Source organism: Carassius auratus, chromosome 38 (genome assembly GCF_003368295.1).
Source record: "Carassius auratus strain Wakin chromosome 38, ASM336829v1, whole genome shotgun sequence".
Taxonomy (NCBI): domain Eukaryota; kingdom Metazoa; phylum Chordata; class Actinopteri; order Cypriniformes; family Cyprinidae; genus Carassius; species Carassius auratus.
The window spans coordinates 17,763,156-17,907,334 of NC_039280.1; the positions used below are offsets into that span (position 1 = coordinate 17,763,156).

A 144,179-nucleotide genomic window follows, 5' to 3' on the forward strand; every position below is an offset into this window, starting at 1 on the left:
TTTGGGCGCAAGTGATACACGTGCACTTTTTCACTCTTTGCACGCATGGCGGCTCACACTGCATTGGGCGTCATCGATTTTGTGGCTCTTTCCACTTGGGTTGCAGCATTGTCACCGGCGGGTCCCCCTTTTATGTGCGTCTTTCTTTTTCCATTTGCCCAATCACTATTTCGGTTTAGCTTATTTTATTTGGCTACTGACCATCACTAACAGGGAGATGACAATTGAGCCAAGAGCAGCAGTGAAACTAAAGTCATCAAACACTTCAAAACATGTGTGTGTGTCCTCAGTAGATTTAATACACCTATACACAATCTATAAAATAGATTTTGAGCGAATCAAACAAAACTGTTAAGTTTAATGTTAAGTAATATGTTCAGGTGGTATTTGATTTTAAAGTCTAAAGGAAAAATGATATTATGATTAATAATTGATACATATTTTTTTTACTTACATTGATTTTAAATACATTTCCTCACAGTTATATTATATTAACATGTTTACTGCAATATAGTGAAAGAAAAAGCATTACATTTAAAGAAAGCGTACAGTTTCAAACAGTAATGGAAATATTAAATACGAATGATGAGAATTAAATAAATAAATAATATATTATATTTTCACTTATAAAATCTAGATCAGGGTTTGTTAAAATTAATTAAATCATAAAAAATTAAATATACTAAAACATTGAAAACCACAGCAATATAGTTGATATACTATTATAGTTTTTGGTTTTAATTGTTTTCTATTTTCCATATTTATTTTAATTTTAGTTCACGTTTTGGTAAAATTGTGCTGTGTTTTTGTCATTTTTATTTATTTATTGTCATATTTTAAAATGTGTCTATATATGTCTATATTTCATTTTTTATTTCTTTTTATTACATCAGTTTAAACAAAATGAAAACGAGAACTAGCAACTAGCTGAAATAAAATTTATCGTTTATCGGTTACCGTTTCTTTTATTTCAAGTTACATTTTATGGTTTTAGATTTAGTTTGAGTTAACTGTAATAATCCTGTGCCAATCTAAATTAACCATTAACTGACATAAGAGAACTGTGAACAAAATTTGTAGCTCAATTATTGAAATATTTATTCTAAATCTAATGGGGAATAGTAATTATTTTATGTCAGAAGGCTTTTGCTGACAAAAAAGTTTGGGAATCCCAGCTGTACAGAATCACTGTGAACTACAAAAAATGTGTAAAAAGCCAGTCTTCAATTAAAACTTCTCTGTATGTGGTGTGTGTGTGTGTGTAAATTTGTTCCAGTGGAATGCCTCTGATATTGTTTAGCCTGATGAGGTCTGGCTAAAAGTTTTACTGAGGAAGTGCATCAGGACCTAGAGGAAGCCCTTGCCAGTATCCGCCCTCTAACTACTGCACAGGGAAGGGGAAAAAGAAATGCTAATGTAAACACAACCACAGCCATAAACTGTCTGACTGAACCTGACACAATGTAGAGAGTGTTTACCTTTCACTCTTGTGTGTTGACTGATTTTTATTTGCTTAAAATGGCATTATTTTTGTCCTGTTGTTGCTCTCAGGGTCTGAAACAAATGTTTTCGAATCAGAAAGTCATTACAATGAGCCAAACCATGACTTCAAACCTGAAAACAATGAAAGAGGAGCTGAGAAATACTATCAGGGCTTTTAGAGGTCTCGCTGCTGGTAGTGTTCAGCAGGGTGAAGTTTACCGTGCCAACAGTGTGCGCCAGCATTGTCAGCAATGTTAAAAAAGTGAAAGAAACGTGGGGGGGGGGGGGGGGGGGGGGGGTATTATTCTAAATGACTGGGTTAGAGCTTAGAAGCAGAAAAGTCCTTAGACAATGAGCAAAAATCTGTGATTTGCAAGGGAAGATTTCTGCTTGCTCAGGATTAGATGTATTCTCATGGAACTCGTGCTGTGAATTAGATAAAAAATGCATAAGCCATAAATCAAGAAATGACTTCTTTTTCATATGCAACAAAAACAAGATTATATAGGTTAAAGGAATACTCATCCCCAAAATGAAAATTTTGTCATTAATCCCTTACTCCCATGTCGTTCCTAACCTGTAAAAGTTTTGTTCGTCTCCGGAACACAATTGAAGTATTTTGGATGAAAATTGGGAGGCTTGTGACTGTCCCATAGACTGCCAAGTAAGTTACACTGTTAAGGTCCAGAAAAGTATGAAAGACATCGTCAGAATAGTCCATCTGCCATCAGTAGTTCAACCGTAACATTATTATGAAGCGATGAGAATACTTTTTGTACCTGTATAAAACATAAATAATGACCTTATTCAACAATTCCTTTGTCAACAGTCTCCTCTGTGTCTCTCCACATCACTCAAACTGCCTACGCTCTTCTGTGTCAGCCGCTCCACAAGGATGCGCTGTTTTCTTTCAAAATCAGAGCTAAATACATGTAGAAACAGCGCATCCTTGTGCCGCGGCAAATACAGAAGAGCATACGCAGCATACAGTGATGCGGAGTGACACAGAGGAGACTGCTGATAGCATGTCAAACACACAAATATAAGCCCATAAAAGCAGTGGGCATTTACTTCCAAGTCTACAATCCGCTACGCCTATTCAAACAGAGCGTTCTGATGAGGGGGGTTAAAGACAGGACAGAAAATAGCCTCTTACTTCTAAATGAAGATGTTTTTTGATGTAAAAATCTTGACATTATAAGTGATCTAGGAGAACAGTACAAAATAATGAACAAAAAAGGCAGTTTGACCCCCCTTAAATGTACGTACCAAACTTCATCTTCATCATGTAAATCCCGTTGCAAAACAGAGAAACAAATAGAGACATAATTAGCGTAGCTGCTGCTCCAATCAAGCAAAATTGAATAATAATGCACATTTAATCAGATATAACAGCAGAATAAGATTATGAAATGCATTATTTGAATGCTTGGCCACAGAGATTTGTCTTTAATCTAGATTTAAACAGAAAGAGTGTGTCTGAACCGAACATTATCCGGAAGACTATTCCAGAGGTTTGGAGCCAAATGTGAAAAAGCTCTACCTTCTTTAGTGGATTTTGCTATCCTAGGAACTACCAAAAGTCCAGAGTATTGTGACTTTAGGGAGCGTGATGGATTATAGATTGGTAGAAGACTAGTTAGGTATGCAGGAGCTTAATCATTAGGGTCCTTATAGGTATGAATAATACTTTGTAACTGATACAGAACTTAAAAGGTAGCCAGTGCAGAGAATATGAAATTGGGGTTATATGATCATATTTTCTTGACCTGGTAAGGACTCTACCAGTTGCATTTTGGACTACCTGTAGCTTGTTTATTGAGGATGTATGGCCATCTAGAAGTGCATTACAATAGTCCAGTCTAGAGGTCATGAATGCATGAACTAGCTTTTCTGCATCAGAAACAGATAACATGTTTCATAGCTTGGCAATGTTTCTAAGATGGAAGAATGCAGTTTTTGTAACATGGGAAATATGATTTTCAAAAGACAAGTTGCTGTCTGATATAACACCCAGATTTTTGACTGTAGAGGAAGTAACAGTACATCCGTCTAGTTGCAAACTGTAATCTACGAGATTCTGTGCACTTTTTTTGGTCCAACAAGTAATATCTTTAGTCCATAAAGATGCACAGTTGAATGTCTTTTAAATTATTGGTCATCATTTTAACACACTATGTTAGCTTAGATCAGTGGTTTTCAACCTGTGGTCCGCGGCCCCCTAGTGGCCCCCTAGGGCCGCCAATTATTTTCTGTTCATTTCCAGTCCATTCTAGGGCTGTGCGATTAAAATAAAACGTCCTAAAATCACGATTTGAGCGTGCGCATATGCCTAACTCCAGGTTCACACACTGTCTGTGATGCGCCTTTTTTCTGAGCCAATGTTGACGGATCAGAGCGTTCTCACTGCGGTAAAATGCTAGAAATAAAAACGTGCGAAAATAATTCATGTCTAACACATGAGCATAGAGTGAATTTGTTAGTGAACAGGATGCAGTTTAAGTGAGAGGAGACACGTTTTAAGTGTGCACACTCTCTCCTCGCAAAGCAGCGTGTATCTGAGCACGACCGGTTTTGTGACAGAGCAAAGGAAATCTGCTGCGAACAGAGAGATTCGCACTCGTGCATTATTTTAATGTGCTTTCGCGTTATATTTATGCGCTCTCACTGCTGACCGCATACACATACTGTATACACACTGCAAACACCTGAGGCACCGCTACAATTAATGAGCTCTATGAACAATGCATGGCAAAAAAGAAAAAAAAGTCCCTGTATACAGGATTTTTTATTTATTTATTTTTTTTGCCACAAGTCTATACATTTTTTTACATCTTCACTATAGTGATAATTTTGACTTATGTCTGTTCTAGAGATGTTACAACTTTTTGATAAAGCTCTGATTGGTTTTCTTTTGGAAATATGTTTCCACATATGTGTTTGGTTGTGTGGGCCGCGAGTTGAACCACTTATATACTGGCTTATATAATTTAGAAGTTTCATCTGGTCTCATATAGTTGACGATTATCATCATAACAGTGGAAACTAATCCCATATTTTCTAATAATATTACCAAGGAGCAACATGTATATTGTATATTGATACATACAAATAGAAGAGGACCTAGGACAGATCCTTGTGGCACTCCATATTTTACTGGTGATAAATGAGATGACTCCCCATTTAAAAAAAACTAAATTGTAGCGTTCAGACAGGTAGGATTTAAATCCATCTTAAAGCCTGCCCTTGAATACCTGTATAGTTTTGTAATTGATGTATGAGTATGTCATAATATATGGTGTCAAACGCAGCACTAAGATCAAGTATTTCAGATGTTTATCTGTTTTAGTGTCTGCATGGCTATTCTGTAGTCAGTGAAGTAGAGAATCAGTGTTGTGAGTCAGACAGCAGCATTTGTCATATTTAAGAGGAACTTCTCTTTCTCTGATGGATTTCTCTGAAGTTTCCTAACCACTGGAAAGCACCTCGACACTAATGCGACTCCTGGAAGAGTGGATGGTAAAAACGGGTTGACAGTATGTTTAGACCAAGTTTGATACGTACAGTTTGACAAGTATTATCATGGATTTCAGATTTAAATATCCTAAATGTGCGCACCTAAAATGTATCTAAGTTAACTGGTTAAACACGAATAAGCTGGTTTTATTTATTATTTACCTTGACTGGATCAACCTAAATAAATTAATTTATACCAACAACACTAAATTTTATGGGCGTAATCAGGTAGAAACAGCTCTTTAAGGTAACAGTGATAGGTTACTACTTACCACATTTTTGTATGTAAAAATAAAACATGTGATTGGTAATTTTACATGTCAGTCATGAGGTTGGTTCTTTACCAGAACAAGCAGCAAAGTGGAGCAGATTTTATGTTGATAGTCAGAAGTCTGGCTATATAGTGTACAGTAAGTGAACAGACTGTGCTATTCACAATAAGTCACAAACTATATTCCACGTTGCATTTTAGTGCTCAATTCCTAATGGCTTAGTAAAAATCACAACCCTGATTTTGAGCTTCAACAATGCTACTGCCACTTTGATAACAAGGAGAAAACTCCTCTTGAGACAAACAAGACTGATCAAAGATCCTGACTGAGACTGAGAGGAAGCACACTAAGAATGAGTTTACATTCTCAGTTACAGGGACAGCTCTATACCTCAGTTCATTGCCTTTCTTAAACACACCGGCAGCAGTCACCTCTAAGTACTGTGCATGGATGTATATTTATGTATAGAGACAAGCAGCAGTTCCAAAGGATTTCCACCATCACAGGAGGGTCTGCCCAAATTATGAGTCAGGAACAAAACAGTTTCCTTGGAATCTGTGCCCATTTCCTATTTGACAATCCAAAGAATGAGCCTTTCCTTACTGTGGCCATTTCCCTCTCATATCCTGAGACCACCCTTTCCATCCAGACTTGTTACAGACTTAACTGTTTCAACCCCCATTAAAAAAAAAAAAAAAGGCAGACAGTTCAAACGATTCTATAATTGAAATTCTTTCCATTTACTAGTGCTGCCAATATGTTAGACAGATAATGGCCTGGCTGATATTGACTATTTAACTGTGCATGCACACAATCAATATTTTTACATTTAGAATTTTTTTTGTTGTTGCTATAATCTACCACATATCATCCTGTAAAATGATTAATAATAATCTTGAATCTAGCAAAAATCAGAATTAATGTTCATTTTTCATATTGTACTGTATATGAGAAGATTTCAAACTATATTTAAAGTGGTTGGTCTGATTGGCTGATTGATTGGAAATTATTATAAATGGCAAAAAGTGTAAATAAAAATAAAATATTTGATCTGAATAAAATCTTGATTAGGTTTGTTCACAAACACTATTTTTTTGTCAGTGTCTAAATTAATCTAATCCGATTTCAGATTCAGAAAGTTCACATACTCACATTGTGTATGAACTCATACAATACAATTTGTACATAAACATGATCATAGAAAAAAGTAAGCAGGTCAATACATACATACATGCATACGTACGTACATACATACATGCATATATAAAAATTAATAGATTACAGTTTTCACCTAAAAAAAGTACAAAGAAGTTGCCTGAGTTCCTTACAAAGTGGGGCATGCTTGGAGAAAACATCTTTTGGAGCATGTCCCACTCTCTGGTCAGTTCAAGGAGCCAGCTCATTGGCTTTATAAAGTGGAAAGTTTAATGAAGTGGCAGGCGAGGGAATGGTGGGGACAGTTCTCCGCGCACAGATGGCCCTTTGTAACTCCTGACACCTGCCAGCTGCCTGCTCTTCAAACTGATGGTGCTGGGGGAGAGGGGACAGCCTCTCTTCTAAGCTGCCTACAGTGGCTGAGGTTGACCCCCTAACCCCTGGTGTCAGACAGGGCCAGCCTATGTTTTCTCTCCTCCCAGTGGGTCTCCAGCTCTTGTCTATGGCTCCTCACAATCCACACAGCGGCCTGGGAGCCTGCCTGTTTTGGCAGCCTTTTATAAATGAGCCAGGGATTAAATGCACCGAGTTCATTATGAACTTGATGAATCAGTAATTCTGATACTGTTACCAGCACACTGCAAAGAAAATGTATTTTTTGTATGTTATAACGCAGATCCTGGATAGTGATTGGTCAATACATTTTTCCAGCTGTGCCGACCCCTGTGAAAAAGAAATGTGCTTAATTGCATTTAATGTGTACTTTAAATCTAAACAAATAATAATATAAACACTTGATAATACTACATTCTACATTTTAACACTTTAAAAAAGTGCACTTTTAGAGTAAAAATTAAAAGTTTTAATTGAAGAAGTATCATGTTTTAATCATCTTTTGTCATGCTTTAAAGAAATACACTGAGGCTGAGTTCACATATTTGCTTTGCAGGATATTGCTGGTGTGTTTTGTGAATTCAAAAGAATGAAACATTTCTGAGAACAGCGTGAATGAGTATGTTTTAGTCTGTCTGTTACATCTGACACCTGTGATTGAGAAAGATGGATTGCTGTTTGCGAGGTAAATTGGGTAATTGCACTAAATGGTAGAAAGTGTTTTCTTTGGTAAATGTTTGTTGTATTTTAGATATTTTCTGAGGTGGGCGGTGTGAATGGAATCATTAAAAGGAAGGATCTAAAATTATATTAGTGTGAAAGATACAAAAGAAAAGGCAAATGTGGGTAAAGGTAAGGTTATTATTTTTTTGTCATAATCTACCACAAATTAATCCTGCATTTATTTGATAAAAAATAAACAGTAATGTTGTGAAATGTGATTACATTTTAAAATAACTGTGATCTATTTTGAAATATTATTAATTCCTGTGATGCAAAACTTTAGTGTCACACAAATCTGTGAACATGAGTAAACTGGAAGTAAAAGGGCTAATAAAAGGAGCTGTAAATGAAGGGACAGTGAGAATTAAGGACAACTTCTATATTATTCAGATATTAGTTGGAAGTGAGAGGGGAGGTTTTGGGAATTGAATTGAATCTCGTCTTAGAATTGGATTGAAACATTTTAGACCTGGTGATTTCAAGTGGATCCCTTGTGTCTCAGTTGTCTACTACTGGTTAAGGATTGTCTGATCATCTGGCCATTTAGTTTTCCTGTATTTACCTGGTGCCAGTATCTCCCCTTTTTTTTTTTTCCTTTAAAGAGAAATGGGGGGAAGTCGTGGCCTAATGGTTAGAGGGTTGGACTCCCAATCGAAGGGTTGTGAGTTCGAGTCTCGGGCCGGACGGAATTGTGGGTGGGGGGAGTGCATGTACAGCTCCCTCTCCACCTTCAATACCATGACTTGAGCAAGGCATCGAATCCCCAACTGCTCCCCGGGCGCCGCAGCATAAATGGCTGCCCACTGCTCCGGGTGTGTGCTCACAGTGTGTGTGTGTGTTCACTGCTCTGTGTGTGTGCATTTCGGATGGGTTAAATGCAGAGCACAAATTCTGAGTATGGGTCACCATACTTGGCTGAATGTCACTTCACTTTCTTTTTCTTTCACTTTTTGATACCAAGATTGAAAATGTACGCAAGGGTATATGTGCTTTTACATCATTGTCGTCTTCTTCTGTTAATGTTTCTTATTCTGGTACTGTTTTTTCAAACTTCTGCACACTTGATTAATACTCTCTTCAAAAGGAGGATTTTCATATGAAGCCAGTCACTTCTTTACTTGAACCCATACCTACTAGTCTATTTCAGTCATGTTTAGCTTCCTTTGTGTCCAGTTGTTTTGAATATTATATATGACTCATGTTGTCCCACCTGCTTTTAAAACTGCTGCAGTTACCCCAGTACCAAAGAAGACAAATACTGATTATGAAAACCTTTCTAATTTTCTTCCCATATCCAATCCTCCTTTTGTTGTAAAAATTTTGGAGCGAGTGGTTGCTTCTCAGTTAATTTCTCAATTAACTGAAAATAATCATTTTGAGCTTTTGCAATCTGGCTACCGCAAATTCTATAGTACTGATTAATGATTTCTTAATTGCTTCAGATTCCTGTTGTCTTTCAATTTGATCCTCCTATATCTCAGTGCAGCTTTTGACACTGTAGACCATTCGGTTTTAATTACTTGTCTACAAACTGTTTTTGGGGTCTCTGATACTGCACTTAATTGGTTTAAGTCCTTCCTCTCTGATCGTAAACAATTTGTTTCTATGGGTGAATTTAGGTCTAAAATTGTTGTGGTGGAATCTGGAGTCCCTCAGGGATCAGTTTTGGGCCCCTTGCTTTTTAACTTCTATATTTTCCCAATTGGTCAGCTTTTCAGATCTCTTGGTCTAAAATGTCACCTTTATGCAGACGATATTCAGATTAACATACACACTAAACCTAATCAAGAGTCAAGAGTCAAGAGGCATTTATTTGTCATTTGCATAGTTAACACTGGGGAAAACTGGGCATTGAAATGCTTGTGACGAGGCTCAGACACACAGTGACAATAACAAGACATAAGACATAGACGTACATGGAGAGCACTGAGATTGAGTGACTACACTGCCCTTAGACAGACAGAGCAGTATATACAAATAAGTGGAAGTAACAGGTACAATAAAGGTAAAAAAAATGACACTGTGCCTATTGATTTTATTTCAACATGTATTTCTGGGATAAAAGAATGAATGTCACAAAATTTTATTTGTCTTCGTGAAAAAACTGAGGTTATGCTCATTGGTCCACCCCACCAGTTACGTAAAGCTGGATCGGTTGCATTGCCCGTTGATGGTTCAATTATGGAGTTTAAACAAAACTAAAGAATTTGGGGTGATTTTCCATTCAAATCTAACTTTTGAGCCACATGCTCAAAACACTGTCAAAACCTTTTTTTCCTTCTTAAAAATATTGCCAGACTACATCCAATACTGTCTTTACCTGTTTCTGAGAGGCTGATTAACACCTTTGTGTTTACCAGGTTGGTTATTATAATGCCTTGTTGGCTGGGGTGTCAAAACTACCCTAAACAAACTACAGTTAGTTCAAAATTTGGCTGCTAGAATCGGTTACCTGTTAGTTTCAGGGTTGATTTTAAAATTTTGATGCTTACTTACAATTCTTTACAAGGGTTGGCACCTCAATATTTGTCTGAGCTTTTAAATCCTTATACTCCAAACTAACTTTAACATTAACCCGTTTACGGTTGATGGGCAACAGGGCTTTTTCTTCATCAGCTCCAAAACTATGGAATTCTTCACCGATTGAGATAAGGCAAGCTAAAAGCATTTTTAAATCTCACCCTTAAAACTCATTTTGTTAGGGCAGCTTTTAATTAAACATTTGTAATATTTTTAGATTTTTATTTGTCGTTGTTTTAATTGTATTTCTTTTCATATTTTTGCTGGTTGTATTATTTTATACAGTGTATTGTTTTATTTGTTTTTGTCCAGCGCTTTGAGATCAACATTTAAAAGCGCTATAAAAATAAAGTTTATTATTATTATTATTATTATTATACATTTCACAAATTTCACTAACATCAGATGTCATGTCCTTTTAATTGTCTAGTTCAACATTCGTTCTCAGGTAATTTACATTGTAACATTTATTAATATACTCTAGCACAGATAGCAGTAAAGCAATGTCACAATAAACGAAAGAAAAGATTAATATCTAGGTAAACCTAGATGTAAATCTGCTTTAAGAAGTATTAAACTTTTGAACATGGCCAGAATGAACAGGTGCTGAGAGACAATTTAAAATTTGAAGTCTTAACACGGTAAAACTGTGCATCTTTAAGGACTAAAGAAACAGGGCAAAAACTGATACCTTAGCATGGTCAGCATGTCTACACATACAAAAGAAATGTGTTCAAAATTGCATTATTAACACGGACAAACTACGTGTTGCAAATTTCATTCACTCCATTTAAAGACTTTTGACGCCATCAGCCTTCCATACATATTGACTTACACGTAATACACACAAGCACAGTCTCACCATCTACACAGATTCACATTTTCTTAATTTACACGGAGATAATAACAGCATCATTATTTAAAAATTGGCACTTTGAAACCCATTTTCAAAAGTTTCCATTTTCAAGGCCCCCCAAATGCCATTGTTAAGTAAACAAATGGTCAAAATTGCTAACAAGTTTTCAGTTGAAAATGGTGTTGTGTAAGCACCCCCTAATAATATGCTAATTTGCTGCTCAAGAAACATTTATTATTATCAATGTGTGTAATCACATATGGTGTTTAAGGGGGGACACTGTCAATTTTTAGATTTTGTGCTTTTTGGCTTTTCATAAAGTTTTGTTTCAGACTAATGGAACGAAAACATCCAAAAGACACTGCTAAGTATTTCTTTTATAGCACTTTATCTATTTGTGTCAATAGATTTCAATTACAAAACACATTTTTAAAGGCCGTTTTCTCAAAATAAGTTTTTTTTTTATCAAAGACTGAGCCATAAAACTCCACTTCAGTAGCACTTACACACACCAAACTTTTTTTATTCCTGTCTATATTCCAAAGGTTTTTACAGAGGGATTTGTTCATTTTTAATTTTCTTGGTTAAATACAACATTTTATTCCCCCCAAAATTGTGAAAATATATTGTTTTCAGGCAGCTCAAAGTATTTTCAGTGACAAAAAGAGATACGCAGAATTCCCTCTGTAAAAACATTTGACTCTAACATATCAAAAAATGTAACAAGAATATTGAAATTGACTTCATCCAGTGATCAGATTTTTGTACTAGAATGTTATGCAAATTAACGCATATTTCATTAAATAATGCATCATTTGCATATTTAAACATAACATTTTAGAAAACTTGTAATACAAAAAATATTTGCAATCATCAATGTAATCAATTAACTTAGTAAGTAAGGGGATAACTATTATCTTCTTTTTTTTACCCAATTCTTTTGGGTAAAAAGCTGAGATTTTGTGCAACAGTTCAGTGTTTCCTGACTGAGGTGTTTTACAGATGATTCTTCCTTTCTATTATTTGAGCAAAACATATAAAATATATTTTAGATATTTTGCATTCTGTTAAAATGTTTAACATTTTACTAATAAAGTATGTTGAAATGTGGAGGGAAATACATTATTAATGCATTTTGATGCATCTAGGGATTCATTTTTTTTCCCCCAATCACATTTCAGACTCAGTTTGTTTTAAAAAAATCCAGTTTACTCAAGATGCCTTATAAGGTTATGTTGTATCTTTTTAAATATTTACTTAGCACTGTGTGCAATGACCATTTATTATTCCTGCAACATCTGGCAAGGACGTACTTTCATAAATCATGACGAATATTATCATGCATACTTTACACAAGAGGACGATTCTGGCACAACTTTACATAAACAGTTCAAGTTTCCACAAACACCTTTTCCTATTGACACATCAGACAGGGTGAGATCTCACAGGACGGGTGATGGGCAAGATGTGAGTCAGAGTCTGTAAATATTGGCCACTTGAATTACATCTTCTGCACACGAAGGGCTGGGAAGTGATGTCAGGCCCACAGCTGTCATGCCCCAGCAAAAGGGAGCAGTAAAACATGGGCTAAAGACATACGGGCAGAACATTACCTCATTAAAAGCTTTTTGATATAGTATGAAAACACGCAAAGATGGAAGAGTACCTCCAAAGAAAACAAAAACTTTGATCAAGAGTCATTTTATATCATAGTAACTGACAAAAAAAAAAAAAAAAAAGTATACATATTTGTGTGTGTGTTCACTGCAAAATTAAATGAAAATGGAAAAAAGGATTTATGTATATATTTGTATATATATTATGTGGTAGTAATTGTTTTTGTATAATTGGTGAAATAAGTTATTCTTTCATTTAATTACGAATTCTTATTTTATTTTTTGGACTTTAGTGAATACTTAACTGTTAAAATGGTTCATATTTTTACAAACAAAAGTTTGGGGTCAATAAGATTTTTTATTTATTTTTGGAAAGAAATGTTATTATTATTTTTTTACTGAGCAAAGACATACATTTTTATCAAATGTGACAATAATTTAACAAATTATTTCTATTTGTCTTTCTATTTAAATAAAGCTGTTCTTTTTAAAATACATAAAAATAGAAAATTTTGATATTTCATTATTTCACTATTTTTGTTTCTCTGTATTTTAATTTATTTTTTGCAGTTTTGGTTGAGAAAAGACTTCCATCAAATAATTATTACTGACCCCATTCTTGGAAAAGTGGTGTAAGTACTTACAGCATATGGCTAAATGTAAATTATGTTTTTGTTTTTTTCTTAAAATCACAAATTTTACTGTATTTAAAATGAAATGACATAAAATCCAATGTTAAACCATTATGTATTTTTGTTTATAGTGAATTAAAATCAATAAAAAAAATCTCAAATCACAAAAAATAATAATGATAATAAATATGAATAATAAATAACTTTTTCTGAAAAATCAGTGAAACATTTTAAAGTCAAACCGGCCAGTCCTAGGCCCAAACATGATGAGAACGTTTCATGTTAAAGTTTCCTGAAGATCTTCAGATGCTTCCTTTAGAGCCGAACATTTCAATGACGGCACTTTTGTGGAGAATCCCAGTGTATAACGGTACGGGATAGAAGTAGGACGGGTGATAATGGACGTGGCTCTTTTGCTCCTCTCAGAAGGGGAACGTTCCATCACTGCGCTCCTATAGGACAGAGACAGCTGGTGAGCCGCATCCTTTTCTGCAGATCCCATCATCTTCTCGCTGTGGGTCAGAGTAAATGAGTTCTCCCAGAGGTCAAAGGTAGCGCTCCCCTTCCCAGGAGTCCACCCAGCCAGAACAACATTCCCTTGAAACAGGAAGGGAGGGCATTGTCCATATGTTGTCTTCACTCACAGGGCACGGACCTGCTAGGCTGTGACGTTCAGTTAAGAACTGCGAGGTGTTTGAAACTTTTAGGGAAGCAGAAATGTGATATGACATTATTATGTCAGCCTTTGTATCCTAAAGCTGGCAGAAGAGCTCAAGTAAGATTCCATATGCTGGATAAACACCCAAAACCTAGCGCCTGTTACCTACATAGACATCCTGTCTGTACCTCAAAAGTGATTTAAAACGCATCCCACATCAGCTCTCCATTCATTTTTCCCATAGGGATTAAATAATAAAAAATAAGTCTTTGCTAAAGAGCTTTAAGCGGTCAACCCAAACCGATCAGCAATGAGGTAAATCACAAAATTACAAACTTTGATTTAAAGCAAAAAAGTGTTTGAAAATCAGACAAAAGACTCTGCGAAGGGTTAATTATTTTTTCCCCATTAATTTTCCCCATAGAGATTTTTCTTCTTCAATAAAGTGTTTTTAAGCCAAACCAAACCAATCAGTTACAAGGTAAACCGCACTCTAATATTGAAGTATTTTCACAGCTTTGTGAGACTCGATTACATCCGTGGTGCTTCATGAGAGTGGGCGGAGCTAAAGAGCTCTTCTGGTAATGATGTAATAATGCGGTTTGACCACTGATTGGTCGGATTTTCTGTAAAGCTTCATGGGTAATGTGGTAGTTCACAAACATGATTATTCAGTTAAAATAATATGAATAGAATATGTTTTTCTATGAAGAAGATGAATGGAGTTACGGTTGCACCCTATTGGCCATCCTTTTAGAAGAAGCATCTGTACCAGCCATCTCCAGTTAAGGTTTAACATCTCAAGTCCTTGTTTTGGCCCAAAGCAACAGCATCACTCCTCACCAACCAATATCGCTCGCTATGAGTTTGCTCTGCATTATTGTTAAGAGTCCAAATACATACAGAACTAATAAACAGCCTTTATTCACTCCCATCAACAGCTGGACATAACTAGCTTGTTCTTTTGGGTGTTAGCACAAACTGACCTCAGCGTCAACGACCCAAAAACAAAGAGACTGAGCATTTCTATTGTGACGGGGCAACAGGTGTGAGGCAGGTGCCCCAGCGACTGAGTTCCTCCGTTGATTAACTGCTGTCTTGTGGTAAGAGTCGTTTTAGCGCCAAAGAAGCAGAAACCAAGTGAAAGTTTGGGAGTTTGTTATTTGTTAGCCAGCTGTCCACTCAGTATGCAAGGAGTTGTTTAAAGACAGTTCATTTAAACCTTGTAATGTGGTTAAGCTGTTTAAATATTGATTTTTATATGGCGATACAAGCACTACTCCTTTGTTTGGACACAGGTCTGACAGCAGTACAAGAGGGTGAGTACATTTTAAAGGGATGGTTCACCCAAAAATACAAAATTCTGTCATTAATTACTCAGCTTCATGTTGATCCAAACCTGTAAGACCTTTGTTAATGTTCAGAACACAAATTAAGATATTTTTGAAGAAATCCGAGACCCTCCCAAAGACAGCAATGCAACTACGTTCAAGACCCAGAAACGTCAGACACTGTCCATCTGACATCAGTGGTTCAAAAACGCAATGTTACCAAACTACGAGAATACTTTTTGTGCGCAAAGAAAACAAAGGTAAGTATTTATTCAGCAGTTCTTCTCCTGGTTTATTCATATCTCAACATATGGGCCTTAGCAAACATTTCCAATATTTGTAATCATATACGTTAATAACTTGCAGCAGCTATGCAAAATATAGGTTATAGCATGAGCTATGACAATAAATCACTAATGCATTTGGGTATTTGTTCTGCTTTTGAAGTCTTAGCATTTTAAATTATATTTGACCGCAGGATATTATGGTTTGACTGATAGTTTTACATAATTTGGCTAATCCTAAAGCCATAATTGCTTTTAAACCCACCGACTGCACATTGGGACTTTGTGTGGAGGGTTAAAGAGCTGTGTTTGTGATTCGTGTAAAGGGTTGCTCCTCTCATGCAGCTCATCTGAACTCTGTGACTCTTTAACATGAATAAGTTTGTGGTGCAATTCAAGGTGTTTATATATAAAAGGCTATAACTGATTTTCAGTAATACATCACTTGATTATTCACAGCATCACATCATTATATTGTGACACAAACTTTTTTTTTTAAGGTGATTTTTAGATTAAAAAAAGACACACACACGCGCGCGCGCGCGCGCGCACACACACACACACACACACACACACACACAACATGTAATGACTGCTTGTGCAGCTGCTGTTACGTCACTTTGTTTTTCATAAAGATATTTTACTAAACACAATTGACTTTAAAGATATAAAGCAGTTATAAAAAAGTTAAAAAAGCATATATAAAACAGTTAAAGCAATATTACCAAGGAACCATGATTTATTTAAAGCTTCACTGAAGAAAACAGTAAGAAAAGAAAAAAAAAACGAAAGAATTGTTAGTAATTGAAAGTTTGGTTATGTTAGATGTCAGACAAAAAGGTTAACACAGCGACTTCTGCTAAAACTAAAGTAGCATAGTAAAATTAATCTGCTTTCACCTAATTATAATATTAGGACAAAAAAAGTGAATAAAACCATTAATATGTCTTTAAAAACTGCGAGTTTAATATTTCCTCAGATGACCCAGCGCTTCTGCTCTATTAGTGATGTTGAGATGTAAAGAGAGTAACTGCGCCCTCGTGAGGAGCACCTCTCTCTCACACCACAACAGAAACGTTATTTATAAACTGATTTAAAGGTCTATTACCTCACTGCGATTGGCAGTAAAGGCGGCATCCATCCGTTTCCTCTCCCACGTGAATGTTATGTCAAATATCTTGCAGGCAAACATTAAAACAGTTCAAATATTTTGAACGCATTTCTTACTTTACTCGGACTGTCTGAATCTCCACCGCAGATTCGCCAAAAATAATAAACTTTAAACTCCACCACCTACGTCTCAATCATAGACTGTATAAGGTCTCAATACTATTGCATCAGAGAAAATATTCTATATATCAATATTTGTATATTTATATATTATTGTCTGCATATCAGAATCATTTCTGAAGGATCATGTGACACTGAAGACTGGATTAATGATGCTGAAAATGTAGCTTTGCATTCATAGGAATAAATTACATCTTACAATAATTTACAAATATTTAACTTTTATTATTATTATTATTATTTAACAAATAAATGCAGCATTTGGGAGCATGAAAGACTTTTAAAAACATGTAAAATGCAAATTGTATGTTTGTGTAGATCAATAGATAGATGATAAAAAGAGTAACACTGTGTGTCATTAGATATCTGCACACACTCATTCAAAGGTTTAATCTTTATGACACTCATAAGACATAAAATAAGAAACACAATAATATACAAGGACATTGAGTTTAAATTTAATATGACATGCTGTAAAATGTATTATAACAGATCAGGGCAGCCACAGACGGCATACACTTTCCCCGGTTGCATGCATCTACTTTTTTACTTCAAGGCTGACCTCTCATTTTCTTTCCAAAAGAGAGCTTTGAAAGTTACCCGATGCTGTTCTGATCAAGTTACACAACACCGAACAGCCAGACATCACCTGCGGCTCGCTCAACACAGACCCCGACTGCTCAATGGAAAGCTGCATCCTTTGTAACGGGGCTGTCACAAGTGTCTCTTTTATAGGAAGCAGGCTGGCGTGTCCTTTGTGGCTCATACACACCTATCAGGTGTCAGAGCAGCCGTCTCACACACACAAGCACACACACACACACCTGTTAGCTGCGGCTTCACTATTGACCTCCACGTGGCATCTGCTACACAACACAATACAACACTAAACATACAGCCCCATTCACTAGACAGAGAGAGTGGAGACGGATGACTTGTGCTGTTATGGTGTAGTTAAAACACGCCTCCTGTCGCTCCATTAAAAACATAATTACTGCAGCGGGACATTTCAGGTATGGATTAAGACTAACAGAAATAACTATTAAGAGTGGGCAATGTCTAATACAAGTAGATCAGTAAGACACACACACAGAGTCGGTTTTCAAATTTATTTTAAACAATGAACCAATACAAAAACCCTTATCTTAAGTGGAAAAATTGTAAAAAAAAAAAAAAAACAACAACAACCTGACATTTAATGCAACATACAAAACTCAAATGGATTTCAAATAATAGAAAAGAAATTAATACCCAAGTGTTGTCAAATTGGTCCACTTTTTGGATCTTACTTAGTTTTTTTGGGTGTTTTTGTTGTCCCTTTCTTCTGGGGTGTAGATAGCACTTTGCTGCATAAATCACAGACCCAGCAACCTGTGAGTAAGAGGAAAGAAGGAAAACGTAAATAAATAAACACAGAATAATATGGAATACGGGTTTTTGGGACTGGGACAAAAATATCCCTTTGATGGAACACATTTATTTTCAACTTACCCTCACACTCACTCACAAAAAATATAAAACGATATATTTTTTAAGTCTATTATAATAAAATAAAATAATTCAGAAAAGGTTTGATTAAATTAAAACTACTTTCAAATTTTGTCACTGTATATGTTAAACTGCTTTAAATCCCCCCCCCCCCCCCCCACATCAATCTACACTCCATAATGACACCGCACAAAATAAGATGTTACAAGGTTTGTAACATCTTTGCAAATGTATTAGAGGAAAAAAACTGAAATGATTGCATTGCATAATTATTCATACACTTGTCTGGGACAGGTGAAATTTTGCTCAGGAGCACTCCACTTCGAGTGGAGGCAAACTGAACTGCCTGTAGAGCTTAGAAACAGGTTTGCATCAAGCCACACATCTGGAGAAGAGTTCAGAAGAAAAAATATTCTGCTGCATTGAAGGTTCACAGAATCATGTAGCCTCCATAGTCTTTAAATGGACGTTTCAAGTTTCAAACAAGATTCAAACAACTAGGTCACTTCCTAGAGCTGGCGTCCTGGCCAAACTGAGCAATTGATGGAGAAGGGGCTTGGTAACACTGGTGACCCAGAACATGATGGTCAATTTAGTACCATCCCCAAAGTTAAGTGTGCTGGGAGCAGCTTCATGCTGTGGGTCTGTTTTGCAAGGGACTCAGAGTAGAAGAAATGCTCAAAGCACCAAAATGAGATGGCCTTAAGGAAAACTTAGTCCAGATCATTCAGAAGCTCAGACTGGGCAGAAGGTTCACCTTCTAACAGGACAATGAACCTAAACACACAGCAAGAGTGGTTTATAGACAACTCCGTGAATGTCCGTAAGTGGCCCAGCCACAGCCTGGGATTGAACCAGATCAAACATTTCTGGAGAAACCTGAAAATGTGCGTCTGCCCCCATTCAACCTGACAGAGCTTGAGAGGTGAAGACGTGTGGAGAAGAATGGCAGTTCATTGCCAAATGCAAATGTGCACAGCTTGTCACATCATACCCAAAAAGACTTGAGGCTGTAAAGGTGCTTCAGCTAAGTACTGAGTTATGGGTATGAATACTTATGCAATGTACAGACCAAAAGTCTGGACACACCTTCTCATTCAAAGAGTTTTCTTTATTTTCATGACTATGTAAATTGTAGAGTCACACTGAAGGCATCAAGGGCTATTTGACCAAGAAGGAGAGTGATGGGGTGCTGCGCCAGATGACCTGGCCTCCACAGTCACCAGACCTGAACCCAATCCAGATGGTTTAGGGGTGAGCTGGAACGCAGACAGAAGGCAAAAGGACCAACAAGTGCTAAGCATCTCTCGGGGAACTCCTTCAAGACTGTTGAAGACCATTTCAGGTGACTACCTCTTGAATCTCATCAAGAGAATGCCAAGAGTGTGCAAAGCAGTAATCAAAGCAAAAGAAGAACCTACAATATGACATATTTTCAGTTGTTTCACAATTTTTGTTATGTATATAATTCCACATGTGTTAATTCATAGTTTTGATGCCTTCAGTGTGGATCTACAATTGTCATAGTCACGAAAATAAAGAAAACTCTTAGAATAAGAAGGTGTGTCCAAACTTTTGGTCTGTACTGTACTTATTTGCAGAGTTGTAACAAACCTGTTTTGTGCTTTGCCATTATGGTGCATGGAGTGTAAATTGATGTGAAAAAAAACTATTTAAAGCAGTTTAACATAAGGCTGCAACATGACAAACCGTGAAAAATAAATAAATAAAAGGGTAGGAATACTTTCACTAGTAAACTTTATTAATAGTGCTGTCAAACGATTAATTGGGATTAATCGCACCCAAATATTTTGATATATTTTGATGTCTATTTATATTCATATAATTTATATTATATATATATATATATATATATATATATATATATATATATATATATATATATATATATATATAAAACAATCCAGAAATATATACACGTGTGTGTATTTATACTGTATATACATAATAAATATACACAATACACATACATATGTTATGTAAACCAAAACTACTTTAAGTATCTGTACTTTACTTTAGAAATTTGAAAGACAAATTTCTTACTTTTCACTCCACCTAAATGTCTATCAAGGTCCTCAAAGTAGAAAGTCTTTACCGTAGCAGCTTTGAAAGTCAGGTAGATTTTTTTCAGACAGTCTATCAGTAATCATTCTTGAAGGGTTATGTGAAGTAATTTAGCAGAATTTTTAACACTGACAAGTTACAAATGTGATGTATATATTTACAACAATTCAATAATAAATTAATATTGTAATGTATATTAGACACAATATCATCTCATTTAGCAAAATTGTGCAAATGAAAATATTACATATAAACAGTTTTGGGGAAAGTTACTTTTAAAAGTAATGCATTTCAATATTGCGTTATTCCATAAAAAAATAACTAATTACATTACCTGGTTACTTTCTATGGAAAGTAATCCATTACGTTACTTTGCATTTCCTTTTAAATATGAGCAGGGCTTGATTGTTTTTATTTATAAGAAGTTATATTTTTAGCAAATATAAAAGCCCTTTAACAACAAAAAGTGTAATAAACAAACTTCAAGCTAAAAAAGTAAAGTAAATGAACTTCTGTACAGTAGAACACAGGAGAAGAACACTTCAGCAATAAAAACAACAACAATGAATCACAATTGTTAGTTTATCTAAAGTAATTTTTGCTCATTTCTGATGCTGGATCATCAAAGGTCAGCAGCAAAGACAGTTAATAAAATGGGATTAGATACATTTGTGTTGTTTAACAATCATTTCATGGTTTTAATTAATTTGGAAGAATACTAAACCAGTTTTTCTTTCTTTCTTTTTTTCAAGTGGGATGAATTAATGCACATTCACATTAAGTCTAGACATACATCATATTCATGCAGCGCACACAACGTCTCTGTACTTCTGATTTCTCCCAATATGGGACATACAGGAGACTTGTCATTCAATAAATGGGAAAACAAAGTAACTGGCGTTACTTATTTGAAAAAGTAACTCCGATATTTCATTGTAAATAAAAAGTGATGCGTTACCTAACTAGTTACTTGAAAAAAGTTATCTAATTACGTAATTCACATTACTTGTAATGCGTTACTCCCAACACTGCCTGTAAAGCCACAGAAGAGCTGTTGTGCATCTTCTAACAAAACACTAGAGTTTCCCACAGCTTTACACTCTATTTGTGGTAGCACTCCCCTGCCCCCATATATACATGTATATATATGCAAATTTATTTTCTGCCAGCAGGAGGCGCTTTAAGAGCGGGAGAAATAGCGGTTTCTCCGGTAATGACTGTAAAGCAGCGCTGAGCTCCCAAACGCTTCCTTATCAAGCATTACATGCAAGATGAAATGAAACAGAAAAGCATGTACGTGGATACGTGGTTTACATTCAGATCAAAGTGTAAACAACATATCTGCGTACATACTTGCATATGTTGTTTACATATGATGCAGTACTCTCCAAAATGGCACTATAGCTAACACGGTGGAGACAAATTGTTCAATTAAGTCATTATTTTTGATTTCTTTGTGCACAAAAAGTATTCTCGAAGCGTCGTAAAATTACGGTTGAACCACTGATGTCACATGGATTATTTTAACCATCTCCTTGCTATGTTTCGGAGCCTTGATCGTGTAAGGATCCTTGCTGTCTATAGAGATTGGAATTCATCAAAAATATCATGAGGGTGAGTAACTAATGAGAGAATTTTCATTTTTGGGTGAACTATCCCTTTAAGTACTTTTACAAGCGAGTACATCTCAAGTACAAATCTGTCTTTACAACTTTCACTTGTAATGGAGAAATATTTGACCAGCAGCATCTGCACTTTCACTCAAGTAACAGAGTTGTGTACTTTGTCCACCTCCACCGTGATACCATTAGCTCAATATTGTATTTATCCATTCATATATAGTATACATTTCTGATAAAGAATGTAAGTGGGAGCCTCACCCAGAGGAATGGAGTCCATGCCCACACAGAAGGTGTGGAAACCTCGGTCACACTTGTCACAGAACATCATCTCCTCCTCATGGTGCGGCTGCTCGCACACGGTGCACGTCTTGCACTCCATGCACTGCCAGGGGTACATCTTGATCTGGGACACCAGCTCCACACTCATGTCCAAGCAGGACGGGTGACCTGTGTACAAACCCAAGCCGCTCATAATTTCCACTTGACTCGCAATGTTATAAAAAAACTGTATTTCTGACACAAAAGAGACATCATAACAGCCTCCAGTGAACAGTTTTGGAGCGCTGACCGACCGTCTACTACACTGAAGAGAAATGTTTGAGGGAATAAGCACTAGCAGGCTAAACGGCGAACTAAACAACTTTGCATTAGGAAGAGTGAGTTTGGACTTACCGCTGTTCTGGCACTGGGAGCAGTGGATGAGAGCCTCTGGTTTGCCTTTCCTGTTGGCCTCCTTACCCTTCTGACATATGCCACATATAGCATTGGGAATGACCTTAGGCTGCAAGGGCAGAGTAACGCTATAAACGCCAGGCAACCAAGGTCATACACACCATCTGATAGTCTGCTTGAATCAAAACCACTACGATTTTTAAGATGAAATGAGTGAAAATACTAGAGTAACCTGGGTGTAGGATCTTAGAAGGTATTAAAATAGCCTAATATTTAAATTTCAAGAATAGTTGATGCATATAAATGTATAAATACATAAGCAACAAAGACAAAAATTAAATAAATCTGTTTCACATATATCAGTATAAAACACACTACCGTTCAAAAGTGTGGGGTCAGAAAGACTTTTTTTAAAGAAAGAAATCATTTAATGGAGAAAGAATACATTAAACTGATGAAAAGTGACAGAAAGTTCAAACATATTTCCATTATATTATAAATGTATATTACTATTCATCAGAATCGTGAAAAATATTCACTTTTTTCAATATTGACAATAATTTTTTTTTACTCATGACACTGAAGACTTGAGTGAAGGCTATTAAACAGAAAACTTAATTTAAATCGTAATTATACTTGAAAATATTAAAATCTTTTCATTTATGTATTTATTTTATTGAATAAATGACGCTTTGGTGACATTTTTGAAAAAAATCTTACTGACCCCAAACTTTTGAACAGTAATGCATATAAATTACAGTATTTATATCAAGACTGAAATACAAAGGGACCATTTGAATGAAAAATCTTGAAGAGCATTTCAATAAAACACAACATTTAGCAAGACAGAACATAATGCATTGTTGAAAATTCACGTACTTTGGCTAAAAGAAATGACAAAACACATTAAAGTACTATTACATACATACATACATACATACATAGCACACGCCAATTTTAAAGAGTAACATAAGTGCATAAAGTCAGAACACCAAAATATCACACAAGATTGTGTTTCACTTTCATTCAGTGCTCACAGACATTAAGAAATCTCTCTACAGTCTAATGTCTTTAAAACCTCTTTATTCAAAAGGTTCCTCTAAATACTGACATGTCAAAGGCCCTACCATAAAAACCATTCAACTGAAAAGAGCAGTGACAACATTGTGGAAAACCAAACTAATAATGTCAAGAGACAGGCCAGACTACAGGAGACACGCTCAGATGTTAGTGAAGCTCACGGTTATGTTAACAGATGGACAAAACCCAAAACACCAGCTGAAATAAGTGGATTACATCTCCAAAAAAACAAAACAAAAAGCACATTTAATGTTGTTCAACCACAAACACTCTTAACAAGACTCGAGGGATTGCATAAAAGAGGGATGGAAATCAGCAAATAACAGAAGCTGTACCTACCGTCTTTCACATGTGCTGCACTGATTTATGACTGAAACACCACATTCAGATTAGATTAGCGTTCCTCGTTCGGTTTCAAGGGGAACTAGGAAGTGTTTTCAAATGTCCAGAAGGCTGAACGCTACACTGTTGTCAAGTGACCTTATACAGTTTCATATGAGTGCCGTATCGTTCTCATCTCGCAACAAAACTGGCTAATTACATTTGGGGTATATAGAATAGTAGCGTGCTAATCAGAAAATAGAGTGGGACAGTTTCCACCGCCAACACTTCCAGAGATAACAGAACTACAGGGGAAACCAATAACGGAGACGGGGCTAAAATAAGCCTAGAATAGCTGGGGAGTATTTTAACATTGCTTTAAACAGTCCAACAAATCATGCAAACATGTCTTCCACAAGAAAAAAAAAAAAAAAAGAGAAATTTTCAATCAAAAATATTAAAACTGTCAAAACAAAATGTAACTACTGCACAAAGCATAATTTAAGTAAAATGCAAGCACGTTGCTAAATAATTTCTTGCATTATAACACTGCCAAATTACTGTCTTGTTTTGTATTGTGGATAATTTGTCATGTTTAAAGGTAAACCTTTTGTTGATCCAGCAAGCATTGTAACAATAAAAAAAGCAACTTACACAATTTAATCAGAGTAAATCAAAGGAAACACAGATATCAAGCATATTTAAGGTGCCCATAGAGTCAGTGTAGAAACCACTGATAAATTCAGTTTGACAATGTGAAACCAAACAATAGTTTGATAACCATTTCATGCCTGAAAGAGAGTAATGCATCACTAGTATGACAAATAAAGGATAAATAAAACTTTAAAAGTGCACTCAGTAAGTTTACTTTAACCGTTAAAGACACAGTTAAACTATATTAAATTATATTAATTTTTTTTCGAAAAACTTTGGGTGAACTACCCCTTTAAGAGTAAGCGCACATTAAAGCTGCAGTAGGTAACTTTTGTAAAAATATATTTTTTTACATATTTGTTAAACCTGTCATTATGTCCTGACAGTAGAATATGAGACAGATAATCTGTGAAAAAAATCAAGCTCCTCTGGCTCCTCCCAGTGTCCTATTGCCATTTGCAGAAAATACATCGCTCCCGGTAAAAAATAACCAATCAGAGCTGCGGTCCGTAACATCTTTTGTGTTCAAAATGTAGAAAAATGTATATAATAAGCGAGTACACAATGAATCCATTTTCCAAACCGTGTTTTGGGCTTGTCCTGAATCACTAAGGTGCACCTATAATAAGTGTTTATATTCGGACTATTTTAGATTGCTTCGGGGGTACCGCGGCGGAGTAACCCAGTACCTTTGTGATTCTTCATAGACATAAACAGAGAGAAGTAGTTCCGGCTACGATGTTCTTCCGCAAGACGCAAGCAGTTCTGTTTATAAACCGCTAGAGCGTCAAAAGTTACCTACCGCAGCTTTAATAATATTTTACAATAGTCTAAATAGTTATGAAGACATAACTTTGTACAGTCCTTTCATGATGTTTTAATGGGGTCAGAATTGTTTTGCATTTTTAAATAAATTGCATATAATTCACAAATAAATATAAAAAGTGTCACAAAAGATAAACCAACGCACAAATAAATATAATGATATGCACAAATATATGTTAGGAGTTAGGAGTGCTTGGTGCTTCGTTTATTGCTATTATTAACTTGGTTGGGTTGCAAGAGTCTGCATCAGCCATTCTCCCAAAAGTCCTATTCCATTCTTTTTTCTTATGACTATACATCTGTAAACCAGGGAAACATTACTGAGTGCACCCTTAATATTTCTTCAATTGTTCCATATCTATGGATTATTAACACTTTTCTTTTAGTGTTTAGCAGCCAAATGAAACTGCTCACATGCCCTTCAGTTTAACCGACAGGCAAGCAGGCAGGAAGAGAGATAAATAGAGGAATTTTAAGCTATATGAAATACTGTTCATTTTATAAGGGTATTTACCTTCACAAGCGCATCACACAGCAAAACTAACGGCAGTAACACACAAAAACGTTATTGCTCCAAAGGTCTGTGCAGAACACAGGAACTGTCACTGGGTTTCCTGGCACTGAAAAAATGGGTGCCATTCTTCAAACGGAAAATCAGTTCCATTGACACGTGCAGTCCTGATCTATGACCACCAGGGGCAGTGTGCGTGTGTGTGTGTGTGTGTGAGTGCGTGAATGTTTGGATAAAGTACTGATCAAGTCAGAAGAAAGAGGACTTCTCTGCTGAAAGTGCTGGAAAAGAGGAGTGGCGAAAAGGGGAGAAGAGAGGTGTTGGGTTATTTTAAAAAAGATCAGGGGCTTTTTTCTTCTACCTTGTACCCAGGGAGCGATTTGTGTTGGATGGTGCGAGGAGGGCCGTCTTTGCTCTTGACTTTGGATTGAACTCCGCTGTCTTCATCCGAAGTGTTTCCTGATGAACTGTCCTGAGAGTAAACATGAAATAAAAACATTCATTTTATACACTTCCTATTATCTGCGAGTTGTAATGTTAATTATAATCAGGGGTGAAGACGTTTTTCAGCCTGGTTCTCACAAGAGCACCTGGAGAGGTCCTCACAGTGAACATAGTGTGAGCCATTAAATATATATAAATAATAGTGGGGCTGTTAAATGAATGATCGCATCTAAAATAAAAGTTTTATTTTGTTTACATAATATATGAGTGTGTATTGTGTATATTTATTATGTATACATAAATACACACACATGCATGTATATATTTAAAAAAAAATATATAATAAATAAATAAAATGTAATATATATATATATATATATATATATGCAATATACATTTTATTAATATTAACATATACATGTAAATATTTAAAAATATATACTATATGTCTGTGTATTTATATATACATAATAAATATAAACAGCACACACACACATATATTATGTAAACTAAAACTTTTATTTTGGATGCGATTTATTGCAATTGATCATTTGACAGCCCTAAATAATAGTGCAAAAAATATTATTGCCGTTATTTTTTTTTTTTTTTTTTTTTTATAAAATAGTAACTAAATAATAAAATGTGATACAATAATATTTAGACTAGTATTAAATAAAAATACAATTATTTTATAGTAAACTTAAAATGCTAATATTCACTTTTTTTATATGAATTTTCATCATTTTCACACTTGAAATCAGCAAGCTTTTATTTTGGCGTTTAACAGCAAGTATTTGCGCTGCCGGGTTTAGCGCGGTGCGCCAACTTAGCAATTTTGTTGCTAGATTTAGCAACTTTTCAGACTACCCTAGCAACCTTTTCTTTAAAAAGCACCTAGCATCAAATTTAGCAATAATTTAGCATTTCAAATGAAACAGGAGGCACTCATTTTACTCTGAATTACACACACAAAAAAAAAGGAAATTGTCTATCAGATCGCAGAACAGTTACAGCTAGTTGCACCGGTTTAATCATAAGTGTTCATTTATAATAACACCTTGTTATTAGTTTGTACCTGCAATTGTTTATACAGCGCATGTATTTTAGCAGTTTATACTTTATGTTTAAATGTGTTTACGTTACGTCCTAATTTGCAACTTATTATTAATAGCTAGTAAAGTTTAGTTATGGGATCTAAAATACAGTCATGCAGAATAAAGCATTTAATTTGTGCTTAATAGAAGTACTAATAAACAGCTAATACGCTATAAATATGCATGCTAATAAGAAACTAGTTAATAGTGAGACTTTGTCCCTAAAATAAAGTGTTACCCATAGTTTTAGCTCACACTAATAATACTTGTCCCAACCTACATTTTTGTTCTCTTTAAATATCACTTTGGATTTTTGGAAATGATCCAGAAAGCAGAAGGGATTGCAAACACTGCTTTGGGAAACATAAGGAAACATGGCAGATTGCAGAAAAATCTTAACAGTTGTACACAAATATGAAAGCAACTGTGATGATCTATTAGCAGCAGGTACTCTTATGAAATCAGCTTACCGAGGAAGCTTTATTTTTTTTGCCGTCTTCTTTACCATCCTCCCCATCGTCTGAATCCCCATCACTGTCCAGGGCAGGCAGCTCCGGGTCCAGTGGAGGCTCGTAGAGAGCCGTGTTCAAGGGCAAGTAGCGGAGCTCATTTGGAGAGTACCTACAGATGTGGATGGGCGAGAGAAGCCCAGTCAGAGCACTGAACCAGTTCAAGCAGATTGGTGGCTACAGTAAATCAGAAGCTCGGGAGGATTTCGCTGTAATTAAATCATTTATTACAAAACTCACCTTTTGTAGAACTCCTGGAACTGGCCAGAAATGAGGGCAACTGGGTACGGACCGGTCTTGGTTCTTTCTGGAGGGAGGACTTTGTATCTTCCTTGAGGTACTTGAATAATCTTCAGGTAAAAGAGAAAATGCAAACAAGCAATGAGAAATAGAAAAAAAAGCATGTTTTTAAAATCATGCCAACGTGAGATATAGTGCTTTCAGAGTCACTGCAAAGGTGTTTCCAGGCTATTGGTAGGAACGTCCCTGGGTTTTCTGGGTGGTGAAGCAGTTTTATATGCATTTTCAATCAATCAGGTTATTAGATTAATGAAGAGGATCATATCTTACATGTGTTTGGAGGTCGAAATAAGCCCTCCTCTCCTCCATCCGCTCTCGGTTGAAATTACTGTTGAATTCAGCAGCTTTTTTCGCTGCTTTCTTTATGTACTCGGGCACTTTACTGGCTTCAACCTTTTGGGGATTCTGTTGCTGCATTTGCTAAAAAGAAAACAGTCAGTCCATTAACACTCACAGACTTTTAGCCAGTGTTTATCACTATTTAGATTAGATTAGATTCAACTTTATTGTCATTATGCAGAGTACAAGTACAGAACTAATGAAATGCAGTTAGCATCTAACCAGAAGTGCAAGAAAATAGTGTTTTATATACATATAAGTGCAGAGTAAGAGAAGCTATGGTATACAGAATGTACAGTGGAGTTGCTATATACATTATTGAGCAGAGTATATACAGAATATAAATATCAATGCAAATGTAGGGATTGTATGTACATTATGAACAGAGCAATGTAGGATTATATACACACTGTGAATAGCAGCAACGTGAGAACAGTGGTAATAAATACAGTTGGATGAGTGTGCAAAAGTATTGTTAAACAATGTATTCTATGCAAAATAACAGTAGTGCAATGATATTTTTATAGAAATTGTTTACTGTGCTTTGTACAGTAACAACTTTAGACAGTTTATAGTGTAATAGCTTTAACAATGTGCTTCCTGTGCAAAATATGAGTAGTGCAAATAAATGTATGTAAAGTACTGTGACCAGTGCAGTAATAAGGCAGAAGAAATCACTCATGCACATGATTCTTCAGAAATCACTCTAATATACTGATTTGCTCCTCACAAAGCATTTATTATTATTATTATTATTAGTGATTTTGAAAACAACTGCGCTGCTTAATATTTTATGCAAACTAAAACGCGTGAAAACCATTGTAAAAAGCATTTTTGATCAACAGAATGCATCTTTGCGGAATAAAAGTTTTAGTTCTAAATATGAAAGATGAATATGTACATTCTATAATAAATAAAAGAGTGTGTGTTACTCACCGCACTCAGAGTGCTCACAGAGTATTCTTTAGTGATCCGCTGGCGCTCTCGCTCCTGGAGTATGACAGAGTACTCTGCATGTTTGCCTGGATACTCCTTGATCATCAGATCAATGACTTCATCACTGCGCAGAGCAGTCAGACCTGCCCAGAAGAGAGGAATCCTTGCATTAAACTTCTCATCACAACTACTACAGCAGTGACAGATGGAGCAAAATATGCATTAAACCACGTTTCAGTTTGTATACAGACAACTCCATTGCATACTTTCAGAGTAAGAATAAAGAAAATGTATACATTCAAGATATAAAAGAAACAGAAATGAGAAAACCTGAATTCTTACCCAAAGTGCACTGTGTTTCTGTAATGACATTTTGCTCTCTCAGATAAAGTTTTTCTTTGTGAGACAGGTCTCTTCTTTCCAAATCTGGTATGGAGAAAAATTCAATAGTAACTGAATGTGTAATTTATAACCACTATTTGACCGATAACATGAAAACTCGATTCAGTTTCCTCTGCAGACAGTGATTGTTCACACCTGGATATTTGCGCTTGAATGACGTGACTCCCAAATACTCGCTCACTTGTTCTTGTAACATGTAATACTCCCCCGTGTCGTCCGGAGGCCACTTGTATTCCGTCAGATTCTCAGCAGGAAAGTATGTAAGTCTGTAATGAAAGAGAACGGCTCTATACACGGTCAAAGTATCAATGTGTCAGAGTAAAAGAGGATAAAACAGTTTCGGACAGCCAATAAAGCCATCAACAGACGACACCTGTGGATTCATAGAAATACTGGAAGCTACATCAGTGAAAAACAATGGTAAAATAAATAATATAAAATGAATATGTTACACAAAATACATGTTTTTGTTTACATAATGTATATGTGTGCGTGCTGTGTATATTTATTATGTATACATAAATACAGACACATACAGCATATACTGTGAAAGTATTTACATGTATAGATTTATATGAATAAAATGTAGATTATATATAAATACATTAATATATAAACGTAATTTAAAAAAATATATATATACATGCATGTATGCATAATACATCATTTGCATATAATCAATTATTTTGGTGTAGTATGTTGATATTTACTAGGAGAAGGAGAAAAAATATATTCTCTGATGAATCGCAATTCTCTATTCAACGATTCTGAGCTTGTTTATTTTTCCAGATGCGGCGGGCTTCATTGCACAGAATTTGCGCTGTGAGACACGTGCACATTTCTTGACAATCTGTGCTTCCACCCGCCGTGTTTTACTTTAGATATGCTTACATTTCTGCCGTTTGGAATGCAGTACTAGTAGATGCACGAAGCTCGCGCACTGGCAGACTTTCACGTGCACTTTGTGTTTGTTGTCCTGAAGCGCAATTGCGGATGCCATTAAATGCATTTGCATTTTCAGATACTTTTATATTAAAATTGATGTACACAAAGTCTTTTATGTTTTCAGAGCAGGACACAAGATCTGATATCGAAATAGATCTGTGCTTGAATGCAGCCCGTTAAAGCAGCCACTTTCTATGATCTATGAGGAAAAAAATTAAAATCACTTATTTTAAATAAGCAATTGTTTCAAAAAATAAAATAAAGTTAATTTTGAACCAAATAAATTTTATATAATATTTACCCTATTCACCTAGGTGTCTTGCTTTTAAAGGAATGTAGAGATCAGCATGTGCAAGAGTAAGTGTGTGCACTGATCTGAGTCACACAGATCAGCAAGTGTGTGTTGATCTATAATAGAGTCATATATAGATCAGTGTGTGTGTGTGTGTGTGTGTGTGATCTCTCACCCCTGCTGTAGCTCGTGGCTGGATGTGTCGCAGCTCCTGGAGCTGTCCCCGGAGCCCATCCTGCGTCTCTTGGGGGCTTGACTGCCATCACTGGAGTTCTCCTCAATGTCATCCTGTTTGAAGGGTCAGAAATATGATTCTGTCAAGGATTTTTCAATCTGGATTGAGTGATATTATGTTTAGAAGGGCTACCTAGGTCTGAAGCCCATCAAATCATAATATGAAGCCTTGAAAACTATCAATTATTGTCCAAAAACAGCTAGGAAGACACAATATATTTATTTTAAAAGCATCATTTCTCAGAGCATCGTCTGTTCAACTATATCTTTAGCTCCATCGGCTAGCAGGCTAATAGTAAATAAACAAAGACGACCGTTGCTCACATTCGCGCTGTTATAGACGCAGTTACTGCACAGATGTATGCCTTACAGACTACAATAGTATAAGTGTTGTCTGTGCGACAAGATGTAACCCTAAACACCCACAAACCTTGACAGACTGCGTCCCAGGAGTCGCGGGATTGCTATCGCAGGGTCTCGGTGAGAGAATAACCGCTGCCATGTTGATGTTCTGCTGATGAAAGAGCGTCACATTCCGTTTTTCCGACCGGAAACTAGGAGCGCGAGGAAGCGTTCCGAACATATGAACGCAACACAAACAACACACACTGCGTCAGCGTCACACACTGAGATAATATATTCATTTAAAGATTTTATATCGTAAACAAGATTTCATTTCAGTCAATTTATTATCTACATTTGAATCACTTTTAATTTGAAAAATATATACGTATATTACATGAAATGTGTTACGTGTTTGATTTATTAATTGAATAGGCATAACTTTTTATTCATTTATTAATTATTTATTTATTTATTATTATAAAATTATTATTATTAATTCATTTAAATTGAGCTTTTTTTCTTTCATTTAAGTTTTTATGTATTTATGTCATTTGTTACACTATAAATGTATTTTGAAGTGAAACAATAAATGTCTGGTAATGTCTTCTTGTGTCTTGGAGCATCCTGTTGAGTTATTTTTATTTTTATATATTATTATTTAATATTTTACATTTACATTTAATCATTTAGTAGATGATTTTTATCCAAATAAACTTACAAATGAGGACAATGGAAGCAATCAAAACAGCAAAAAACAACAAAAGAGGACACACAATTATATACAATAAATAAAAAGAAAACAAAATAAATAGAACAGAAAACGAATATCGAAAGCTAGTGTTATATGCTTTTTTTTGAAAGAAAAAAAGCTGTTAAAAAAAGAGTACAAGTCTTAAAGAGTAAAACAAACAGATCCACAAATATCTTGAATTGCTGTGTATTTTTCTACTACATAATGACAAAATATTATAGAAAATAATGTGCTTACTGCAGTGAAGTCTCTGTGAATGACTCCCAAACTGTCCAATTGCAGACCGCATGGAAGTCATATCATCCAATCCGAACGAAGGAGGCGGGGCTTGTGAAAAAACAGCGTCTCTGTCTGAAACAGGAAGTAATATCTGCTGCTGCTGAGTGCTTTTGTAGCACTTTGTTCAGAAAGTTGGGCTGCCTTTGACGGCTCCGGGGCTTTGAAAGATGGACAGCCAAGGAAGAAAGGTGGTGGTTTGCGATAACGGAACAGGGGTACGTCCGCAACTCTAACACCTGGCATTATTTTTGGTATGACAGACAGACAGACCCCTAACAGGAAGTCATGAAAGCTTAGCGCATCTGGAAGGAATGTCTAACAGCTGCATTTACTCTTCCCTCATATTCTTCTCTGCGTTCTCCGACTCTCAAGTGATCTATGTTTTTAGATTTATTATATATATATATATATATACAAAAAACAAACAAACAAAAAAGCCACAGGCTGCATTAGACGCTCACAGCATGCGCAGTTCCTGCTAAATGTGGTTTGATTTGGTTATATAACCCTGATATATATGGTTACAGTTAATCTATGAATGCTGCCTGTTATAAAATCATCAACTTGCTTTGATATTAACCCACGCTTTGCACATTGCGAGCACCGGGTGTCACTTCCTCACATCGTCGTTAGAGTTAGTCTTGCTGATATCAAGTTCACTAATGATGGCGATGATATATCTATGTAGATGATAAGAGTAAGTCATTATACACAATATAACTGATGCTTAAAATCATATGTGCTGGAATTTGGGGGCGTGGTCGTATGTCCTGACGTCATGTTTGGCTTGTGTGTGACGTGGGCAGGTTTTAAACTCTGGAATCTGGAAATAATTGTGGTTCAGGAATATTTAGTTTATTTTTTCTTTAGTAATCGCAACTTTTTTAGGTCCGGAAACAGAGAGCCGTGAGTCAGAAGGAAGTGATGTCAGCTGTTAAAACCACTGCTTGCTCCGAGGACCAATAAATGAGCCCGAAAGCCTTCTGACCATTTTTGGAATATGCTAATATGAGAAACAATCGATTGAGTTTAATGTAAACAAGTATTTTTGGGGATGTTTGATTCATAGAGCAAATACTGTCAGTGAAAGATAAAACAAGAAGTCAAGAAACTGCATTTCAAACAATTAAAAACACATTTATTAACGTTTACAAACTAGAGAATGCTACAGAAATGAGACCTTAAACACAGAAACACATTGTAGGCCTGGAATAAGGTCTGTGGTTAACACAAGCCCAAGATATTTTCACATTTTATATGACAGCATAAAATTAATCCGTAGTATCACTTTTTATTTTATTTTTTTTAATTAATTTTTTTATAACCACACTTAAACTTATAAGTGTCTTAAAAAAATTGTTAGCCTGAATGCAATGTAAGTCGCTTTGGATAAAAGCATCTGCTAAATGCATACATTTAATTTTTAATTTTAATTAAAAAAAAAAGCAGTTGCTAAATGTGTCTACAGAGGCTGTTGGTGACATTAAACTTTATCATGCCAAGCTGGGAAACTCATCGACTCGTTATATTTTACTTTACTCGTCCTCTTGCGGTCTAACTCTCTTTCCATCGTTTAGTTTGGAAATAACGAGTTTTCAGACACTTTGTGGTGGTGGTGATATTAAAGTCATGCGACCGTCGAATGTTTCTTTTTAGCCTATAATTTGAGTTTATTTTTACATCCGCCAATTGCATTTAGACTTCAAAGTTGATAGTTGTGTTTAACGTATCATGAGGAACAATGCAGAAGTACTGTTTGACTGGTAAATAATAGGACCTGGAGATCTTGTTTATTTTGGCCGATATTGGTTCCGAACTTACAAACATTGCAACTGCATTGCAATCATTTACTAAAATACCATTGGTGTGGAAATATTCTGAAATCTGTAAACGGGGCAATAACACGGACCACAGGTGAAGCAGGAGAGAATAGACGCTCATGCTAAATGTGTGCAGTGTCTTTGTTTGGATTGTGATTAAAATGCAGTGGTCATCTCTAATTTAAGTGGCTACAGATATTTTACTGTTTAAATCCAGTTCGACTTTAAAAAAAGAGCAAATAATCAACAATAAATTTGCTTAAAAAATAGCAATCGTATATTGGAATAAGCCCAGTTGCTTGTAAAACAAAATCAGAATCAGCTTTAAAAAATTATGATCTGTGCACAACATATGTAAGAATAATAAACCTTTGTGTGTAACAGAGGTTGTTTTTGCAGCAATCAAAAAATCTGTGGATAAAAATCTATAATGATTTATCTTAAAGGAAACCAGGGAGGTGCCAACTTGTGTATTTTCCTATTTTTTTCTGTGCATTTTCGCATTATTATCAAAAATGTGTAAATATAAGGAAATGTTCAAATGGTGTATTTCCAGGCATGGGTAAGTCATGCTAATTAGCTTAATCGTACAGCAATATTGAATAAGAAGTTTTTCTAATTATGTTCATCTATAAAATATTTAATAGACTAGAAACTGCTATTTGTGAGTGCGATCTAATTCATACTTTTATCTGGTAATCATAAACGCTTGTAAAAGGTGTGGGAACCCAATTAATAAATACTTAATATCCTCTGCAGCAGCGAACCACAGAAGTGGCCAATTATCAACATGCAGTCAAAAATGAAGTTTGGTTTCGCTGTCTTGTTTGCTCTCCTCTTTAACGAATTAGACGATGAACACTGTATTGCTTTGCTTTATTACTTTTCTCTCTCTCCCTCTCAATGCTTTAGTTTGTCAAGTGTGGCTATGCCGGATCCAACTTCCCAGAGCACATCTTCCCAGCTCTGGTGGGCCGGCCCATCATCCGCTCCACAGCCAAAGTGGGCAACATCGAGATTAAGGTGAGCTCCGCACTCATCCTCCACTTTCTGGCCACTCAGATGATCCACTCAGAGAGTTTCCGAATGACAGTAGATAATACTACTCTATCTGTTGATGGGTTATCAGAGTTGATTCGTGAAACTTATTTAGCGTAGTTGTTTTAAAGTGAGCCTTCATTCTCTCCTGTTTGAACGTTTAATGCTTACACTCTTTCCTTCTTGTTCTTCACATGAAGTAGAATAAGAAAAAAATGGTAAGTGCAGCCTGACGTGTGTTTTGTTTAACACTGAGCATGTTGCACCATGCAGTATTTCAAAGATGCTCATATAGTCATTTATTAATGAGATTTGAATTCTTTTGATGCATTTTGTGGAGTAACAAAAAACAAAAACAATTATATATATATATATATATATATATATATATATATATATATATATATATATATATATATATATATATATATATATATATATATATATATATATATATATATATATATATATATGTGCAGTAGACACAATATCCAATATAGACATACCATTTCTTTTAATGTTTTTCTTCCCTCTCTCTCCAGTTACATGAGCCATCATTTAAACCAAACATCTTTTGTAGCAGCTGAATTCAAAATGTTTAATACAATATGTACAATACAACATTAATGCAAGTACAAATAGTCAAGGATATATATTTTATGGAATATTTATTTATTTATGCGTCATACAATACTATACAATAGAAAACACACAGTAAGATTTACCAAAATATATTTATATTAGAAAAGTTGAATATATATAATGCTTTGGATAAACAAAACATTTTGAATTGGTTCACTAAAACTGACAGTTTGAGTTAAATTGGACATAATTTGTATATATATATATATATATATATATATATATATATATATATATATATATATATATATGTATATATATATATATATATATATATATATATATATATATATTATTCAATATATCGCCCAGCCCTGCTTTCTTGTTATGTTTGTGTATTGAAATATCTAAAATGCCAATGGGAATGAATCAAACTTTAATACTAATATTTAGTTTTTTTTTTTTTTTTTGTCTTGCATAATTTGTTTTCATACTCCAATATTCACCTCGGTGCATTGCTCAAAGTGCTTTTACTCTGCACTTTGTCTTCTGTTTCAAAGCTGCAAATGTTTTTCACAGATCTTGGCAACTATTCAGATCCCCACTAGACAGCTTTATTTCCTCCTCCTCCTCCTCCTCCTCCTCCTCCGGTCTGAAATAGATTTAGCAGAAGTTGGCCTTAAGATGCAGGGAAATGTTGATGTCTCTGCACTTTGTGTCTGTCTGTTGAGTGTCCTCTGGCCTCTGTAATGTTTGAGGAACTAGAAGAAATCCTAAATAGATGCTGATGCTTTGGTGTTCCAAGATATTGTTTCACACGCAGAGTTCCTCTTTTTGAGAAGCTTGCATTTCCCTTCTCAAATAAACAAAATGTTGCTGCAGCCGTGCTGTACTCAGGAAGTTAGTCAGACGGATGAAACTGAAGGACAGCAGGCCTCCATTGAAAACACATGACACTACCAAACACATCCTGTAACAGTGCCAAAAAACAGATGGTAGTTGTGCACACTGTGATAATCTGTATTTATAATCTGTACAATTAGACGCCCACAGAACCTTCAAGATTTCTAGAATGTGCCAAAGTCACACCTGAGCAATGCATTAAAATACATTTTCAGTAAGCGTGTTCAGTACTTTATCCCAGGGTCATTCCATTTTATACACAGAACTTAATATTTTGAACTTATTTGTTTTGTTTTCTATGTATGTATGGGCTACTTGTGTTGTTACTGACATCTGGTGAAAATTTCATGTCAGCAGGCCTTCAGAAATATATATACTGAGAAAAATGGTGAGGTGTTCAATACTAATTTTACCTGCTGTAATTACGGTCTTGAAGGTACAGGTTGTAGGAGCTGCCACTAGAGGGGGCACTACCAAAACAATAACAGTCGCGTGGTTTCATGACGCTAAGGAGGAGCGTGGAATGATGGGATTTGTTGTCTTCTACCTGACGGCCATCAATTAGACGGAAAGATAAATCATGGATTTAACGCGAGTTCAACGATTTGCGCGAGTAGATTACATACAAAGTCAATGCAAAGACGCGATCAGACTATGGATCAGACATGTCCTAGTGCGGGTCTAGAGACGCGATGCCCCACATTTGCCGTGTATGCCCAATAATACTAATCTTGTTGATAGTTATAATAGCATACGTTTTCTGTAAAAATACGAATCAAAACAACTGTCGAGTAAAACAAGCGAGATCGGCATCTCTTTCTAGTTGAAGTTTGTCGCGAAGCTACTTCTGCATTTGTCCACGACACTGTTGTCATGTGGTTTCTACGTCAGTAAAGGCGGTAACAAAGGGATAACGTCATTGACAGGTGACTGCACTGCCCCGTGTCACTGTTCAGAATGGGAATTTTCCCATTGATTTACAAGTAGTTGGAAACATTAGAGATATTTTTAGTAATCGCCTAGAAAAAATATATAACACTAGCCTAGTGGTTTTTGTATATTTTACTGCAAATATCTTACAAATTGTACCTTTAAAGTCACTGAGCAGAGAAGCCTGTGAATGGAAATGACTAACACTTTGTGCATGAAGGCATGCTGGCTCTAGTGAACGAGAGCAGCATCTGTCTGTACGCTCCTCTCACCCCAGGGCCGTGTGGACCGTGCTCCAGCTTTCCTTGAGGCTTCCTCGTGCCTCATACTGTAACTCCGCACAGACTGTGGACGGGCTGTGACAGATCTGGGATGTGAGATTCCTGCTGCTGTGCATCTGTTGTGGAAATGTTGATTCTGGGCTGCCACATTGAAATGTTTTTGGTGGAGACTGACCTGGGGTTTCGTCATCATAGCTGTGAGGTGAGGTGGTTTTTCTAACCTGTGACCTGTGATTGCTTTAGGATCTGATGGTGGGAGACGAAGCCAGTGAGCTGCGCTCAATGCTGGAGGTCAATTATCCCATGGAGAACGGCATCGTCAGGAACTGGGATGACATGAAGCACTTGTGGGATTACACCTTCGGTCCGGAGAAGCTCAATATCAACTCACGCGACTGCAAGATCCTCCTGACCGAGCCTCCCATGAACCCCACCAAGAACCGTGAGAAGATCATAGAGGTGTGTAGATCAGACCACTCAGGTCAATCACTCCAACACACATTTCACCTATATATATATATATATATATATATATATATATATATATGCTGTATATACTTTACTTTCCATGCACTCAAATGAAGCATACCCTCCTAAGTTTGTATTATATTGCTATAATGGTGATTTGCACGAGTTTACTTATTACCATAGTGCAAAATTATGTCTTTTAGTGTGAAATCTGAAAGGTAATTCAAGTATCTGATCTGAAAATTAAAGAACAAGAACCAAAAAAAAAACATTAGGCCTACATTATCCACCTTATTTTTAAAGTAAGAGCAGACGCAGGTCTCTGTCACTTGAATGCACAGGGCTTCCAGTTATTTTTAGCTATACAAAATTGCTGCTTAATGTTGCAAACTGGTTTTTGTTATCATATTATATTATTTGAACATAGTATTGTAATCATTACACTGGTTTGTAGCTCAAATAGTTTCTTTTTAGCTATAGTGGCTGTATGAATGAAGTTTCACACATTCAGAGGAAATCCAACACTTATGCATTGAAACTAAATAGTTTTTTAACAGTGTTGTAAAATAGCTGACATACATATGTGATGAGCAACTATTCAGAAAATAAATTCTTTATAAACTGGACTTATAAGGTGCTATTATAATGATTTTTCTTCATATTTCTTTGGTTCACTTGTCTGTGTCCCACTGTCCTTTAGGTCATGTTTGAGACATACCAGTTTGCAGGTGTTTACATCGCCATCCAGGCTGTTCTGACGCTTTATGCTCAAGGTGAGTCATCCTGCTTTAACCTCTACATGTTGATTTGGCAAACAAATTTTATTGTACCAGTTTGTGTCAGCTATCAGTGGGTCACTTATGTCAGAGGTTGTCTCAGTATTTGTGTGTTGTGCTACACCCAGGCCTGTTGACAGGAGTGGTGGTGGATTCAGGCGATGGAGTCACCCACATTTGTCCTGTGTATGAGGGCTTCTCTCTGCCCCACCTCACGAGGAGACTGGACATTGCAGGACGGGACATTACACGCTATCTCATTAAGGTACACCAATTTTCCGGTTGCCCTGCTTCAGCATCTTGTTTAAAATAATGTCTAATTCAAATTAAGTGTCTAATTCAACTTTGTTTTGATTTCCTCATTTGAGACCGTAGATGTCCAACATTACCCTAAATTGCTCTGTTTACACACATTAAAGCAAACCTTTTGAATTATTCAGTCCTAGGCGCCACATTTTGTGTTTAAAATTGCAAAATGCAGGGTTGTAGAATGAAATGAGGAAAAAAATCATGATATAGAGTGGGGGAACTTTGATTTTCCTATTGGGTTTTATAATAGTGTTTAACAATTTATAAGTAAGATAATGCCTGTTTCAAATATAACTTGAGGATACGATTACATTTTGTTTTAGTGTGTAAGCCACAAATCCATACATTTACATATTCGCGAAGTAGCCGAACATTTGGTCGCTAAACTATTATTTATCATGTTGCACTTCACTTGTGTCCCAATTTCTCTGTAAAACAGCATCCTTTGCTACGAGCAAATTATTACAATTATTTACATGAGATGTGTAGCTTTTTGTATGTTTGGTTAACTGCGATTATGATGAGTAGGCTACGATGTCAAGTAGGGCTGCACATATTGGGAAAAAATTACATTGCGATATTTTATTTTTCTGCGATATATATTGCGATATTTTTTCTTACAAACAAAAATGGGGTGAGCACACTTACATTCTCATTTTAAATGATTTAAACATCGACACCATCATGTCAATTGATAAATATGCGCGAGGGAGAGAGAGCAAGACAGCGCTCTCTCTCGCGCGCTCTCTCTCTTTCTGTCTCTCTCGCGCGCTCTCTCTCTCTCTTTCTGTCTCTCTCGTGCGCGCTCTGTCTCTGTCTCTCTTGCGTGCGCTCTGTCTCTCTCGCGCGCTCTCTCTTTCTGTCTCTCTGCCCTATTAAACTTGCATGTGTTTTTCAGTCCTGTCACTGATAAACTTTCTCTCTATGATGGTTAAGCTGTGCAATTAATCCGCGAATCACATTCGTCAAGGGCCGGGGAGCAGCTAGCATGTACAGTTAATGAATAACAGATCAACTACGACAGCCCACATCGCACATCCTGCGATGTGACTATCGTGGATTCGTGCATCGCGATATCGATGCTTAAACGACACATCGTGCAGCCCTAATGTCAAGTTAGCAGGGCTAGATCTGACATTTTTTTCTGTGCGCTTTGTGCATGTTTGGCATGCTTGACATCAAATGAAGTTGCTTTGGAATACAAGTCAGAGCATGTTTTAGATGATAAAACGATTTTAAAGGTTGCATTGGCTCAAAAGTGCACTATTGAGGAAAAATAAGATAAGTTGCATCGGTGTGTTAAGTCACGTTTCATTACAACATTCAGAAATAATGTAAAATACTGATATACAAGTAAACATGGGCTCATGTGTCTCTCTCGTTCAGCACACTTTGTGCATGTTTTGCATGCTTTATGTTGACATTTCAGATGATACAAACCGTGACTTATATTCCTTAAAATGTTTTCAATGTTTTTGTCAGTTGCTCTTGCTGCGAGGTTACGCCTTCAACCATTCGGCGGACTTCGAGACGGTACGCATGATGAAGGAGAAGCTGTGCTACGTGGGATACAACATCGAGCAGGAGCAGAAGCTTGCTCTGGAGACCACCGTACTGGTGGAGTCCTACACGGTCAGTTTTATGGGACGCTGGGAGGAATTTCACGAACCGTTTTAACACAAGCTTGCGTTCTGAAAGGGTGTTAACAGGCTGCGGGGTGAGAGTATCCTTCTCGCTGAGATGTTCGAAAGTTACACTTCAAATGTTGCAGCATGTGAGGCAGAAGTTTTTCTGGCTGGGGTTTTTAGTATGTGGTTTCACAAATTTCCCGCTGGGACGAATAAGTGTTCTGCATTTCTTTGGTAATATGCTCTTTGGATTGGATTTAGCAGCAGGGAAATTCTTCAGTCTATACTTTGACATCCTGTCTGTGAGTCGCACACTCTGCTGGATTCTGATTGGCTGCTGGATATGTGATGAAGCAGAGCGGCCTCAAGGGGGCAGCAGCAACTCTACTCGAGTTTGTAGACATGGGTGTGGTGTTTCTTCTGATTTCCTTTCTAAACCTTTTCTTTTAAAAAAGAAAGACTTGAACGAGCAAGTTTTGAAACAAGGAAGGTTGTGTAGTTGCTTAACCAGCATGTAACATCATTTCCTGCGTGGCCACAGTACTTCCCCAGCTGGGAAGCTCTGCGTTTCAGACCTCTGGACACTCCTCAATGGGCTCTTTATATATTCATAGCCATTTTGTCATTAGTCATCGGGGTTATGCTTGGCTGCGGGTTCCCCTTCAGACCTGAGACTTTGCTCAGTGCAGCCAGTCTAACAGGAACATCCCATGATCAAGTTCAATGTGAAGTAGTGAAGCATGTGATAAGAAACCAGCCAAATGTTGACACAAGAAGTGGTTATATACCACAGCATTTATCAGCTAGGTTACTTAAAATAAATCATAAATACTCGCTGATGTCTTGCCACTGTGGACAGTTTAATAATGCAAGTTACTAAGAAATGCATACTTTTATTCAGCAAGGATGCATTTAATAAATCAAATGTGACATTAAAGTAATTTATGTTTTGTTACAAAAGGTTTTCTGTAAAAAAAAAAAAAAAAAAAATGTTTTGACCTTTTAAATTCACCAGAGAATCCTAAAATATAAATACCACAGTTTCCGAAAAAGATTTAAGCAGCACCACAGTTTTCATCACTGATAATAGTAACGAAATTAATAAGTGACGGTAAAGACCTTTAAATTGCTACAAAACATTTTTATTTAAAGTAAAAAATGTGAAAAAAAAACGTATTCTGATTTTCTCAAAGAATAATAAAAAGGATATATTTGCTTAAAATAATAAGCAGCAAAAAATTTTTTAACTGAAAATAAGAAGAAATTTTCTTGAGCCGCAGATCGGCACATTAGAAGGATTTCTGAAGGATCATGTGACACTGAATTGAAGACCTTTTCATCACAGGAATAAATGACATTTATATATTTTATATTCACATAGGAAACAGTTATGTTTAATTGTAATACTATTTTATGACATTACTGTTTTTAATGCATTTTTGATCAAATAAACGCAGCCTTGGTGAGCATAAGGGACTAATTTATATTTTATAAAAAATAATCTTGCATGAATGTTGAATAAATCAAATATTTGGTGATTCCTTTAAGAAAGAAATAGTATGTAATATTGTTACAATACCTGATAATTTTGATGCATTTATGAATTCTAACACTAACCTTGCTGAATTTAATACTCAATTTAATTATAAAAAAATAGGGGTGGATTGTAAATCTAACGTCTTTTAGAAAAGCAGTCATTTTATATAAGCAGCATTAGCATCAGAAGTTTATTGTGACTTTTTAAAGTATTGGCAGCCCTATTTAAATGCTCAATAAAGCTCTTTATATTTATGAATTTGCAGCAGTGTTGGTTAGTTACTTTCAAAAATGTATTCATTACTATTTCTAATTACTTAATATTGTATTTAAATTAATTTATTAATTACTCTGTCTGAAAAGTAATTTAGTTACTTGATAACTTAATAATTGCTAATCAGGCTACATATTAAAACTCCCTATAAACCATAAAGCATAGGCAAAATAAACTCTTTATACTTTCAATTTGAGTCAAACATACAGTAGAATAGTTTAGCGTTTTAGCTTTAAAACAACTGTTATACTTAAACATTTTTATAAAACATTTAACCTTCATTGGTTAACAAACAGAATATCTGAATAACAAAAAAGCTTAAAGGGTTAGTTCACCGAAAATTGAAAATTATGTCATTAATAACTCCCCCTCATGTCTTTCCAAACCAGTAAGACATTTATCTTCGGAACACAGTTTAAGATATTTTAGATTTAGTCCGAGAGCTCTCATTCCCTCCATTGAAGCTGTGTGTACGGTATACTGTCCATGTCCAGAAAGGTAAGAAAAACATCATCAAAGTAGTCCATGTGACATCAGAGGAATTTTTTGAAGCATCGAAAATATATTTTGGTCCAAAAATAACACAAATGACGACTTTATTCTGCATTGTCTTCTCTTCCGTGTTTGTTGTGAGCACGTTCCGTGATGCTGCTGATGTATGACGCTGCTGACGTGTTTTCTGGTGCCCAATAACAAAGATAACACGTCAGCAGCGTCATACATCAGCAGCGCCTCTGAACGTGCTCACAACAGACCCGGAAGAGAAGACAATGATTCATTAAATGAATCTTAATTATTTTTCTTTTTTATCTATTAAGGCGTTTGCACACAGGTTACTGCATATAATGAGCTCAGATATGGGAAAAACTCAACCTTGCATTAGTTTCATAAAAATGGCATAATCAGAGAATATTAATTTTCAATTTGTGTCCTCTAGATGATCAGTTACAGATGGCATGTCCGATACGGGCGAGCGGCGTGTCTGTCTGCTGATTTGAATTTGTTCATTTAAAAGCAGACACTTCAAGCTTTCTCTAGTCATATTTCTCATGTCTCCGTGTCAAGCAGTTTCAGTTCATATTTGAGATGCGTAGAAAGTTGCTCATGGAGACCGAAACGGCAGAAAATGCACCCTGTTTGTTTTGTTTATTTTACAAAAGCACAATGTTTTGTTGTTATTGTCAGTGTACACAAATACCCTTTTAGATTCCACAGATTTTAGTCTTATCTGTATCTGAGTATTTAAGGTTTCTCAGTTCAATATTGATTTTAGAACTGTTGAAATGATTTACTGTATGTAACGCAAGTACTTTATAAGTAACTGTAATTATCTAAAAATGAACAGAAATCCCTTACTTTACTCTTTTCAGTGGATAAGTAATTTAATTACAGTTATGCGTTACACCCAACACTGATTTAAAGCCTTAAAGTTTTCACATTCTCTGTTCTCCAGCTCCCTGATGGCCGGGTTATTAAGGTCGGAGGGGAGCGCTTCGAGGCCCCAGAAGCTCTGTTCCAGCCGCACCTCATTAACGTGGAAGGGGTCGGAGTGGCCGAACTTCTCTTCAACACCATTCAAGCAGCAGACATTGACACCAGGTGAGCTCTAACTCTAGTTTACACCACACAGTCATGTGACACTCATTATGTGGCACTAAAATAAACAAAGCATCATCTAAAGATGGCCTTGTCGTTTCAGTAACTTCACCCTTCACCCCTCCAGTATCAATGAAGCTGACTGTGTGTTTTTATCTGTGCTTCCCTTCTCTCTCAGATCTGAGTTCTATAAGCACATTGTTCTGTCAGGAGGATCCACCATGTACCCCGGTCTGCCCTCTCGACTAGAGAGGGAACTTAAACAGCTCTATCTAGAGCGGGTGCTGAAGGGTGACGTTGACAAGCTCTCGGTAAGTTTGACATTTCTATGCACGCGTAAACACGTCACCCTGCAGACAGAAATAGCCTGTTTGCATCTAAGTTTGAACTTCTTTGCAAGTAAAGCTGTGTTATATAGTGATTATTCACAATGATTTACCAACATTGTGAAAGCGGCAAAGAGTCGGTGTCTAAATCAATGTAAAAATGGTTTACTTATAGTTGCTTTTAAAAAAAGTTGAATTTGCCAGTGCACTGCAGAGTTTAGCTCCATGCAGGGCAAGATTTGAATAGCCCTGGTCTATAGGTTTTAGTGTGAGGCAAAGCATATAATGCAGTGCAATGGAATGACAATTGATTTTTAATAATAAATGTAAATAATGTAATCAAATAAACCTAAGTTTCTTCAGTCCAGTAAATATTCATAGTGAAATATTGCTAAAGGTTATTCTTAACATTTACTCAACTCTATTTAAAAATCAGCGAAATGATATGCTAACCACAACCTGTGTTTACAATTATACGGAAAGGCCGTAAACTGTCAAGGCATGTAGTAGATTAAAGATTTTTCACTTGAAATTTGCTTATCAAATACGATAAAGTAGGCTTTATAGGGTTAATCCGGGACAGAAGGGAGTATTTAAACACTCAGATGTGTTGTAATGCCTCTTGAGTACCAGCAGGTGGAGCTGCATCACGACACCAAACACCTCGGTCAGCCCCAGGCCAGCTCCAGCTCATTTAAAACCTGGCCACTGGCCTGGAAAAGCATTTCGGGGAGCCTCAGAGTGGGCCGCACGTCGGTCATCTATACATAGATGATCAGTTACAGATGGCATGTCCGACACGGGCAAGCGGCGTGTCTGTCTGCTGATCCCCAAACTGTGTTTAAGGCAAATTAAAAAGCAATCGACTTTACCCGAAGGCCTGCATGAGACCCTTTCAGCCACCTGTTTATATCCCGTCCAGGGTCTGAACACGGGCTCCGCGTACACCGTACACCTCATTATTCTCCCATTTGGGTTTGCCGCTCGATTCCCGACTGGACAGTGTGCTTTTAATGTGTATTAAAGAGATCCATTCAGAGCGTTCAAGCGTACCTGGGTCAGATGCAGTCCCCTGAGGTCACGCTGTCTGTTTAATACCCCCATAGAAATTCAAGATCCGGATCGAGGACCCTCCCCGCCGCAAGCACATGGTGTTCCTGGGTGGGGCGGTGCTGGCTGACATCATGAAAGACAAGGACAACTTCTGGCTGACGCGGGAGGAGTATCAGGAGAAGGGCGTGCGCGTTCTGGAGAAGCTCGGCGTCACTGTCAGATAAACACGGAAAAAACATCCCACGACCCCGGCGTCTCTTCTACATCACCTGTCTCTTCTGTTCTGCCAGTGAGTCGTGTCATCGGTGTGGATTATGGAGGGTCCTCTGCCACTGCACTGGCACGTGTGACTCTAGACCATTAGTAATATGCATTGCTAAGAACTTAATTTGGACAACCTTAAAGGTGATCTTCTCAAATTTATGATTTTTTTGCACCCAATAATAGATGTATCTCGGTCAAATATTGTCCTAATAAACCATACATCAATGGAAAGTGTTTTTATTCAGCTTTCAGATGATGTATACATCTCAAGTTCATCATATTGACTCTTATGACTGGTTTTGTGATCCAGGGTCACATGTGTTTGTGTGCAAAACATTAGTGGAGATCGGGTCATTCCTGCCTTGCAGTACATTTTCTTTTCCTCTTTATATAATGTAGAATATTAATATAATTGATATCATTTAATATATAATTATATCTATATATATATATATATATATATATATATATATATATATATATATATTACCATTCAAAACGTTTGAGTCGCTAAGGTTTTATAAATAGTCTTTTCTGTTCACCAAGGCTGCAGTTATTTAAATAAGTGAAATATTAATACAATTTAAAATAACTGTTTTCTGTTTTAATAAATTTTAGAATGTATTTTATTCCTGTGATGCAAGGCTGTATTTTCAGCATCATTATTGCAGACTTCAGTTTCACATGAACATTCAGAAATCAGTCTAATTTGCTCGTCATCAATGTTGAAAACCATTTTGCTGTTTTTTTTTATTTTTTTAACATTGATAAAGGATTTTTTTTCAGGATTCTTTAAGGGATTCAAAAGTTTAGTTTAGTTTTCGTAATGATGTAAAAGTATCTACTGTCACTTTTAATCATTCTAATGTATCCTATATACCGGTATTTGGATTCATTTCTTTCAAAAATCAAAAGAAATAAATCCTACTGACCAACCTTACAAACTTTTGAACGGTATTGTATACTATAAATGACGAATCAAATATATATCTTAAATAAAAAATTTGAAACTCCGTTTTTAAAGATAAAATTCATATTAATTTGAGTTTTTGCAGCATCATGATTAAGTGTACATGGATGCTTCACTGTATAAAGGCCCGTTCCCACCAAGAACGCTTAACTATGAAGATATCGTCTGTTTATTTTACTTTAAATATCAGCAGTTCATTGAATGAAGCCTGTGATGTTTTGTCATTCCTGGTTTAAGCCGAAATTATGATATGATCAAAATCACAAACAATTTCTATGAAGTCTCAGTCCCTTTCTGAGCTCTTTCTTTCCGACCTGATAGGCAGGCTTCCTGTCATTTGTCTGAATAATACATTTTTAATGAATGACATTTAAGTGTCTGAAAGGACTTTTACAGACAGTACTGCATGACAGAAATGACCCAATCAGCGAAGAGCAATATTAACATCAAAGCTTCCTCATGCTGATTATTATGAGCTGTAATGAATCCTCAGCGCGCCCCGTTCATCACGGGATGTGTTCCTGTGACAGAGACACAAACGTGTTATCATCGGGGTGTAATGTAAGAGCAGTTCTCTGCCAGTGTTACAACAACTGAACCTGAGCAGCCAAACCTTCTGCTCTTGCTGTCTCCCAGTGTGTCGTGTGTACTTCCAGAGTAACAAGAGTTACTCACAAGTGTTCATTATTATTATTATTTAGCATTTTAAGAGTTTGGACTGAGAGTCTGTGGGATTTTTACTAATGTATTTATCAAGCAGGCCAGTCTCTGAAAATTATTTTAGCATTCTTCAAAATACTGGTTTCAACATCTACAACTGAAGTTTGATGTGGCTCATATATATATATATATATATATATATATATATATATATATATTAAGAAGATGGGATTTGTTTTGAATTCTGTTAGTCCCTTTTTATTCGAAGTATTGCTGTTGTTGTTTAATTTTTACTTTTTTATTCATTTTCTCCTGCAGTGCTGTGTCTGGCATAGAATAAAGCAATCTTCTGCAATATGACTCAGACAGTTGCTTTTATTTGGCTAATGATGTTTTTATGTAAATGAGGTAAGAAAGTAAATCAGATTTGGATAATATTGTTCTGGACCAATTGTTACTAAATTGTCTGGACACATTGATAGATGAGGGATCTGCTTCTTTATCGTCTCATGCATATATTTGAGACACCATCTATTATTTTAAATACTTTTATACAGTCCCAAGCACAATTTATGCAAGTGGGTCTTTTTTCTTTCTTCTTCTTCTTCTTCTTCTTCTTATTTATTTGTTTAGTAATATCTTTTTTGGATCACAGCATAACTGCTGAATGCTGATTTAAATAAATAGTGATTCTCATATATATATATATATATATAATTATTATTATTATTATTATTTTTTTTTTTTGTACTTTTTTATTACCCCAAACCACACTCAAATCCACAAAGTGGACACTTAAACTTTCTGTAAATATTTCACCAGGTTTCCGGTGATCAAACATTATCCGTAGCCACCAATGAGAGCTCGGGACTGTCAGTGAAATGTCACAAGATCCTGAGGAAGGCATCACAATGGTGTTCTTATCTTGAAGTATGAGTGAAATCACTGTAACTGTTGATTACTACTGAGGTAGTTTATCTATAGCAGAGTGTTCGAAGTTTCAAAGTGTATATGGCCTGAAAAAGCCACTTCCTGATTACTTTATGGCATCTGAGATACTTGGATAAGATTTCCAAAATGCTGCTTACCGGCCAGTGCTGTCAGCTCTCTGTAAGTCAGTGTGTAGTGTGTAGTGTAAAGTGATTTGGTGAAGAATGCTTTTAAGGAAGTCCTGATTTAAAGTGATCAGTAAGGAATCTGGACACTCGCTGGTGACCGTAGCCCTCAGTTCTCAAAATAGCTCTCCAGTCACTTGATCAAAGCATGTCTAATCCTCAGCTTTCCCTCCGAGTCAGAAGTCACACAGATAAGGAGTCTGTGCTGTCCACCTTCGACCCTGATTACACTTTTTAAGAGGAAGTGATGCGCTAAAGTAGCACTTCAAAAGCCTTTGTTGTTGTGTAATGTTAGAGATCACTGCTCACATAAAGTGGACAAAAAACATGAACAAATAGGAATTATTTCTACAGCTGTGCTTGACCAATAGGCAAATTCAGAAATACTTCAAATTCTGAATTCAGAAATATGTGGAATCAGAAATCATGGATAATATCCAGTTTCTGTAAGTTTTTGCTATAACTGTGTTCAAAGATGTTTATATCCATTCACTAAAAGAACCTATTCTATTCATTTTACTGAGGATCAAGAAGCAAAGCACATTCATATCAATAAAATATTATAAAAACATTAAATCCAAGCACATCTTTATCAAATTACAGAATTGAGGTTCCAATTCCATTTAAATCATTATAATTTAAAAATAAAAATAACTGAGAGGGAAAAAAAATAATTTTCTAATTCCTAACCCTTAATTACAGAGTTACAACAACATTAAAACCGGGTTTATGTTTTTCAAACATATTTTTTATTTTTATTTAATTTTTTTTATGTGAAATTCAACATAAAATTCACAAAAAATAATATTAGAGTCAAAATAAAGTGCTGCATGACAACGAAAAAAAAGTCTGATAATGATTATAATTTTTTTTTTTTTACATTTTTGAGAGAATTAGCAATAAAGCAACATTGAAAAAATAGTCTGATAATTATTTTTTTAACACTTTGGAGAGAAACAACAATAAAGCAAAATTGTTCATTGCTCCTAAATGCAAAATGAACTTTTTGCAGCACATTTGTACAGCGAATGTGATACGGAACAAATGCATTCAATTTAAAATACTAATAATAATAATGATGATGATAAAGTTCTAGCCTAAATCCATGAATGTAAAATGTAAAACTAGGACAAAATATATATTTTAAAAACTGACTGTATAGTATAGTTTTACTTGAGTTTGTGTTTGTTTGTTTTTTTTGTCTTGCCCTGTTTTTTATTTTTTGTGTGTGTTTCTTTCCTTCGCTGTTTTATTTTTTTCTTTAGTTGTGCAGCTTAAAGAAAGTCAGTGTATCATCCTGTCTCCTTTTTCTCCTTCTGAAATAAAGCACGGCGGATTCTTGATATAATTAAAATGTATGAGCGTGAGAATTAGCCGATATGCACGGTCTAACACTTCTTCAGGTGGCCTTAGGTCATATTTTGATCAGCCTTTTCAGCCTTTCTTCCAAACCGTCTGATCTGTAAAACGAGTCCCACCGATTCCCGAGGCGCGCGTCCTGCGGCGTGACGTCACCCCCAGCCCCCGCGCGCGCGCCCGCTGCACAGTAATCCAACATGGAGTGATCAGAGATGGGGCTCGTCGGGGCCACCCTCCGCAGCACCAGCGCTGATTCAATCTAGAGATCCTCGGAAACACACCGAAGCGCTCAAACTGTGGGGAGGTACTCGGGGGATCTGATTTAGCCTTCTTTGATTCCGAGATCCTCCAAGGTTTTCACCAGCAACTGGTTAGATCCAGTGAAAAAAAAAAGAAAAAAAAAGAGAGAGAAAGAAACGAAAACCCATCGGAGACGAGGAGAGGAGAGAGAGAACGAACTATCTCATAGCCGAACGAAATGTGAGGATTTATTGGGAAAAGACGGGCATAAAAAAATGACGAACGGACACAGTGCACCCGCTGTGGGATTTGTTTAAGAAAATGATTGAAGAAACGCACTCAAACGAGTAAGTACCTGGAAATAAATGTCTTTTTGTGGAGGGTTTGTCAACATGTCACATCAGTCTAGATGATGGCATCTGAAAACAGTGCTCTGAAGTTTAGCTAAACCGTTTTACGCTGAAATGTTTCGTGGTGTTGTCTTCGGAGGAGCTGATGAAGTCTGAAGGAGGAGGGAGATGAATCGGAAATATTTTCTGAAGGGATCTGATGTTTTAAAGGCCCTTCCCGGAGCTTTCCTCTCTGTTTACGCGTCACATGTTGTTTTGCGCCCCAGAACCATTCTGTTTGTTTGTTTCTGAACAAGTGAGCTTGCTTTAACATCCTCTGGCGGTGAAAACCGAGGTGTTTTTCTGTTCTGGAGAGACTGTTTCATTGCTCGGGTGATATCTCCGCCATTAGTTTCTCCTCGTCAGGCGCTTCTCATTTGCATATAGTGCTTCATTCATAAAAACACCGTTGGCTCGCGGACAGTGCGTTACACGTATGAGAAATAACTGCCGTTTAGTCAGTTTAATTGCGCTTGAAAGCGTTAAGAATGTTGCCCTCCGTCGAATAATAGGTTTCTGAAGCGGTTTTGACTCGTGTATGTGTTTTCCGCCGACTCCAAGGAGGACTTGCTCTTACCAGGCCACCTATTATCTGTCATGTCCTCAGCTTTATCTCCTAATTCACTGTTCTCCCCTGACAGGATCGCTGTCTAACGTTCACAGCAGTGTCCTGGCGGATGTCCGACGGTAGGGCGAAGGGCAGAGCAGTTGTTGTTTGCGCTCATTCATAAAAGCTGTAACCTCCAGCCGCTCCATTCATGACTGCAGCGATCAGAAAACACGACTTTCACACGTGCTTGTCAATAGCCTGTTTATTACAGAAACACACAGACAGGTGCAACTGAAAGATGAGTTGCTCTACAGTTGGTGACCAAGCGTATTTACTAGTTAATTACCGCCCATTAAGGTATTATACGCTACAGTGTACTTTTATGAAATGTTGCCATGTTAACTATAATATTTCAGAAATAACAGAGCTTCTTACTACAATAAAGTAGTGATAAATAAACATTTATAACGAGCTTATTCACGTTTTTAATATTAAGGAGAAATGTAAGCTTTTTTTCTTACATGGGTAGTTAAGCTCAGGTTATATTCGTTATTTTATATTAGTTTTAACTTTGGACAGAAAGCCTTGTTAGAGTTGTGGCTGCTACAGTAGGCCTCAGGTTATATTAACCTGTTAACTGCCACTCGGCCCCTTGGTGGGCAGCCTATGTTTACTTCACTATATTACAATTAAATCCTAATCTAATCATGACAGACTATATCGTTAGAAAGGTCTAAGACTCCTAAATGGATATTTTACCAATCTTTTTTGTTAAAAATGATGTAGGAAAAGTAATAGATTAATTTATGGCAAGAGTGCACCTCAAAAACCATACATCATAACAGGAGTTCTGACCTTTGTCAAAAAAAAAAAAAAAAACAACAACAAAAAAAAGAAGTCTTCTTTGTTACCTTTTTCTCTATCACACTTTAGAAATCATCAGAAATGATGTATCACTAGAAAACATGAAATCTTAAAATGCATCCTTTGAAACCCATTTTAAAATCAAACATTGCATTATCATGAAAAAGGTACATCAAAGTCATGTTACAAAATGTGTCGATGTTCAAAAATGTGAGTGACAGTTAACAGGTTAAGTGTCCCTGAATACTACGTACTAACATTTAAACTAATCATTTGATACAAGACACCTATTTTCTGCATGCTATTATTATATATCGATATATAAAATACCTAATTAAATCATTATTTACACTGTTGACCCTAACCCTATCCCTAACATAACCATATCCCACCTAGATATCAGCAAAACTGTTTTTTTATACAGTATGTCAACACTGTACCAAACAACAATGATAACAACTATTATTATTATTATAATAGATTATGTTTTTATTATTTACTTCAGTGAATAGTAGTTAAAGACATTTAATATGTCTTTAAGTGTTCCTGTAGCTCAAGTGGTAGAGCATTGCATTAGCAAACGCAAGGTTAACAAGAACATGTTAGGAGAAAATTGTTAGCCTGAATGCAATGTAAGTCGCTTTGGATAAAAGCATCTGCTAAATGCATACATTTTAAATTATTTTAATTTAAAATGTAATATAAATAGGACCCTACAATAAAATTGTTATGGCCTCTGTCATCAAAACATAAAATGAGTGAAATATTCCTAAACTTCTCACACTTTCGTAATTCAGTTCTATTTTGCATTAAAAGTAACTAGCTTCCGTGATTCATGTTTATATACGTTCTCCTGTCGTGTTATTTAGGGACTAGTATATGATTAAGGCCAATAGGATGAATGTGATGCAGCACTCAAACACAGTCATACCAATGGTATTGATCTCTGTAATAATGTTCCCAAACTAACATTTGACTCTGCCAGTAAATAGCGTAGAAGACAACAGTGCAGAATGACTTTCAGGAAGGTCACCCCAACCGGTCCCAATCCGCTGCCCTGAGCAGGAAAAGTCGATTTCAGATCCTCGTTTTCTCTGTGACTCATAGAAACAGCCTCGGCACAGACTGTGTGTGCCGTAAACAAAAGTATTACTTTCTGTCTGTGGATGATTATCCCTAAATTTACTCTTCAATTCACATTCTTGGTTTTCTTGGTCTATTAGAATCTGTTTATACGCTTTCTATTACACAGTGTAATAAGAAAATAATTGTAGAAAGTAAAAGTCATATGACATAATTGTTGACATGCTTGCTTGATCTACAGCAATAATTAACCTTAATGCCTTGAAATGATGAGTGCTCATGTTACAAGGGCAAACTCAGCAGTTTTACAGCCTTATGTCTCGCTTTCTATTAATTTGATTTAATATTGGTATAATGTTAGTCATATCATTCCCTTTAAGAGGATGTTGTACTGTATTGCTTTCCCTGGCTTTTGTCTGGAAATAAAGAGCTTTACTTAAATCTGCTTATTTTCTGATCGTGTGTTTTGAAGTGTTATGAACCGGGGATTGACTGTTAAGCTACTACAACCAGAAGTGTTATAAAGTACTGCTTTATTGTTAAATGGGATGTTTATGTGTTTGGAGCGAGTTTTGCTTCATGAGTCATGCTTTGTTTTGAAGGCCACAAAAGTACAAAAATATTCATTTCAATGGCAATCATGGTTGAAATTAGATATTTAAGGACACAGATATATTTATTTGTTGATCTTTTTTTCTCTCACATCCTGCACTACACATGCATTTAGGACACAAGTTTTAGTCCTTCCTCCTTAGAAGTTCAAAGAGTCATTTAAAGATTATGTAACTAATGCATTAATATTGAAGCTGGCAAGGATGTGCTTCACATGACAGCGTTGAGTAAGTTTTTTTTTCTTCTTCTCCTTAAGACTCTATATATGTGATTAAGCAACAGTTCATAATGACACATAGAGGCACTAATCATGGTTCTCAGTATTTTGAAATGAGTGGAATATTGCAAATATGCTTAAAAAGAAAAGCAGTGAAAAAAGCTACGAGCTGAAACGTTTCACACTTTTTTTCACATGCAAAAACGAAATCAAAGAACAATTTGAGATTGGGCTTTATTTGCTTTCGTTTCAGTGTGTTATCGATTTAATATTGTAAATAACAACGCTAACTGAATGATTTAAGTTCTTCAGAAAGTCAAAGAATATATGTTTAGCAGAGAATATATTATTGTCACTTGGTGTGGGTGTTTTGTGCAAAAAAAAAAAAAAAAGTTGTGACACTTTCATAAAAAGAAATGAATAAAAAGAAATAGCGAAGGCGCTGCTGTCAGTGATTTAACGGCGAAAGAATTTGAAGCATGCATGTTGATTCTATAATTTTTAAGTAGCTTTTAAATATCGTTTAACTTTATTTTACACACTTAAGACTTTATTTAACAAGTTATTGCATACTCATATTTCTACAATACCGTGCAGAACTAGTAAAGTGCATCAGCTCATCGAAAATTTCACAGAAATGTCGTGAAGTAAGCTTTGCAGCTGTCTGACAGATTTCAGAGTTCAAGAAGTGCTTTTCTCATTCGCCGTTATCAGACGTCCAGCGCTTCTTATGAATGTGTTTCACATCCTGTGGAAAAGACACAAGGGCCAAGTTCTCCAGTCTTCCAGGCTGTTCATTTTTTTTATTCGATTGTTTCCTTGAATGTTTTTTTTGGTCAAACCTAGTGAAATGCGATGGTTTATTTGTGAAGGCCACTCTGCTGCTGTCCAAACACAGCTCCCAGTCCTCGAGAGAATGAAAGCGTTGTCAACTTCTCACCCCTCCGTGGTCCTGCTGAGAAGGGAACACAGATAGCTCTTCTGTCGCGGCCCAGACAGGAAGCCATTATCTGCGCTTTATTGAACCTGTTGTTCTTTTTCATTCAATCAGTCCTCCCCTCCACCCGAGAAGCATTGCAGAGCCAAATGCGGTCTTGTGAATTTCCCTGCTCTCATATGGAAATGTGCAAGTGTCCACTGGAAGCCCAGTCAACTGCACAGCTCCTTTTATTCAGTGCGTTTCCACGGCCCAGTGACCAGCCATTCAGAAATAAGCTGACTTTTGCCAACGCGTTCCCAAGATGGCAGTTCCCAGTCCAGTCCAAGTCCAGCGTTAGTCCCAGAGATTATTATCTCTAAATCAGGATTCAAGTCGAATTGAATATCAAATGCAATGGGACGCCTGGACACGAACAAAAGCTTTGGTATTACTTGCCACCATTATTTAGTGCTCTTTGTGTCCTTTCTGGCCTTCAGGCTTGGTTTTCCCCCGTCTCAGGTTGAGGATGGAGTTGATATGACACTCAGATCTGTGGCTGAATAGCACTGTATTCTGCTTGTAACCGCTGTGTTTTTGTGTCAGAATCTAAACATTGCAAGTGTTTCACACTAAAAACCACCATATAACCTCTATAGCAATCTTTCAGTTTGCTGATATAAATATATATATTTTTTAAATAAGGTTGTCAGATGGTATAACCATTAGATTCAGAAATGAATGCCAAATTCTTGCTGGTTATACCACTTGACACTGCTAATAAAAATGAGGTCTAAATTTTCAGCAGCCATTACTTTGTCTTTGTCATTGTCTTTAGTGTCACATGATCCTTCAGGAATTGTTCTGATATGCTGATCCTCTTACTAGTATGGTTTTTAAACAACACAGTTGTGCTGCTTGTTATGTTTGTGGATACCATGATGCATTATTTTTACGGACCCCAAACATTTGAACAGTATTCTTTTTAGCATCTCGTTCCAGGAGCTTTTTGTTTTATTAGACATTATGTCAAGTTGGCAATAGTTCTGCTTTTGATGCATGCTTTAAAAACTGTTCAGGACACTGGAGCAGTCGTGAATCTGAGGGTGAGAGAAGCATCTTGAGCTTATTTGATATTTGCATGAGCAATAATAATAATTTAAGCACGTGATTTCACAGGATTCCACAAAACTCCCTCATGTACTAGTCTTTTCAAGATTCAAATTCCTTCATTGTAGTGCCTCAGGTGTACAAAATAGACATGCTGTAAAAAAGAGAGTCTTGTTTCCTCTTCCCTCTCTTTTGTAGATGGCTGTAAGTAGAGCCAGGCAGGGTTACACAGACCTTATCTGAGGAAGTAACAGTCTGCCCTTATCAGGTTTGGTGCAACTGTTTAACCCGCACCTGCCAAAAGAGGCGGAAACCACTCTGCCCCACATTTATAGAATTGCTTTTCATTTCTTTCTTGTTTTTTTTTTTTTTTTATATGTGTGCCTTGGGGTACCTGTGTCTGTGACTAATACACATGGTTTAGAAACTGCCCAGAGTATACAGAATATGCACAGAGAAAGCATACAGTGTTTGAACAAAATGACACTGAGCTCTTTGTCTGAAGAACAAACTTAAATGTAAAGTTTTCAAATCTCGTTCACGTTATTCATACCAGTTCTGTTGGTACTCAGTAATGTCAAACCAGGCTCATCTTCATATGACCTCTCTATGCTGTCAAGAGATGTGCAAACTTCTAAATAAGAGCAGTAACCGGTAATGAGCAAGCACGTAAGGTCAGTTTTGATTCATGCTCTCTTAAACCATTTATTGAACTTCGGTGTCTTTTATAAATGCATTAAGCCACATAAGGTAGGACTTATATACCTGGTAAAATCACTTTAATGCACCGCCCGTATTGGCTTATTGCTTGAATAACCAAACATAATTTCAGGTAAATGCTTTTCATTCTTTCCTGTAATCACATTTTCCTATGAAGCCCCTTTCACACTGCACGTCAGACCCGGCATATTGCCGGAACATTGCCGGGTCGCCTTCTGTGTGAAAACAACCACGTCCCGGGATTGATTCCGGCATTGAACCCGGGTCGGGGACCTAGAAACATTGCCGGGTTCAACCCGGGACGAGCACTGTGTGAACAAAAGCCAGATCTAATGCCGTGTCGAAGTGATGACCCGCGTTTCGCGCTACTCTTTTACCGGCTGTTACGACTAAAATATATGTGCAAACTGTAATGAAGCAGAGATCAGTTAGTTCCTCACTTTCCGCGCTGACACCGAGATCTGTCGTCAGCTTCAGTGAAAGTATAACGTGCCTAACGTTTTCGACTCGTACATTACACGTCACGCCCTGACGTCACGTGTCGTTACGGGATCTTTACGGGTTGTGTGTGAAAGCACGCACATATCCCGGGTCCTCACTGGCAGTGTGAAAGTGCAAAATCTAGCGACCCGGGAACAATTGCCGGAACACTTTACCTGTGTATTTGTCGGAATGGCAGTGTGAAAGGGGCTTTAGTTAGAGCTGGAATATATTCAAAAGCAGAGCAACACTCTTGCTGATAGAGTGGCTACATGATTGTGTCCCATCCTCCAGAATCCACGTGTTTGAGAGAGAGAGAGAGAGAGAGAGAGAGAGAGAGAGAGAGAGAGAAAGAGCGCTCTTCTGACTGCTCTGAGTGTTGCAACCCTCATGTGATAATGTCATGTGTTCACACGTCTACTGAACGTCCACTGCACCACTGGACTGGATAGCAAGGGCGGCCTGTATTCCTGTCCATTCTGCTCTTGTACAGCTATAATGCAATTTGATGGCTGTTTTTTTTCCTCTTTACATTGAAAGAGTTGCAAAGAAAAAAATGCAGGCACCAAATTGCATCATAGAAGTATAATGCAATAGACAGTTCTTTAAGTGTTGTCCTGGATGCATCTGGATGCAATGACAAAGTCTGTTTTGTCAGACTTTGTCGATTTTAATATGGGTCACCATACTTGGCTGAATGTCACTTTCACTTCACTTTATATTATCTGGTTATTCAAGACTGTTTTACAGTATTCTCATATAGCCAAGTTTTTGATTATGACAGAAAGTCCAGTCTGCATCGCAACTGATTTTGTTCAAGAACTGGCCATTTAGACAAGGAGAGACAGTCTGACTGACATGTAGAGCAATGAACCAGTTTGCTTTCATGTGTCGCTTAGGTTTTTTACCTATAGATTATACATATATATGAATTATATTTGGAATAATAACTCAGCATCAGGAAAATAAAATAATAATGTAACAGTCATGGCAAATGGTTTTACAAAAAAAAAAAAACCTATGTGGCCCAGACAGCAGAAAAGCTTCTACTATACAACTGTTACAATTTGAGACTGATTCACATTTAGGAATGCTTTAAAATAAAATAACCATAGATACAGTATAGATACAATAAAAAACATTCATGTACTGGTGAAATGTTGGCAAATAGCAAAATAAATAAATAAAACATTTAAATCCCATGGAATAAAAGTGCTGTAAATGCAAGAAATGCAGCAACAAGATAAGATGTGAAATCATATATCTGAAATAAAATCAATTATTGGATTTTTTTTTAAACCAGTATATGATGCTGACTGCATGTAGCAGAAATGGCAGAAATGCAATTTTAACTGTTCCAGCATCTAAAGTATGTGAAATATTGATAAATTACACCAGAGGACAATATACCGTACCTGGCAAAACTGGTTGGAGCGCAGCGTTCTTCATTTCATATGTGAGATTCCATATGCATCTGTTATCATCTTTTCATTAAATTACTTGTTTACATGTCAGCTGAAAATATAGTTTTTGATTTGTAATTTTATTTAAATTTGTATTTTTTTTTTTTTACAATAATAAGTATACTAGTACATAGTACAAAAGATACTTGGATGTTTCTGAAGTATACGTAATAAACTTGAAGGATCATGTGACACTGAAGTCTGCAGTAATGATGCTGAAAATTCAGCTTTGCATCGCAGGAATAAAAGGCATTTTAAAATATATTGAAATAGGTAACAACTTTTTAAACTTGTATAAATATTTCACAAAGTAACTTTTTATAAAATAAAAAAAATAATAAATAAAAATGCAGCCTTGGAAAGACTTATAAAAAAAAAACAAAAACAAATAAAAACAGTAATGTAGGAACTGAAATAACATTATGCCTAAAGCAATCATTCAGCCAAAAATCCAATTCTGTCATCATTTACTCACACTCGTGTCATTCCAAACCTGTTTGAGTTTCTTTCTTCTGCGGAACGCAAACGTATTTTGAAGAATGTTTTGGTGAGTAAATGATGACTGTGAACCTGTATACCATCCATCTAAATAGCATTCATAGGATTCAACTTCTGCACGATTCCCTGGAAGTACATGACTCTTCAGTGTATATATTGCTTATAATGAATTATTCAATCGTAAAACATGTCTGCTTTTGAATGGCCTCCAATGGAGAAACCATTGGGTCAAGGTTCAGCTTGTTAGTGAATGCCACAACTGCACAATCTAACTTCCAAAAGCATCTTTCTTTATCAACGGCTCTCTTTGGTTCATCTCCTACAGTACATTGAACAATGCTACGCGCTCAAACAGCGTTCAGGACCAGCTCTCCTGTTCGCACCGATGATTGACGGTTAAGATGTAGGTGTTTACACAGCGTATAGTCGGCTCTCGGCGTGCGTGTAGGTGTGTTGTTTGATGTAGAGGGGCACAGTAACTGCACTGGTTCATGTTTGGTTGAGCCCACACCCTGTGCTTGTGTGGGTGTTGTTGGTCGTAGCTTTAGCTAGAGGTGTAGGCGATTGGAGATTATATGCTCTGCACGTTAGACCGTGAGAGAAAGAGAGAGAGAGAGAGGGAAAGCTGTGCTGTAGGCCGCCAGCTCAAGGCAGAAATGGCTGCTTGCGGATGACTCATACTCCAGCACTCCGAGTGTTTGTCAAGGAGACTGAATCATACAGTGTGTGAAGAGGAGGCTGGAGCTTTCTCCCTGCTTTCTGGACACAGACATGCTCGGTCTCCGTCCTCCTGAGCACGCCCGGGAGATGCTCGCCCCACCGATGCTGTGAGCGCTGCCGCTAGATACGCAGAGATGACCGAGAGCAGTCGGTAAGCCCGGTCCAGGCAGGTTTTTCCAGATTGTTCTGTTGTCATGTGGCCTTTTGCTCTGCGTTTGTCTGTCAGTGCTACTGTTTCTTTCCTTGCAGGTTCGTAAAGAACACAAGGTGCTGTTTTGAACGGCGAAGGTGGCAGTAGTGTGGTCCATGTTGCGACGGTTCAGTTTCAGTTGTAGTAGTCTGATGTAGTCAGTTTTCAGCAACTCTGTGCAAATCTGTGTAAAGATTTAGTATGAAATAAGTCAGCGCTGATTGGCTGATAGGAACAGAATAAGCAGCTTTATTAAGCTCTCACTCTATAGCCCCTTTCATACTGCATGTTGGTCCCGGAAACACGACCCTGGATTGATTCCTGTATCGATCCCGGGTTGGGGACCTAGTGACGTTGCCAAATTCAGTCCCAGATCAAGCTCTGTGTGAACAAATGGCAGAATCAATGCCGTAAAGGGTTTGTCGTAGTGATGATGCACGTTATCGTGCGACTCTTTTACCGGGTGTTTTGAAGGCAGATCAACGTTCGCGACAAAAAAATATGTGCGAACTGTAATGAAGCAGAGATCAGGTATCTCCTTACTATCCTTGCTGAAGCTGAGTTCGTTCGCCAGCTTAAGTGAAACAGAACGCGTCACATTACACATCACATCGTAATGTCATGTGTCTTTACGGGATGTGTGTATCACTGGCAGTATGAATGAACCACAATCAAACAATCCCGGGACAAATCCAGGGACACATTATCTGTGTATTTTCGGGAATTTCTACATGAAAGAGGCTTATGTTAATGAAATGCTGAATCTCAGACACCTTAAACTTGGTCATTGTTTATGATGTGCATATAAGCATGATAATCTTGTGAATCATGTGGACTGAGTGGCTGTTGGTTTTCTTTATAATAATGTTGTAGCATTTTTGCAACATTGTACATTGCATGGCACTTATTTATACCTGTAATATTTTATCCTAAGCTTTCCAATGGCCAGAAGTATTAACAATTATTTTAAAATTTCAGGTTGATTTTTTTGTGAATCGATTCAGAATCATTTGAAAGAGAATCGTGATTTGTTTTTTGTCTCACACACCTAGCTTCAGTCATAATTCTAACAATTTATGAATCAGATTAGCATAAGAGATTTTGGCTGTTCATTATCAAATCAACATTAACCAGTGCTTGTGTGATTTTTACCACGGGTAAGGAGTAGGCATGGGATGATAGCCAGTTTCAAGGCATACCGGTTTGGAAAAGTCGCAGTTTCAAAACCACTCAAAATGTTTGTTATTCCTGCAGTATACACATTGGGTAAAAAAAAAAAAAAAATCATTTAGTATATAATTAAATCAATAATAATAATATTAATGGAAATAAGCTATTCTTCAACCAAGTGATTCACCATACAGAGTTGTTTTAGAGTTGGCAAATAATATATCATCTTGGCACATTAATGTGCGCTCATTGACAAAGGTTGACAAAAAGCTGTGTTTATGGAGTTCAGTCTTTAAATGTGCAGGAGACGGTTAAATTCAAGCAGGCTTTTGTGCCAGAACCAAACACACAAATTGTGTAATTGTAGCATAGTGATTTCTTTCATTTGTTTGACCGGTTTTAACTACTTCATATAGGTTAATTGTTATAAGAAGGGAAGGAAGCAGTGTTCTTAGCATTCTCAGTGGTACACGCTTAATGGAGGGCTAGTACCCTCCATCATGTTCAATTGCGTGTTTGGAATAAATCATAGTAATTAGCCAAATATTTGCTGTTTTGATTGAATTGATTTGGGAGTAATGTTTCCAGCATCTCATGAATGTATGATGGTAAATGGACTGCATTTATATAGCACTTTCCACAGACCCCATGGCCATCCAAACCGCTTTACAAATTGCCTTCACCCATTCACACACTCATTCATACACCGACTGCGGTGGTGTCAGCCATGTAAGGCGCCATCCAGCTCGTCAGGAGCAGCTGGGGTTAGGTGTCTTGCTCAAAGACACCTCAACACTTGGCCAGATGGAGCCAGGGATTGAACCACCAACCTTCCTGTTTGTAGACAACCTACATGAACCACTGATCCACTGCCGCCCCAAATGATGATCCTATATTTGGCCGCACAGGAGAAGATTCTCTGAGTCGTCCATTGTTGATCTCATTGAGACTCTGGGAAGAGGTGGCCACATATGATTTAAAGCCTTGAGAACATGGACTATTCCACATTGTGAGGAAACCATTGTGCTGCATTGTGATGCTGATGCCCCCTGATGGTAATCAAATAGACTAAATCATGGTGAGATATCCGTTTATCCGTCACGCTCTCCTGACTTGGGCCAATCTACAGGTACACCAAAATACCCATTCAGTGATTCTGCTGAACGTTTTGCCATTCTTAATTATGTAAACTGGAACTTGTAGGCCTTTATCTTAGAGGAAACCCTGAGTCGGTTTCTAGTTTTTTTTTTTTTTGCTGGCTTTTAGAGGACACCTAATAAAGAACCCCCGTGGTTTTATATGACATTTAATATGGTTAATTTGGAAATATATACTGTGACGAGTCAGCTGCCTCCTCCCTGATTATCACCGGCACCCCGTCCTAAATCGCCGCCCTTCACCAGGCTCCCGACTGGAGTGGGTGTGTGAGAGGAGGGGCGCTGGACGAGTCAGGGCTGGCGGCGTGTGATGGGGCACACCTGAAGGAAGTGGAGCCTCATTACCGCCGCTGTTTAAAAGCCCAACGCGCCTCTCCTCAAGAGACCGGTCTCTTCCCCGTGCATGCACGCTGGTGTCCTCGTGGGTCCAGGAAGGGAGCGTTGAGGGACTCCCGCGCCGCCAAGACGTGAGCTGCCGGACCCGCGATCCGGAGGAGAACCGCACCCGTTTACACGGCCGACGGGCCAGGATGCCGGGCCGTCCATCCCCTACCAGCGCCGCGGCCAATGAGAGAGACGCGGCCGCTAGGAGAAGCCGCCGCCCCTCGCGCCCCGGACCTAGGAGGGGAGCGCGTGCGGCCGCCGGACTCCGCCCCTTGCCTGGACCCTTCCTCGGTGAACACTGCCCGACCCACACAAACCCCGCAGCACAACGAGGACACCAGATCCCCTGTTATTTTGGACACTTTCCCCCTTTGGCCACTTTTATTCCCTTTGTTTTATGATTTCTGTTAATAAAAGCCTCTCCGAGGCCTGACGCCACGCCCACTGTGTCTGTCTTGTGCTCCTCCCGTGACACTGGTGGAGAATGCGGGCAGGCGGAGCCTAGACAGCGCAGTTGGGAAACGTCTGGTGACGTCACTCCCTCTCGCTTGCAAACGTTCGTGAGAACCCAGACTGGGACGGAGGAAAACTGGGGACAGCCTCCCAGCCACATAAGGGGTAAGTGACTTTTCCATTGTCATTTTACCCTGTGGTTGGTTGAGGCTGTCACTAAAACCCGGTTTCTCTGTCCCTGTTCTGGTGCGCTGCGAGAGGGAGGACCGCCCGGAGAGGAAGCCCCGCCCACTCCGACCGTTTGGAGCCTGGTTGAGGATGGTAGCACTCCCGTGTGGGCGGCGCCCTGATGACGGGGATGTCGCTTGGGAGGGGGAATGTGACGAGTCAGCTGCCTCCTCCCTGATTATCACCGGCACCCCGTCCTAAATCGCCGCCCTTCACCAGGCTCCCGACTGGAGTGGGTGTGTGAGAGGAGGGGCGCTGGACGAGTCAGGGCTGGCGGCGTGTGATGGGGCACACCTGAAGGAAGTGGAGCCTCATTACCGCCGCTGTTTAAAAGCCCAACGCGCCTCTCCTCAACAGACCGCTCTCTTCCCCGTGCATGCACACTGGTGTCCTCGTGGGTCCAGGAAGGGAGCGTTGAGGGACTCCCGCGCCGCCAAGACGTGAGCTGCCGGACCCGCGATCCGGAGGAGAACCGCACCCGTTTACACGGCCGACGGGCCAGGATGCCGGGCCGTCCATCCCCTACCAGCGCCGCGGCCAATGAGAGAGACGCGGCCGCTAGGAGAAGCCGCCGCCCCTCGCGCCCCGGACCTAGGAGGGGAGCGCGTGCGGCCGCCGGACTCCGCCCCTTGCCTGGACCCTTCCTCGGTGAACACTGCCCGACCCACACAAACCCCGCAGCACAACGAGGACACCAGATCCCCTGTTATTTTGGACACTTTCCCCCTTTGGCCACTTTTATTCCCTTTGTTTTATGATTTCTGTTAATAAAAGCCTCTCCGAGGCCTGACGCCACGCCCACTGTGTCTGTCTTGTGCTCCTCCCGTGACAATACATACATTATGTTGTATTGAGTCTGGTTTATACATTTCTCACTTCCATTTTAAGGTGAAGTGGGTAATTTCTGTGGCACCTGCTCAGATGCTGTTTAAAGTGCCTGACTGGACTGACTGTAACACAAGTGAGTTTAGGGGAAAGTCTAACTGTTTATTGAAGCAATGGAGAATGTGTCATTGTTTGAACCACAGGGAATCTTCTAAAATCTCCTTGTGAGGTTAAATAAAATCAGTTAAATATTAAAGGTTCAGTGAAGTGTTGGTTCATTCCAAAATGAAAACTGCTCACCCTCATGTTGTTCCAAACCTGTATAAATCTTTCTTTAGAGGAACGCTGAACGCTCATTTCCATACAGTGAAAGCACACAGGCTGTCAAGCACCACGAAAGTATCCTTAAAGTGGTCCATCTGTGCTTTAATCCAAGTTTTAAGGAGTCGTATAATAGTTTCATTTCAGAAACAGACTGAAATCCAAAGAGTCACTTAAAATGTAACATTCTGTCATCTTTTACTCAGCCTCATGTCATTCCAAACATTTTTGAAACACACAACTGTCCCTTCAACTGCAAGTCTATGCAATCAAACTTTTGATGCTTCATAAAGTTCATAAAAAAACATTGTTATCCACATGAATCAAGCAGTTAATCTAGTCTGAAGAGACAAGTTCTCTTTGTATGATAAACACATGTACGACACTGGAGCACAAAACCAGTCTTAAGTCGCTGGGGTGTATTTGTAGCAAAAGCCAAAAATATATTGTATGGGTCAAAACTATTGGTTTTTCTTTAATGCCAAAAATCATTAGGACATTAAGTTAAGATCATGTTCCATTTTGTAAATATATTTTCTTTTTTGATTAGTAATATGCATTGCTAACAACTTCATTTGGACAATTTTAAATGCGATTTTATCATTAATTAGATTTTTTTTTCAGATTCCAGATTTACAAATACTTTTAACACTTCGCCAAATATCATCCTGTCCTAACAAAACCATACATCAATGGAAAGCTAATTTATTCATTTTTCAGATGGTGTATAAATCTTAATTTTTTAAATCTTTTTTATTTGTAAGAAACATGGAATAACACAAAAAACAACCACCTCTCAAGTTTAAATGTTCAGTTAAAATGACCAATAAGCATTCAAACATGGTTATCAAATTTACTTCTAATTACTTAAGCTATATTAAATAATACTTGATTATTATAAAGCTTGACTGACTGATGTTAAAAGCGTATTTAAAAAAAGGCACCATTTTACAAATATTATATATAACAGTTGAATGGAGATGCTTGTGCTCCGGTTGATGGAGTGTCACCTGTGTTGGCTCTTGGCTTACGCTGGCCTGAGGCCCACTGTGGCACAGATGGGAGAGAAGCCACTGAGACACCTTCCAGCCGGGGATGGCAGCGAGCAGAGCGAGTCATGGCTTTCACTGCCTTCGTGCATTCTGTTGTGTGTGTGTGTTTATATGTGTGTATGCACACGATTCACATGTGTCTGTCACATGCCTGTAGTTCTATGACTATTTTTTCCCCTTAGAAAGCCAGATGGTAGATGTCCCAGCATGATAAATATTCCCGGTTATTTACTTGGAAAAGATGACCAGCTAACTAACGATCATATCAGTGTTAAAAGCAACTGCTTAACATGAATGGAGTAAAATTTGTGGATGTGTTTGAATCATGTGGGATATATTTTGGGTTTCCTCAACCATGGAGTTTTTAATAGTGACTGTTTTTTATTTATTTAGTTTTCATTTAAGTTTCATTTGTTTCTTTGACTATTTGCTCTTTGGAATTGTGTTGACAAAAAACAGTCATGACTCATCCAAAATGAAGATACAATTCTGTTATCATTTCCTCACCCTCATGTTGTGACAAATCCACCCAGCTCTGTGGAAAAACGTGCCCGTGGCCGCATTTCAGCAAAAAATGATGTTATGATGCTTCTTGAATGTGAAATGTCTAGTGAGTTGTGCTGAAAGAGCATTCAGTTTTATATGAAACAGATGAGCATGAATCTGTCAGCATTTTATTACATTGTTGTGTGTACCGTGGCAGTTCAGAAAAGAAATGTCCAGTGAGTGGCGCTAAAAGGTTAATTGCATTTGAAAATAATGGACCAGCTACACTAAACCCTGCTCCAAATCGAACCGATAGCTAGGGCTGCACGATTATGAAAAAAAAAAAAACGTAATTGTTGATTATTCCCTTGAAATTGTAATTGCGATTATTAACTACAATTATCACAATTTACATTCAATTATGTTTATATCATTATTTGATGCAACTGCATGTGTATTTTTATATGAAAATCAACAATCTGAAAACACTCTAACTGAAAAAAACTTTTAGTGCATTTCTATTGTAATAAGCCTCAAATGTCAACTCTACATCAGATTATTTCTTCTTTAAATAAAAATATGAACGATATTATAATGTTAAACTAAAAACCCTTAAGAGAACAAGTAGAAAAAAAATAACACATATTAAGTACGCAGAATAATCTATGTGGACTTTGGATGATTAATTGATGCTTTGAACGATTACGTAATTTTGGTATCCATAATTGTAGTCACGATTAAAAATGTTATAAAATTTGCAGCCTATTGATAGTGTTAACCAAAACAAATGTGAAATAAAAACACATTTCCTCAAGCAACTAGGCCATTCGCTTCGGTCGGCCATGATGGCAGGACACGCTATCAGTTGCCAGGTGCAACGCCTTCAGAACCTCACAGAGGTGCATTTAATTTTTGCGCATTTACTAAGGCAGCGGAACAGGGACGGATCTACGAATAAGGACGAGTAAGGAGAAAGAAATTAAGAGAGTAAAGCAATGCAGAAAGATAAGGCGAATTAAAGGGGACCTTACAGGAACAAGCTCACACCAAGCGTAAAACAGCGGTGTTTGGAGAAGCTCTCAGCAGCGGCACAGAGACCTGAACCATTTACCTCCATGCTCACATATGGACATTGTGTGAATTATATTGTTTACATTGTAAGTCACCTTGCATTCACGCTGTTAATGGCTTAATCTAACCCGGACATTTTCATCTCACAATCACACATTTAACTACCCTAGCCAACCTAGAACTGGTTTGTCCACTTTGCAGCCCCCCAACAAAAAAACCTGGTACAGTATGTGTCATTGGGCTAAAATCTAATTATAACTAAACATACACAGCTTCAGCCTACAAAACATGTTGGAAACGTTTGTATACATTGAACATCTTGTTAGTGTTTACGAAACAGTCGCAGTTATTTAGGTTACTTTGTCATTTTGGTCAAGAAGTGTGCTAAATGCAATGTAATTACAACACACTAAAACGCATGTGAATAAACTTACTTTGGCCAGTACAACACTGTTTTCTTCACCTGCTGTGAATGGACCCAGACACAGCAGAAAGCCTCGTAACTTTCCAAAGACGTGTGGCTTTTAAACTCCTGCATTGTGTTGTAACTTACACCAAAAACAAGATAATTCACAATGTCCCAATATGTGCGTGGAAGTATTGTCCACGTCTCTGTGCCATTCCACTGCAGGGAGCTCGTATGGGTCGATATTTTGGATGCCTGAGAGCTTCTCCAAATACCACTGTTTTGCGCTTGGTGTAACCTAAAAAAAAACTGTATTACATTGTTCCTATGTTTTCCATATGTATCGTGTGAGGTACTGGAGCAGTTTTTAACGCAGCAGTAACTTCCAGGCATGGTAAAAACCTCCACTACTACTGAGTTAACAACACATGTAAACAATCCTGTTTCGCCGCCGGTGTCCTGCCAACATGGCGGAGACTGTGATATCGAGGGGAGGGGCTCTGTGCTATGACGATAATCTCCTCATTCTCAATAGAAAGATTTTTAAAAATCCTTACAGTGATCATGAACGACTGGAAAGGTCATGGAAATACATCGCTCAAACAGCACAGGAATTGGTTCTCAGTATATTGTAGCATGATTTTGATGTCTGTCTGCATCAAATATCAGAAAGAATATGTAATGCCTCCTGTTTTAAATGTCTGTTGTCCCTAGAAGGACAAAGGAGATAAACAACAGGAAGCAACAATGACATCACGCAGGAAGGAAACAGCCGTCTCTAATTTTAATCACACATTTCCTCAATACCTTCACTGACTATAAAAAAAGCATGTTATAAAGTTTGCATTAATTGTTCAGACTGACAATTATTCATATTTGCGTTTAGCTTTCTAATATATATCTCACCCACTCACCCCATCATGCCCTCCAGAGTGTAAAGGGGTGCGATCTTTTAAACTGTACGAGGGAAAATAAGGAAAAAATGGTTGTTTTTTTGTAAATTTCCACATCACAGATGGATAGAATGACTCACTCTCTCACACACACTCAGACATAAACACTCACACATACTTCGGTGACATTTTCACTCGCCTTTCTGCGTTTAACATCCAGGTTTTCTCATGCGTCCTCTTTTAGATCTGTCATGATACAGCGTATCAGGTAATATTAGCAATGCTTTTAATCAATATATATGCACCAGTCGAGTAACTGACTGATATTGGACATTTTGGCATAAAGGACATGGTAGTTTCCCTTTATGTAAATGACCAAGAATCATTTGTTTTCTGGTTTTAATTATTTACTGGTTTATTATATTTTTTTTCTTCTGGTTTTAATTATTTATTAGTTTTAATTATTTATTGCTTAATGTCATTAAATATTGTGCAAAAGATAGAATTTACTAGTACCTTTATTTTGTATTTTTTGCCATGCATTTTTTTAGGTCTCATTTCACCAACAAAATTATATAAATTATATGTTGTCTAAAATAAAAAAAATAAATTTTTAGGACCACTACAATTTTATCATTGTCATTATTTACATGCCAAGTAAGCCCCCAATTATATATATATATATATATATATATATATATATATATATATATATATATATCAGGGCTGTCAAATGATTAAAATTTTTAATCAAATTAATCATAATTTTCAGTGGATTAATCAGTATTAATCACTATTTGCAATTACACCTGAATCCTAACCATTTTTTTTTCTGAAATGCATACCAAAAGATAAATAACAGGACACAGATACATAATTTTCATGTATTGATTCATCAATATGTGGTTCTTTTTTTCTGAATTTCAAAGGTTTAACATTTACTTAGATCAAATTTACCTGAGCACTATATCACTATACCATGCCATTTTACTACAGATAGTGTAAGAGTTTTAGGTGAACCAGTGGTTAAATATAACCACATATCTATGAAATTATGCATAGAGAAACTGGAAAGAATGAACTCAGAAACACAAACATGCGCCACCATCACATAAGCAGCACTCTGGGCACTCTTGTTTTTAGGAGGTGTTCATTTGCTCTGGCACAATACTTTAGGATCGATATTTTCACATTCTGAAGGCTTCAAGTGCCAGTAAAACCAAGTAAAAATGCATATGCTTTTCAACAGCTGTAATTTTCGCTGCATTGCATGTAGGCGTTCTGCGCATGCGCAGTGTGAAACACAGGACGCTATAACAGGAAGAAGCTCCAGCGTATCAACTACCAAAGTCGTCTCTGTTTATCGAGCTTGGCATGAATGTATTTGAGAGTAACTGGGGTAAAACCTTAAGCTTCTTCGGTGTTTTCGTCGCGGCGCCCGCCGCTGTTTTTTACTATCTTGAGAATTCAAAGATCGACGAGACTTTCCTGACCTGAATAATTTGTCACACTGCGCATGCGTGAAATGCGTTAAAAAATTTGACGTAATAAAAAACAACAACTAATTAACGTCGTTAACGCGCTATTTTTGACAGCCCTAATATAAACACACTCCAATAAAAACACATATATATATATATATATATATATATATATATATATATATATATATATATATTTCTTTGCTTTACAACAAGGAAATATGTTTAATTTTCATTAAAATCTTAATTTGATATGATACATAAGTGTTAATACTGTAACAAATTTTTTTTTTTAAATAAAATATGGATTAGATGAAAAATCTAAACTAAACTTTAGATGAAAATAAAAATGTGAAATTAAATGAAAACTGAAAATAAAATATAAGAATAGAAGATTAATTTAAAAATATTATTGTACTATAATAGTATTTAAAGAATACTAAGATAATGATGTTACATTATACATACATTTTTATTGTGGTTTTGAGGTGATATATGACCATGACAAGTTCTTGAAAGATTACAAATCTATATCATATCCGCACACTGTGTGCTTTGATCAGACAAAATCTCAATGTGTCTGTTCAGGTATAGTTTGACACCTTTTGTCCCCAGTACCCCAGACACCCGACGGGGCATGAAGGACGTGTGGTGTGAAACTGTGAATCCCACCGACAGCTGCAGCTTAGAGAGGAGTCACCAGCCCTCCACTTGTTCAATTATGAAAAACACCTAGTTTTATTTGGAGTTACATTTGATTTGATTTTAATTAGTCGCTGATATTGAATGGCTCTGGCATAGAGTCAGTCCCCTGGCCTGGCTCTCTTAGTCTAAGTACATTAGACACTGCTGCTCCCACAGGACTTCCTCCTTATTAATTCTAATCTCACAGACAGCATTTCTCTGTTTCTTTCCACTGGAGAAGCCACATCTGCATAGACTCAATCACTGTGTATACTAATAGCAAATGGATGATGGTATTACTATCATGGCAGCTGCTGTCTATGCCATAGCTCTGTGTTTTGTAGATCATGTTGTATTCTCTTTCATTAGACAGAATCTGCTTGGATTGTTCTAACAACACTTTTCAAACATGTATGCAAGCTCTTCTTTACAAAAAAAAAGGCACATGTCTGTGCCTCAGACATGTAGCTCTGCACTTCCAGTGCTGAACGGCTGCCCGTGTCCTGCGCACAGATTTCGAAATTCTTCCACACAACCGACATGATAGTGAATGGTTACAATGTAGTCTGTGCATGCCAGTGATGCATGGGTCAATGTATAAACATCCCGCACCCGACCAACGTTTTCAACTAAGCCGCCCGCAACTCGGGAAGCAGAAAAAGAAAACGAAGATATTGTACCCGACCCGCTTCCTGACCCGCATTTTTTGTAAAGGAGTAAATGCTCATCGTAGCAAAGATGAAGTTGACGATGCGGACTCGCCGTGAACGCCAGAGAGAAATGCTAATTTCAGATGGATTACATAACCAGAAAGTAGTATTCATTTTGGTTTGCATATTTTTGTTTAAAAGTAGACATTTCAATCTTTCTGTAATATATAGCCTATATTTCTCAAATCTGTGAGGCACACACTGAGTTTCGGCGCCCTCCAGTTCACATGCAATGCAAGTTATCGTGTCGGCGCCTCATTAAATTGTCTGCTATATATTTGCTTCTTATTGTTAAATACAGGCAATTGATTGATAAAGCATTGATCAAAATTAAGATACAATTTATACAAAACGAAAATCTTTTAAAAATTGTTTTCTATAAAACAAAACTTAATCAAGTCGCCATCATATTTTACCAAAAACAGCGCTGTTGCTCCCAAGACTTCATCTTTTCTCTTGCCGCCTCCATCTCTACCTGCAGACTGAGCTCATGCGTCATCTTCACGCCAGTTATTCAGCCAATAAAGTGTAGGCCTATGTATTTAAACATTTTGTCTAGTACTATATAAATTACAAAGGTTTAATTGGCATCTTTATTTCAAACGACCCGACCGACCGCGACCCAAATATTTTTGGATGACTCGTAACCACGGATAACCGCGGGTGACCGCAGGGACCTGCTCATTTTGGATCAACCCTCGCATCACTGGTGCACGCGGGCGCACTTCCATAAAAATCCCAAAAAAGACAAACACCGACCGATCGCGTATTTTAAATTTATGGCCGGTCAACCGGTACATCCCTAATACTAATAATACAGCTGATAAATCCTCTTTTTTTGTGGAGGTACAATAAAATGGATGTGGAAGCATTTCGCAGGCATCGGCGGGGCTTTATACTGACTTTATACTGAAGTCTTGCAGACTTGGAATATCTGAGCCAAATTCCCTTCAAACGTCTGTTTTTTAAAAACATGGCAAATCATTATCTGATTAAATTTCTTTACAAAATTGCTTCCAAATAATGTGCATGCTCTTTTAACTGATTTACTATATTGAGTGTTGTGGTTTCTCCCAGTCATTTCCTCCTCTTCTGCTCTATCTGTCTGAGCACAGTTTGAGACCTTGTGGAGATCGCTTCTGAAATCCTAGAGGAGACATGTCTGAGAGCTAAGGGAAATATTTAAGATATTTAAAAGTGGCTTTTCTTTCTAACTGGTTATTTATGAGTTCGTAGTTTGAGGGCTTAATGTAGAGTGTGAGCGTTCACACGTCCACGAGGCCCTTTCCTTCCTCTGGCCCAAGCTATTGATTTAGTTGCTCTCTGCTCTTGAGACTTGCCCTCACCTCCTCGACCGTCCTCTCTCCAGCGCTGGTTAATTATTGAACACGGCAGCTCAGGTTACCATATAAGGCTGACTGTTGGCTTTCATCGCATTACAGAGGAAGAACGGTTGAGTTAGTTTGAAAGTAAACCTGGCTCAAGCTCTGGACTAGTCTGAGTGCAGATGCCTCTAGGGAGGACTTTTTAAAATGTGATTTTAATTTTGCTTTCTTGTCCCCTGGCCATGTGTAACACTTGTGAAATTTGTGAGTTTCTTGCTGACAGGCCGTCTTGTTTGGCCTGAGGTGTTGATGCTTGATTTCCCCTTTGGTGTGTCTGACATCACTGTGTGGAGCCGCAGAAGAATGGAAAATATACAGCTGGATTTAGAGTACAACTGGACAGCTAGGCTAAAATAAGATATTTTATTCATTAAAATAAAATGCATTTCAGTAAATGAATAAAATTACACTCAGAATGTCAGAATGTTTTTTGCGTACTTTTAAGAAATTAATACTTTGTTTTCAGCAAGAAAGCATTAAATTAAATTGTAAATTTGTAAAACAATTCATAATGTTGCTAAATATTTTTTTTTAACAAATGCTGTTCTTTTGAACATTCAGTTTATCAAAGAGAAATAAGTAGCTCCACAAAATTATCGAGCATCACAAATATTTTCAACATTGATAATAATAATAAACGTTTCGTGAGCATCAATTCAGCATATTGATGCTGTAAATTCAGCATCGACTTCACAAGAATAAATTACATTTTTTAATTATTTAAAAAGATAAACATTTTTTTTTTTTTTATAAAAATATTTCACAATAAGTCACAGTATCCACACTTATCCACAATTCCACTTCTCCATACTATTGAAATCATTGGCTTCAGCCAATGCTTACAAACATTGTATTCAACAACTTGAGGGTGAGTAAATGATCACATAGTGTCGCGTAGCCTGAAGGTCTGGAATTCATGGCAGCTTTCACTGGCTATGTCCCGCCCATGAGGCCATTTGACCGACATGTCAAACAACCAATCACAGTTCGTTTCATTCATTGTCACATTTCGAGGTGTGGAAATATCGCCACAAAAACAGACCTGTGTGTATAACTTTTTAAGATTCTATGCCGCAAACTTGAAATTTAATTTAATATACTTTTGAAAATCCACTGTTAAGTTGATCCTGATAAGCGCTCGTTGTCACAGTATGTATTGTCACGGCGGCTTTCTTCTTTCGTGAAGGGGTTTGGCATCACGGTATCTTTGTTTCCAGGCGGAAAGTTAAAGAGCACGACACACACGTCTCACGGAATTCCTGTGAAATTCAACCAATCCGATGACGACTTCGTCACTCCTGAAGTGTTTCCACTTTTGTGCGCCATATGCATCAGACGTTTAGCCAAGGGTCCTTGGGCGTGACGTCTGAGGCTGAGACTAATGATTACACCATTTTCATTTTGGGAGAACAACCTCTTTTAAAAGAGAGTAAATCTTAAAACTAGTCTTTAAGAAACTTTATGGTAATAAATAGCTTTAAAATGGTCACCATTTTTACAGTTTTATACAAAATTGTTGCAGATACATAGCAAATGTTAGATATATGACCCTAATTTGGATTATGTCCCACTCGTGTATCTTTCAAAGTTAAACTCTTTCTCTCTTACTCTCTCTCTCTCAGTGACAGTTACATTGTGCGCGTCAAAGCGGTGGTCATGACCCGAGATGACTCGAGTGGGGGATGGCTGGCACAGGAAGGTGGGGGCCTCAGCAGGGTCGGCATCTGTAAGGTGATTCCTGCTGAGCTGCCTGGCTGCAGCGACTTTCTCATCCATGGCGAGCGCCTCAAAGACAAGCAGGTGTGGCACAAATATTCACAGTCTTCCTCCCCTAGGGCTTTTAGGAAATCAAGCTGATTTGCAACCTGGGGAGTTTTGCATGCTGGGTTCTTTTCCAAGACAAATCTGGTTATGAACCCATTTGTTATGTGATTTGCAAGACTTTCCTCGGGCAGTGACCTCTAGCAGAGCAGAGCAGCGGCAGGCTGTGGGCTCGTCCCTGATATCTCTCACTTGTTTTGGCTGGCAGGTGATTTTGGAATGTTTCGTGAGGAAAAATCTGATCTACACCAAGGCCACGCCCACATTTCACCATTGGAAGGTCGACAACAAAAAATGCGGCCTGACGTTCCAGAGCCCCGCCGATGCCCGTGCCTTTGACAGAGGTGTGCGGAAAGCCTTGGAGGACATAACGGAGGGTGAGAACATTTATATTTAGACAAAACCCATGTATACAGGCTTAAAGGTGCAATAGAGACTTGTATATATCACTCTGCAAAAAAGATTTACTCCTAAAAAAAACATATTTTACTTTTAACAAGATTCTTTAAAATTCTACACACACAAATAAGATGAAGACTCTAGTCATGTAAGTTGGGTCCCCCCTCGTGGTGGCAGCTATCTTGAGATCACATGACCTGCTGACTAACTATTCACTTAATTTCGCCCTTATTATTTGTTGGCTTGGGTATCGAGAACTGGTGCTACTTTAGAACCGGTTCCAAAATTCCAAGAACTGTAGATATCCACATTTTGTACATTCTGCTTATTTATTTGTGTGTGCATTTTATAATGATTTTAAACCATTCAAGTGCAAGAAGAAATAATCTAGTTTTCTGTACTGCAATCACACATCCAAAGCATGTACACAAATAAAAGTCGCCTCTCAGATTTCAATTTTCTTTTGCGACTTTTTACTTAAACTGACAAATGCACAGAGAATTGTGTCAAAATAGCTTTGTGAACAGAGAGTTTTGTTTTAAGTTGAAATAACGCACGTAACAGTATATTGGCTTTGTGCATTAGGTCTTAAATTGACAGCAGCCTAATAATACCACTACTGTCTGTCATTAATGTTAATTAAAGAACAATAGAAAAATAAATATCTCACAGATCTTGATTTGAAAACTTAATAAGGGGTTATCTATATTGTATTTGTAAAAAGAAAACTATGCAGTGGTATTTTACATTTGATTTCTGTTCCTGTATTTAATTTTGATATTGCTAATTTGTTTGTTTTTATTTTATTACTGACTGTTTACTTGTCTTTAATAATGTTTGAAATCTATATTAGTTAGTGTAGCTTATTTCTGCTGAAATGTTTTTGTTTTGTAGGCTGTTAAATTTTGTTAATGGTAATCAGCTACAACATAATGTTTTGCACAAAGACAGCAGAAATATGTTTGTTTTTTTAATACCTTATTGGAATCGAAACAAGGAATCACTAAAATGTGGTTCCCAGCTCTAGTTATTAGACACTTTTGTATGTGGAATAAATTAATCATAATAAGTACGATTTGTATGTTCAACAATTGTGTGCTGCATAGGGTTGTGCCGATAGACGATACAACGTGTATCGACAATAGAGATATCGATGACAGCAGATGTCTCTGTCGATAGACAAGACAATATTAGGCTCATTCTCTTATTTATGTGTTAAATAATAATAATAATAGCTATTATTATAGAGATTAACTCAGATTAAATTATAACAAGGCGGCAGAGCGAATTTATCATCCATACAGTAGTGGTTCTCACGTAGTCCTTCTACGTCATCATCACAGAGTGTGCGTTATAAGTTAATTGAACAGTCTCTTAAAGGACACACCGCATTATAATGTGATGCATGCAAAATACATAGTTTTGGCCGTTACGAAGTCTCCATCCACAAACAGACGTACATCGTCTGCAGATATAAGGTATTTCATTGCACTTTATATGCCTATATATGTGGAATATTTTAAACGAGCCCTCACTAACTGAGTTTAATGCCACATTTATGTTAGAACGCATCTCATTCTTGTTTCTATTTCGGTGCATCGATCTCGTCATGAGGCGCACGGTCTGGAACGCTGTATGACTGATGCAGCAGTTCAATTAAACTTTACTCCAAATATATGAACTTACCTGTTTTGAATACTTTATATTTAACATGTTAGTTTATGTGCTATATTAGTGTCAAACTGTTGGAATTGAAATTAAATCTACTATTGATTTTCACCGTTCACGGTTTTACAGTTCACCGACTGATTTTGCAGAACATTTAGACTGATAACTTACCTGCACAGATGCGGCAGATTTGTCACAGGACGCGCGATATGACAGTTGCGTCCAACTATATATGAACTAGCAATTTTAAAAACAGTACTTTTATATTTAATATTATTTTAGCAGTATGTTTGAAAGTATATTTTTTCGATTATTGGTGATTCCATAGGCTCTCTCTCGCGCACCTGTGCGGTTTAAAACACCAAATAGTTACGCTATGACAAGAACAAAGAGTCTCTCTCTTGGTCCACCCATGCACAATAATATCGTGTATCATCGATCTCACGGGCTGACGATATGAAGATTTGAAAAATTACCATATCGCCCAACACTAATGCTGCATCCACACCAGTAGGTGTCAGTATAAAGGCTAAGAGCACTGTTGTATTAGCTAGAAAGACAACAATTTTTTTTATATCTAAATCAAACAGGCATGTTTACAACAGCATACTACCAAACTATGTTTACTATTTTAGAAGCACTTTGTTTTTTAGAATGGCAAGTGCAAATACGTATTTCATAGTCTTAAATGTGCTGCAGGACTGTAAATGAAGTATAAGCACCTATGTGAAGGGTGGAGAGGACGTATGTTAGTAATGTGTAGCCAGTGATCCACTCTAGGACATCTGGATAGTGTTGTGTTTCATCCATCAATCAATCTTTCACTGTCTCTTTGTCCGTTTCTTTCTCCAACCTCAAATACCACCATTAACTGACAGGATATGTAAAGGTCTGTCAGCTCATGTCTCCTGTTTGTGTGTTTTATTTTAGGCTCCACAACTTCCTCTTCAACACTCCAGAATGAGGCTGAACTTGGGGACGATGATGTGTTCACAGTAAGACCCTTTGTTTTATTACCATTATTTAATGCATCATAATTTTATCAATCGTTGACATATACTTTTACAACATACAAGTGAACGGATCCCATAAAACACAACCAAACAAAAATCCCTAGAGCACCTGAAAATTAATAGAAAAAATTCACTATGTTTAGATTTTTAAATTTTTTATTATTACATTAGATTTTGTCTCTCAAATGTTTTAAATCATAATGTGTCCAGACATTTTTTTTAAATTCCCATTATTCTGTCTAGGTTTTCATTTAAAGGTGCTGTAGGGAACTTTTGTAAAAAAATATTTTTTACATATTTATTAAACCTGTCATTATGTCCTGACAGTAGAATATGAGACAGATAATCTGTGAAAAAATCAAGCTCCTCTGGCTCCTCCCAGTGGTCCTATTGCCATTTGCAGAAACCGCTCCCGGTAAAAAATAACCAATCAGAGCTGCGGTCCGTAACTTTGTTAGTGTTCAAAATATAGAAAAATGTATATAATAAGAGAGTACACCATGAATCCATTTTCCAAACCATGTTTTTGGCTTGTCCTGAATCACTAGGGTGCACCTATAATAAGTGTTTATATTCGGACTATTTTAGATTGCTTCGGGGGTACCGCGGCGGAGTAACCCAGTACCTTTGTGATTCTTCATAGACATAAACAGAGAGAAGTAGTTCCGGCTACGATGTTATTCCGCAAGACGCAAGCAGCTCTGTTTATTAACCGCTAGAGCGTCAAAAGTTCCCTACCGCAGCTTTAATTAATACAAAAGTTTTATATAATATATATATTGATTGACTGATCGATCGATTGGTTGATTGAACAAATATTAAAGGGAATACAACAGATACAAATATTATGGGTAAATACTTCAAAAATAAATATAATTTAAGTAACATTTTAAATAAATAAAAAAATCCAGTTTAAAACACATTTAAAATATAGAAACAAATTAATATATTTATTTTCACATTACGGTAATGAGAATATTTGAATAAGATTCAATGACTAAGTTACAAAATGTAAAAAAAATAAATGTCCCAGAATGGGCTTCCTTTTTTCAGCTAAATTTTCTTTCTTTTGACTTAAATATTATGGAGCCCTGCACAGGACATACAGAGGAAAACAATATATAATAAATATATTAATTTGTTTCTACGTGTTTTTATTATTATTATTATTACTTTTTTTATTTGTACCTTTGTTTTAGTTAAATCATGGCCACATTATTTTTATTTGTTCCCTCGCGTTAATTTAGTCTAATTTAAAATGTAACTAGATTTAGGTAAAAAATTTCTACAACTATGCCACGATTTGTTGACAACAAGAGACTGAATTAGAGAATGAATTTAGTGAATTTCTAAAGCAATCACAAAGAAATGACAAGTAAAACGTTAAGTGAAATGCCTGAAGTAATAATAATAATAATAATAAGATAGTATTTTCTTGCTCCAAGAACCTTTATTTTATGAATTGTTTTATCTTGTTTTTTCACCTTATGACCCAGACATGTTCTTGACGTGTCATGAATTTTGCCCAAACATATGGGGTGTGTGTGGTTTAGTTTCATGCTATATGGGCACGTACATTTTGAAAGCAATATTTAGTAACTTCCTCTTCCCTTCAGCTTTCATGTCTGCGGCTTTGGTTTGAGTGTGTGTGCAGCGTCCCAGAAAAGGCCGAGTCCTTGTGATATTTTTCCCCCGCCGAGGCTGCCGTGGAAGAGACGGGCCTTTGTTTTTTGAAGATGGTGGATGCGATAGCAGCGCAGGCAGCTTTCCTGTGGTGCTTTCAGAGCAGGCTGTGCCGACACTTGGCTTTTACCCACTTACTGTCCTTTTGTCACAGTCACAGGAGACCAGGAGCAGCAGGCGGGTCAGGAGACGACTTCCTGCTCTCCCCAGTAAAACTATCATTAGCAGCTGCTTCCTAGCTAACTGCCATCCTGATTTACTGCCGCCCAGGGTGGAAGGAGGGGGGCACGCACAGGGGAAGCCTCATGGCTCCTCTTTCACTCGCTGTCTGTCTCGCTTTCAGGCCAAAGGGGTAGACTGCTAAGCCAAGGACCCCGAGCTTGAAAGGAAACTTAATCCAACGTTTCTTTCCGTCCTGGAATTGATGCTCTTCACATGCTGTTGTCCCTGCATTCAGAAAACAGAATGAGATTTACCTGCCTGTTTTGTGGGACACACGCGCATTGTGAAGTTGAGGCACAGAGTTGTTGGTGATGGTGACCTTTCCATTTATTGCCTCAGACAGCAGAAATGCGCGTCTGGATTTACAGCTCGGGGTGATTATGTCGAGGGAAGTTGTTCCTCTGTTGGGATGTGTATTCCTCCTGATGGTTCCTCGTGAGCTAACCTATACTTAACCTCAGCTCGATTTAGCTCATTCAGATCAGGGAAAGGACTCGCTCTGCGTCTCTGAACGCCGGGCATTTAGCAGGGTGTGTCGCTTTGAGACGCCTGGTTTTGGGACGCTTGTCCTTACACAACACCTCAGTCTAGAACTGATCAGAAAGTTAACTTTTAAAGAAGTAATTTCGAGTTTTTATTTTTATTTTAAAAGGAAGAATATTCATTTTTTTATGCACCAATGCACACACATAGATTTGCACCAAATACATAAATATATAATACACAGTATTACATTAATAATACAGCATTACATCGAAATTATTGCTGTATTGATTCATTTTACTTTACCAGCAAATAAAGAGAAAATTATACTTTTACACCTCATGGTTTTATAGAAATTATTTTTAGACACGTCTTTTATATTTATTTATTGTATAGCGTGCTTGAGAAAGCCAACATAATGGTGTTATTAAAAAAATTAAGTCGTAATAATAATAAATTAAGTCGTGAAGGATGAATATTTTATTATTTTTTATTTTATGCACCAGTTTAACTATACACACATATACAGTACATAGTTTTACATTTATAATAAGGCATTAAAATGTAATGGAAATGATTGCAGTATTGATTCATTGTATTTCACCAAAAGAAAAGATAATGAACAAAAGAATGAAAGAAAAGAGGAATGTGAATACTGGATGAACTTAACAGTATTAGACAGAATACTTTTTAAACACATTACTTTTCTATTTATTTATTCTATTATGTAAGCTTGAGAAGGCCAACATAACTGATGTTGTATTTATTATTATTTATTTTTTTTGAGACTTAAAATGTTTCTGTTTTATTTTATACTAGCTGATCCCAGAAGCAGGAATTGGTAAATTAGAGAAATGAAAAACAACAACAAAAATTATTTTAAAAATAAATGTATACATCAGTGTACCTATAGTTACTGTTATTTCACCAAAAGAAAAAAAAAAAAGAACAATACTGAAAGGAAGAAACATTTTTAAATTATTTCTGAATACTTTCCAGAAGTTGTTTTTTTTTTACATCATCATGATTTCATATTAATTATTATTTGTAAATGCATTACCTTTCTATTTATTTATTGTATTATACATGCTTGAATTTTTTTTTTTTTTTTTTTTTATCTCACTTTCAGAATCAGAATTCCAAAGATGCCAAAATTCCGTGTGCTTACAGTGATGGACTGGTGTAAGAGTAGTGATTACCAAGTGATTCATGAGCTCCACAGGTCATAATGCTGACGTAAACCCATCACAGCATCACCCTACACCAGTGATCCTCAAATCTGGCTCGCGAGATCCAGTTTCCTGCAGAGTTTAGCACAGACTCCAATTAAACACACCTGCCTGTGATTTACTAATGATCCTAAAGACACTGATTAGCAAACTCATGCGTGTTTGATTAGGGTTAGAGCTAAACTTCGCAGGAAAGTGGATCTCGCGAGCCAGATTTGAGGATCACTGCCCTACACCATGATAGAAGCAGCGTGGTGATGCTAAAAAAAAAAGAGTTATCAGTTAAGAACAATGAGTGTTTTATTAGGTTTTTTTCAGCCAATCTAGGTGTCCTCATCATTTTACACACAGAATGGAATTGGTCAAATCAGCAAGAAAGAATGATGATGACCAACGTTGTTTTTGATGCACCGCTAATCTGAATAGTCAACATAATGTTAATTTGTTAGCTTAATAACAAAGGACTTTATGCTATACATAGCATGTAAATGTATAGGTACCAATATATGACCAAAACACACAACAAAATGAAACTAAAATTAAAATAAATGACTTCCTTTCTTCTGTGGAGCACAATAGGAAAAAATTCACGTCCAAACCACTAAGACAGTCTTGTCAAGCAAGTTTGTCATGACAATACTTTTAGTGAACAAATCTTTTCATAAAGATTATAGTACAACATGTAAACAAGTGCTACATTCTTTTTTAGTTTAGTTATTTGAACTGTTCGTATAAGGTTTCAGGTGTGTGTCTGACTTCCAGAATGCAAGAATAGACGCTTTACTGTACACTTCAATAAAGTAAGTGAGGGTTCCAGACTTTTTTGGTTGTGTGTGTGTTGTGTGACAAAAAACAACTTCCTGTGCAGAAGTCAGGCAGGATAAGGCTTCGCTGTATAGAGAGCTCCCAGCCAAGGCCCTGGAGGATGCTCAGAGGAAGTGGGATGGGGAAGACTAACAGTTCTGGGAAGAGGGAAAAAAAATAAGGTGGAAAGAATCAATGCTCCTTTATGCAAGAGGTATAGAAGCTTTATTTAATTATCGTCTCCGGTCCTTCGCAGCACTGGGCATCTGTGTGTGGAGTATGTGTGCGCAAAGGATCGCAGCACTAATCACAGCAGTGGAAAAGATAGTGGTGGCCATCCACCCTGCCCTGCCTCAACCTCAAGGTGGCTAATTATGGGCAATTTGACTTGGAACTCAATTAGTTCCAGCACATTTTTCATTCCCTAGTTTGTCTTATTGAAGAATTATAATTGAAAACACCATAAAAACCTTGTTGTCAGTGGTTTGGAGCCCTATAGAGAATAAAAAACCCTTTCCAGATAGCATCGGTCATGCATGTAGCTGAGGACACGCTTACTGTATATCCAGGTGTTTGGAGTGTTCAAACCTAATTGCTTGAAGCAGAAGAGCTTTTGATGGACTGCAAAATCCTCAGACCTACAATGCTAACTGCTAACCTGTAAAGCATGCAGCTCTCAAGACACGTTCCTCTGGCTCGGCAAAACGCTATCTGAAGTCCTTCAAGATCCCCATTTAGCCCTGCCATAGTTTCAAACTCCTTTAAACTATTTGGCCAAATTTTGTTCAACATGATAACACTCCAGTTTGTGCTTCAACTTCTTGATAGAATATGGTTGCATCACGCACATAAAGAGAATCTTTACAGATTGTCATCTCTCAAAACACTCCAAAAATTGTGGCTTATCACACACTACAACATATTGTGATTATCATCATGCCTCACGTGATCTCTGTTCTTCAGTGGGAACTGGAGGCGAGATTTATATCAGTTTTAATATCTGTTAACTGTAGTATGCTAGCTAACATTAGCCTTAAGGGCAAAAATGATCACTGTTGATTATCAATACCATTAGCACATTAGCTTAAAGAGCTAGCAGCTTTTTAAACTCAACCAGTATGCTCAAAACTGAGGGGATTTCTCTTTTTCCATACACTTGTGGTATGTATGTTATACAGGCGTGTTGTTGTCATACTTTCACTAGCCATTCCTCCATCTCCATTGTCAAACAGACCTATACAGCTTGTTTTGCAGTTGCTGTTTCAAAACTTCACTCATTCAACTCTGTTTCCTTGTAGACTTGTCTCTCATTGGCTACTGTGAAATTACTGATGCAATCATAGTCGTAATCATTCTGATTTAAAATCCTTCCGATCAGCTCTCAGACACATTGGGGCCACTCCGATAATGTTTGATATTATCGAGGTGGCCCCAATGTGTCTCGGGAGGCTTTCAGATTGAGTCTGAAAATTGGGCAAACATCGGAACCAACCGAGGTCCTGGAAAAGATGTTTTCTCAGATTGTGGGCAGGAGTAATTTGGGGATAATCCAGTCCAAAACTCCTGTAGTCTGAGCCCAGCCTTAACATACAGTCAAACACATAGCCTTTCAAAGTGTACTCAGTGTGATAGCATGAAAAAAAGAAACTTAATGGACAGAAGAAAAGACACCCTAGTGTTCACACAAAGACAGAAGTATATGATGGACTTAAAAGTCAAGCAATAGGTAATAAAATACCCTTTGACTTACATTAATGAAGGGACCCACAATATCTTAGACACTTGGAGATGGGCTCACAACAACCCAGAAAACCCTACAACCCCATAGCATCATGCTAAAAACACTCAGAACTTCTTAATAACCTTCTTTAAATATCCAGGCAAGCTTTCATGACACCTTTGCATCAATGTAGCAAATTTTGCACAAACAAAAATAGCACGTTTCCTTCAAAAAAATAAAAATAGAAAATATTAGCTTTTCTTAATACTGTCTTTACTAAAATTCAGTTTTTGTTGCTGCTTATATAGGCATTGGTCCTTTCAATATGTTGTTGATGGCTTACATTACTGTCACTGACCTCTGTACCGAGTTGTGGACTATATACAGGTCTGGTTTTGACCGCTGCTTCTATATTTTGTGCACTTCATGCTGGTTCTCTCTCAGCAGGTCCTATGGGGCCACATTATGCTATATCTGGTTACAGCCAGTTTGTTGCTCCCACAGCTCTGGCCTGCCCATTTTGGATTGGTCTGTTGTGGTTTCGTGCCACAGGGTGGCCAGCCTAGGACTTAATGAAGGGGGGCTCATTTGTGAAATTACCCAAAAGACTTCAGGTCTCCAAAGCTTTTGACCCCCTCCCCTCATTATCTCTCCACCCTCCCCTACTGCGCCACTGATTGCGTGTCATTAATGGGCCAGCATCGGCTCTGCTGCTGAGGTATGCCTTTGAATCAGTGTTGTGCCACATGTGGCTTTGAACTCTCTTGTTATCTGCACTACGCTACACACATTAGAGATTTTCGATAAGAAATGCAGAATTTGTGTAGGGGGTTGGCCATTTATTTGCGGTGTGCAATTTTTGGTACATTTTTGGTGCTCTGTTTCAAAAACTAGTGAACTACCTATAGAGTCATTTTACAGTATCATAGACATGTTTCTCTGATAAAAACAGTTTGTAAAAGCATGTTGAATGATAATGCTGCCTACTGAAGCCCAAAGTACACTTGGGTTTTTACGCGTACACAAGGGTTTGCGCACAGTTTGCGTGACAACAAATTTCGTCACCACTTTTCGATTTTTTGTAACTGTAACCACAGGTCGCACTTTTGCGCTTTGACTTGATTCTGCACTAAACAGTTCTTCCACAACGTGACAACACTATCCTGAGTCACTGTTTCAATTTGTTCATTACAAATTGTTCATGAATTTATTTTTAACACTGCACCCCCATTTTTCGTGGGCAGCACCCTCAGCACCCCTACTTCCCGCAGTACTGTAAACGATCACTGTAATACATTTATGTTGGTTCTGTTCATGCTAGGCTGCATGGATGTGCAGGGAGTTCTTCCCCAGAACAGTACCACCCCACCAATCCAAACTGTAAGCTAATTGTCAATCATCTTTGACGATAGTGGTCCTGATAGGTCCTAGGCCTTTAGGTTTCATTTGGTTCTGATGCTGCGTCAGAAGACAGCTGCCCATGTAGGCGGTAGACAGCAAGGCAGCTCACTATTTTTTTAAATCTATTTTAACCTTATACTACTTGAGTACTTTGGCCCAGAGGTTTTTAGACCTGCAGTGTAAACATCTGAAAGGGTCTGTGTTTTTAATTATCTCCAGCTTTCCTCCTAAACATATTTTTAAGTCATGTCGGCTCAGGCTTTCTTGGCAGTGCTTTGAGGGACGCCTCTATTATTTTTGGCCAGCAGTTCTGAGGTCTTTGTATGAAGGAGAAACCAATGCCTGGCCAGGCTGGACCCAGAAAGAGAGAGAGAGAGAGAGCTCGGGTCAGGGTGCAGGGACATGTCCAGCCACCGGAGACTCCTGTTCCTCTCGCCTAGCTGGAGTTTAGCCTCAAACATGGAAAAACTCAGTTTGAGGGGCACAACATTATCAGATGCCAGTGATCTAACAGTGAACGGATTCTACAGACCCCATGAATGGCTTAATAAACATGGGTTATCAAAGTAGAATCTCTGTTTATTTGGCATATTTTATATAAAGTCAAATTGAAATACAGTCTCTCTCACACACTTTTAGCTACACCAAAATAAGACTGGAAGTGTGTGTGTGTGTGTGCGCGTGTTTATGCTCACACTCCACTTGGCAGGTGGATGTTGAAGGCATCCGGTTCAGCCAAAGGAAGGATCTCGTCCAGACTCTCTGCCACTAATCATTTCCCAGCCGCCCTGCCTGTCTGTCTTTCTGTCTGTCGTTTCTATTTGTCTGTATAGTCCACCTCCACAGGCAGCTGTCTGACTGCACCATTCTTATGTTTTGTGTTTAAGACTGGAAACTTTTTTGCTGGAGTCTCAGTTTTACTCCTACAAGAGCAATTCTACACAATGTGTAATATATTATACATTAGATAAAGTTTTGTCGCTCACTTCAGCAGTACCTTTTTTTCCTCAGTAGCATTGATTGATTTTGATATGTATGGCACAAGCACCGAGGTGTCTTGTAGGTTTCTCTGGTGATGTTATGGTTCAGAGCTGTTAGTTGTGTGTGTGATGGCCTGTATCCCAGCATGCTGGAAGCATTTGAGTTCCTCTAATAACAGGGAGACTTCAGAGATTTTTACAGATCCTGCGGCCTGGGGCCTGATTTTTTTAAATTGCACATTGAAGTTTAGCCACGTCACGTCGGATTGGCTGCGTGTGTGTTTATGTGCAGTGTACGGCTGTGTGTGTGGTGTATTAATGTGTAGCTGTGAATCAATGCCAGGTACAAATGACATCATGGAAAACCGCATTTACTCTGCAAAACACCTGTCTGTGATAGGGATTGTCTTTTTTGTTGTTGTTTTTTCTGATGTGTTTTTGGAGATGATGGTTCTTCATTTGTGAATGTCTGTAGGTCGTTTGAGACCGAGTTTGTCTTTTCTCTCTTTTGTTGTTCAGACTGCCACCGACAGCTCCTCGAACTCATCTCAAAAGAAGGAGATCTCTACACAGCTAGTGGCCACCTCCACCTTCTACGAGCCTCATCTACATCGCTGTATTCTGCAGTACAGACCACCTGAGCGCTACAGCCTAGATCAGGTGCGATAGGTGGAGGCGCATCAATATTTGCATGAATTAATGAATATTCATACATCATCTAGATCAGGGATACTGAAATGTCATAGCTCAGAGTGTTTTTTTTAAAGAAATGTATACTTTTATTCAGAAATGATGTATTAAATTGATCAAAAGTGACGGTAAATATATTTATATTGTTACTGAGGACTGCTATTTCAAATGTATATATGGCAGAAGTTGAAAGTCTGGTAGTGTGTGATTCTGATTCAAATTTTAAAAGCGGTGTAGCGTATTCTAGCCTTAAATCAGATTTAGTGCTGGCATACAATTAATTGCGATTAACTGCATTCCTAAACAAAAGTTTTTGTTTACATAACATGTGTGCTGTTTATATTTATTATGTATATCTGAATACACACATGTGCATGTATAAATTTACGAAAAATATGTCAGGTTTATATATTAAATATATTTATATATAATATAAATTCTGTAAATACATGTAATTATTTTCAGTGTATATTTATATACTGTGGTTCCACTTTATTTTTTGTTGGTGAAAATTCTAGTGGCCTAAGACTTTTGCACTGCACTGTACATAATAAACGTAGTACACACACACATATTATGTGAAGAACTTTTATTTTTGATGCGATTAATTGCGATTAATCGTTTGACAGCACTAATCAGATTACGTAACGAGTAAAAGATTAAACATTTAAATAACATTTTCAAATAAGTGACACAATCCAATATTGTGGGAGAATAAAAAGAGCTACGTTCTGTGATCTTACAGACACAGTCGTCACTTTTGTGCTCTTGTTTTCTCTTGCCTCTCAGAAGTTCTCCAGCAGGAACCCCTTCCCGTTTGAGGACGAGGAGATCGTCCGAATCAACCCCCGGGAGCGCTGGCTGATCACAGGCTACGAGGACTATCGATACGCCGCCGTGCCGGACAAGTTCACTCAACACTCGGACTCGTACGTTCACATCGCTAAGAACGAACCCTTAAAGCATGACTACAGCTACCCCTACGTGCCCAGCTCCGACTTCAGCCAGTGCGACCTCAAGAGCCACTGCGGAGGCGTAGTGGCCACCCAGCCGCCGGCGTTCAAGCTCAAGGGCAAGCGAAGGAAAGAGGACGGAGAGCGATCGCGCTGCGTCTACTGTCGGGACATGTTCAACCATGAGGAGAACCGGCGCGGGCAGTGCCACGACGCCCCTGACCCCATCCGGACCTGCATCCACCGGGTCAGCTTCATGTGGTGCGCCGACAGCATGCTCTACCACTGCATGTCCGACCCGGAGGGAGAGTACTCGGACCCGTGCTCATGCGACTCCAGCGAGGAGCGTTTCTGCCTCCGCTGGACGGCCCTTCTGGGTCTGTCGCTGTTGGCGCCTTGTCTGTGCTGCTACCCTCCGCTCCATGGGTGCCACCGCTGCGGCGTGGCCTGCGGTTGCTGCGGAGGGAAGCACAAGGCCGTCGGCTAAACGAACCCTAAACACGCCCCTTGGAACGCTAGCACTGAGATGCGCAGGAGCAGACTGTACTTCACTTTACGTTCTCTCCTGGCTCCAGAAAACAGTTGGTGCATTGAAAACGTTCTCTCTTAGTTGTTTTTATAAATATGAAAGTATATATATATGTGTATGTTCTTTTCTTTTCCTTTTGTTGTGGATGCTTCTCTCAGTTCCTCGGCTCTCCTGGAGCCCTCATGTCATTGCATTACTTATGCAGGTACTTTATATTTTTTACACTGATTTGACTTTTCAAGAACTTGAATCGCTTGTTGTTTATACGGCGCGCAGTCGTTTGGGAGGAAGTTGCTGTTTACTCTTCCTGAACAGGTCCGTACATAAACTGGCATTTATATCCCAAGCCCTTTAACCGTTCAGAACAATAACAGTGAGATTAGCTCGAGACACTAAAAAAAGTCGGAAACGTCCGTTTGTAGTGCGATTGTGGGAGAGCGTGTCGATGCATGCATGCGTGTTGTAAAGGAATGATAACATTGTATCACAGCATAGTATTGTCGTTATTATATTTAAGCCAAATTTACATAAGCTGCATCCAGAGTATATGTAAATACTGTATGTGTTTCAAATTGAACTATTGTAATCATCTTCGAGAGCCACAGCTGCGCTTCAGACATGGGACATTCGCCTTAGAGTTGACTTCTTTTGGACGCGAGGGTGGCTTTTGAGTCTGATGCATATTTGATATCCAAAGATTATTTTTGTCATATTTATTCTCGCAGTTAATCGAATCACCAGCCAAAGGAAGGAAAATAAAAATTGAGAGAGAAATCATCAGACTGTAGGCAAAAAAGCACCGCCATATGGACAAAGAGAGGAGTTTCCAGTGAGCCCACGCCGCTTCCCCTGCAAAAAAAATAAATATTTTTTTTTAAACATCATAATTTTTGTCTTGTAAAACATAATCTAAATATCCTCATAACAAATTACTTAAGAAAATATACCCGGATTTGGGAATGCTATCAGACGATTAATCGTGATTAATCAAATCAAAAATAAATGTTTTTGTTTACATAATATATGTGTGTGTGCTGTGTATATTTTGTATGTATATACAAATGCACACAACCACACACACACACACACACATACAGTATCTATATATATATATATATATATATATATATATATATATATACACACACACATATATTATGTAGACAAAAACTTTTAGTTTGGAAGTAATTAATCGGTTGACAGCACTAGAATTTGGTTGGATTTGACCTATTTTTTGTTTATTTATTTACATATTTATGTTTATTTAAACAAACCTCACACAGTTTTATTAAATTATACGAAGACCTGCACGTGGCATACAAGAAAAAAATAAATAAATTGTGCGCATAATTTATTAATTCGTTCCCTCAGTGTAATAAAAAATACACATGATTAATATTCTGTTCCCTCGATTTAAAAATTGTGCGCACGATTTACTAATTCGTTTCCTCAGTGTACTAAATCTTGCACACAATTACTGTTTCGTTCCCTCGAATTACTTTAGGGAAATAATTAGTAAATCGTGCGCACAATTTTTTAAATCGAGGGAACTAAATGGTAAATGTGTGCATGTTTTAGTACATCGAGGGAACAAATTCGTAAATCATGCGCACAATTTTTTAATCGAGGGAAGTAATAGTAATAGTAATCGTGCACATGATTTAGCCTGCTATTTTTTCCTGCATGACATGTGCTTTGCTTCGTAGATATTTGCTTACAACAAGAAATAAAAGGAAACAAGTCGATACAAAATAAGTTTGTGCAGTTTTGCTTCTCATGTAATTCTTGTTTGTTTCATTCAACTGTTGAGATATTTTACTGGAAAACAAGACAAAAATATGAATGAATGAAATTATTTTATGCTGTCTACTCGATTTTGTTTATTCTCCAGAGGGGAAAAACACTAAAGCGCTATATATTTCTTTCCCCTTATTGACAGATGGCTCATATTTTGTTTCTAGAAAATGGAAGGAATTGTATTCTCAAAGACGTTTTACCTGTTCTCTAAGAAAAGCAAAAGGAAACAGAAAAATAAGCTTGATTTTAAGGATGCTTTATAGAGGGACGTTTGCCAAACCGATCTCCAGTTTCTTCATGACAATAACTCAACGCCTTAATTTTTGAGAGGACATTAAAACGAATCAATGCAGTTCCTCAAAAAAGAGAAAAAAGTGAAAAGATATTTTTTTAATGTATAAAACCCCAATAGATATGCCTTATGTGTGTGAGCAGTAAAGAGTGTACAGTGTATGTGCGTCAGATGCTTCTTCAGTGACAGCGAGAAACTCTTCAGAATAAAGGTTCTTTAATGGTTTGTTGCAGAATACTTCTCCTCAATTTAAAGGTCAAAACAAATTCTTGATGTTACGTTATTGGTATAAAGATTCCGTTCGGAATCGCATGCTACTCTCACATAGTTTTTTTGTTTTTTGTTGTTGTTGTATGCAACATTCACCGGATTTGACTTGACCCTCCGTTTTCAGTGTGATTTTCAGGCCTGTTCACGTTATGAATTATTACTATTGTCCACACCATCTGACTCTGATTGGCTGTCAATGGTTATTAAAACTTTATATAGTACGAATTCTTGATGTGAGCAGGCTTAGAGAGTCAGACACAATTTTGACCATTTCTTTTTAGACTCATCATTTGATCGGATTGGAAATGAATATATATTTGACACAAAATTGGATTGGATTGAAAAATGTTTTATTTAATTATTATTACTTATAGTGTTTCAAAATAATATTTTATTGTTGTTGAATTAATCATGCAATGTGATGAGGTGATGTCAATAACGTGAATTAGATTGTATCCAGTAAAATTACTGTGAATTACCGTGCTGTATACAACATTACATTCAGTTCTGCTAGTGTTCAATTCCCAACAGTCTTCAATTCATCGGTTTTGTGTTTCTGAAGTGCTTCTATTTTGTATTTTTTACATGGAAATGTTTTTTTTCCGTTACATATTCTGTACACTGGAAAAAAAAAAGATCAGTAATTCATGGCAACTTATGTTTTTACATTACCTACGTTATCAAAATAAGCTTTTATGAAATAGTTTTTAAGATTTTCAAATCAACGTAATTTATGTTGAAATGACTGAAGTTTTTAAGTTGAAATAGGTGGATTTCTTTCTTTTTCTACAGTGCAGAATATGTATTGAAACATTTAAGATTCAGTGCCTCTTGTACTTACTATATTCCCCTTGTTTCTTTTCTTTTATGTTTTGAAAGCCTTTATTTTGAAGAGTGAGGTGCTGCTGTGTGGTTTCACTCGCAGAAAATAAAGCTACAGAAGCTGTCACTGTGATGCTATTTATTTGAAAAAGGTACAACTTTGTATCTTATTTCCCCCTAAAAAGTGCATTTTAGTACCTTAAAGGTACATATCAGTACATAAATGGTACATTTTAGTACCTTTTAAAAAGATGCTGGCCCATTGGGAAGGTTTGTACCTTTAATTCTGCGAGTGTTGTTAATGTGTGCCCCTGTGGCTTTACTGGAGTCCTCTCGCTGTCCTTCATTCACTATGTGTCCTTTCTGTATCTGAGTACGTCAGCTTCATCTGAGCTTAGAGAAGAGCTGTGTTTATTTTTCTATCTGTGGTAATGGAAAGTTAACCAGAAGCAGGAACATCTGTCCTGGTGCGACACACATTTACCTGTTAAAAAGTGCCTGAAGCATCACGTTAATCTGTCTCCTTGTATACTAAAAATGAGAAAAGAAACAGAAAAAGGTTTTTTATTATTATTATTTTTATTGAAATTACCCTATTGTATTGATTAGTTTTGTTTTTTACAATGCACATTTTTACCTTTAAAAAATATCTATATCAAGTGTATGATGTACATTTGTGTTTTTATTTCAAATTTTTTTTATCGTTTCTAACATGTACGATCAATGTAGCTCCTGATTTTAGGAAAAGATGGAAAGAAGAAAGTACGTTGTAAATAGCAGTTGATGGTATGGGAGCTACATGACGCTCTGCAGTTCTACATGTCTGTCATAGGTCCCAATAAAAATGAAAGAAACCTGTAACCCGTCTACGTTCATGCTGTTTGCCGAGCTGTTGTTCACTTCAAAATGCTTGTTTGATCAATTTGGTTGGGTTTTTGACCCAGAATTACTTTAGTATCATTATTTGTAGATTTTATCTATGTAGTTTTTATTAATATTTCAGTTTAGTTTTCTATTTTTCTGTTTTAATTTTTAAGTATTAGCAATTTTTGTAATTTGTCTATATATTTTTTATTATTTTGATTTAGTTTTTATATTACTGTTTTCTCTTTTAATTTAAATTTTCAGGTATTGGTAGTTTTGTCATTTTTGTCTATATAGGTTTAATTAATATTTCAATTTAGTTTTTATTTTTCTATTTTAATTTTAAAGTATTAGTATTTTTTGTAATTTTTTGTCTATATAGTTTTTATTAATATTTCGATTTAGTTTTTGTTTTTCTATTTTCTATTTTAAAGTATTAGTAATTTATTACATTTTTGTCTATATAGTTTTTATTAATATTTCGATTTAGTTTTTATTTTTGTATTTTCTGGTTTCATTTTGATTTTCGTTTTTTGGCATCTTTGTTACTTTCTTTAATGCAGTGTTATTTTTTCTAATTTATTTTATTAGTTTTTGCATAGTCTTTTTTTGCATAATTTATGCATAGTCTAAGTTATTTTGTTATTATTTTAAATACGTTTATAAATTGTTTTATTACTTTTTCAATTTTTATTTTTAGTTAAAATGAAAATGAAAAATGCAACTAGCTGAAATAAAACATTATATAACATTTTATTAATTTTTTTATATTTTATTAAATGTGTTAGTTGACTAAAGTTAGCCTAAGATAACCCTGCTTTGGCCTCCTATGTCTCTTGTTGAACGCAGTGATGTTTCTGTGTCCGTTCTGCCGTATGAACTGGTCACTGGTCCTCTGTAAGCTGTGCTCAATCAAACTTGCAGATGGACCACGTGACTCTCTTCCCCGTCTCCTAATGTGCTTCTAGCCAGACGTGACTGCAACGCTTGCATCTGGATCCAGAAGTCTTTGAGCAGCTCAGACATGTGAAAGCCATACAGAACATTAAGCTGTTTCACTCGGGATGTTTCTGAAAGAGCATATGGACGATTATCTGGCAAGAAAAGAGGTGTAGGGGGGGAGAAATGTCCCCAAAGGCCTGGCCTGCAATGCTGCTTGGTGACTGCAAATAGCATCAGCCTCCACATGTGCAAACATTTAAGATGTATTTTCTCGTAATGAGGTCACTTTTTTCTTGCTTTAAAAGAAAGGAAACAATTCCTTACCTCTGCTAAGGGCACTTTTGTCTGCAGCTTTTGGAATTCTGATAAAGAAATTCTGAAAGAAAAAAAAACGGCACTCCCAATTGAAAACAATAATAATAAAAAAAATAATACTTTGGTGAACAATGCGGCCTAACTTAAGCATTGCATTTTTAGAACGCTGCAAACGACGTGAGTTTTGAGCGCAATGGTCGAACACGTCCATCTAGTGCATGTTCACACAGATAAACAACAGAAAAACTTGTTCTGTATGACCGATCCCTTACTCTGTTTATAAGGTGCAAAAATGTCACTTTACAGTAAAATACTGTTAAATGTACAGTTCTAGCAAGAGAACTTCAAATCTTAAAATTTACATTTACATTTACAATTGACATTCCCAGAATTCCATAAGAGACCTCAAGGCTCATGCTTGAAATAACTGTTTAGTCTTCAGCGATGTGCATTCAGTGGGGTATTATGTTACATCTCGTGCTGTTCAATGAATAGTTATCACATTATTTCAGCGTCATGTGTGTTTTGCGTTTATGTGGAAGATGTGGGAAAGCTGTTTGTGAACCCTTTTAAGGTTGTCAGTAGGCTACATTATCAATTGTAAACAGTTATTCGATACATGTAAGTTCTATAAAACTTAACATACTGCTACTGTAGTTTTTAAATTTTTGAATGTCAATATCAGATTTTCACACAGAGTGACTGTATAGAGCATATAGAGGGCTAGTTTTTTTTTAGAGTTTGGAATGGCATGAGTGAATGTAATTATTCGTTAAGGAAATCTTTCTTCCTGTGTTCTGTCAGGCCGCAGTGCTGTTTGAAGCTGGAGGCAGTGTGAGACAGCTGCTCCTGCTCTTTCCTGTTTGCGTGTTTGGGCTCGCTTCTCCACCTGTTGTTTGTCTCCGGCTGTAGGTGTTGTTTTTAGAGCCATTCAGGCGCAGATTCTTGTCTGGACCCATCAGGCAGTGCACTTATCATCACGGACGACCTCCTCACAGACTGAATCTCATGCCACATTTCACCTCGAAATCAAAAGAATGAATTATATTTTGAATGAAGGAAATCAAGCCTTTTTTAGGGCCTTTTTTGCACCCTCAAAATGACTTTACAGTAATGTTTCTGGATGTTTAAATTTGAATTCATTTTCTTTTTATAATTTATATTGTTTTCAGTAGTGATATATATATATATATATATATATATATATATATATATATATATATATATATATATATATATATTTGCATTTACACACACACACACACACACACATGCACACATTACTGTTTGGGGTCTTTAAGATTTTTAGCTCACATAGGCCACATTTATATTGCAAAACAGTAATATTAAGAAATATTATGACAATTTGATAGAACCGTTTTATGTTTTAAAATAGTTTATTATAGAATTTATTTATGCGATGCCAAAGCTGAAAATTAGAAATGATCCTAATATGCTGATTTAGCCCTCAATAAATATTTCCTATTATCATCAGTGTGCTGCTAAATTATTGTTTTTGTTTTGCAGTGATACTATTTTTTTTTTTACAATTTGTTGTTGCATAGAAACTCATTTATCTAAAATCACTTAAATAGCTTTTGTAATATATATATATATATATATATATATATATATGTATGTATATATATGTATATATATACTTGTTTGTCTTGAAAAATTACTGCACAAAAAACAAAATGTTATAATATATATTATTGCAAGTTTTTTTTTTTTTTTTTTTTTTACCCTTTTCTCTGCAGTTTGATATAAACTCTTTGTACATGTCTGGGCTGCGTACTGAAGATTTCGGCAGTAATATTACCCTGCTTTGACCTCAGTAAATAGCTCTTGTGTTTACTGTCACTCCCTCCACCCCTGTCCTTGATTGTGCCGTCTTTTATTTGTGTCCAACTTCCCTTGGCCAGAACAGTGTGGTACACATGCAGCAGGATGTTATTGTGAGCAGATAACAGCTTTGAGCCTCCACATCCTCTGACGGGACGGGGAGGGGCGAGCGCTTTCCCACAGCGGCCAGCTGACGCTCTTATCACTGTCAGTGGGCACCAGGTCATACACTGCCTCCTTCATGACCCCATCACAATAACACACAAACTTGGTTTCTGAGAGCTTTTCTGATAAGTAACCACTTGGTTATGTGCTAGTAAGCTAACACCTTAACACAGCTAAGCACCTCCAGTTCTGAGGTCATCGCAGAATAAGGTTACTTTGTGGCAGTGGTGTTTTGTTTCTGTGCGCTGAGCTGCAGAAATGGCCATTGAATGAGATCTTTTGGATTTGTTTACTGAGGCCCGTCTCAAGCTGTCTCCATGGACAGGAAGTGAAAAGTGTCCAGATCCTGATGAAAGTTGCAGCCCAAGGAAGAAAAGCTGGACTCTGTGCTGACCTAATAAGTTCTACCTCTGTAAACGCTCAGGATTGTTATTTCAAAGTCATTTCATATTTGTTAAAATCAATGATTTTCCCTCCCCATTGAGGCCAACTTATTATGTATATTATTTTTTCTCTCCTTATGTATGCCACATATTTAAGTCACAACATCATTGCAAACTACACATTTGGTTCCATAAAGAAACTTTTTTTAAAGAAACTTTTTTTAAAGAAAAAAAAAATCTATGGAATATTTCAGTTGCACAAAAATTATAAAAATTTGTAACTAAATCTAAAACTATTATAACATTTTTGTTAATGACATACAGTGAAAATAAAATATAAATATTTTATAGTTGCCTTGTGTAAGGTGAATCACTAACATTATTAACAATGAATACACACATCAAACCTGAAACAGAAACAATGTAAAAATTACAAAAGCACATCACAAAACTTTATAAAAACTTAAAATATTAAAATAAAAACGAATCAAAAATTATAAAAACTATGATATGTAGCACTTTATTTTACAGTTCTGTTCTGTGTGTACTATTTACTTAGGCAAGTGCATGTACTGTACAAGAGAGTACATAATAATAATAATAACAATAATAATAAATAACACTACTTGATGCTAAGAAAAAAATCTTTTAGGACCTGTTCACTGAAAGGATCTCAGTGATTCTTACATCGCATCACTGCAAAAAAACATGTTTTTTTTTTTTTTTTTTTTTTTTGTGAAAAATTAATTGCTAAAATCTTCCTTTCAAACTGTTAGGATGAGAAACCAGGATCTTGTTCGAAATAAACTTCAGCTGCTTATCGTTTGCTGCTTATAAAGAATGACTGAATGAATGAAGCTGCTTATAAACAAACTCTGACAGGAAGTGCAGAGCAGTAGGTGCTACACACAGCCAGAAACAGCAGATCTGCTGCACTTCTCTTTAATCATTACTTGTTTTGGCTTTGAGAAATAACAGCATTTTTCTTACTTCCAGTTTATTACCTCACCACGTCTGCATGGACCAAGTTCCTGATTCCCCAGTAGGTGTGTTTGCTTTGAAAAATCAGAACATGGTATTTTTAAAGCTTACTACTTCTTCTTTTTTTCACAGGGGGAGGAAGTCTTTAGGTCTGAAAGTTTCAGTATGTTTTTTTCAACAGCAAACTCTTTTCTCAGAAGATGAAGGCAGACTGGATTCCTCATGATGCGACCCCTTTAAACCAAAGCCCAGCTTCAGCGCAGCACATTCTTCACTAATGGATGTTCCTCTCAGGTCATTCATTCTGAGTGGAGCAAATCAAGGACGGAGCTTAACCCGCTCCCACACTCCCTAGTATGCATGATATCATTCTTGGGCTCAAGAAGAGACTGGAGAAACCCTGGTGCATCTGAGCGCTCGCTCCCTATTCCCCTAATGTGTGTGTGTGTGTGTGTGTGTGTGAGGAATCCGCTCCCTCCCACCAAACCTCTGCTGCGTCTTCCAGCCCAAAACCAGGGAATGATTATTAAAACAAAAATAATTGTTATAGAGACCAAACTCGGAGACCATCAAAGGGCTGCTTTTGATTCGATTTGGGCTTTGCGAGAGGCTCTGGGCTTGTGGATTTGACAGATCTTATTGGGGCCTAATTTAAACGGGCCCCAGCGTGTCTGCCTGCCTCCCTTTGTTTACATGGCTGAAATCTGAAACAAATGTGAACATGATACTCGCTGTCATCTGCGCAGGAGCGTGTGTGTGTTTACACGTACATCCATTGTGTCTTTTTTGATTGCAGTACTCGATCATCAGCGTCTACAAATACACTCTTCACAAGTGTCAGTTACAAACCCTCTCTGACCCAGTGTCTACTGATGTATTTATACAGAATCAACTGATCTTGACATCTCTGGAATGAAAGGCCTTTTTAGGAACCTGTCTTTTTTTGTGTATCCACATTTACAGATGCACAAATACATACAGTGTTAGTTTAGTATAAGTGATGGTAGAATTAAATAATAACCCCACAAATGTGTATGTGTGTATATATATATATATATATATATATATATATATATATATATATATATATATATATATTTACAGTATATGTGTGTGTATGGCTGGGACTGTGTGTATAAACAAAAACACATTCAAATAGTCTGAAAATTCATTGATCCCTATATATTCCATGTATAAATGTACATAAACTATGATCAGCACAATAATGTTGTAATACACTTTCAATCAAAGTTATTATTAAAATAATAAAACGTAAATGTAGGTTATTCTTGTTATTAAAAATGGTATAATATGCATGCTTGTGTATTATAAATCATTTTATAATAGTTTCATAAACTTAGATGTATTTATTTACCTGTATTATTTAACAATTTAAATATTAAAATTCTAATCTCATTGTGAATTTAGGTACTTTAGTAATTAGTAATTTTGTTGTCCTTGTCACTATAATTATATATATATATATATATATTATGTATGTATATGTGTGTGTGTAATATGTTGTTGTATCTTTTTTGTATTCAGTTATTACATTCTACATAATTGTAGATTATTTAAATTAACATTTAAAATGTTTGAAAATGTTACTTAAGTTGAAATGTATTTTATTCATTATTTATAATAATGTGTAATTTAAAGGTTTATTTATTTAATTTCTTATATATATATATATATATATATATATATATATATATATATATATATATATATAAACATTTAATTTATGTATTTATAATTTATATATATTATATTTATAATTATAATTTATATGTATTATCATTTAGTTAATTTATAAATCTATTTCAAGTGTGGTTTTGCTCATTGTGACTGTTATTCGGAGTGTTCCTGTCTGTTGGGCCCATCAGGACGTCCCGTGTGTTGAGCTGGGCTGCTGCTGTACCTGTGTGGCATTGTGTGACAGCGGGCCATAAAGCAAACGCTTCCCTCGATCTCTATTCCAGGCACGGATACTGAGCCAATTCCTCTGACGGTTCCTCTAGACCATGCCACATTTACATTTCCTTATTCTTTGTCCATCTGCCTTTGTTTTCTTTTTCACGAACAGCCTTTTTTTTCCGAGGCCTTTTCTGTTTTTGTTCTGAAAATGACTTCCTTCCTTCCTTTACAAGCGGACCCCCTGAGGCCGAGGGGAGGTCGCTCCCTCTCATCTCAGACTTCATACTGAGCTCCACACCGTTTCTTCTCATCTCCTTTCTTCTCCTAGTTTTAAAAAGATGTGATATTTCTGTTTAAACACGTTATAGTTTGCCTTGATCTCTTTCAGTCTCACGCTGCAGTCAACCAAAGAACTAATCTAAGATATAAACAACTGAAGATCACAGGAGTTTAGACACGCCTCGTTCCTTACTATAGTTTTCCACATTATTATAATATTAAAGTCATTAAAACTATGAAATAACACAAATTAGAAGTAATTATGCAGCAACCAGGAGTAATGAAAGTGTTGGACTAATGAAAGCTAGTTTCTTGGGAAGGTTTGCGTCCTGCAGTCGTGGTTAAGGTCTGTGCTGTTGCTCAGGAGAGAGAGAGAGAGAGAGAGCAGGGCAACATCTGTGAGGAATTCATGCCACATCAAACACTCAATAATGAGCTGTTCTCCAGCCTCAGCAGTCAACTGAAGCACAGACATTTCCCAAAATATTCCACAAACGCTGCATCTCAGATCTAATACCATGTGCAGTGCAGTGTTTGCCCCTTTTTCTTTCTTTCTTTCTTTCTTTCTTACCTTCTTTCTTTCTTTCTTTCTTTCTTTCTTCTTCTTCTTCTTCTTCTTCTTTTTAAAACATAAAATAGTTTTTTTTTTAAGATCATGAGTGTAGGTCCCTTTGAAATCAAAAATTTACGATATGCATATATACAATTGTATTTAGCAATAATGCAAATAATTGATAATAATGCATTACAATATAGCAAGCTATATTTTTGTCAACTAAAGCATCAGTAATAAAATACAAAGCACAAATGCAAAGTTATTTTAAATTGCAATAATATTTTACAATATTACTGTTTTTAAAGTATTTCTGATCAAATGAATGTATACTGTCTCATATATATATATATATATATATATATATATATATATATATATATATATATATATATAGATATATATATATATATATATATATATATATATATATATAGATATAGATATAGATATAGATATATATATACATACATAATAACTACATAATTATAAATAATTCCAATGTTATAATATAATATAATATAATATAATATAATATAATATAATATAATATAATATAATATAATATAAACATTTAGAATTTATGTTTTCATTTATTTATTTATTTTTTGAATATATATATTTATTGAAATGTTCGCTTATTCCAATTGATTTAATTGAAGAAATATGTCTGGACTTTTTTTTCTTCTTCTTTTACTTATTGCAGCTGTTGCTGTTTTCTAATTACATTTATTATATATTTATATTTATAATACTTTATTACATTTTTTTTTTCTCTGCCATGAATGCCATATATTCCATGTTACAAATGTAGAATATGCTTCATTGTCATGAAAAAAGTGAAGAATTGGCTTCATTGTCTTTAAGCAACATATGTTTCATACATTAAAAAAAAAACTTGTTTCAGAATATGTCCAGGTTATGTTTTTAAAGCTCAAAACATAACACTAGTGTGTCCTGAAATAAATCCGTGTCCTTTAGCGCCACCCTGTGCTGAACTTTGGTGTTTGCGACAGACACACATGCACAAAGAATCCAACTTTAAAACCGAGCAATAACCACACATTTGACAAAGTAATCATCTATTAAATATCGACAACAATAATCATGGGATTATAGGGCAATAAAAGTAATTTATTATCATAATGAATGACAAAATATTTTTCTGGGTTACTGGCAAAGGCTGAGATCTAATCATCTTTATATTGCATTTCAGTCTGGGTGTAATTGAAGTCAACAATATAATTGGATTATTTTCCATGTGATTTTATGTATGAATGTTAAAAACATGGGGGCAGTTTAACTTTTTTTTTCGCCCACTTGAAACCACATACAATATTCTGCCACGCTGTTATGAACAAAACGTCAAGCAGTGTAGAAAAAACAACACAGAGGAGCCGGTTTAACCAAACCACACATTCATTTGGCATGAGTGATGAAATGACACTGAGGCTGTTGTCATTGGAGGACTGTAATGTATAATTACACCCAGAGTCGCCCGCGGGGCAGCGAAGAGCGGCTGGAAATATGTAGTTTGACTGGTCCCATGGAAACACTCGGGTCAGAGAGGACATATTTTTTGTTTAGGCCTTTTGAAGGAAGAAAAGAAAGCAGCTTTGAGAGAGGAACTGCCAGGAGACACAGCATGCTATCACATGAAGGAGGACTTCATTACGCTGGTGCAGTGGGCCGAAGACTAACAGTAACCTTCGAATGCATCCTCGTGGGCCTGTTTCTGACGTCCTGTGGAATGCTGCCTCTGTAAAACAACACAATAGACCGATCATGTGTGTGTGAACCGAAGTGACATTTCACAGCAGAGCTACACTGAACTATTAAACGAACAGATTCTGAGACAACTGCCACACAACTAGCTTCATTCACAAACTCGCTGCACATGCTCAGTTCAGTTCTCTGAGATCAAAACAAAAAGCTGTCCAACTTTATTTCAATGGCGCTGAAGCTGAATATCCTGCTGAAATTGAGAGTATTAAAAATAAATACATTAAACTCACTGTTAAAAATATGGTGACAATGTTTCAGGTATTTACAACTTATAACCATATATTAATGTTGGTATAATGATTATTTAGGCTACTACTTTTTTTTGCTAAACCATAAAAAATAATGATAACCACCGTAATAATACAGGTAGCTAACTGAAGCCTCAGAATCAGAGTTCATTGTAAGTGATCTAGTCATAAAACATGGCCATAACTTAGAAATTGTCAGACAGACAAAATGCATGAAAAAATTAAATATAATCATACACAAGATAACTTGTAGGTCTTCTGGAAATGTGGTTTTCCACCATGAATTATAAGGTTAAAACCATTACATTTGCAAAAACCACACATTTGACTCTATTTTATGGTGAAATTACATAATGTGATGGTAAACCATAAGAAGATATCTGTTCAATAAGAGTTAAAAGTACCATCCCCCCCACCCCCCTCCCAGAGTTATTTTCTAAAAATGTTGAAATACCATTCAAAGGAACAACACAAAATACAGAACAATCACTATACTATATTTAAAACTATATTTAATTGAATAAAAAGTCATAAAAAAAGAATAATAATAATAATAATTACTAATAAACTATACATTCAAAACAGCATTTGTTAAATATCACATATGTGACCCTGGATTACAAAACCAGTCATATGTTTTGAAATGGAGATTTATTTATAGAATAAATTAGCTTTCATCTGATGTATTGTTTGTTAGGATATGAAACTATTTGGAAATCTGGAAATTGAGGGTACAAAAATCTAAATATTGAGGAAATAATTTTTAAAGTTGTCCAAATGAAGTCCTTAGTGATGCATATTACTAATCAAAAATTAAGTTTTTATATATTTACAGTAGGAAAATAATCTGCATGGAACAAGGTCTTTACTTAATATCCAAATGATTTTTGGCATTAAAGAAAAATAGATAATTTTGACACAAATTAAAAAAATTTCACTATTGCTACAAATATACCTGTGCACTTAAGGTCACATATGCTTTTGAAAATAAAAACGGGTGCTTGTCTACTAAATCTGTGCATCAGTTTTACATGATTATTGCAAGATTACAAGACATTTCTTCAGTCTATTGAGAAGAGGAAGGTCCCTGAGTAATTTCCCAAGCTAAAGAAAAAACATCCTTAGCCTCTATTAATCTGAAATATATAAGCTTGCATTTGCAACTACATGCAACTATTATTATTATTATTATTTTTTTTTTTTACAAATTATTTATCATTATTATTAGTAAGTATTTAGTATTACTATTAACAAAAATTATTATGCAAAAAGAAATCTAAACTAAATTTAAATAATTATAATATAGCTTCCACTGAGAATGGCTTCAAACACATATTATTCCTGACAGCTGATGTAATCATATAAAAAGGAAAAATAGCCCACAGCTGCTGTAACTGTAGCTGTATAGTTCAACATTAACATTATGATCAAGTCTTTAATGTAAAAAAAAATAAATAAAAAAAAAATATATATATATATATTAATGTCACAAATCCTGTCCATAGACATCCAATTTCCACCAGAGGTCATTACACTGACTCTCACACTACACAAACAGTTGCATGTCATATCCCATCATCCATTGCACTAACTACATAAGCCATGAACTTCCTCTCTCTCACTGCTGTGCATTGTTAGCATTATCGCTGTCTTCACGCAGCTACACTACGGAGCCTGTTCATTAGCCATTGTTTATTTTCCAAGTCCTAGTCTCTGTCTAGTTTTGCATCACATATTTTCTGGTCCTTTGACTCTCGCCTGTATATATTGGATTACCCATTTGCCTGAACCTGGCTTGGATACTGTTTGCCCCAGCCTGGACTATTGCTTGTATTTACATATTACCCCTTTTGTCCAGACCTCTGCATTTTGTTCACCGATCGATGACCCACGCCTGTCCTAGGAATACTCTTTGTCTTGCCTCATTCATGTCTGTTTGCTGATTATTGACCAATGCCTGTTTGTGACCATGCCTTTGAATAAAGCTCTGCATATGGATCCGAAGCTTCTTCTGTTCCTTATATAATAATGTTGTTGGGACAATGTTTCTCATATATCATGGTTCTGATATAAAATATAAAACAAGACCTGGTTTAAATTGATTTTTTTTTTTTTTTTTGCCTAATATAAGATGGCACAACATAACAAAGATGTCATATTGCCACTGATGCTCTTCTGCGTGGCAGCGACTGGCAGAGGCAGTGTGGGATTCATGTACTGGAAAAAAAGATGGAGGCAAAGGGAAACTTGACCTTGTTTACAGCTGACTACTGCTAATCTGCCAGTAAATAAAGGCTGATCTTACTGAAGCTTTCATCCATATTATATTATTATGATTATTTTTAATTTCAGAATGAATAAACATGGTATAAAAAGCTGAGAGTTTCTGAGTGTAAGAATGTGAGGTTTTAATCCATACGCTGTTAAGGAGATTTTAAACACACACACACACACACAGTTCCCCAGTGGTGTTTTGGGTTTACCTCCATGTGTTTGTAGAAGATGATTGTTACAGCAGCATAATCAAGAGTGAAAGCACACACAGCACATAATCACAACCGGACAATCCCGATGATTAATGACTCCATTCACTAGTTTCTTGGGTTCAGATCAGTCGATTTTAAAACCATTAAAGCTGCATTTTGAGACACACACACACACACACACACACACACACACACACACACACACACACACACACACACACACACACACACACACACACACACACACACACACACACAGAGAGAGAGAGAGAGAGAGAGAGAGAGAGAGAGAGAGAGAGAGAGAGAGAAGAGGTACAATTAGGACTTATGCTGTCAAGTATTCATAAACTTCAAAAGCGTTAGTATATTCTGAAATACTGAAATAGCAAATTAATAACTGAGGCCAGTAGGGGGAGACAGAGACTTAAACACAGCAATTCCCAATACTTTTCCACTTTGTTAACAGTAGGCTGTTTTCAAATAATCCTACATTTGTGAAAATTGACGATTTGTAAAAAAGCAAGTAAAAAGGAGAGTTGAAGTGTTCTTGAAAAGCCGTTTTAATAAAAGTGAAATCTGAATTCAATGAGGTTTAAAATCTTGCTTTCAATGTCTTATTCGAAAATCACACTGGTTTAACTGGCATTGAAGTGTACTTTACTGCTGTACGATTTTAAAATGTGTATTACATTTGAACAACTATAACGATAAAAATAGATATTTTTGAAGACTGGCTATTTCACCGCCATAAAATAAATAACACGACTGTTTGTAGTTTTTTAATAGGAAATATAGCCTAAGCAACTCTGAGTTATTCTAAATACCTTCAATAAGTGTAATCTACAAAGAGATCATTGTTTTGTTGCGGGTCACGTGACTGAACGTGACCCCTGGGGTTTAAACCTGAGCAGGTCGCAGGCTGATATTTTTTATGTTTCTGCCTGTCACTCAAACAAAGCATATCGTATGGCTTCAGAATACTTTCAATTTAGCACATACCTCATATGGACCCACTGTTATGATACTTTTATGGTGTGTTTTGACATTATTGGAGAGTCATTGTATGAAAAAGAACATTTTCCATATTAGTCCATCAAGGTCTATAACAACATAATGATACAAAAAATTATGATTAAACTATTAAAGTCGTTCTTCATCTCACTGGGGAGTTTTGTGAACTTGTGATGCCTGTGGTTATATAACTTGTGTTAGCTTTCAGTGAAATATGTTACATGTGATTTATACAGTAAATCAACAGGTCTGCCCTCACTATTGTCCATGATTATGCTCAGCTTAAAAATCCCTTAACCTGTAATAAACTCAAATTGGCTCATGTGAATGCCGCCTGAAGTTACTTCTCTGATGATTGATGGCAAAGGCTTGCTGAAGTGATATTAACCTATCTGTGTCATAGGTACATTTGTGAAATGCTGTTTAGTAAGACCTAGCACGATTTAGAAGCACAAACAATGTGTAAGATTAAGAAAGACTAATACTGAAGTTGGCCAGAAATGTGAGTGTTGATGTCAAGAGGTCAGTGCAACATATAGAGATAATAGTAAATACTTCTTGATGTTTCTGTGGTGTATAGAGCATGGTTGTTATGAACAGTATGCAAGCAGCAGCCACTGAAAAAGTGTATCACTGCATGGCTCTATTCATAATGTATGCGTTTTTAATGCATTTTATTGTAGGATTCATGATTCCATGATAAACCATATATTCTGCTGTATACTGTTCTGCTACACATTTTGGAAAATATAACTAATTTGAAACGTTTATCAGTGCAAAATGTGTACTGTTTACATACTTCTTCTTTAAACACTAGCTAGTGTATACTGTTAAGTAAGCAGCTATTTTTATGTTGCACTGTCTCCTTCTGTGCACATTCCAAATAAACTGATATTATTTGGGGTCAGCTGGAAGAGTTTTCCTTTTTAGGACATTAGAATACTCTACTCTAGGCATATCTAATATCTCGTAAGAGTTCATATTCAGCATAAAACTGCACAAAGATGCTTATTGCTCATTCAGCATTGAACTGTGATTTTATAATTTCAGGGAAAACCATATTATTCAGCTTAAAGTTAATTGGTAGCAATGCTACAGTTTGTGATGAATATTAACCTTATACTGTATATCTCATGTCAAATGTATATGGCAAAAGCATATTAATTTCAGAATTAGTGTTCTTACAATTTTGGAGTTTCTAAGTGCGATACAATATAATAAATATTATACATTGTCGAAAGACAGAAATGCTCTAACTGGCAAAAAAATAAAATAAAAAAATTACTAAACAGTCTAGGATTGAATCATTATTGCAGTGATTATTAAGATTCTGTCATTTGGCAAATATGTATTTAGGCAAAGTGGGCAAACTAATGCAGTGTAGTCTTCATTTCTTAAACAAACATATTGGAAAACATCCCCATGTACATATTCCAGGAAGGTAATACCAAGATAAATCAGTCAATATAAGATCTCAGCCAAAAATGAATGCAACTCTTGATGGAAATAAATGGTATGACATTGCATCAAGTTGTCAACGATACTGCTGTAAATGAGTATTGAAACCATTTAAAATGTGTCAGTATCTACAGTATGCATTGACAAAACTGTTAAATTTTTTTTTTCAACAATTGAAAAAAAAAGGTGTTTGTCTCCTCTCAGCACCTTCACCTTGGCTTTCAGATGCTAAAACAAATCCGGAATTAAGCCGGAGACACTGGACCGTTTTGGAAAGAATCCACTGTGACAATGTATTTGCCCTTAAGATCCTATTTAGAGGTGGTTTGTGAGGATTACAGGGTGTTTCTGTAGTTTTTATCTAGTATTTGAGCACTTGATCACAGAGGCGTGCCCTAATCCGAACATCAATGTGGCCCCATCAGCGCAATGGCTCGAAGCTGCCAAGTGACAATGGACCACGAGCTTGTTTGGGGCCGGCTGTACGCGTGCTATTAAAGTTTCGGGGCTGCTCGCTTTGATACCTCTTGTCAAATGCCTAATCTGATAAAATTCAGGTCTCTCTACACATTGAAGTAAACGCTACATCAGTGGAGATTACATGAGGAGCTTTTTGTTTTTGTTTTGTGAAGATTAGGTTAGCTTGGTCGAACATGAATAGGTTTGCTTACATGTATTAGTCAGAGCTGATTTATTGTATGGGATTATGAGTTCTGGTTTGTAGATAAGGCTTTCTGTTGGTGACATGATTAATGGCATGCCTTCAAGTATCGGATGCGATAAGATTGAACGACTGCGAGCACATGTCTAAAACAGGATTATGACAAGGCTGTGTGTAAGGCTTCGTAACTTCACCTCACCAGCTGTGTTTGTGAGGCTGATGGGTGCTTCAGATAAAAGAACAACAATCCATGGTCAACATAACTAGTTGTGGCCAAAGTGACAGCCGTGTGAATCTGTGCATGACAAAGACCAGATGCCGGTAAACTTCCTGTGGGAGAGGAGTCATGTTTCAGTCGTTCTTGCTGGATGTGTGTCACGGGGGTCAGGGCTGTTTAGAGGCTGACCTGGATCATCACATAAAAAAAGGCTGTTATGATCACAAAGACTGCATTTATTTAATCAAAAGTACCGTTAAAAAATGTGAAATATTATTACTATTTAAAATAACTGTTTTCTATTCTAATATATTTGGAAATGCAATTTATTCCTGTGATGCGAAGCTTAATATTCTGCTTTATTTACCCCAGTCTTCAGTGTCACATGATGCTTCAGAAATCATTCTAATACGCCGAATCGCTGCTTATTTCTTATTATAACTGGAAAGAGTTGTACTGCTTAATATTTTTGTGGTAAGAGTGAGGATAAAACATAGCCTAAACTTCAGAAATAATTCTAATGTTCTGATATGCTACTCAGAAACATTTCTTATTATTGTCAGTGTTGAAAATGGACGAGTTGCTTAATATTCTATGGAAACCATTTCCTTTGATGAAGAGAAAATTTAAAATAAGCATCTATTTGAAATAGAAATACTTTTTTTTCAGATTATAAACGCCTTTACTCTCAGCTGTCAAACTGTCTTTACTATCAATTTAAGTCGATTTTAGATTTCAAATGTATTGTTATTTAATATACGACTATTGAGTTACATATTCAATCTTGTAAAAATGGAAGCAGCATATTTTTTGTCTTAGTTCAAACATCTTTTTGGACAGCTTGTGTGCCATTTTTCAGTCACACGGCACTAAATCATTCCCTCGTTTATTTTAATTGGCAGTGAAATGACTCTTTTCGGGAGGTCAGGGTGTGTGTGGAGCGCAGGGCTCTCGGTTTGTCCCTTTGGTGATCTTAACAGAAAAACTATGGTCTTTTTCTGGATTCTTGGGAAATCTCTGTCTTATACACAAGGTTACGTGGGGGTTGGCTGCGTAGTCAGAGGCTGTCCCAAGAGTTCATTACTGGACTGGTGTAGTCTGAAGGGGGGGTTGTGAAAAGTGGCCAGGTCAGCAGTGGGGTCAGTATTGTTTAGTCTATAGGCTGCTCCCCCCACAGGAGAGAAGGCACCAGTTTTCCGTTTCTAAATGGCCAAGATTTATGTACAGGACTTCCAGTCTGTGAGATCACACGGTCTCGGGCTCCAGGAGCTCTGAGTGACTCTTACATCTCAGTATCTGAACACACACACACACACACACACACACACACACACACCCTTATTACACAAGCCTCTTTTATAGGCTTTAACAGCAGTAACAGGCTGGATTAGGCTTTCATAAACTTTTCTTGCTTATTTTAAAACTACTGTTATTATAACAGAAATATTTATACACACAGCTGAAGCCGTTGTAAAGTAGCTAGAATACACACACCTGTCACCACACATCAGTTCTGTAATATCGAAGCAAGCATTTAACAAATAATGCCCCCCTTTATCCATAATAAAATGACTGTAACCAACAGCTTCTCGTCACTTATTAATGATGTACCAATATTACTGCTGAATGATATAAACGGGCCTCTGACCCTATTAAACTTTAGCATGTAACTCCCACATCATTTGTGTTAGAGTACATCAAATCATGCAGCTTGAGGTGTAAATGAGTTTAAGTAGTGATGTGTGTCCACTGACCACTTGCAATGAGTGGTACATTGTCCCCAAAAGCATTGTTAGCCAACTGTGATCTCAAGCTCTGTCATAATTTAATGATTCAGTGTTTCCCGAAGTCATACTTTCAACAAACACTTGCAAATAGCAACTTGTGTGTTTGGAATTAAAGCTCTTGACCTGTGTTAAGAAGCTTATTTTCTTGTTAGACTTATTGACTTAAGTAAATCATGTTCTTGAGCATAATAATCTAGTTAGCATGCAGTTCAATCTATATATTTAATTCCATATATATATATATATATATATATATATATATATATATATATATATATATATATATATATATATATATATATATATATATATAAATGCCATTCTCTGTCTTGTAAGCCCCTGAGGAATACTATATATATTTTTTTACAGTTTATGGTGTTAATACATTGCTATGATGTAAACTTACCCTTCGTTTTTCCAGAAAGCATAAAAAGCAGTTTTCGAAGAATGTGCATGTGTAAATATGCTATAGTAACCAAGAAGTATGACATAAGATGTTAATACGTGATTGGATCTAACATCTGTAAATAGGCCTATTGCAAAATAGTATTCCACAGATGCCATCTTCATTATTTATAGCGATTATCCAACATTAATTTGATCTAAAACGGATTAATTAGATAAAGTTTTTACTACACCGCCTACATGAAATCATTCTTGAACCAATGTGGTTTGAATAAGGGATGTGCAACGAAGTTACTACAGTTTAGGGAAACAGATGTGGTTAGCTAGTTATTTTCTCCAACAGTGCATTGCATTATGGTAGTTAAACAGTGGGTTTAGCCAGCCCAGATCAGCCAAGACAGATTGTAATAGCAAGCATAAAATGGGCTGTAGATACTTGAGAGTCTTGGCCTGCTTAAGAAACATGTGCAAACTGCTCAGAACAATTTAGCCACCATACCGCAATGTGCAATCAACTGCTCCACTTAGCAGTTGCATAGACACAACCTAATTACTTACCTGACCATACTAACACTGTGGTACAGAAAATATACAGCATAAAAACACCTTCATTCAATATTTGAATGTTCTGGTGAGTGAGAACTGCATTGACAACAGAGCAGAAAAATCTAAGTTGTTATCATGTCATTTCCTAAATCACCAATATCAGTCAGCTACAAGCTTCAATATACCGTCAGTTTTAACAATGCATCATAATACGATTATTTGATCATTAATATGAGATACAGCCAGAGTTTAATCAGCTTGCAGAAATCAGACCGAGCAATCAAGCACTCCTGCATTGATCTTGATAGAGACGCTTGACTAACTACGAAAACAATCATCTGTGAGATAACAGGCAGTGTTCAAAATGATGTTGATTATCTGGACTTGTAATCTTGAACTTCATAGTTGTCTGGGTAATTTTTCCATGCAGCTCCAATTTGGTAACATGATTAGCTGTTGTTATTTTTAAGGGCCAGGAGGAATCAATCACTCGTTCAGTCTCTATATTTGTCGACTTTTTGGCCCTTTCGAGAAAAACTCCAGATGGACCAATAAGGGAAAATGAGGCTTGTGTTTTAAAACCGAACACAAACTTCACATTCTGAAGCTTGATTAATATCATATCTGATGATGGATATTTTTCAAGCGTGTTATGGTGGTACGCTCAATATGAAGTCCCATCCTGTTTGCTTTGTGTTTCTCAGCTGAAATGGAACACTTTCGCTCCACTAAACAAGTAAAGGTGATAGTGATACACTTGATTTCTGTTTAACTAAACCTACTGAGACCTACTGAACAGATGAAATGTCAACCAGTGTGGGTTTCAAATGGCCCGATGCAATGCTCAAAAAGGTGGCTGATTGCTTGGTCCAGGAGTATACTCTATGAAACAATAATTAAATGATGTCTTTGTATGGAAAGAAAATAGTAATTCAATTAAAATAAAATATGTCACCCTGGACCACAAAACCAGTCATAACGGTCAATAATAAAAAAACAAAATTAGAAACAAAAAACCTTCTGATTAAATATATATTTTTTTCCATTATTGTATGGTTTGTTATGATATGACAATATTTGTCTGAGATACAATTATTTGTAAATCTGGAATCTGAGGGTGTAAAAATATTGAAATATTGAGAAAATCGCCTTTAAATTTATTTAAATGAAGTTTTTAGCAATGCATATTAAATGAATGCATAAGTCAATTTTGACCTTATCACGAAATTCACAAATATCATGAAGTCCAGTTCTGGAGATAAAAAGTCAGCTAACAATTCTGTCATTTCCATACAATTGCGAGTTTATATCTCGCTATTCTGACTTCTGACTAGACTACTTACAGTTGCATGTTATAAACTCAGAATTGTAAGACACAAACCCGCCAAATAAAATGCTTTTTTTTAATTGATGTAGGTTTGGAAATGGCAAGTAACGCATTGAATTAAATGTGAAAGCCTGAAACAGTGTTGTAAAACATACACACCAATATATATATATATATATATATATATATATATATATATATATATATATATATATATATATATATATATATATTAACTTTTAGAAATAAATTACAGTGTACCAGTCAGCTGTTTTTTGAGATGCCTCTCTCAGTGCCACAAAAACAGCCTTTTCTCAAAATAAAATGTAATAGGACATGTAGTTGAGGCAAAATGTCACAAGGTCACTGAAATAACAGAGAGCACAAACACATTACCCAGGTGTCAGCATGATGTTAGACTTTCTGCTGTTTGTCGGCCGCAGGCAGTGAGAGGTGAAGCACACCTGGGAATAATTGGTAAGCATCTCAGGAGGAAGCAAAACCAAGCCTCTCCACCGTCAACTGCAAACTCATATTCATGTTCGAATTGAAGCCACTTTTTATAATCCAGTAAATTTCCGATGCTTTATATATTTGTCTTTATTTGTCTGCATTAGATATTCAGTTTCATTGAAGTAAAAAGGATTATGAATGCTGTTTTATGTTGGCTTCAAAGTCTTGAAATAATATAATATAATATAATATAATATAATATAATATAATATAATATAATATAATATAATATAATAATAAATTAAACAGAGCTATTTAATGTTTTCTCACCTATGAAAAAATCTGTAATTAAGAAACTAACTGCTGTCATAGAGCATCTTCAGTGCTGCATATCATAGAGTTTATTGAACTGTATCAAAATATAAATATACCTGTTGGCAAAGAAGGCCTTTATAATGTCTGGTGAGCCTGTAGTGTACAGTAATTATAGCATATCTGTGATGTTAAAAAGCAACTTGATATTTCCCCAAAGACTTCAGTGTGATTAACACAAACACTCGCCTGTTTGATATTCAAGCAACAGAATAAGGAGGAACAGATATGCTGTTTTCTGTCGTTTTTTCTATGTCCTGCCCCGAGCTTCTGTAAGCTGAATACATAAAACATCCGGGTCCCTGGTGTCAGCACAATTAGCTGCTAAATAAAATGCCACTCTCCACTGTGTGTGCCGTTTTAATTATACAAACTGGGTGAATTAGTGGCCCATTTAAGTGAAATAAACAGCCATGTTTGCCAAGACAATATTTCCCCAGAGAAGTGAGGAAAGAGGGCAAATTAGCTCAGGAAATTCCAAATATCAGCACATTAACTTGGAAGTGAATCAAGAGTAGATCTCCTGACAATTTTCAGGAAAGAAAGAAAGCTCAGATCAATAGGGTATAAGTAGTGTAGCTGGAGGACAGTGTTATTGCTCAGAGGTTGCTCTTTCATAGCTCAGGAGACTTAAAGGAGTGCTTAGTTGTGTTTAAGTATATAGCCTATCAGCTTGATCTTGTTTTTTTTCCTTAAAGTTTCTTGGGAGAAATAACAATGGCACCATGACATATTGTGATAAGATTTCAGCGACAAGAATCATAATAAAAAAAAAAACAGTGTTTCTTTTTTCTTTCTGAAACTAGACTAGGGGACTTCTTAAAAATAGCTGCTGATTGTGTAGCACAGCCTCTAACGTACCTTTTTAATCTTACTTTAGAGAGCAATACTATTCCCAAAATATGGAAATCTGCATTTGTTTGTCCATTATTGAAAGGGGGTGACCCATCAAATTTAAATAATTACAGGCCAATTTCTAATTTGTCTGTTTTGGCCAAAACGCTTGAATCCCTGGTGAGTGATCAGATTAAATACTTCTTGCATGTACAGGACATTTTATCCCCAGTTCAGTCTGGTTTTAGAAAAAAACATAGTACCATCACAGCTGCAATGAAGGTGATAAATGACATCTCTGTTGCTCGTGACAAGAAGCAGCACTGTGCAGCACTTTTTATTGATTTGTCAAAAGCTTTTGACACGGTTGATCATGATGTTTTAAAGATTAGGCTTCTTAATTCGGGGTTTTCAGAGAATACTGTCTCTTGGTTCTCAAACTATCTTAGTGACAGAACCCAGTGCATTAAGTATGATGGTGTTCAATCAGGTATTTTACCAATCCTTAAAGGGGTTCCACAAGGATCTGTGTTAGGCCCTATTTTATTTACTATTTATATAAATAACCTTAATCGGCATGTGTCTGATGCAAACTTTCATTTTTATGCAGATGACACCGTTATTTACTGCTGTGCTCCCTCTCTTAAACAAGCCATTGCACATTTACAGAATGCCTTCACTGTGGTTCAAAACACGTTGCTACAGTTGAAACTTGTGCTTAATGCAAAAAAAACCAAATGTATGCTCTTCACGGGCACTCGGAATAGACCACTGAATGTTCCTTCAGTGATTACTCTTGACGGACATGAAATACAGACTGTTACAACTTATAAGTATCTTGGAATTGTTATTGATGATTGCCTGTCATTTAAGCCTCATGTTCACTGTCTAGTGAGAAAGTTGAAGCTAAAATTGGGTTTTTACTTTCGAAATAAGCTGTGTTTTTCTTTTAATGTTAAAAAACGGTTAGTGGCATCCACTTTTTTATCTGTGCTGGACTATGGTGATATATTATATATGCATTCATCTGCTCAATGCCTTCAAATGATTGACGCAGCCTATCATGCATCACTGAGATTTATTACTAATTGTAAAGCTCGCACCCACCACTGTGAGCTGTACTCTCGTGTAGGGTGGTCTGCTCTGGCCACACGGAGGCTTTGTCATTGGTACATATTTATATATAAGGCTATTCTTGGTGTGCTTCCATCCTATTTATGTTCACTTCTTATGAAAAAAAGTGCTGGTCATTACTCTCTGCGTTCTCAGGCTGTTGTCTTGTTTTCTGTCCCACATATCAGTACTGAGCTGGGTAAAAAGGCCTTTGTTTATTCTGCTCCTTTTACATGGAATTTGCTGCAGAACAACTTAAAACTTAGTAAATTGATTCCTTTGAGTGTTTTTAAGTTAAGAATGAGATGTTTTGAGTTGGACTCCCTCACATGTCAATGTTTTTAATTGAGATTTCATTGTAAGTGCATAATTGGCTTTCAAACTGTTTCTATTAATTAATATTTTATTTTCATGGTTTTTTGAGTGTGTGTCTTTGTACGTATGTAATGATGTGATGTAATTCAGCTGCCTATCTTGGCCAGGTCTCCCTTGCAAAAGAGATTTTTAATCTCAATGGGCTTCTCCTGGTTAAATAAAGGATAAATAAATAAAAAAAAAAAAATTGTAAAGTGAGTTTTTGTTTCTTGTTCATTGTTTTCTTGTCTTATTCTGATATTTTTGCCTTGTCATGGTTCCTTCCTAGTCATGTGATTACCTTACCCTCATGTTATACTCCCATTGGTTCTATGGTTCATGTGTCATGTTCTCATTGGTTGTCTTAGTCATACGACCTGTATTGTTTGATATAAATCGTCCTAATGTTGCTATTGCCTCTTGATGAGTATTGAAGTTGTAACCTGTTGTGGGTGAGTCAAAGTCTGTTCGTGCCAAGCCAAGCCTGTTCAAGTTTGTTAATGCTAAGTCAAGTCTGTTCTAGTGATTCAAAGTCTGATTCATTTCTGCAAACCGGTTCTTTTTGGACAGATCGACTCATTGAACCCACTCTAAAAGCTGATTCATCAGTTTCTGACGTCATCAAGCAATAACATCTCTACGCATTTATTTTCAAACAACTCAGTGCAATGTTGTATCAATATAAAAATTTCAAATAAGTAATTTGTCTCAAGACATACTGAAACTTTAAAAAATTAAGTTATTTGTGTGAAAGCCTATGGCTGACTGTTACCGTATAATTAATTTAAGTTATTGGTGTATGTGGTCACAGTTTCATTCGCGCATCCTTTATGTCAGATACGACTGACTGACCAATATTGATTAGTCTACAACTTGGATAAAAGTTTTTAATTAAAAGTTAATTAAAAGTTTTTCTGAAAAGTTTCACAACTACAGCACACATTACAGACATTGATGCACAAATGTAGATACGTTCTACATGTCTACAGTATAAATAATTAATAAACCAGTCTTATAAACTCCTTGATTTTAATTAAGCAACTTTAAATATAATATACATGCACAAGAAACTATCGTAAAATTTATTTACATCACTCGACAGAAAAGTTTTTGCAGATTTTAATAAAATGTAAATTTATTACAGTCATAATAATCATATTTCCAGTAGAAAAGAATCCTCAGGCTTGCACAGTATCATCACCTCACTCATCACAATCTTCAGTAATCCTTGGCAAACTTCGCCACGGCTCATTCTGTTCTTGTTGAGTCTTCGGTAATCCTTGACAGACTTTGACAATTTGTTGAATCGGCTCAATCGGTTCTTTTTGAGTTGGACTTGCTACTTTGCCTACGCGTCCTGAATCATCAACCCGGAACTAAAGTTTGATTCAGTTCTATTTGTGAATCGGCTCGACCGTTTACTTCCTATGAACTGGCTCAAAAGAACAATTTGTTCAAGAACTGAACATCACTAGTCTGTCCATGTCAAGTCAAGTCTTTCTTCTTTGTTTGCATTATTTTGAATGAAATCTGGAGATGGGTTCATCACAACTCGCCTTGATTGACGGTTCAATACAGACTCACGGCTTAAAGTTCTCCGGCACCATGCCAGATCTTCGCAGTGTGCGACATTTGGCTGTGGGAATAAAAAATAGCCATCCTACATTTAAAAATCACGTTCAAGTTCATGAGTTCACCTACCAATGTATGAGAAGAACAGCTTTTACTCTCAACAAAACTAACATTATTAGCCAATCAGAACATGAGACGTGCATAATAGTATCCAATTGCAAAATCGGAGCTGATGAATGGAACCGCGAAGTGCAATTGTCAAAGATTTCGATCTAGTGTCATATTTTACATAGAAAAGCTATTAAAAAGCAGTGGAGCTTTGTAAACAGCTCAGAGTAATCATTTAATCTCCATAAGAAAGACATGATTGCCAGAATGAATTTACCAAGATTTTTAAAGAGGCCCTATTCACACATGATCTCTTAACGGTAATTTACCAGTAAGACTGTATGTGTAAAAGGGGCTAATCTCTTCCTCTGCATATGTGGTGAGTTTGGGTTGTGTAATGTTCATCTGGGAAAACTCACTTGATTTGTAGTGGAAATCATTTCAACCTATGCCAACAAAGGAGAATACATCAAAAGTCTAAATATGTGATTTATTGTACATCGCGATTTCAAAATAAGTTTGGAATAAGTTTTGACCAAATATTACAATTAAATGGGTTTAAACCTTGTTGAATCACATGAAACATCACCAGGCCATTGGCACCCTCTGCAGGTATTTGTTATAATATAGGCATATTATATTGTGAATTGAACAGTGTTGTTCAACAAAACCATTCAGATTATAATAAAAAATATCAGATTACTCACTTGTCAAAATAATCATTAGTTAAAGGATTAGTTCACTTATGAATTAAAATGTCCTCATAGTTTTCTCACCCCATTTCATCCAAGATGTACATGTCTTTCTTTCTTCAGTCAAAAAGAAATTAAGTTTTTTGAGGAAAACATTCCAGTTCTTTTCAAGCAACCCCAATACCAACAAAGTGATATTTAGCCCCTAAAATGTGAATTTTACCAAGGCAACCATGCTAAAAAAACATATACTTTAACCCCGGGAAGCAATTTTAATCGGGGAACCTCCCGGAAACGTGATTTGGCTAGTTTTGGACCAGTTTTAAGAAGCAACTGGGCAGGATTTGTTGTAAAAACCTGGCAACCCTGATCTGAATGCACGTGCTGGGGATATACTTCTAATTACAGGAGCGTCTTTACTGATGAGATGTGCATGAAAATCGCATTCGATTTTTTGCACAGCCCTAGGTCCTAGCCTGGAGACTCCACAGTCTCCTCTCTGATGTCAGCAGACTGAAGCAGCTGTGTGACGGGTGTGTGCGATCACCTGCAATGCAGAGGGCTTTACGGATGAGATGGGTTCCATAAATGTCCTGGAGGGAGGGGAGAGAGACACCAATGATCTTCTCAGCTGCTCTCACTATGCGTTGAAGTGACTTATGGCAGGAAGTGTTGCAGGCGACACACAATGATGCAGCTAGTCAGGATGATCTCGATGGTGCCTCTATAGAAAGTGCACATGATGGGGGCCGGGGCTCTGACTCTTCTCAGTTTGCGGAGGAAGTAGAGACACTGCTTTGCTTTCTTGGCCAGAGTTGACAGTCCAGGAGAGGTTCTCTGTGATGTGCACACCCAGGAACTTGGTGCTGCTCACTCTCTCCAGAGTCGCACCATTTATGGTCAGAGGAACATGTTGAGTGTGCACTCTCCTGAAGTCAACAACAATCTCCTTCATTTTCTCCACATTCAGAGAGAGATTGTTGTCACTGCACCACCCGGCCAGGTGGCTTACCACGCTCCTGTAGTTTGTCTCATCTCTGTTGCTAATTAGACCCACTACAGTTGTATTGTCCACAAACTTTAAGGGGGGGGGGGGGGTGAAATGCTATTTCATGCATACTGAGTTTTTTACACTGTTAAAGAGTTGGATTCCCATGCTAAACATGGACAAAGTTTCAAAAATTAAGTTGTACGTTTGAAGGGGTATTTCTGTTCCAAAAATAGTCCTTCCGGTTTGTCACAAGTTTCGGAAAGTTTTTTTCGAGTATGGCTCTGTGTGACGTTAGATGGAGCGGAATTTCCTTATATGGGTCCTAGGGAACGTCTGCCGGAAGAGCGTGCGCTCCCGTATAGCAGAGCACTGAGAGCAGAGGCATTCAGTGATCAGATCTGACTGTTAGCCATGGTTTGTTTTGGTTGGTTTTTTAGCCTCACGGTGTCACAGCTTCCAAACGCTCTCAACGCAAAAGCTTACTCACGCTCGTGATTCTTTAGCTCCGCCCACACGTCACGCCTCCAGTCGTTTATGTTTTTCCGGGAAAAATCGGTACAGACTATCTTTCTCTTATGAATATAATAAAACTAAAGACTTTTTGGAGTTATGAAGAATGCAGTACTACTCTATAGGTACTCAAGATTAACAGGATATTGAGTGAAAACGAGCATTTCACCCCCCCTTTAATGAAAAGGTTGGGTTTTTGACAGTGTGCAGTCATGTGGCAGCAGAGTGAAGAGGAGGGAGTTCAGAAAACATCCTTGGGGGGCCCCAGTATTCAGTATGATGGTGCTGGATGTGTTACTGCTGATCCGTACTGCCTGAGGTCTTCCAGTCACAAAGTCCAACAGCCAGTTGCACAGCGAAGTGTTGAGCTCTTGAGGGATGATTGTGTTGGAATGTTGTCAGGACTAGGAGTTTTGCGTGCGCTGATCCTGCTAAGGGATCACCTGGTCACCAGGAGTAGGTGGAATCTTCTGTGCAGTTGTGCTGTTTTGTTCCTCAAAGTGAGCAAAGAAGGTGGTCAAGTCATTCAGCAGGGGGATGGTGCTGTCACAGGTCTGCGGTGGGAGCTTGTAGTCCGTAATGTTCTGTATCTCCTGCCACAGAGAGTCCCTGCTGTCACTGGATTGATGAGCTATCTTCCTGGAGTACTTTTTCTTAGCCTCTCTTATGCTGCGGGATAGGTTAGCCCTAGCAGTCCTCCACCTCATCTCCAGCTCTGAAGGCAGTGTTTCGAGCCTTCAGGAGTCTGTAGACCTCCTGTCATCCATGACACAGTGATGTCTTTGTGACCGTTACATCATCAGTACACTTGGTGATGTAGGCAGTGACAGTCTCAGAGTATTCCTGAAGATCTGTGGTGTTATTTTATGTGGCAGCCTGCATTCCAGTCAGTGGTGTCAAAATAGTCTTGAAGAGCCTCTGATAACCCTTCCAGCCACACATGTATTTGTTTGTGAACTGGTTTGGCGACTTTAACAAGCGGTGTGTATGCAGGCATTAGCATGACAGTGATGTGGTCTGAGTTCTGAAGTGAGGAGGGGGAGGGCCGTATAAGCTCTTATCTGGGTGTCGTAAACAATGTCAAGCGTGTTGACTTTCCCGTGATGGAAAGTCAATGTGTTGGTGTATTTTTAGGACAAACTCTTTAAGTCTACATGGTAGAAATCCCCAGCTAAGATGAGAAAAGCTGCTTACTTATGTGCCGGTACAGTTCATTTAGTGCCTTGTTCCATTTGCTGTTGTTGGAGCTGGGAGGGATGTATACAGCAATGAACAACATGGCTGTGTATTCCCTCGGTAGATAGAATGGCCGGCACTTAATGATCATAAACTCCACCAGGGTGAGCAGTGTTTGCAGAACTTATCAGCATCGCAGCCCTATGCACCATTGATGTAAACATAAAGCCCACCGCCACTAACCTCCCTCGACGAGAACTCAATAGCATTTCAGCTGATCGAGCTGAAAAGTGCAGTCTGGAACACTGTTGCTGAGCCATGTTTCCGTGAACACAAAAACACGACAGTCTTTTACAGTCCTCTGAGTTCAGCTTAGTAGTCGGATGTAATCCAGTTTATTGTACAAAGAGCATATGTTAGCCAGTACGATGGTGGGGATAGCTGGCTTGTGTGGGTTAGCCGTTAGCCTAGCCCGGATACCTCTGCTCTTACCCCTCTTCTGCTTTCTCTCACGCCGCTTGTGGCGCCTCCGCTGTGGGTGAGATTCAGTAGTGGGGGTCATTGATGGTGTAGGCCTCCGGAGCAGACAGAGATCCCGCAGTTCTTTTGCATGTGTGGAGCTTAACTCTAAAAAAGTGGTCTGCTGTCATCAAAGAGAAACTCACAACTGTATGTGTGCTTAAAGACAGGTAGACACAATGAAGACACAAAAACACTGCGAAGACAAAAAACAACGTGTTGAACAACAGATATACATAATAGAACAACGATGTCTGTCATGTTGGTGATATACAACATGAACTGCAGCAATAACCCACTTTCAGTCACCCCTGTAGCTTCTTGCAAGCAAAGTCTCTCCAAATAGAAAAATCTGGTCGAGCTCCTCAGGGTTTGATCCATTTGCCTGTTTTGTACAGTTTGTTTGATGTTCGGCAGTATCAGATCTGGAACGAAGTGGATGCCCCATGAACAACATACTGTAGCTGGAGTTTGGTTTGTAGTTGCTTGGGTGGCATTTCTGTATGCGAACAGAAAGTTGAACACCTTTTGCTGAAGTTTAAATTTCTCTCGCTGAAGGCTTTGTACAAACCTCTCTGCTTGTCCATTAGTTGCTGGGTGCCATGGGGCAGACGTGACATGTCTGATGCTGTTTCTGTGAAGGTATATCTGAAAATCAGAGGCAGTAAATTGTGGCCTGTTGTCACTTACTAACTGATGAGGAACTCCAGTTCTGGCAAACAAGTCCCTCAGTACCTCAATGGTGCATGCAGAAATGGTGGTACTCATGAAGAAAACCTCAGGCCATTTGGAACAGGCAACAACTACCACCAGGAACGTCGATCCCATGAATGGTCCTGCAAAATCGACATGTACCCACTCCCATGGAGATGCTGGCCATTCCCAATGGTGAAATGGCGCATGTTCTGGCTCATTCTGTGTGATTTGGTAGCCATGACACTGCAGTGTCAGCCACTCTATCTCTAGATCCATCCATGGCCACCACACATAACTGCTGGCAAGTTCTTTCATCTTCACCACTGCTAAATGTCCCTTATGCAGCTCATCCAGGACACTAGATCTTAGTCTGGTGGGTATAATGGTTTGCAGTCCCCACATCACACACCCAGCATTTAAAGAGAGGTCATGACATTTTGAATAGTATATAGCAAGCAGCGATTTGTGATCCGTTGTCCAGTGTATAAGTGTTGCCAAATACACTTGTAACAGAATTTTGTCGTGTTTGGGTTCTGTTTTCACATATCTACTGTGACAAGCAGACCTTCGTTTTGGCTGAAAGAAAACATATCCAGGACTCCTTCCACTCCATATTCATCTTTTGCCATTTCTGATGGCAAACAAGACAGTCCATCTGCATTAGAATGACTTGCAGTGCGTTTATATTCAATCTTGTAATGATGACCACCCAAATACGAGCAGCTGCTGTGGCAGGGATTGCTTTCTGCAGGCTGAAGACAGAAGTAAGCAGTTGATGATCCGTGACAAGGGTAAATTCCCTGCTGAAGAGATAGTGGTTGAATCTTTTGACACCCCACACCAAACTCAATGCCTCTCTGTCAATTTGGGCATAATTATTTTCAGCTGCAGACAAGGACCGTAATGAAAAGCAATGGGCATCTCGTTACCATCTTCCATTAGGATGGGATTCACTTCTCCAATCCCATAAGGAGAGGCATCACATGCCTCACATCTTTGGCTGCAGTCTCCATTGAAATAGCTATTTGTACGGCTCGTTTAAATGTCAACAGTCTCTTTTGAATTTCTTCATGATGAATTCCACATACTAAACAATCACGTAACGTGCCGTTTAACACGTCCCCAAATTGACAATGCTCCGTGAACTTCTTTAATTCGGCCACATACGTGGAAATGCTCTCTCCCTCGTACTGACTTAGTTTATAGAATCAGAAACGTTCAGCAATCAGTAATGGTGTGGGTGATAAATGCTCTCACATTATTTTAACAAGTTCTGTGAAAGTCTTCTCTTCAAGTCTGCGTGGGGCAGTCAGGCTATGCAAGAGAACATTACACTTAGGAGTACAGCATCTGTCTGTCATGTTGCTGATATACAACAAATGAGTTTTTCAACCTACCCTAACTGTTTCGAATGAGTACGCATATGGATTGCAGAGCTACACAAGATGAGCATTTGAGACTAAGAAGTATATTTTTTTATTATTGTATTAAGAAGTATAAGTATTTATTTTTTTATAGGAAATTTTAATTAAAAAGTGAACTAATACACTAGATTAGTTTGAAAATTTCAAAATGCAACTCCATTGTTATACTTTTTGTGATTAAAAGACAAACATATTTCATTTGAAAGGTCCTAAAGTATTAAAACATTGTCTCATTTTAGTGAACAAATGAGCCAGTCCAGAGGTGGTGAGTTCCGCTGCAGAACCTCCAGAGGTGGGGGCTTCCGCTGCAGAACCTCCTGAGGTGGGGGCTTCCGCTGCAGAACCTCCTGAGGTGGTGGCTTCCGCTGCAGAACCTCCAGAGGTGGGGGCTTCCGCTGCAGAACCTCCTGAGGTGGTGGTGCACTTTGCATGTCCTGTCACATCCATGGAGGCCATCCATGAACTCTCTGCCATGTCCTTGTATGGCCCAGGAGGTCGTCCATGAACTCTCTGCCTGTATTGTTATGGCCACAGAGACCACTGTTAACCTCTTTGTGCTCTCTGTTACAGTCCCGCCTGATCCGCCTTGGTGTATACCTGCTTTGCTGTGGTGGTCATCTGTTCCACTGTGGGGATTTTTGCTCCTGTATGCTCTGCTGGCCTGGTGGTCCTCTGCTCCACCATGGCTTCCTGCTTTGCCTGCTCCACTATGGCTTCCTGCCCTGCCAGCTCTGCCGTACCTTCCTGCTCTGTTGGCTCCCCCATGGATCCATGCTCCTCTGAATTTGGCCAAGTGGTCTCCTGATCCACTGTTCCACTGTCTGCTCCTGCTCCATGGCCCAGGACCTCCATTGTTTCACTATCTGCCAGTGTTCCATGGGCCTGGTCCGCCTCTGCTCTACCACCCTCCTGGATGTTTTTTTATTTATAAGGGAGGATATGTAACATGGGTTTTTGTCCCTTGTTCATTACTTTCTTGTCTTATTTTGATATTTTGCCTTGTCATGGTTCCAGTCCAGTTATGCGATTCCCTTACCCTCATGGTTCTTTGGTTCATGTGTCGTGTTCTCATTGGTTTTCATGGTCATATGTTCTGTCTCTCAGTGGTTGGTTCTTGTCATGTGACCTGTATTTTATGATATAATTCGCCCTCATGCTGCCATTGTCTCTTCTCAAGTATTGATGTTGTAACCTGCTGTCAGTGAGTCTAGTCTGTTCTTGCCAAGTGAAGTCTGTTCATGTCAAGTCTTTCTTAGTTTGTTTGGATTAACTATATAAAGTAAATAAAGTAAATAATAAAATAAAGTAAATTTGTTACAGTGATAGTGCTATTAAAGGTGTTACAATATTTTCAACAAATCAGTCAATCAATCAATGAATCAATCAGCATTTAATCAATCAAAGAAATACATAAATCACACACACATACAAAACCTATGTGATTAGTCACTTAACATTTACGGCTGAAAAAAATATTGTGCAAGGCTGTGTGCTAATGAGATTGCAGTATGCAGTTACAGTAGCATACATGCTGTAGGATAGATCTCTCCAGCATTTCCCCAATCCAGGACAATAACCTTCATAGACATTGAGGGGGACATGGCCCTCAGTAATTAGAAAAGGCCTAATTGTCTCCTCCAATATTTCTGCTGCACTACATTATGCATCACTGTTAGGATGACAAAAAGGTTTAAAAGATAAATTTTAAGGTTGGTAAAGATGATCTTAGGGTGACCATATGCACCGTTCATACGGGACACGTCCCAGCCAGAATTTTAATAATGCCTTAAACATCCAGAGCAGCTTGACCAATAACATGCAGGTGTTGTACATAGTCGACCAATCCTGGGGCTGCGTGTGAGAAGGTGAGATCTAGAGGGAACGATCAAAGCTATGAAAATATGCACACGTGTTTGTTCGTTCGATTGACTTGAAGCGTTGCTGCGCACAAATCCAAAAAAACAAACAAAGTGCGCCACAATCCTTCAAGTCAAACGAACGAACATACACGTAAAAGCGATTCAAAAGCATAAGGAGCCGTCTGCTCTTTATAGCTCTCATGAATGTATCACAACGATCAACCTGCACAGTACAAATAGCCAAAACCTGGATATTTTAGGCAATATTAAAATCCTGGCTGGGACGTGTCCCGTATAAAAGGCGCATATGTTCACCCTATAAAGATGTCTAACAGCACTACTCAGTGTTAAAGTTATTAAGATGACCAATCAAAATAAAGTAGGCAGAGTTTACTTTTAACAAAAGCAGAGATTGATAGATCTAGTACAAAGTGTCAGATTTATCAATGAAATAAAGTGTGGTTAAATGAAAGTAGCGAAAAATGTAATATTTGACTTCAAATTTATAACTGAAATGTTAATATCCAATTTAATATCCAGTGATGCAGTGATACTATTGACTCTTTTTCCCTTTAAATTTAATAGTTTTTAATTGAGAATATGATTTATCTTCCATTATTCATGTAGTTTCTAACTGAATGTGAGGAGACTTGCACTGTTCTCTTCATAACTAGAATAGGATCAATAATTTCCTTCACCTCTGTATTTCTTATGTACATTTTTTTCCATTGTTCTAAATATGATTATGGCCTTGTCCAAAACCATCACAGGGTTTCATGTTGGAATATGAAATCAGTCCCAAGCACCTCAACACTAATGAGACAGAACTAAGATGCTTGGAAGGACAACAGGAAGGTATCATATAAACAAACAAACAAACACATACACACTGTCCTTTCATTAGTACATCCAAATTTTAGATGGATTCTGTCAAGCAAGCACACACTGACAAAGCCTGCTTGGACTGTAGGAAGATCAGCTTTTGTCCAAAGAGAATACGTTAGTCGGTATGATGTTGGGGATAGCTGGATCTCATAAACCAAAAACAATATTCTTCAACAAAATCCTTCACATGAAAAACAAGACATCTGCGGCCAGAAAAAAAAAAAAAAACCTGCTAATCTCTCAGACCCTAGACAGACTACATTCCATTCTTTCATTACTGCCAAATACATCCTTAGTATCTCCCCCCAAAATGGCACAGGTTCTTTCCCTCCCTCCCTCCCTCTCTCCCTCTCTCTCTCTCTCTCTCCTTTCCCTTGAGCTGTGCTCAGCGTGGCTGAATCTGTGTCACGCAGATTTTCCTCTTTTGGACAGTCACTCACATTATATTCACATATCTGAATAGTTTACGCTTTATTGGCATAGCACATACTAATGAGATTTCTCTCTGGCAGTGATGCACTTCTATCTGGCAGCTCAGCACTTCCTGCTCAGACTGCACACTGTTGGATGGGAGAGAGAAAAGCATCCCTGTCTGCTTCAACACAACTTACTGTTCTGTTGTCATTTTCCACAGTTCCCTTTCTGTTGTTCACTCCGATGTTGTGCTGAGTGTACAACACTAGGGGTCGCTCTTGGGAGCCCAAACACCTCTGACATCTTTGAGAAAAGGCAAATTAAATTGGGTTTGCAGAATTTGAATTGCTGGCCACGCCCTGAACATCCGGTTATAAATAGGACAGCATGGCATCTACTCACTCGTTCTATTTTTCAGAATGCAGTTTCTATCATGGAGAAGTTGTGATTATTCACCTCTCGATTCCTCGTCTTTTGATCCAAGGCACGGTCAGTGGTGTCTTCCTACTCATACACAGATAAGTGTTGTGCTCCTTTAAAAGAGTACAGTTCCTCTGAAAGAGCTGCATGGGTGCAATTGTGTGTTTCAACATGACTTTTCGTCCATGTGTTTCAGGTCACGGTTGGAACGTCTCCAAAGAGAACCAGTATGAGCGTTGTATTCAGTGTTTGGGACATGCTCAGACTGAGGCAGCACTTGTGGATGGTTCGTGCCCCGATTGTGGCTGTTCGCTGCTCTGGTTCTTCTACAAACGAGTATGAGGCCATGGAAGAGCATGAGGAGGAGGGATTAGTTTTGCCGGGGCAATCCCCGTGAGCTTCCCGTTCTTCCTTTGCTTCGTGCTTACCGGTCAAGTTTCTGAATGAGTTTGAGAGCCTGTCCCTGGGTTGGCTCACTGTCTCATTCGGGGCTCGCAAGCAGGATGAGCTGTCGATCATAGCATCGTAAATGGGCTTGAGCCATCGGAAGCAGATGACTCGGCTGAGCAAGCACCTATGGGCTCTGAGCCTTGGTCCGAGGCTGACTCTGAGATGGCAACCATGCTTTTGCCCGGGCAGCCAAGAGCATTGGGCTGGGATGGTCTGCCCCACTCTGGATGATGATGGTTTGTTGGTACTGAGCACAACACTAAGCTTGGCCCTGGTTCCTTTCTTTCTTCCAGCCAGGGGGATATACGGAGGTTCCCCAGGTGGAGAGAGCGATTGCAGTGAATCTTTGCCCACAAAATGCCGCCACGTGGCAGGGCCGCCTGAGACGTCCATCCAGGGCCTGGCAAAGGTTTATGCGGCTTCTGGACAAGCTGCACACACCCTGCACGCTATGGCCGTCCTGCAGGTCTACCAGGCCAAAGTTTTGATAGAGCTTTGATGACTGACTTTGCCCTACTGACTCTGAAGATCACGGTGCACGCTCTGGGGAGGGCAATGTCCACTTTAGTGGTCCAGGAATGCCACCTGTGGCACAACCTAGCTGAGATGCGGAAAGCCAAGAAAGTATGCTTTCTTGACATCCCCACTTCACAAGTTTGGTCTCTTTGGTGACACTGTGGAAAAATTTCCCACCAGTTCTCCACGATGAACACATCTTTCCCCCAGTGTGGATCAGGTCCTGCAGGCCAGACACCAGACGCTGAAACCATACATCAAAACCTGTTTGGACACAGACACTCTGTCCCCTAACATTCAGATGCAATGGTCCTGGCTGAAATGAAGAAGAGGATTTTACAACCCGTACTTAATTGCACCAAAGAATGGTGGGGGGCTCAGACCAATCCTGGAATTGAGGACTCTGAACTGGGCCATTCACAAGCTTCCATTCAAAATATTAACTCTCTGGGGTCGACAAATGCAAAAACGCGTTTGTCGGCATTTTCTCCTGATAATAATGAAAATAACTTAAATTACACTTTCAGTTTTGATTGTACAGATAAGAGCAATCGGACCTGTAAAGAGTCTACTTATGTTTGTATACACACATAATAACAAAAAAAAACTTTGTGCATTTATAAAATAAAGAAAACAAACAGGATGTTCTGTCTGCCATCTTGGTCTGCGTGACCAAGTTTTTTTTATGTCCTTCAGAGCACATAAATAATATACATTACGGGTATGTGCCAGGTATGTGATGTTCATTTATATATTTCAACATGACTGTGACGAGTGGAGCGGGACCGAGAGATGTGGGAACGAGCGAGGCCGGTAGAGTGATTGGGAAATCCGGTCTCGAGTCCCACAGAGGAGATGGAAGGATATAAAACTGGAGCGACGATAGTGAAGGACGAGAGAGGACCAGGCCTGGGCCATTATTTTGTGTTTTGCTTTTTATTTATGCACACCAGTTGTCCGTGAGGGGCTGGTGCACTGTTTTGTGTTTATTTGTGATTATTAAAGTTTCATTTTGATTGTGCGCCAGTTCCCGCCTCCTTCTTCCCGTCGTGGCCTAATGGTTAGAGGGTTGGACTCCCAATCGAAGGGTTGTGGGTTCTAGTCTCGGACCGGATGGAATTGTGGGTGGGGGGGGGGGAGTGCATGTACAGTTCTCTCTCCACCTTCAATACCATGACTTAGGTGCCCTTGAGCAAGGCATCGAACCCCCAACTGCTCCCCGGGCGCCGCAGCATAAATGGCTGCCCACTGCTCCGGGTGTGTGCTCACAGTGTGTGTGTGTGTGTGTGTGTTCACTGCTCTGTGTGTGTGCATTTCGGATGGGTTAAATGCAGAGCACAAATTCTGAGTATGGGTCACCATACTTGGCTGAATGTCACTTCACTTTCACTTTCACTTTCACATCTATAGAAAGCTTTACGTCTACTTTTAAAATAAGCATGTCCTATCAAAAACAAATAATCTGTGAAAAGTAATCCATATGAAACCCAACACGATGTCCAGTTTTTTCTCTCTCCCTTCATTATATCTAATGCGACCACGCCCATGCACTGAGCGTGCTATAGATATTATAATAGTCCACATGAAGTGTGCAGCATGTAAACGCCCACATCAAAGGAAACAAAGCAGCAGACTGTACCTCACGTTTTTTTACATTCTACTGTTCGCTTCACACATGGATGAATAAAACAGAATTTACCCCAATAAGCTTCGGATTACCAGCGGCTTGATCCAGGAGAGATCATAAACATGAGTAAGTCCTTTTATATTAACCTACTTGTATTAGTTTTCACATAACTTGTACAAATTATAATGTTAGATCTTTTCAAAACTATAATTCCTGACTAAATGTATAATCAAGTGAAACATTATGAAGTTTCTTTCACAGCATCTAAACGTCTGACGATGCCAGGATGTTTTTTTTTATGTTCTATAACATAGACAACAATATGACAATTTGAGTTATAATGTTTCTAGCCAGATGTCAGTAATAATGATTAGACAAAACTTTACTGTGATAGGATATTCTCTGTTCACAAATATAGTCATATATTTTAATAACTATAGTTTTTGGATTGTATAGGCCTACATACAAAGCATGCTTGTGTTTATGAATGTTACTAAGATTCTGTTCATGATTATCTGCTATGGTTTAAATATTTTGAATGTGCTATACCCATCATTGGTGTTTGCGATCATCTGAGGAGTAAATGTATTAACTAAGCTGTAAATATCACAGATAAAATGAGTGATATGTGGTAATTGTGTTCTTTTTTTTCTCTTTAAATTAGTACTAGTATTAGTGACCATCACAATAATGCTAACAATGTAATTTATTTGTGTAAAAAGCATGCTTACTTTTTTATTTCAGATGTGAGGATAACACTGCAAAAGAACCTGTAGCAAAGCGAGCCAATGCAAAGAAACGGCCAGCTCAGGAACTTGGAACACAGCTAAGACCAAGCGAGGCACACACTCCCATAAGTCCCTTCAAAATGTTTATTTATTTATTTGGTTTTTTATGTCCTTCAGAGCACATAAATAATATACATTTTGGGTATGTGCCAGGTATGTGATGTTCATTTATATATTTCAACATGACTGTGACGAGTGGGGCGGGACCGAGAGATGTGGGAACGAGCGAGGCCAGTAGAGTGATTGGGAAATCCGCGACACCTGCGCCCCACCGCCGGTCTCGAGTCCCACAGAGGAGATGGAAGGATATAAAACTGGAGCGACGATAGTGAAGGACGAGAGAGGACCAGGCCTGGGCCATTATTTTGTGTTTTGCTTTTTATTTATGCGCACCAGTTGTCCGTGAGGGGCTGGTGCACTGTTTTGTGTTTATTTGTGATTATTAAAGTTTCATTTTGATTTGATTCGATTATGGAGTTTTTATCATTACAATGACACAATACCAGTCAAAAGATTTTGAACAGTATGATTTTTTATGTTTTAGTAAATAATTATCTTACGCTCACTGAGCTTGCATTTATTTGATCCAAAATACTTAAAGTTGCATTTGTTAAAACAGTAATATTGTAAAATATTTGTACTATTTAAAATAACTGCTCTCTATTTGAATGTATTTTAAAATGTAATTTATTCCTGTGATCAAAGCTTAATTTTCAGCATCATTATTCCAGTCTTACTCCGAGTGTAACAATATACACTATACCATTTAAAAGTTTGGAATCAGTATATACAGATATTAAAACTTTTATTTAGCACACAAGTGCTGATAACATTTTGTTTATCATGCTACAAATGATGCTGTTCTTTTGAACTTTCTATTTATCAAAAAACCTGAAAAAAAAAAAAAAACATACCTAGATCTTACTCAGAATTTCATAAATTCTAAACAGCTCTTTATCTGCTTTTGAGGGCAGCAGCTGGGGAATGTTGTCTCCAGACAAAGGATCTCCCACTGGATTGTGGATACAGTCCTAATGGTCTATCAGGTCAGAGACCTACCTTGCCCACTGAGAGTGAGGGCTCACTTTACCAGGTGCATGACTGCATCAGCAGCATCATGCATCTGTAGAGCTGCAGGTTGGTCTGAACCTAATACATTTGCTATATTTTATAATCTACGAATGGAACCAATTTCTTCTAGAGTTCTGAATGTCGTTTTTTTTTTTTTTTTTGACTCAGGAGACTGGCAGGTTGTACAACTTGCTACCAGCACTACTCCCCCCTGGGTAATTGTGCACTTATTCAGTCCAGCTTAGGTTCCTTACATGAACTCTGGATTACCCTTCTATCACATAAGAACTTTTTCTTATCAAAGTTCGATGGAGGAACTTGCTATTAGAACTCATTATGATTTATGTTTCCTCAAGTGAACTCTTGTATTGGGTTAGTGCTCCGCAAGTCTTGGGCGTTGGTAGGTTATGAGGAGGAGAGATGGACGTGACATATTGGCTTGTCAACATCTGTGCCCTTGTGGACTTGTGACGCTGTAAGGCAGTAGTGACATTTAGTATAGAGACCCCTAGTGTCATACACTCAAGACCACATCGGAGTGAATGACAGAAAGGGAACGTCCCGGTTACGTATGGTAAATTGTCAGTGGCTGATGACTGATTTAATGCTGACGTGTTATGAAAAATAAATTGAATGATGGGAAATTACTTGAATACAATTGCTTATTTTATTATTAATATGACTTAAAATGAACGAATGCTTATTTTACACATTTTTCACTCAAAATACATACATATATAACATATTGCTCAATATAGAGTAAAGCTTTTCTGGGGAAAAATTATAGTATATTAAACTTAGCAGTATGTTAAAAGTATTAGTATACCTTTATTCAGCAAGCATCAAAATGATCAAAAGTAAACATAATATATGCTTAATTTGTAAACTTAATTTGTACATTTAAATGGATTAATTTCAGAAATGCGAAATATCAGCCATAATATCACTTTTTCTTTTACAAAGTGCATGTCAACATCATTAGTCAGATTTTTCTTTTATTAGTAGTGTTTGCTGAGGCAAGCTTACTTGGTATTTTATTTGAGAACAAAAAATCCCATCGACTTGCTCTGTAGCAGCAAGCTGTGACATATCTAGAGACCAGAATATCATTGAGACGTGGGCTGTTTTGACTTGTAACAGTGACCTAACCAGCCCTGGCAATGGTCCCCCATCTAAACTCTGTAGCATTTTGCACAGACAAGCAAAAATCTGACCCAATGTATTTCTTACATAACCATACATTTCTTACATAACCATACATATCACCCATTTTGGCTCTTGGCTGTCAGTCCTGCCTTTGTAACCTATAGCGGTCTAGCACTCCTCAAAAGATTCCTGTTTCCTCTCACTTGTTTTCCTTGGCGTTCCCTTGCCGACAATCACTGGCACAGATTCTCATGATATCATGCCATGCCTGGCATGAGTTATCAGCCCAAGTCACTTTCCATCCCTGTCACACTGTCTAAAGTGCTGGAGCCAGCATGTCAAAACATATCTGTCTCCCCGTGGTGTGATCACGATGACACAATCATTTGCTTGAGGAGACAAGCGGCTTAAAGAGGCAGTTGCCGCAGCAACATGTCCCCATTGGAGGTCGTGACCCTCACTCAGAGTTACAGTCCTGTGGGTAAATAGAGACCCGGGCCTTGCGCTCTGCTGTTCCCTATCACTGCACGGGTAGGCATGGGTGTTACTCTTGGTGTGGTTCTCTGATGATGCCCAGCATTTGAACAAGGAAAAGTGTATATGCATACTGTAAAAATTGGCATGCATTCTAATTCAGATCTTTTTTTTGGAGTAACACTCGTTGCCTGAGGCATCCTCCTCAGCTGTTGCGTGTGGAAGCTCTTGAATGTTGGTAAGTGTGTGAAATACTGTTGTTTTTTTATGTTTATGGGTGTTTTTGTAATCTTTGTGCATGTCAGTGCTGGGCTCACAGTTGAAGAACAGGTTGTGTTACAGGTTTTACAGAGAATTTCTCTCTGCGGTGTTGTTTTAATGCCTTTGTTATAAACCTACTGTGCAACATGTTTCTCTGCGGTTTTTCCTCTTAACTGCTAATAAGTTTTCATAAATACATTACATGAATCTCTATGGTGAACATGTGAGCAGTAATGAATTATCAATTAATTTTGATATTTAGATTTTTTTTCTGTAATTGTTATTGTAATTGTTATGTAGGGGTTATGTTATTTTAACAAAAGCAGTTTTTTATATATAATGTGGCAAGAACACTGTAAAACAGTATACAAATATTTACATAAAAAGTAAATATGTGGCAGTTTTATTTAAGATACTATGGTGTTTTTTATATTTTGAGTTGGTTTTTATTTGCATACATTGTCTTTTCATTTTAATGAAAGCTTTAATTTAAAGTCTTTGTGTGTTTTGCATTTTTAAATATGTCTGTAGTTTTAAGTGTTTCATTTCAGTTTTTTAGATTTGGATTTTAAAAATGAGAAATGACAGATGACTGTAAAAAACATATTTTTTATATTTAGTTAAAATTGATTATATATATATATATATATATATATATATATATATATATATATATATATATATATATATATATATATATATATTTATATTAAAAGTCAATGTCACTTCTCTGACACCTTTTTCGTTATTAACCTTGCTGTCACTCAAGGCTTTTATCATGAGCAGGTGTCAGGTGAACCTCTTGAAATAAACCAGATTGTTTCTATAGAGTGAGTTGTGTCATTAATATTTTAGGGTAGATGTCATGACTGTATTCACCTTTGGTTCAACTAGGAGCTTCAAAGCCGGCCTTATTTTATGGGTTACCACCATAAAGCCAAGGGAGTTTTACCTGCACACATGGATGACGTTGGGGAATTCATTGTTCCCTGCCGGTGCAGGGGTGGATCAGGGTTCAGGGGCATAAATGGAATGTTTCTGTGTTGGGCCCCAGAGGGTGAATTTACAGAGGTGGAGCGGTGTCCTACCAACAGCTACATTTACAACCAGCAGCAGTTAGAACCCACAGCAAAGGAAAGAGCCCTATATATACAGCGGCTCCAAAAAACTTTGGACACTTTGGACACACTTCAAAATATCTGAATACGATTGCATTAGATAACAAAATATTGAACAGTTGTCATTTATTTTAAAGAATACATGTTTTAAGTTTTAAATGAGAAAACGGTAGATATACTGATCAAACTAGCATTGCGACACAATGTTAGCGGATCATGTTAATAGGTAATGTGATTCTCTACGACTGTGGTTACTCTGATGGACACCTGTGTGAGCTTGATGAAGACTGACGTCATGACCAGTAGGTTAAAAGTAATTGCAGAGTTCAAAAAGCTATTACACCTAATGTGCACATGCACAGTCCCTCATTCCTGGAGTGTATTGCTCATGCCCTGCTATTTCTGAATGGAGCTGCTTTGGCCACTGGAGGGCAGTATCAACCTTACGGTAAAGCAGGAGTTAATGCCCTGTGTGCAGGGAACTCCAAGTGCTGCAGTCTGGCCTGTACAGTACAGAGATACAGAGTGTTTCTGTCACTGAATGTGTCTGAATTGGCTGATTTGGGGAAAAGGATGTCCTGTATGAGGGGTCGGCACCTATAAAGAAGGTGGGAAATGACATAGGAACCCGCTGTGACCATTTATTTTAAAATCATCATTCTGATTTAATGATGAAAGGTTGTATTTCAACCCCAAATCAAAAGCAAAAAACAAACAAAAACAAAGTAAAAAACTAAAAAAACAATACAAAACATGAAATCATAAGGAAAACTTTCTAAAATGTTTATGTGTTTTTATTTTCACACACACAGTTTATTTATTTAGATTTTTAGGTGAGATGTGACCAGGAAACACGTATGTGAGATTCACACAAATAAGAAAAGCGGAGGGACATAAATGCATGTTAAATTAGACAGTGATCAATAACTTGAGAATATCTAATTAGCTCTAAATAATTTGTTCAGTGATTTCCCAAATAGCATCATAGGTTTGTTTAAGAATGCGTTGAATGTGCACCTTCAAATGCAGTATTGACCAGTGTAAAAATCAATGTTACACATTTCAAAGAAGACAGATTTATTTTTATTACACAATGATTTAGGCGCGTTAAATGCCTACGGCAGCTTGTATAGATGTGCAGACCGTGAGCAGAGAATAAAGAGATATTAGACACTCAAATAAAGGAATCCCAGATATATTTGATTCCAGTTCAGACCAAATGATGCTTAAGTCTGATGAATTAATAAAAGGGTGGCAGATGGGTCCCTGGAGCACTGTGTGTGTGTGTGTGTGTGTGTGTGTGTGTGTGTGTGTGCACGCTTCACCAAGGCCCTTAAAAAAGATGGCTACAGTTGCTTGAGATTAGAAAAAGCAAGGTGTGTACCATGAGGCATAACTGCATGAATAAAATATGAATGTCTCTGTGCTTACAGCTTAAGGGTCATTATCATCTCCATGAGCAGCATCAGCTTCATGCCAGACTAGACTTTATGTTGTCATCGGAGCACCTTTAATCTCACGAGGAGAAAACTGTGGGTTTGAGAGCCAATTAAGTGCGTTTGAAAAAAAAAGAGAAAGATTGAACTTTGATTTATGAAGCAATGTCAAAAGATTGTTGAGGTATGAAGCTTCTGTCAGGTCACTTGCATTTGATGGTTATCCAGAGAGCTGCTCTGAATGTTATCAGTGCATTTGTCGGCTCTTACTCTATAGCTTCAACGCAGCATTTGAGCACAGTTCAGCTCGTTGACGAGAGCTAAATTAGTTTTATATATAAAAATAATAATAATATTAATGTGTTAAAAATTATGATTTGTATGAAAAATCACAAATTTGATTTGGAGAAGGGAATAGAGCCATATCTAGAGTTATCAGTGGGTTGATTTGAAACATATTTATATATATTATAAACATATATATTATAAGTACGTTATGGCAACTTTTTTACTTTAACGCATTTCTGTTATATTATGTTTTCTTCATTTTAATGTCATTTAAATTGAAAGGACTTGCAGCAAAATATTTTACGGTGTAGAGATTATTATATATATATTTTTTTTAATGGATTCTGTTTTAAGAAAATGCCATTTCCCAGAATAAATGCTGTCATTCTCCACCTTGTCAGAGAATGCTGGGAATTCAGAGGTGGCATCTTTCCTCGATCGGATGGCTTGTTTTTTTTTATGTGCTGGAATGCACAGCTCGGCCAAAAGCAAAGCTGCTATAATGACAGATTGATGTCTCATAGAATACTTATTTATCTGGTGACAGCAATGGTGTTTAAGTATGTCACAGAGCACCAAGATTAAAATCCCCCACTTTGTTAGTCTGGTCTCATTTTCGGAGTCTGAATAATTGAGCGTGTTTGCCGGTCAGGTTGGGCTGGGTCGCAGGGTGCTGTGTAGAGACGAGGCCTGCGTGGAGAGGAAAGGCGCAGGTCTGCTGCTGTTCGTCTTACTAATGTTCATGCAGCGACTGGACTCCTGGCTTTTCCTGCCCTGCCAGAACATGGGAACGGGCAGCATGGTTGGAGGGGATATTTATTTATTCATTTCCCTGCGGCTCTGTGGTTTCATGAGACGTAGCTACACTTGGCCAGGCCCCTGTCCCCCGGCTCATTCTGGCCATGCTCAGAGGGGTCCTGCCAAATCCTTCAGATCAGGGCTTCACACACATCTGCACATGCTGACCGTCTCCTCTCATTAATGCTGCGCTGTTCATTGCAGAGCGAGTAATTCTTCACTTCAGCCTGTTGCTGCACTGAATTCATGGGTTGTTTTGATTAGGGTCGCATGATGCCGAATGTGTGTGCCAGTGTCGATATCAGATGACCTTAAAACACTTAATTAGACAACTTTAACCGCACAACACAGCTCAGCTTCCTGCGCAGTTTGAAGACTTTATGGGGTTTTGAGCTTGTGTTTGATTGTCGTATCAACAATTAATAAGATTTCATATAGATCTGTGTGTACTTTACTGTATATATTAATATGTATATAAATACCTATCTAAATGTATTTATTTAACAATAATATGTGTGTGTGTGTATGTATGTGTGTGTGTGTATATATATATATATATATATATATATATATATATATATATATATATATATGTATATATATATATATATATATATATATATATATATATATATATATATATATATATACATATATATATATATACATATGTCTATATATATACATATATATATATATATATATATATATATATATATATATATATATATATATGTATATATATATATATATATATATATATATATATATATATATATATATATATATATATATATATATTATTTTTTACACATTTTCTTAACTGCATAAATATATACTGTATAAATATATACAATACAGACATATTTACATACAGACGTATTACGTAAACAAACGTTTTGCTTTGCAATTGATTTGACAGCTCTAGTAAAAATAATAAATATGTTGTTGTTATTATTATTATTGTTATTATTATTAATATAGTTGTTCACATACACACACACACACACACACTTGATGATGTATATACACAATATGTGCATATATGTATAAAATGAATCAAATTAATGTAATGTAAAAGTAATGTAAATGATAGTAAGTATTCATATATTATAATCTTATCATATAATAATAATAATGATACAAAAAATAATAGTAACTGACAAATCATAATAATGAATTGTTATTTACATATATTATTATTATTACACATTTTACATTTCGCACACTTTTATTATTATTATTATTATTATTATTATAAGAACATTTTACATGTCAAACACACTGGTATAGATGGATGGATGGAGAGACAGACAGACAGACAGACAGATAGATAGATAGATAAATAGATAAATAAATAGATAGATAACTAAATGATTGTCATTGCTGATGTTGTATCTGAGAGTAGAGAGTGTTGTATGTTGTAGTGATGGTGTGGATCTGGAGGTGGAGCTGCCTGTATACAGTAGGTGTATGTTTATGGTCATGTGACAGATTGTGAATTGAAGAGACGTTTGACAGTGGAGATGTTCTCAGCTGGTCTTCAGCAACAGTTTCTGTGGTGGTCTCTCAGGTCAGAGACGGGGGTCGCCCACGAGAGCTGTGCATCACTGTGTCTCTGTGATGAGATCCTATTCACACCTCCGTCTCCATTCAGCAGCCGTCCCGCATTCTCCCCACAAGGTCGTCCTCACAGGACACAGACACCATTTACAAACCTGCACATGCTTTATTTAGACCTATATTTAGCCCTCTGGCATATTTAAAGTGTATAGAGTCTGCATGTACCGTGTTTGACAAACCATTTGAAAGTTCTGTTAAGCAGTGCTCTTAAGTTAAGCTTTGTTTACCACTTCAGTTAATTTTGATTGATTCCTCACACCGTAAACTTGAACAGAAATTGTGTTTAGAGTTGCTTTACAGCAGAATGAAATTCTGTTTGTATCACTGAATCATTATTTTCTTGTTTATCACTGTAAAGCTGCATCGAAAAACAACCTGTTTTGTAAAAAGTGCTATATAAGCAAAGCTGACTTTGACCTAAGAAATGTGCTTACAATAGAGGTCAGTGGGGCAAGACATACGATTTACAAATGTGTACAAGTATTTTAAAAAAATTTTATGACGGGACTACTTTTTAATAGCTTAGAGCTGCAAGAGAGTTAAATAATAGTGGAAAAATACAGGTGTTAGAATACTATTATTATTAGCTATTACTGCAAATTACAATCATAGTTATAATTAAAATATTAATAAATTAAATGATCTTGAATCTTGATGAAGTTATATAAAATATAATATAAATTATTCATTGTTTTTTTTTCAAGAAAACAATTAATACAATTATTGTTATTATTATTATTATTTTTCTATGACATTTGAACATTTGTTGCTAAAAAAAAAAAATCTAGGGAAAACATTTTTTTTCCCCAACGTCCGATGAAAAAAAAGAATATTGTAAACTATCCATAGTAAAAAAGATTATTTTATGTTTTAGATATATTATTTATTAATTAAAAAAATAAATTGTGTATTGTGTAAAAATAAATTAAGTTAATAAGATATTAAGATAATATACTTAATATACAATGATGAGTTATCAAAGCAGATCCTGTCGATAGAACTTCACTTAAATTGAATATTGAACCATTGTCTACATACAAAAACACAACCCTGTAATACCAATGCCTTGGTTATTAATGTATTCATTTAAATCTGTGCAAGTATGGTACATACCCACTCAGTGTTTTTAATGTTTATAGTTGAAATTTATATACATATATAAACTTTCAGTACTGTTCTCAGATGTATTGTCAAGACTACATCAATATTTCATCCTCGCAGTCTCTCACTCGCTTACCTGTAGGGCTCTTTCTGTTCAAGAGCCATGAAGAGATATCCCAGGTTTTTTACCTTTACTTTTATGATGTATATTTTAAAGACCTCACTGAGAAGTTAGGGTTGGTGTTGGTTTGTCAGGAAGTTTGCTGTTTTCTGCTCTCATTCCTCTGCTGGCAGCCTGCAGCTCTTGCAGTTCACTTCTTCATTTATCTGTGAACCCCATTCACACGGCTTCTCCAATCAACAATATCCTTAGCGCCATTCACACAGAATGGGATTTTCCCTGTCAATGCACTACTTTTCCATTGTTTTTCTATGCATACCCATTGTCACACATGTTTTTAAGACACTGTGTCTAGTTAAAACAATGTAAACTCATCAACGTCAGTTCCAAAACAGTGGACCAACCAGAAGACCCCGGAGGTGGGGCAAGCATTGTGAGCTTTTGTTTACTGTAGCAAGTAGTAAAGTATGTAGTATGTAGTTGTAGTATTGTGTATTGATGAAAGAAAGAGATATCGCCTGTGGCTGATGCCTTTATTGATAGCAACACAATTATAATTATTGTTATTATTATCATTAATATTATTATCAGGCTAGTAATACTATCAAATTAAAATTAGAGCTTATTTGTTCCATTATATAATTTTTTCTGTGTTTTTTTTTAAGTGTTGCACGTTTTTCGTATGTATCGTACGATCTCACACGTTGACGATAGTATGATATGATAATTTAGCTTATCGCCCCAAAACTAGCAAGGGTAACACTTCTCAAAAGCACATCTCAGGACACTTGCATTCCCGAGCACTGCGTTTCTTGTATGTTTTTTTACGCAAAGACAAAATGCACAACTTTTCCATTGTTTTTCTATGTAAACACGAGACTAATGTTTATGGGAAGCCAGGAAGCTCAAAAACACACAAGTTTTAACATGTAAACAACACATCAAGGACGTGTTGTTTTAGATGTCTGACGCGCCAGTTGTCTTTTGATTTTTAACATGTTAACAACACGCAAACAACACGTTCTTGACATCTTATTTACGTTAAAATTTTTAAGTGTGCTTTTGAGCTTCCTGGCCTTCCATAACTATAATGCTCACATCTTGCATCTTTTGCAGTGAATTTCAGCTTTTACGTGCAGTGTTGATCAATGTCAGTTTCAAAACAATGGACCAATCAGAAGACCCCAGAGGTGAGGCAAGCATTGCAAGCTTTTGTTTACAATGGCAACTGTTTTATTTGACGGCAACATTGGTGGGATGCATTCTGCGTTGTGTATTTAAAAAAAAAAAAAAATCTCTGCCTTCTGTGTAAATGGTCCCTTATATACTTACATTTAAAATCCTGAAATATACAAAAGCTACATTTCAATTTACATACATTTGCTGCATGCTAAATGTATGTAGTATGTTGGAGACTGATTCTCTTCTTGCATACTATACTATCAAACAAGTGCACACTTGATCGCACACATGCTTCCTTTGAATTCCCACATCACACTTGACCTGCGTCTGATAATCAGCCCATGGTGTGATAGTATTGATTTTCTGAAGAATGGACAGAAGAAGATATAAAAACCTTTGTATTCTTTACTCAATGTCAGTGTTCAGATCTGCTGGAGATCAGTTGGAGGAGGATCCATCATCGCTCAAGCACTTTAAGTCAGATGTAGCGTGGCATCAGTTGTTTGGGGTCAGTTAACTGATTCATCAAAGCTTTGAGGGTCTAATATCAATAAACTCATTCAAACCTGAGTGTTATTGCAGGGTCTTTTACATTGGTTGACACTTTCATCTTCTCTCTTTTTTTCATGTCTGTACCTGAAGTCCTTAATTACATCTTTGACATGCTGGCTCTCTTATCGCAATTTACTTTAGATGATCAATGTCAACAACAACCCTCAAAAAGGAGCCCAGAAGAAGACACAATTAAAGTTCGTAAAATTATTGTTTTATTAGATGCTGCAATGAAATTTTACTTTAAGGGGACTATGAACAAATATGTACAGTACTTAGTGTCTGCAGCGGCGAACATTTAAGTTTTCTAAAGAGCGACATTGTATTTGTTTGTTTATTCCATGCTTCATTCTTCAACGTGTAACCATGCCATGTGCTCCACTGGTCTCACTTGTTATAATTATTGAACATTATGATGCTAATGATACTAATACTACTATCAATGCTGCATTAAAAGCAATTGCTAGTAAACTTCGCAATTAATTACAAAGACCTGGCAAGTAACAGATTGAATAAATCAATGAAATTAAGTAGAATTTTCCTTGTAAAATGTAGTCTAGGAATCTGTATTTTAAACCAACAACAATGAATTTTTTACACTGGACTACTACTACTACTTACTGCTACTAATAATAATTGTTGTAATACTTTTACTGCAGCATCCTTGACACAGTTCCTTTATTTGAGACATTCATTGTATTGCATTGTAATGGATGTCAGACGAATGCAATGTTACCGGATCTTCTTTCACATGTCTTCTTTGGACCTAGTTGCCCCGTTACGCCACCTGTCCCAAGACAAGCAATGAGAAGCAAAAAATAAATTACAAGGCAAAACAAAACACTCAGTAAAGTGTCCTGCAAAGCATTCTGGGTATAGTTAGATATGTAGAGTCAGTTTTTCTGACTGTTATAATAGGGGGACGGTCAGACTGTGTGTCTGTTTATGCTACAGTCCTGAGAGAAGTTGGCGTGGAGTGAGGTGCATGCTGGGTCAGTGTGGCTGTAATAAAGGCACCTGAGGCTGTGTGGCTTCTGGCGGGGTGAGGACCATGCGTGCTGGGGCCCAGGGGGACGCTCTGCAGCCCACTCTCTCCTGGCTTCCCCTGGAGCTGCATACAGAGGCATTAATTACACCCGAGCTGACAACAGGGTCATGCTGCTCAGCCACCCTGCACCCACCATTAGCACTCGCACCAGCCTCCACCACAACACACTCTACTGCTACATCAGAAAACTGCTCGTGACTGGATGAACCGCAAGCTGACATGAAACAGATAAATGCAAACCTTCTAATACTGGTGTATGAGACCAGATTTCAGCCACACAATATTTCAAAATATTATTAAAATGTTTTTAAGGAATTGTTTTGTATCTGAATACATTTTAAAATATAGTTTATTCTTGTGATGTAAAGCTGAATTTTCAGGATCATTACTCCAGTCTTCAATGTTGCATCATCCTTCAAAAATCATTTTAATATGCATTCAATATAACAAAAAAAGTGTTGCTTAATATTTTTGTTAAAAAAAAAACCCTGACCCCATTCAAAAGTTTGGATGAGTAAGGTTTAAAGTTTAAAAATGTAAAAAAAAAAAAAAAGTATACTTTTAATCAGAAAGGCTGCATTAAAATGATCAGTAATTACAATTATAATATATATATATATATATATATATATATATATATATATATATATATATATATATATATATATATATATATATATAAATATAAAGAAGTTTCATATGAATGCTGTTCATTGAACTTTACGATTAAAAAAAGCTTTACAAAAATATTTTAAAAACTTTAACATTGATATCAAGAACCATTATTAATAATTGCACCAGCAATAATTCATAATAAGCACCAATTCAACATATTAGAATGATCATGTGACTTTCAAATAGAAAACAGTTATTTTAAAATTTAAAATATTCCAAAATAATATTGCTTTTACTGTATCACTTATCAAATAAATGCAGACTTTGTGAGCATAAAAGACGTCTTTAAAATTAATATATATATATATATATATATATATATTCCAAACCTTTTAATGGTAACGTACATCCAGCTTTACTGGCAAGCTACTCCTCTGGCCCACATTGTGTATTTTGTGCAGAAAAAGACTGAGAATAAAGAAATGGAAGCCAAAGGTACAAAAGGGGAAAACACAAAAGAATGAAAATTTAATCCAAAAATAAAGCGATGTCGTTCCCGTGGAACATGGTAGAAGGGCTTTGTGGGCTTGGTAGTGGGGAATGTACCTGAGGCAGTGGGAAGTGTTAACATGAAAAACACATCAGAGGACTGGGGCATGTGGCTCCTCACGCTGTAATTAGTCTGGAGGAGCACACACACACACACACACACACACACACACACACATGCATGCATCTCCAGATCACAAACTCATGTCTACACACTCACACGCTCACAAACACACACTGGCCTCAGCTCCAGCTCTGTTTCGTTTGTGTGCTGCTATCAGCATCTCTTCCTCTCATGATCTCTCCTCATCGTTTGCTTTACTAACATGCAAGAATTATGCTGCCACAGTAATGAAGATGTGTCTATATAATGTATACGGTAATAATTAATATTTTTATTTTTTTTTTTTTAAATGAAGACTTAATTATAAAGGAATTATGTTAATAGTGTATGCTTGGTGTTAAGTAATCTTTAATGATATAGTCTGAGGTTATAGTAAATAATCAGAAATACAGTAAAAAAAAGCTGCAAAGCTAAATATTCGACATCATTATACAGTATTCAGTGTC

The 144,179-nt window shown here is 37.0% G+C and overlaps 3 protein-coding genes across 3 annotated transcripts; 2 read left to right on the top strand and 1 right to left on the bottom strand.

The window, feature by feature from the left end:
• Positions 1-17,823: 17,823 nt before the first annotated feature.
• On the bottom strand, positions 17,824-32,046 carry phf10 (PHD finger protein 10). The gene is made up of 12 exons (XM_026224543.1): positions 31,912-32,046; positions 31,423-31,535; positions 30,146-30,276; positions 29,951-30,034; positions 29,609-29,751; positions 28,604-28,753; positions 28,274-28,383; positions 27,995-28,145; positions 26,348-26,458; positions 22,596-22,704; positions 22,182-22,370; positions 17,824-18,099 (listed from the first exon to the last, which is right to left on the bottom strand). Exons 1-12 carry the CDS (start codon positions 31,981-31,983, stop codon positions 18,014-18,016), a joined length of 1,449 nt encoding a protein of 482 aa, XP_026080328.1. The 5' UTR covers positions 31,984-32,046; the 3' UTR covers positions 17,824-18,013.
• Positions 32,047-32,897: 851 nt separating this feature from the next.
• actr2b (actin related protein 2b) lies at positions 32,898-46,753 on the top strand. Its single transcript, XM_026224544.1, has 9 exons — positions 32,898-33,071; positions 35,589-35,699; positions 38,654-38,869; positions 39,579-39,651; positions 39,783-39,919; positions 41,446-41,595; positions 44,855-45,000; positions 45,176-45,308; positions 46,430-46,753. The coding sequence occupies exons 1-9, from the start codon at positions 33,024-33,026 to the stop codon at positions 46,598-46,600; spliced, it is 1,185 nt and encodes a 394-aa protein (XP_026080329.1). The 5' UTR covers positions 32,898-33,023; the 3' UTR covers positions 46,601-46,753.
• Positions 46,754-50,593: 3,840 nt separating this feature from the next.
• Positions 50,594-93,139, top strand: spred2b (sprouty related EVH1 domain containing 2b). Its single transcript, XM_026224545.1, has 6 exons — positions 50,594-51,331; positions 75,125-75,302; positions 75,532-75,700; positions 78,321-78,385; positions 87,445-87,585; positions 88,405-93,139. The coding sequence occupies exons 1-6, from the start codon at positions 51,306-51,308 to the stop codon at positions 89,053-89,055; spliced, it is 1,230 nt and encodes a 409-aa protein (XP_026080330.1). The 5' UTR covers positions 50,594-51,305; the 3' UTR covers positions 89,056-93,139.
• The last annotated feature ends 51,040 nt before the right edge of the window (positions 93,140-144,179 follow it).

Bases quoted from the DNA above. Each gene is read 5' to 3' on its own strand.
- phf10 (XM_026224543.1), bottom strand. From the start codon at position 31,983: ATGGCAGCGGTTATTCTCTCACCGAGACCCTGCGATAGCAATCCCGCG. The intron at 28,754-29,608 runs GTGAGTAACACA...TTTTCTTTTTAG, and splicing joins CTGTGAGCACTCTGAGTGCG to CAAATGCAGCAACAGAATCC. The intron at 22,371-22,595 runs GTAAGTCCAAAC...GTTTGTACACAG, and splicing joins CTCCCAGTGCCAGAACAGCG to GTCACCCGTCCTGCTTGGAC.
- actr2b (XM_026224544.1), top strand. From the start codon at position 33,024: ATGGACAGCCAAGGAAGAAAGGTGGTGGTTTGCGATAACGGAACAGGG. The intron at 39,652-39,782 runs GTGAGTCATCCT...TGCTACACCCAG, and splicing joins TCTGACGCTTTATGCTCAAG to GCCTGTTGACAGGAGTGGTG. The intron at 45,001-45,175 runs GTGAGCTCTAAC...CTTCTCTCTCAG, and splicing joins GCAGCAGACATTGACACCAG to ATCTGAGTTCTATAAGCACA.
- spred2b (XM_026224545.1), top strand. From the start codon at position 51,306: ATGATTGAAGAAACGCACTCAAACGA. The intron at 51,332-75,124 runs GTAAGTACCTGG...TCTCTCTCTCAG, and splicing joins GAAGAAACGCACTCAAACGA to TGACAGTTACATTGTGCGCG. The intron at 87,586-88,404 runs GTGCGATAGGTG...CTTGCCTCTCAG, and splicing joins AGCGCTACAGCCTAGATCAG to AAGTTCTCCAGCAGGAACCC.